The following is a 143,316-nucleotide window of genomic DNA, read 5'->3' as shown; positions in this document are numbered from 1 at the left end:
TCCCTAGACTGTACCTAGGAGGGACTGTTTCAGAATTAGACTTCTCAAATGGCTAGAAGTCTTCGGAAAGGCACTGTAAATTTCCTTTGCATTGGAATTCCATAGGGGAATTCCACAGTAAGTGAGAAATTGCTTGGCTTTTGCCTGCATCCACAATTCCTGCCGACTGGGTGGGTAAATTGGGAGTTTCCCATATGTTTTCTAAGCAACCAGAGAGGAGTTGGGGAGGAGGAAGAGGGAACTCTCACCTATGCAGACGATGTCCATAAAGCCATACATGCCATAGCAGATCTGGAAGAGCAGGTCCTGCCGCTGCCATTTGGCCGAGGGGCTCAGGGAGGACCAGATGAGCCACGAGATGCTGGCAATGAGGAAGAGAGAACCCAGGATGATGGCTGCAATCTGCACCTTTTCAATCACTGTCAGAGAAATCGCCTGCCACTGCAGAGAGAACAGGGTACAGAGGGGTTAATGCTGGTGGGGTGCTTTTGTCAGGAAGATGGAGAAGCACTGATGTGGGATTATCCTGCCAGTCAGAGGGTGCAGAAACTTGAGAGGCTAATGAACAACAGACGCAAGGTGGGCTGTTCCAGTATTAGCAGAATAATTCTGATACTAAAATATTGCACATTTTTGGTCCCCATGTCTTCTTCTGTGGCCTTCTTTCCAAACTCTGAAAAGGGATCAGATCAGGAGAAGCGAACAGGAAAAATGACCTAGAATAAGGATTCTCAATAGCCCTATTCACATGTTATATTCCATAACATGGGTTATGGAACATAACAGTGTACACAAGTACAGATCTGTACAAAGGTACAGTCATTCACATGTTATGTTGAACACAAGTACAGCAGTAAGCTTCCTATCTATAGCCCTATTATGTTGTACAAGTGTGCAGATGTCTGTATGATCGTATGTGTGTTTGTGTGAATGACTGTACCTGCATTCATTTTAGAAGTGAACCCAGGTACAGGCCCCCTGAAATGCAGGATCCAGATAGGAGGTGTATTGCTGTATCTGCATTCAACAGAATATGTGAATAACTATACCTGTATAGAGGACTGTACCTGTGTACACTGTACACTCATTGTACAAGTGTTGTACAGAACATGAGCAGAGAGCTGGTCTTGTGGTAGCAAGCATGACTTGTCCCCCTAGCTAAGCAGGGTCCGCCCTGGTTGCATTTGAATGGGAGACCACATGTGAACACTAAGATATTCCCCTCAGGGGATGGAGCCTCTCTGGGAAGAGCAGAAGGTTCCAAGTTCCCTTGCTGGCAGCTTCTCCAAGATAGGGCTGAGAGAGATTCCTGCCTGCAACCTTGGAGAAGCCGCTGCCAGTCTGTGAAGACAATACTGAGCTAGATAGACCAATGGTCTGACTCAGTATATGGCAGCTTCCTGTGTTCCTATAAATAGGGCTAATGTGTGAATAAGGCTTGTACCATGCATCTGAGGGGACTGTATCCGGGTTCACTTTTGAAATGAACGCATGCACAGTCATTCACACAAAAATATGTACATGTGTACAGACATAATCTGTACACTTGTATAACATAACGTCTGGATTATGGGCTAATATATCCTAAGAACCTTGAGGTTTCTCAGTAGCTTATCAAGGGCTCTTGAATGAGAAGACCAGCAGCAGCAGACCACCCTCCCCCCAAATCAGCTTGCCCAACACAACCATCCTCCCCTAAAATGTGCAGCCATCAGAGAACGTTGGGTTTGCTCTTGAGCTCACACCCTCGGTTCAAGAGGCCCCAAAGGCCTGGCTAGCAGCCCAGGTTATAGAGGCACATGCACTAGACCAGTGTTTCTCAACATGTTTTGAGTCACGGACCAGTACATTCTTCGTGCGCAGTTTCCCGGACCAGCAGTTAGTAAAGTGGTTGCCCCCCATGCTGCTGCCCTCACCCCCAGGCACCCCCCCCCAAAAAAAACCCATTTTTTGAGCCAGCAGGAGCTCTCTGGAACTCATTTCTGAAGAACTCGCCCAGGCTCAGTGGATCCCGGGCCCTGCCCCTGTGTGTGATGTCACGTGCAGAGGGGCAGGGCCTGGGATCCACCTAGCCTGGGCAAGTCCTTCGGAGCTCATTTCTAGGCCGGCAGCCCTCACTGCTGGATAATGTTCATTTCGCTTCCTCAAAATGAACATTATCCAGCAGCCTGCCTAAAAATGAGCTCTGGAGAGCTCACGGTGGCAGCAGCCCCCACAGGTCCAAAATTGGTTTTGTAAGGGTGGTTTTTATTAGTGATGCCTCACGGACCAGTACCCAATGCCTCGCGGACCGGCACCAGTCCACGAACTGGCGGTTGAGAAACCCTGCACTAGATCATGTCCCAGAATCTGCCACAATGTGCTGCGGTTCCAAGTTGAGGTGGAAAGGATTGTGTAAAGAGTGAAAGTTTGGAAGGGGGGGGCACCTCAGAGCTAGAGCAACGTTCCTTGAAGTGTGAGGTGGCACTTCCTTGCATATGTAGGTGCATGTTTGTGCAGGCGGATGCTAGGTAAGGCATGAACCTCCCTTCAATCTACCCCAGAATGTGCCTCAACTGGACTCAGGATGCACCAACTCCTCCCTTCACAATCTTTGCAATGAAAGTTGGAGTGTCTCACTGGGTCAGTCAGCTCTAAGGGCTGGAGCCGAGTGCTACAACCCTGTCTTTCTTGCAAGCTTTTTGTTACTTGAAAAGTCATGGGAAGGAGGGGTGGTGTGGGGAGGGGAGGGGAGAGAGCTGCTCTGTCTCCTTCCCTCTGAACAGCTTGTCCCTGGGGGTTAAGGACAAGAATTGATGTTGTTAAGCAAACCATCCATCTGTGCATGACTCAGGACCAATTCATTTTTGCCACGGCAATGTCTCCACAATCAGATGTTTAGCTATCACTTTGGTGTGGTGAACATTTCCCCCTCAGTCCCACCTCCCAGTGTGGGCTTGGAAAGTCACAACAGAATTCACCACATGGGAGCACACGGAGAGAATATTCACTGTGCAAAGAAGAGCTCTAGGCAGGATCTTCAGTGAGACTGGGGCAAAGGGGTGTTTATGTGGAGAGGACAGGAATGGTGGTGGTGGTGGGCAGGATAGAGCAAGCGCAAAATGGTTCCCAAATCCTCTGCAAGGGCACGAGGAACTGGGGTCACATTTTCAGGCTCGCACTTGCCCCATTGTTCCTGAAAATGAGAGGGGAGGAAAAGGTAGCATGCTAGCTTGACTTGCTGGTTAGCCAGTGTGCTTGTGTGTGAGTGTAAGTGTGCGTGCACCGCCTGTGCACACCTGGCCACCCCCTCCCTCACCATGGCCTTAGAACTAGTTTGCCAAACAGGGCTTTAGCCACTCCAGCACTTACCTGCAAGGGATTCTTTGTGCTAATGGCTAAGACCTGGTATTTGAAGTAGCACAGTTCACAGCTCCAAGAGCCCCTCTCGCTGATCCAGCGAATCAGGCAGGGCTGGTGTGTGCAGCGGACAGAACCGTCACAGCGACATGGGCTCAGCAGCTCTCCCTGCAAGGAAAAGAGTTGGAGCGTCACAGGCCTAATCCAAGCAGGTGTTCACTGATCGTCTACACCCCAACATCACACACACGCTTCCTGGAAGACGTCATTCCTTAGAAAAGCCACCTACCATCCTAGGATCCCCCAGAACCAATCAGAACAAGCCATCTCCCAAAGAGGATTCTGGGTAACACCGGCCATCTCTGGACTTACAGTCCATTAAATCTCCTTCATTTAAAAAGAGTGGTTTGTTAGTTCCACCTGCTTAATGTGTGGCCTGGAGAGCAAGAGGAGCAATTAGCATCAATATTTCAGACCCACTTGCAGGAAGTATTAATGATGTGTTGTGGATATATGCCTGGACAAGGAAATTGCTGTGGATTCCTGTCAGCTAGAAGACCAGGAGCACAGGGGTCACCACCGGGCTGCTTTTCACAATCCAGATATAGGACCACTCAGCCCCATTGTCCTGTTGCTCAGGTTCTCACAGCAACAAGAAAGGAAAGGGGCAGGGTGAGATAGCAGAGAGACATCAGTAACCACTGGCTGGATTAGTTCATTTGTCACACAAACAATGAGGAGGGCCAGGAGACAAGGGCTGGTTTTGGATGCAAGAGACCCAAGTTCAAATATTTGTCTATCCATGAATCTGGGCCGGGGGTGGGGACACCTCACAATTCTGCTTTTCCTACACAGGTATTTTTGTCATTGTTTCCAATAAGTTATTAAGATTTTTTTGTTACCTATAATAATTAATAATAATCTAAATGAAAGCAAAGAATTATAACATTTTTGAAAAAGAAATAAGAAAAACCACACACACATGAACACACCTCCAGAGACCCACCTATATCATCCCTTTGGGTGGTACAAAACTGCCAGGAAGAAAAAAAAGGCTTCTAAGGATTAAATTATGTCCTTGTTGTTCGAGAGGGGCCTCTGTGGAATTACTGAAAATCCAGCCTTCTGTTTTCAATCAAACAAGTATAAAGAAAGGGAACTAAGATAGAAGATAAAAAGGAAACAAGATATGGTGTGGGGCAGGGATGGGTGGGTATGTCTGTGTGTGTCCATTAGGTGAAGAATCAGAATAGCAGGTGTGAATGTATAAAGCTGCCTTTTACGGCATCAGATAATTGGCCCATCTAGCCTAGCATTACCTGTGTTGGCTGGTAAGAGTGCAAGAAAAGAAAAATGGTGTTCATTTTATTTTTGTTTTCATTTGTTTGATTCTTTATTGGTTAATTTGGTAGTTTTGATGTGATTTCAATTCATTTTTGCTGCCATTCATTTTTTTTCTTCAAGGTGGGGGGGATAAAAGATAAGGTGAAACTTACTTGTAACTAGTATTGCTCTGAACAGGAACTCCACTGCACAGCTGCTTGCTTGCAGCAACCATTTTAATTACCCATCTACCCTGTGATGCAGTGTCATCGTGGGGCAGTAGATTTTTCTTTAAAAGCCACTGTACTGGGGCGGGGGGGAGAGATGGCCGCTGCCAGTGGCCATTTTCCCATGGAGGTGGCCATTATGTTTATTCACACTGACACTGGATCATGGGGCACATAGATGATTTAAAAGGCCACTGCAAGGAGGCACTTGTGCTGTGAAGCTCCCTTATGCTGACAGCAGTGTCAGGGTCGGGGCCAGCACCGCCTCCCTTATACTCCTGTTCTTCCCTTCCAGAGGATGGATTTTACACAGCCGGTTTGGTAGCAAGGGAAGAAGACGCTCCTCTCTCATCGCCCTTGCTGCTGAATCTGCAGTTTAAGAGCCCTCCCTGCTGCGATGGGGAAAGGCTAGAAGGTGTGGGGACAGAAAAAGAGGGCAGTGGGGTAGCCAGGAGTGGCAAGCAGGTGAGACATGGTCTGCGGAGGGCGGGCAGGAGGCCCGCACTCACCACCCATTGCACAGGCACCATCTGAGGCCATCACCTCACCGAGGAGCCACCCCCAACATCAGGATAGGCATGCTTTTCATCTCGCATACCAGTGCTGGGAAACCACAGCTGGATGTGGCTTCCCATCACTGTCTATGGAGAATTTAATACACATTTCTGGGCTGAGTGAGTTCTAGGTCCTTAAAGGAATCTTTCCTTCCATATGTTTCTCCCCACGTCTTCAGATCATCAGGTGAGGCCTTGCTTTGCGTGTCCCTGCTGCTAAAAGTTCACTTTGAGATTCAGGGCAGTCTTTTGTTGTGATTGTTGTTATTAAAAGTGTGTTGGTTTTTCCTTCATACCATCAAGTTTCACTTACAGTTTATAATAATCATAGCATTAGAATTAACCACAGCCCTCTCACTACCACTACCACCCTCAGCCACACTCTCTCCGGTAGTTAACATTCTCTCTCTCTCTCTCTCTCCCCAACATAAAGCTCCTTGTCCTTATCTTCAAAGCCTCTTCCTACCTCCCAGCCCTCAAATTTCATTATATTTTATTTACCCGAATCAACGACGACTCTGAATTTAAGACAATACCCTTAAAAAGTAGAGATTAAATACAGGTTATACCTGCATTTACTTCAAAGGAACAGGACTCTGAATTGAAGACAACCTCCTGATTTCTAACAGCAATCAATGTATATTTACAAAAAAAACCAAAAAAAAAACTGGGGGTGGGAGGGACCTAGTCTTGGATTTAGGTAAATACAGTACTCCTGTCAGCAACCCCCAGCTTCCCACCCTCAACCATAGGAAGATCTCCTGCTCTCTCAGACAACTCCAGCCTCTCTCTCTTGCTGCCCGTAATGCTTGGAACGGCCTTTAGGAACAACTGGGTGATGCCTCCTCTCTTATCTCCTTCAAATTCCTTTTTGATTTTTCCACGTCCAATACCCTAACTGGTGGCCATCCCGGAACAGAGCTAAAATCCAACTTCCCAGGACTGAAGGGAACTCCCCGAGATTATAAAAATCACTAAAATGAGTCACCCAATCGTTCATAGATACTACACAGCTGGCATTAAGGGGATGAGTGCGCCACTGCACATTCACTAAGTGCCAAAACTTAGAGTCGTTGGCACCTTTAGCTGCCTCAAAGAGGTCCTTCCACAGGGATCTTAAGGCCAATGCTTTCTTTTCCTTTAGAAGGCCTTTATACTTTTTTAAACCCACATTCCCCATGAAGTCTTTGGCACAATGGCTTAGTCCCCACTGTAACTAAGCCCAATACATGTAACTTAAATATCCACATATTACTCCCCTTTTTACCCGTGCCTCCATTTCCTTCCCCTTCCTCTGTTGTCTCCCCTGAACCAATATCTAGACTGCAAGTCCCTCAAGGCAGTATCCTCTCCTCTCATTCTTTCTAAAGCATATGTACATGGTTGGCACTATATCATATCATTATCATCAACCCCAAATACCATTCTCTCTCTCTCTCTCTCTCTCTCACACACACACACACACACACACCCAAATGAATATCCGAATAATAGGGCTATTATTACCCAAAGAGCTCTTACTAATTCTATTGATGCTGAATGGAGCTTGTGTCTAGCAAATCAAACTGAATTGAATGAGAAGGTCAAACAACATTCTGGAATTTTCACAATTTACTCTGCTCATGAAGAAGAGTCAGGATTTGGCTTTCAGGGTTGTGGAAGTTTGGCTTTTTGACTAGCAGGAAGGAAGCCAAATTCCCAGGAAGGGGCCATATATGGTTTGGGAAAACATAGGGCAGAGGCAGGATCGGAAATGCAGACCTAGCCCAATTGCCTTTGCTCCGCCTGAGATGATCACCTCAGGGATGGATGACAGAATGGGAAGTGTGCAGAAGGAGGGCAACTGAGGGTCAGGAGTGTGTATGGAGAGTACAGGTGAAACTCGAAAAATTAGAATATCGTGCAAAAGTTCATTAATTTCAGTAATGCAAATTAAAAGGTGAAACTGATATATGAGATAGACGCATTACATGCAAAGCGAGATAAGTCAAGCCTTAATTTGTTATAATTGTGATGATCATGGTGTATAGCTCATGAGAACCCCAAATCTACAATCCCAGATAATTAGAATATTACATGAAACCAATAAAACAAGGATTGTAAATAGAACAATATCGGACCTCTGAAAAGTATAAGCATGCATATGTATTCAGTACTTGGTTTGGGCCCCTTTTGCAGCAATTACTGCCTCAATGCGGCGTGGCATGGATGCTATCAGCCTGTGGCACTGATGAGGTGTTATGGAAGACCAGGATGCTTCAATAGCGGCCTTCAGCTCTTCTGCATTGTTTGGTCTCATGTCTCTCATCCTTCTCTTGGCAATGCCCCATAGATTCTCTATGGGGTTCAGGTCAGGCGAGTTTGCTGGCCAATCAAGCACAGTAATCCCATGGTCATTGAACCAGGTTTTGGTATTTGGCAGTGTGGGCAGGTGCCAAGTCCTGCTGGAAAATGAAGTCAGCATCCCCATACAGCTCGTCTGCGGAAGGAAGCATGAAGTGCTCCAAAATCTCCTGATAGACGGCTGCATTGACCCTGGACTTAATGAAGCACAGTGGACCAACACCAGCAGATGACATGGCTCCCCAAATCAACACAGACTGTGGAAACTTCACACTGGACTTCAAGCATCTTGCATTGTGTGCCTCTCCATTCTTCCTCCAGACTCTGGGTCCTTGGTTTCCAAATGAGATGCAAAAGTTGCTCTCATCAGAAAAGAGGACTTTGGACCACTGAGCCACAGACCAGTTCTTTTTTTCTTGAGCCCAGGTAAGACGCTTCTGACGTTGTTTGTTGTTCAGGAGTGGCTTGACAAGAGGAATATGACATTTGAAGCCCATGTCCAGGATCCATCTGTGTGTGGTGGCTCTTGATTCACTAACTCCAGCCTCAGTCCACTCCTTGTGAAAGTCCCCAACACTTTTGAATGGCCTTTTCCTGACAATCCTCTCCAGGCTGTGGTCATCCCTGCTGCTTGTGCACCTTTTTCTTCCACACTTTCCCCTTCCACATAACTTTATATTAATGTGCTTTGATACAGCACTTTGGGAACATCCAACCTCTTTTGCAATTACCTTTTGAGGCTTTCCCTCCTTATGGAGGGTGTCAATGATGGTTTTCTGCACAACTGTCAAGTCAGCAGTCTTTCCCATGATTGTGATTCCTAATGAACCAGACTGAGAGACCATTTAAAGGCTCAGGAACCCTTTGCAGGTGTTATGGATTGATTAGCTGATTGGGGTGGGACACCTGGAGCCTACTGTTGAACCTTTTCACAATATTCTAATTTTCTGGGATTGTGGATTTGGGGTTCTCATGAGCTGTACGCCATGATCATCACAATTATAACAAATTAAGGCTTGACTTATCTCACTTTGCATGTAATGCGTCTATCTCATATATCAGTTTCACCTTTTAATTTGCATTACTGAAATTAATGAACTTTTGCACGATATTCTAATTTTTCGAGTTTCACCTGTAGGTTGAAGCAAGGCCTGCAACTCCCCTCCTATGAAACTTAACAGGCCTTTATCTAGTTTCATTATATGCTGCTGTCACCAATATCAGCAGGCAATTAGCCTGCTTGCTCAGATGTAGGAGGTGGGCCAAAAAGGAGGCAGGTTTACAGAAACATGGACCGGAACTTATTTCTACATCTTTAACATAAAGATCAAGAGCACATTCTTTCATGGAACGTCAAAGTGGACCCATGATCTACAAAACTCCCAGAACCGCATGGGCCCAAGCAGCTCACTTGGACTTCACAAGTCAGTTCAAAGGTACACAGTCACCAAAACCACTTCAATCTCTCAAGCTCAGTTCACAAGTTACACACCAGCACAGTTAGATCTGCCACCAAGTTTAGCCAGTCCTGGTACTATAGGAGAGGGAACTTGCCCAATGAGGTTTTACAGAAGGACTCTGCTCCATGCGCCGATGTCTGCAGAGGCTGTGCACATGGTACAGAGCCTTTTTTGTGGTTGCCCCCAGACTGTGGAACTCCCTCCCAGAGGGAACTGTATGGCTCCAGAGAGAACTGTATGCTCGCAGACATCTAAAGACTGTCACTTTTATGAGAGCCTTTGGGCACTGAGGCTTGAGATCTGTTCGCGGATTGTTAGAATAGATTGATTTTCATGGCTGATATTCTTTGTTTTTATTGGCTGGCATGATAAGGAAAATTACTTAAAGTAGTCCCATTGAAATTAGAAGGAAAGGTTAGGCAATGCCTAGCTTGCCCTTTTACTTTCAATGGGACTATTTTGTATAATTTTCCTCAGCATGTCAGTCATTATTATTGTGGTGTGTGCTTTTTTTTTAAAAAAAGTCTTTATATTTTAGTCTATTGTACACTACCTAAAGACAGATTATAAATTTAAAAATAAATGAAAGCAAATACATTCCTAGAATGATGACGACGCACCTTAAGGGCTGGAGCACCATGCCAACTCACAGGAGAAAACAACCTCCCGTCTTTAAACTAGGTCTCCACATCCATGAAGGGAGAGGAGGGGGAAAGGGAAGCCTGGCCTGGCCTCCCCCCTGAAGCTGGCTTGACAAGCTCCAAGCCTTTTTGCCCGCCACTCAAGTTGCCACTTCCCTCCTTGCACAGAGCCATGGTTACAGTGTTCAAGGCATGCTTGAAGAAGGCAGGAAGCAGCAGGATGGGGTGGCCGCTTGGAGGATGTAACTAGGGGAGGAAAAAAGGGCAGTGATGCTGCAGGAAGCAGCATACAAGGAGGGGGCTGGAAAGAGCAGTGGGCTGACAGGAGCAGCCTCTGAAGCCACAGGAGACACAAATGCATCTTCTGTTTATGAAGGAGGGGGGGGAACATCACAGGCTCTGTTCAGAGGAGCCTCTAACGTTGCTCTGCGGCACCCACCCCATCACATTCCAGCTGGGGCCAACCTGGGCACTGTGGGTGGGAAAACAGACCGGAGCAAGCAACATATTCCAGAGAAGTCTAAGAGGGAACAAATTCGTAGTGCTTATGAAGCTGCCACATGCTACCTCAGATCATTGGTCCATCTAGACCAGCTCTGTTTGTTTGTTTGTTTGTTTAAAGTATTTATATCCTACCCCTCCAGCACACCGCTGCTCAGAGCGGCTTACAACAAAAGAATTTTTAAAAGATAAAATCCACGATAAAAGGATAAAAGACAATAAGACACAGAATCATCATGAAACACAATAAAAGACAGAGCAGATAACAGCCCAAAGAGCAGCCAGGATTTAAACTAAATAACCCCAGAAACTTCATTAAAGTCAGCCTTTAGAAGCTGATTTTAAAAGAAAGGTTTTTAGGTTCTTTTAGAAACTAAGCAAGGAGGGACAAAGTTGTGTCTCCTCTGCTTGGAAGTGGGCGCTCTCCAGAGTCTTGCAGGCAGAGGTCTCCCCCTCATCACCTGCTACCAGATCCTTTAGCTGGAGTTGCCAGGGACTGAACCTGCGATCTTCAGCATGCAAACCAGGTGCTGATGTGCTCTGTAACTGAACTATGGCCCTCCATGTGGGCAAAGCAACTCTGCGTGGCTCAGAGACTAGAAGACAGAGGGCTTCCAGTGAATCCTCCACTTACTTGCAATAATTGCCTCATTTTGGGAAAGGGGGAGGATTGCAAAGACACACACAGCACAATGTTCCAAAACCTGCAAGTATCTTCCTGACTGTTGCGATGAGGGATGAGCAGACTAGCACAACCTCCTCAAAGCCTCCTGGTGCTGAGGATCAGTTGATCCCAAGGAGCCAATCCCATGGCACTGGCTGCTATCAAACTCCCAGATTTGTCCCCTGCCTCAGGCTTAGACTGAGGGGGCAAGTCTGTGCCTGGGTTGCTGTACCTCTTTGGACTATAGCTGGGGTACACATAATGTAATGCTTTGACACACACACACACACACACACACACACACACACACACACACTCTCTCTCTCTCTCTCTCTCCCCCCCCCCACATAAAAAACTAGCTTGTCAAAGAAAGAGCTAAGATAGAGTCAGAAGCCCTCTTCAGATGTTATTCATGTTACTGTGAGCACTTCTTGGGAGCACCAAAAGCGGGGAGGAAGTCCCGCCCTGGCATCACTCACCCTCCTCTCCTCACCCACAGTCACTCACCCCCTCCTGCCGACCACTCATGGTTACGGCTCCATTTGTCTGAAGGGAGAAGCACCCTAAATAGCTGGTGCTTCTGTGATGGCCGGTGATTCTATGAGCGGTAAGCTTAGACGATCCACGTTGCTGCTCACAGAAGTGCCGGACATCACAGGTATGTTGTGGTTATGGTGCTTTCCCCCTTCAGACAAACAAAGCTGTAGCCATGAGTGGCCGCCAAGAGGGGCTGAGTGACAGCACCAGGGCAGGACTTCCTCCCTGCTCTCAGGGCTACATACAGCACTCACTCATGGTTACATGGATAACATCAGAAGAGGGCTTATTTCTCCCTGACATCTAGCTTTCTATAGACAAGGAGGTGGTGGTTTTTGTTTGTTTGTTTTGCTTCCTCTTTCAGGGATTGAACCTGGGGCTTTCTGCATGCAAGCCGTATGATCTGCCACGGAGCGAGGGAAAACCCTTTCAGAGCTTCAATACAGGAATAATACACACTTTTATGGTGTGCCTTTTTGCAAAATGAGAAAATGATATGACCTACCAATATCAAATTGTGTTATATCCTTGAGGCTCAAAAACATCCAAGATAGATCTGTCCCTGAGCGTACCATTCAGATACAAAAGAAACTCAAGTCTGAAGAGAAGAGGCTGGATAATAATATTGTTTTGTGCTTCCCATTTCCCAGGCAGTGGGGCAGTTTTCAATGCAGCCTTCACAGCATAATTTTCCTTTGTGGGGAAGAGAGAGCGCGCATTGGTGACTTGGGGTGTTTTTGTCTTGTGCAGTATGAGCAAGTGTTATGGGTACACAGAAGCAGGAACGAAGCCAAGCCCAATTCTTCTCTTCCCAAAGCCTCTACCAGCCCAATTAGTATGGCAGCTATTTGCCCCTTTCTCCTTGCATCCCAACTATCGATTCAGACTGGACAAACTAGAACCAGCATAAGTGGATGTGGCTCACTTTCCTGAGGCTTGAAATAGGCATGAAATAGTCAATCAGCCATCAGTGTCCATCGCCACACCAAACCTATGGAAAATGCCATTTCTGGACATATGACAATATATTATTGCTAACTGGGCAAAGAGGCACCTTTTACCGTGGTGTTTCTCTTTATTTAACAGGGGGAGAGTAACTGGCCCTCTCCACCCCCAGCACAGTACTTCCAGTGACTGTTGCTGGTGTCTGTCTTATGTTTCTTTTTAGAATGTGAGCCCTTTGGGGACAGGGAGCCATCTTATTTATTTATTATTTCTCTGTGTAAACCACCCTGAGCCGTTTTTGGAAGGGCAGTATAGAAATTGAATTATTATTACTACCAGTACTACTACTACTAATAATAATAATAATAATATTAAACTCTTTGTAGTGGGAGAGCAATTTTCACAGAATTATTTCTTTTTAATTATTTCTAACCAGGCCATGAAAATTGGGGAAGGGCATTGCTTCCTCTTCCTAAACTTATGTGGGTCTTAGAGAGAGGGGCAGGAAACTCAACAATAGAGTGCAATATACCACTAGTAGGCCAGTGTGGTATACTTGCCCAGAATACAATTTGTTATGGGGCGGCTAACAAATAAATTGGCGCATCCAGCCAATTTAATGGAGCCTGATAAGTCTTGCAACACCACTGGCTGTGTGTTTAGAAGTCTCCCGTCCCATGTTGAAGCAGGGTATGTGTGTCTGATCTCACAAAGGGACCCGTGTGTGTGAGAGAGAGTGTGTGTGTTACTCCTAGCCCTCCCAAATCCAGGTCCAACATGGGACAGTAGCATATATGTGAAATCACCGCAAAGATGGACTACACAAACATCTTCATGACAGACTTGTATATTTCAGAAGGTTTGCATGCATGCAGCCAAAAAAAAGACCTTTCTCATGGCCATACAGAATAATAAGAGCCCTTGGTCTGTGAGAAGTGACCTCAGTCACATGGGGTTTGAGGATGGGCCCTAGCTCAGTGGCAGAGCATCTGCTTTACATACAGAAGGTCCCAGGTTCAAATCCAAGTGGCATTCCAGACAGCATTGGGCAGAACACCCATCTGAAACCTGGAGAGCTGTTCCTAGTCAATGTAGACAATACTCTGCCAGATAGAGTACTTCTCAGGAGTACGAAAAGACCAATGTGCCCTGAGAGGAAGGCAAGAAAGGAGGTACCCAGGCCTGGGAGCTCTTGTCCTCGGCTCCTGAAAAGACCCACAGCCTGAGACATTTTATTAATCTTGTGTAATTTGCTTCTTTTAATATTGTAAACTGCGTTGGGTGCCTTTGTCAAGGCAGAAAGGCAATACAAAAATGTAGCAAATAAATAATAAATAAATTATTACTAGAGTGTTCAGCTAGAACCAGGGAAACCAGAGTTCAAATTCCACTCAATCAAGAAGTTCATGAGGTGATTACCTTAGGCTCTTACCTAACTCATAAGGTTGTTGTAAGGATCAAATTGGGGGAAGAACCAAGTACCATCACTCATATAGAACCACTGTAGAACAGTGCCCCCTAATCCCACACCCCTCAGGTAATCCAGAAGGATACCACAGTCGATGGTATCAAAAGCCGCCGAGAGAACCAAAAGGATCAGCAGAGTCACACTCCCTCTGTTAATACCTAACTGGAGATCATCCATCAGGCCAACCACGACAGTCTCAATCCCACAGCCTGCCCAAAACGTCAGTTTGAAATGGGTCTACATATCAGTTTCTTCTAGGACTGTCCAGAGCCGAGAGGCCACCACCCTCTCAATCACTTTGCCCAACCATGGGAGATTAGAGATGGGCCTATAGCTGCCCAACTCCGAGGGGTCCAATGTAGGTTTTTTTCAAGTATGGTCTAATGATAGCCTGCTTAAGACATGGAGGCGTCTTACATTCCCTCAGAGAACCATTTACCAGTCCCTCTCTGATAATCTAATTGTTAGATCAAATAAGCCAAGTTGGGCAAGGGACAAGAGAGCAGGTGGCAGGACACACAGTCCGAAACAGCTTGCTCTCCGAAGGTTAGAACCACTGTATGCTCCCATACATCTGGCCTCCAGCTCCCTCTGCCCAGGGAGTGCCAATGGGAATTCACTCTCTTCAGGTACAGGCAGAAGCCCTAGACTCCCGCAGACCTCTTCAGAAGCTGGTGCACAAGCGACAATGTCTATCACTAGGGAGGTGTGCCAGGGACTCATCTGCCAGCTCAAGCCAGAAATATACCACTGTCTTGGCTGGATATTGTAATCGGCAATTTCACGGCTGGCTAATTCCCTTTGCTGCTGTCCTGCTTGCACGTGCCCCCCCCCCCAACTTCTCTGCAAAGTTAAAGGGTTGTCGATAGCACATGGGATGTGGGAAGCAGCACGGCACCAGTGGAAACATTCCAGGGATGCCCAGAATGGCTCTCTCCCTACTCAATGGTATCCACTTGCTGGCTCTGCTAAGCTCAGCTCCCCACCCTGACTTCCCAGCTGCCACCCCATGTAAGGAGAAAGGGGACTTGATCTGAGGCCTATCCAGACAATTGGTTCCTGTGCTCAACAATTACTCCAGCATCCCCATATCTGAAACCCTGGAGAAGGACAGGTGGGTCAAGAATATAACAATGCAAAGCATTATGTATAGATTAGCTCAGAGGTGCTTCAAAGGTCACTTTTGGATTCAGGTATGTGTGGCAAAGTTCCCATTTCTCAGATTCACTGATGATAAGAACTCACTGTGTGCATCAGGACAACTCATTAGTGAGATTCCACTCATCAGTAGTAGTCCAGGGCAGGGAACCTCCCTACATGATGGCCCCAATTCACACAGTTAGTTCTAAGATGCAGTCAGAGGTACGGAATTCATCTCAAGAACTGACTTCCTTGTCTTGAAATAACATCAGCGCTCAGCAAGCCTTACAACACCCTGTCAGGTAAACCAATATTACTATTCCCACATTGCAGATGGACGGTTGAGTCTGAAAGAGAGGGCCTCGCTAAATGACACCTGAGTTGCAATATGGACTCCTGCTTAGCCACAGTCAGAACCAGGTTGCAGGCAGTCATGCTACACTCAGGATCCAGGATGAGTGTTTTCCAATCCAGGGGTCCTGCTATTCATTGCTGGAACTGGAGTGGGAAACTTGAGCTGGAAGCAAGGCCTTGTGTTGTGACTCAAAGTGCAGCAAGCAGAAGACAGTGCTCCGTGGACCAGCCAAGGACAGAAGGTCAGCTCCTGATACTTAAATTAAGCCTGACCAATCCAGAGGCATCATACTCCCTGCCAATCACAGGAGCCGATATTACACATCCCTATTTCTCACCTGTGCCCGAGTACACATAATCCTAGGTAGCTCATTAGGCTCAACCCGGTTAAGAAGGGGCTATAGTTCAGTGGCAGAGAACAAACCTTGCACAGAGAAGTTTCCCAGGTTCAACTGACCTCAGAGAGCTGCTACCAGTCAATACTGAGTTCGATGAACTAATCTTCTGATTTAGAAAGAGGTAGCTTTCTATGTTCAGTTCAAGATCCGAAGCCACAATGCCACATCCGCTCATCACCTAGAGAGCTATCATACCGTTTCCATAAAGATCAGCCTATGCAATCCAGACTGCTATGTTGCCACAAGCAGAGAAGAGAAATATGTTCATCAAGCAAGTAGCTTAACATGAGTCACATGAGTGAGCCAAGGAGCGTGTGGCTAGGCAAAGAAGCAGAAAGAAAGTGGGAATTCGCATGGGAAATGAACCGAGAATGTGTTGTTATGTACACTGGGGACAATGGCACAGTTATGTTTGAGCGTTAGTGAGATGGAGTGGCTGTGCTGGAGGACAGGCGTGGCACATCAGGGGTTTGAGTTGTTGAAGCAGAAAGTCCTTGGTCCAGATCTCACCTGGTTATGTACAGCCAATCTGTGTTACAGGAAATAGGAGTTTGTGGTATGCCTGATTAGAGGAGGGATGCCCACAGGTCTGGCTATGGCACAGAGTCAGGATTGCCGCTTCCGAATTCCACTGGACTGCTGTTTACTTCCAGGTTTAGCAGGCTAGAAACAGGCACAGTGGTACAACGGAGCGTGGGTGGACCAATGTCCTGGGTCACCAGTCATAAGGGGCTGATGACAGCCCACCCCCTTTCTCTGTCTCTTGCAGCATCTGGGCGCCCCTTCTGCCGCTGCTGCCAGGCATGGGGTCTGTCGCTCTTCATGGGCCCCACTGGCTGGCTGGCTGATCACCCACTCGCCCATCACTGCCACTCTGCCTGCCTTGGCCAGCCACAACACAGTCTAATAACGGTGTGTTGCCAGCTCACACCAATGTGGTAATATAATTACCACAAGGATCCCTGTCCCCTGTTAACTAAGCAAAGCACCACTTTTAAAGTGGTGATACTCTTCTATTTACCGGGGGAGAGCATCTGGCCCTATCCAACCCTAGCACAGCATCCCTCCAGTGGCTGCTGCTGGTGTCTGTCTAATTAGACTGTTAGCCCTTTGGGGACAGGGAGCCATCTTATTACTTTATTGTTGTTTTCTCTGTGTGAACCGCTTCGGGAACTTTTGTTGAAAAGCGGTACATAAATATTCTTTCTTTCTTTGTTTGTATTAGACCACAAAATGGCTGACTGGCAAAGGGAAGCAGAAGGGCCAGCTGAGCAGAACGTGAGGCAGTGCGTGGGTGGCGGCAGCAAGGGCTGCCCCAAATCTCATGCCGGGTAGGAAGTGTGCATGTAGAAGTGCCTTGAAATTATTTATTCAGTACATTGCTATACTGCCCTATACAAAAATGTCCCTGGGCGGTTCACAATCTAAAAACAACCTTTAAAATATTAATGTGATTAAAACAATTCAAAATACAAACAAAATTCTAAACCCCGAAGCTGTAAAACTATAAACTAAAAGCCTGGCTAAAGAGGTGAATGAGCTTTGTGCCCTCTAAACTCCTACATAATCATGAGGTGCTGCATGGGATGGACCTGGGAGACTTGCTGGGGTGAAGATAAGGTCTTTGGAAGACTAAATCCTTTTAAAGAACATAATAAGAATATGAAACAAAGCCCTGCGAGATCAGGCCAAAGCCTATAATCCAACAGCCTGTTTCCGGCAGTGGTCAACCAGATGCCTCAAGGAAGCCCCAAAACAGGAGAGGAAGGCATGCCCCTCTGCCACTGTGGCTCCTCCTGCATGATCTGGTATTCAGAAGTGGCATGCCGCCTCTGAACCTGGAGGTGGCATGTAGCCATCATGAATAATATCACTGACAGACTTTTTGTCCATGAATGTGTGTCATCTCCTTTTAAAGATATTGACACTAATGGCCACCACTACCTCTTGCAGGCTGCCGCTATGAATTCCATAGATTAATTAGGCACTGTGTAAAGTAGCACTTCCTTTGGCCATCCTAAATCTCCTGCCAGTCCATTTCATTGTATAATCTCCGGTGCTAGTGCAGTAAGGGAGAGCAACTTTGTTGCCCAATTACTCCCCAATTACTCATGAGCCCTTACTCACTAGCTGCGAGAAAGGGCAAGAGAGCTTGTGAGGAGGAAACCTTAAAAAGCGGACCTCTCCACAGATGATCTGTTTCTTCCCTTTGGGCGGGCAGATCTCCCACCCAAACGATTACCAATGAGGGCCGGGGTGCGGCACACATGGCCCTGCATCCCACCCCGCTGGAGCTCCCACTGTGTGGTGCATTATGGGGATGGCCCTCCCTGAAGCCGACCAGGAACCCCGCAATCGGCCAGCCTCAGCAGCAAGCAGCCACGGCTGTCCAATGGTCACGAAAACGGGGTTAGGTGAGCACTCGCGCTCCTAACCTCATTTTGGAGGATGGCTCTGTAGGCGGGTTCGCTGCTGCAGCGGCGGCACCAGAATCAGGCCTGCAAAACTGGACTGGGCTTCCTTAGCCCGATTTTGCACGTATGTGTGTGTGAATAGCTTCCATGTGTGATCATGTCCCTGCTTAGTTGTCTTTTTTCTAAACAAAAAAAGCCCCAAACATTGTAGCCTTCCTTTATGAGGAAAGGCTTATTGCAGCCCTTCCTCATAATGCAGACGTTCCAGCCCCTTGATTATTTTCATTGTCTTCCTCTGCACATTTTGCAGCTCCACAATATCCTTTTTGAGATGTGGTGCCCAGAACTGTATACAGTATCTCAAGCATGGCCACACCATAGATCTGTATATGGGTATTATAATACTAGCATATTAGAATCCTTTCCCTAATGCTCTCTGCCTTTTTCACAGCTGCTGCATACTGGGTTGACATTTTCACTCTCAAGGAACTCTTAAAGGTTAGTAAGGCTGGACTTACTTTTGTAGAAGCCATGCCAAACCTCTTTCAGCAAGGCTTACTCTTCTACAGTGAGGGAAATAAGTATTTGATCCCCTGCTGATTTTGTCCGTTTGCCCTCTGACACAGAAATGACCAGGCTATAATTGGAATGGTAGGTTTATTGTAGCTGCAAGAGAATAACAACAAACAAACCCTCAAAAGCCCAGTGCCCAAAAGTCAGCGATGGATTTGCATTGTAGTGAGGGAAATAAGTATTCGATCCCCTATCAACCAGCAAGATTTCAGGCTCCCAGGTGTCTTTTCACTATATGCAGGTAATGAGCTGAGATGAGGAACACCCTCTATAAGGGAGTGCTCCTAATCCCAGCTTGTTACAGTACCTGTATAAAAGACACCTGTCCATAGAAGCAAGCAGTCACTCAGCTTCCAAACTCACCACCATGCCCAAGACCAAAGAGCTGTCGAAGGATGTCAGGGACAAGGTTGTAGACCTGCACAAGGCTGGACTGGGCTACAAGACTATTGCCAAGCAGCTTGTTGAGAAGGTGACTACAGTTGGCACGATAACTCGCAAATGGAAGAAACACAAAATAACTGTCAATCTCCCTCGGTCTGGGGCTCCATGCAAGATCTCACCTCGTGGATGATCATGAGAACGGTGACAAAGCAGCCCAGAACTACACGGGGGGAACTTGTCAATGATCTCAGGGCAGCTGGAACCATAGTCACCAAGAAAACAATTGGTAACACACTACGCCGTGAAGGACTGAAATCTTGCAGTGCCCGCAAGGTCCCCCTGCTCAAGGCAGCACATGTACAGGCCCGTCTGCAGTTTGCCAATGCACATCTGAATGATCCAGAGGAGAACTGGGCGAAAGTGTTGTGGTCAGATGAGACCAAAATCGAGCTCTTTGGCATCAACTCAACTCGCTGTGTGTGGAGGAGGAGGAATGCTGCCTATGAGCCCAAGAACACCATCCCCACTGTCAAACATGGAGGTGGACACATTATGCTTTGGGGGTGTTTTTCTGCTAAGGGGACAGGACACCTTCACCGCATCGAAGGGACGATGGACGGGACCATGTTCCGTCAGATCTTGGGTGAGCACCTCCTTCCCTCAGCCAGGGCATTGAGAATGGGTCGTGGATGGGTATTCCAGCATGACAATGACCCAAAACACACAGCCAAGGCAACAAAGGAGTGGCTCAAGAAGAAGCACATGAAGGTCCTGGAGTGGCCCAGCCAGTCTCCAGACCTTAATCCCATAGAAAATCTGTGGAGGGAGCTGAAGGTTCGGGTTGCCAAACATCAGCCTCGAAACCTTTCTGACTTAGAGAGGATCTGCAAAGAGGAGTGGGACAACATCCCTCCTGGGTTGTGTGCAAACCTGGTGGCCAACGACAAGAAACATCTGACCTCTGTGATTGCCAACAAGGGTTTTGCCACCAAGTACTAAGACATCTTTTGTGAAGGGATCAAATACTTATTTCCCTCACTACAATGCAAATCCATCGCTGAATTTGGGCACTGGGCTTTTTGAGGGTTTGTTTGTTGTTGTTCTGTCTCTCACAGCTACAATAAACCTACCATTCCAATTATAGCCTGGTCATTTCTGTATCAGAGGGCAAATGGACAAAATCAGCAGGGGATCAAATACTTATTTCCCTCAGTGTATATGCTTAATTTTTTTTGCTTGAATTATGCTTTCCACCAATTTATCTGGCACAGACATTAGGAATTTCCGGGATCCCTTTTTAAAAATCAGATGCTACAATGTTTACTTCCAGCACAGAAGCCAATTATTTATATTTTTGTAAGAAGATCAGCGATTTCACACTTGAGCTCTTTAGAAACTCTCTGTGGGTGTCATCTGGACATGGTGATTTGTTAATATTTAGTTCATCAATACACCCTGAAATGTCATCTCTTGTCACCTCTACTTGATTCAGTTCTTCAGACTCCCTCCCTGAGAAGGTAAGTTTTCAGAACCTATATCTTCTGTAGTGAAGACTGATGCAAAGTATTCATTCAGCTTCTCTGCAATCAGCATATCCTTCTTAAGTATCCCTTTCATTCCCTTGTCATCTAACTGTCCAATTGCCTCCCTGGTAGGGTTCCTGCTTCTGATCTATTTAAAGAAGTTTTTATCGTTCACCTTGATGTTTTTACCTATATGCTCTTTGAATTCTTTTTCACATCCCTTATTGTCAGCTCACACCGAGCATGTACTCCTTTCTGTTCTCCTCATTTGAGCAAGGCTTCTTGTTTCCACTGAGGGCAACCTTGTGATTCTCCACTCTCTTTCCACATATACTCCATTCTGGAGTTTCATCTTGTTTGATCATAACTGGCTGGAGCCCAGTACAGCTGCCCGTGTTCCTTTTTATCTCTGCTTCTTTCTGACCCTTTGCCTGAAAGTATTTGGATGTCTGAAGGCTGAACTACTGAAGGGGGCTTTGGATGAGGCTTCCAGCAATCTGAGGTTAAGATTCTGTGCCCACAAATCTCTCTGTGCTTCAGCACAGATGTCCTTAGTGCCCCTTCACCTACCTGTTTAATCCCCACTAGCCAAAAATCTCTCCCTCTTTTTCTTGCTATTTAGTGCTACCCAAAACATTTCATAATATAGGTCTGAAGGCAGGATTTCCCAGATATTTCCCAGAATTTGATGGAGGTGGGGATTTGCAGAGAAGATGTCCAGTGAGGCCACCCTCATCTTCCCAAGCTGCTCTCTATACAATCATGACATAACCTGGATGCTCAGGTGATGGCCAAGCCCAGGAGTGACTTTGCACAACTTTGGGTGGTGTGTTAGTTTTGCCCTGCAATGTCCTCCACCTGAGTAGTGACTTTGACCCTAAGGAGGCAGGACCATCACCACTCTCAGCTGTGGGCCCTGACATCAGGCCAGAGCGTAAAAGAACCCCAGAACTGGAGTCACTTGAAACAGCACTCTCAGATCCTGAACTCCCTGATACAGCATCCTCAGAACCTGAGCCCACTCCCCTATTGTTGCCAGACCCTCCCACACTGTTTGTTGTCAAATTTATATAGCACTCTATATAAAATCTCAGGGCAGTTTACAATCCAACCAAACAACCAAAACCTAAAAATCATATAAACAGATTAAAATGACCATAAATAAAACTTTAAAACCTCATAAACCAAAACAGATGTGTTTTCAAAAGTCGTTTAAAAACAACCAGAGATGGGGATATTCTGATTTCATTTGGAAGTGTGTTCCAGAGCCTCAGGGCAACACTAGAGAAGGCCCAGTTCTGGGTCGCCACCAAGCAGCTTGAGAGTACTTCTAGACCCAAACCTCTCGCTAATTTCTCAGGTTGAGGGAGTGGCCAGGAGTGCTTTTTATCGGCTTCGGCTGATACGCCAGCTACATCCAGCCAGGGGCGTATCTAGGGGTAGGGCAGACAGGGCACGTGCCCTGGGCGCCACTTGAAGGGGGGTGCCATTTTGTAAAATTAATTTTTTTTTAAAAAAAAAAGGCTGCCAAAAACAAAATGGCCACCGTGCATGCTCAAATGGCCTCTGTGAGGCCCTAGGTCTTGCCAGGCCCTGCAGAGGCCATTTGAGCATGCGCGGTGGCCATTTTGTTTCCAGTGGCCATTTTTTAAAAAAAGATTTTTAAAAATGGCCACTGCACATGCTCAAATGGTCCCTGCGAGGCCCTAGAGGCCAGTGGGGGGAGGAGGAACCTTTGCAAAAAAAAACCCAGCCTTTAGGAAGCCCCCCGAAGGGGCTACAGGTAAAAAAATAATAATATATAATATAAGTCACTGTACACATATTCAGATTGGCATTATGTACAGAGAATCAGGGCTTGTGAATACTGAGCTGATGCTTATGAGCTAGGATTGTATTCATTTGCTCTTACTTTGCTTCTTGTGATAAGTGAGTTAAATGTGATGTCTTGCTAATATGGCTATTAATGGTGAATTTGTCTTTGAATCAGTGTGAAATCCTTAATATTAAGGCCCACTGGGAGTTTCTTGCTCTCTTTCTCTCATTTTAACTGTCTTTCTGAAAGACTAGAATATATTCCAAGCAGTGACACAGTTTACTCTGCATATCCTTTAATTATTTACAGAGTATCTGAGAAAAGTCAAATTCTCCATTTATTTTTAAAACTTATGTAATGGTGATGCTACCGTACAATACATAGTAGAGAATTAGACTGGCACTTCTGTTTAGTTTTCCAAGTACACCTCCACATAGTATTTGGGTATTTCATGAGCCCCAGCATACTGAAATTTGTAGTTTTCCAGGATTTTCTGGTCTGGCTACGTCCACTGCTAAAATAGTTTTTGAAAGATTAAAAGATTAACGAGCCTGACTTGTATTTTTCAGCTGATATTATGGTAAAGTTATCTGAAAGATGGGTGTCAGATGCTTGGACAGGGGGCGCAATTTCAGTGATTGCCCTAGGCGCTATTTTCCGTAGATACGCCTCTGCATCCAGCTCTTAAGATAAATAACCTTAAAACAGTGGTGCATATGCTGGTAACATCCAGGCTTGACTACTGCAATGTGCTCTACATTGGGCTGCTTTTGTACATAGTTTGGAAACTGCGACTGGTGTAAAACGCGGCAGCCAGGTTGGTCTCCAGGGCCACAGGTGTTGGACTCTTTGACTGCTGCACACCAGCACTAGAACAGGTTAGGCAGGATCAGACAGAGAGAAAGCCTGAGCTCAAAAACATCTAAGAGCTCAGTCTGCCTCTGACTGCTGTTGGAGCAACTTGTTTCATATTGCTGTCTCTGATGCTGTAATTGGCCTTACCTTGCCAGTCTCATGGGCTCTTGTCTTTCGGACAGGACATGTCTGTTCTTAAAGACTGTCGATCTGACCATGGCTGGTAACACATGACCTGGCTACATCTTGGTTGGACTATCATAACATGCTTGATGTGGGGCTGCCTTTGAAAAGTGCTCAGAAACTGCAAAATGGTCCAGAATGCTGTGGCCAGAGTGCAGACGGGAGCAACTTATACAGAGCATGCGACTCCCTTGTTGAAACAACTGCACTGGCTCCTGATTAGTTTCTGAACCCAATTAAAAGTGCAGTTTTTGACCTTTAAAGCCCAAAGGCTTAGGGCCGAGTTACCTGTAGGCCTGTCTTCTCCCCTATGAACTTGCCTCTATATTAAGCTCTGTTGGAGAGGCCCTTCTCTGCATCCCACCAACACCAGAAGCACAGATGAGGAGGATGCGCAGGAGGAACTGCTCTGTGGCCATGGAATTCATCCCCACGGGAGGCTCATTTTGGCCCCTCTCCGCTGGTTTATACTTCTCCTCGCAAAACAATCCCAGTACAGACAAGAGACCACCACATATTCTACCAGACTGCACAACACAGCTGCATCGCTCTCAATTGCCCAGCAACTTAGAAGATCAAATCATATATCCAGATGTATCTAAAATGAAGAAAGAGAAGACCAAACCTGGTTCTTTGTTCAGCCCAGTGCAATAAAAACAAATATAACTGGTGGGGGCAGTGCCAAAACATCCCAAATTCTGCACCAAGAAAAGCTCGATGCGGTGATCTGTATAACTTACACAAAAGCCACATTTTCACGACCAGAACAATCATGGTTAAAGAGCTAATCACAATCAGCCAGCCCGCCCACCCCCACTCCTGTGGAGAATGTTGTGAGAACCTGGAATTTCCAGACAATTCTGGTTAATTACAGTGATTTAACCAAGATTGCCTGGAAATTCCAGGTTCTCACAACACACAGTCGCAGGAGTGGCTGGCTGATCATGCTTAACTCTTTATCCGCGATTGTTCTGGTTGTGAAGAATGTGGCCAAAGTAAACCATACTTGCACCTACTAGATGATTTCCCCCTATATCTCCTTCTTGTGCCCCACAATTTTTACACATGCCTACTTGGAAGAAAGCCCCACTGAATTCAATGGAGCTTACTCCCAAATATGTATGCATAGGACTGCAGCCTTAGTCATGTAGAGGAGCATGGCCTGCAAGACCCATCCAGACTGCTGGAAATCCTGCCCAGATCCTACTCTGGCTTCTGAAGTCTACCTTGGCATTGCCTGATCCCACTCTCAATGCTACTGTTCTTAATAATTATTTACAAAGAGCCTAATATTGTGCTAGGTGCTATACAAATTAAATGGGGGGGAAACAGGTCCCATACTATTTAACAGATCACAAATAATTCAGTTTCACTTGGCATCAACCCCACATTTCCCAGGCTATTTTTGCATATTCATGTGGGCTAGAAACTTGCTTTTTAAAAGAACTAAAACCTGAAATTTTCAGGATGTGGAATGTTGTGCTCAGTACCAAATCCTGCACTTGTATGGTGTGATCGCAGAATACAGAAAACCTGTACTTTTAAAACAAATTTTAGCAGATGACATGCTTTTAAGTAACTGCTTCATTTATCTTCTTAAAAACCTGCCTCAAAGGGTTATTATTTTCCAGTTACAGAGAGACTGTGAGGCTGTATGGAAATTTCAGTCTGTCCCCCACACCTCCAAATATCTGGGACAAATTTTCTATCCATCACACTGTCCTGATTTTTGTGTTGTTGCTGTTGTGTGGCTGCTGGGGGAAAAACGCTACAGTGTGTGATAGGTCTCACCACCACCACAATACATTCTGTAAATTCCACATACACCTGTCCCATACACATCACCACATCTCATCAACTAGAGCCTGATCCAGAAAGGACATCCTTGGAGGAGCAGGCCGAGTCACTAGGGCCCTAGAACCCCAACATGGCCCTTGTATTCTCAAGCAATGGAAGAGGACCTCACTAGAGAGGCCCTAGTACCTGAGGGAGCCATGAAGAGTTAGTACATTCTACTGCAGTGGTGGGCAAACTTGGCCCTCCAGCTGTTGAACTACAACTCCCATCATCCCCAGACACAATAAAGTGTGCTGGGGGTGATGGGAATTGTAGTTCAACAATAGCTGGAGGGCCAGGTTTGCCCACGCCTGTTCTAGTAGGTACCCTATGATATCCTAGAAAATGCCCCTCCGGAGAGCCTGCAGAGGGTAGAGGGATCTGATGCACCCTGACCTATCACACCCTCCAGCTCCAGCATAATCACCCTCAGGACTGAAGCCCATACCCGGAGATGCAAACATATGGTTGGCGGCATGACGGCCTTCCATCTTTGAGACCTACTTGGTAGGTGGAATCATAAGTTCAAGTACCCTGCTAACTGAACAAAAAGGCACCTTTGAAAGTGGTGACTCTCTTATATTTAGCGGGGGCGGGAAGCAACTGGCCCTGCCCTTCCCCAGCACAGTATCATTTCAGTGGTTGTTGCCAGTGTTCCCTCTAACAGAGATTCCCAGATGTTGTTGATTACGACTCCCATAATCCCCAAGCAAAAGCCATTGCAGCTGGGGATTCTGGGAGTTGTAGTCAACAACACCTAGGAATCCCTGTTAGAAGAAACACTGGTTGTTGCTTGTGTCTATTGTATGTTTCTTTTTAGATTACAAGCCCTTTTGGGACAGGGAATTGTTTTCTGTGTAAACTGCTTTGAGAACTTATTTTGTTGAAAAGCAGTGTATAATTTTTTATTTTTTTTAAAAAAAGTCACCTCCATATCAGAGCCCCACAGATGCTCCAGGAAGGAGTAGGGCAGCACAGCCAACTATAATACTTTTCACTTGCTGCCTGCATATTGCCGGTGCAATGCCTCTTTAGACCAACTCCTTGGTGCTAGACACCTGCTCTAGTTAGCTGGCTAATCAGCTCCTCTGCTTTCTCAGAAACCTTGCCCTGAACTCTTGCTTCTTGTCCTGCTGGACAGTTCCCCGCCATGTTGGTATATCAGACAGGAATCTGATCCTCACAGCATTGACAGGAACAGGAACTGGACTTAAAGACTGCTGGGGGGGCACAGACATGTATGATCCTACCTAAAAGTTATGCCGTCAAATTGGTGTCAACTCCTGGTGACCACAGAGCCCTGTGGTTTTATTTGGTAGAATACAGGAGGGATTGACAATTGCCATCTCCCGTGCAGTGTGAGATGATGCCTTTCAGCATCTTCCTATATCGCTGCTGCCCGACATAGGTATTTCCCATAGTCTGGGAAACACACTAGCGGGGATTTGAACCAGCAACCTCTTGCTCCCTAGGCAAGTTACCTACCCACTGTGCTGGTAGGCTTATGATCCTACTTAAGGCCATTTTAAAAGGGTTACAGAACTTATCATTGCAACAAAGATTCCGACTATACTGAGGCAGTTTTTGGAGACAGCCACCCCACGCAATAATGTTAGAAGTGGGTCAGGATGGTGCAGCAGGCAGAAGGTGAGCTCCAGATGCCAAATGTTTCCTTAGCTGCAGCCACACCACCACAGCAGCAGCAGCTTTTTAATCAGTCTGCTCTTTCGGACCACTCAAGTGCAAGGCCAGATACCAAGATCCTGAGTAGCGGTGCACACACAGCTTCAAAGACTGTCAGCCCCTTAGGCAAAGAACTGTCACTTCAATGTTCTATACAGCTCCTGGCAAGCTGCTGGCCCTAAATACAGCTTAAATGGTAGTAAAGCAAGCCCTCGCTCAGAGGGTATAGTTATGTCCGCCAAGCAACAGTACCTCAATGAAGATGGGTCAGCCATTTTGGTTTTCTAGAAAGCAAGTCAGCCAGGGAGTCTGGGGAGCAGTGTTGATACCAGCGTCAGCTCTGCAGCCCCACCTTCTTGCTTCTCAAGTGTGAAGGCAAGCTGATTTCATAGCTAAGGTGGCTGGGACCACAAGCCACTTAACACAAGAAGCGAATTTGGCTTTAAGCGGCTCTAAGTTTCACCTGACTAATTGGCTTAAAAGCCAAGTGCTCCAGCGATACCCGTTTATGGATCAAGTGGGTCTCAACTATTCATCTCCCAGACTTCTGAGCAGTGCTAGGAAATTAACACGTATTAACGTCATCGTTATTAACATGCCCTAAATTAACCACATTCAGATAACCCCATTTCTATGTAAGTGCTGCTTAATGATTGGGGCAAGGTTGCTTCTAACTATCACGAGGGGAGTAATACCAATAGGGAACCTTTCTGCTCAGGACTCATCTGATGATGGGTGATGGAACAACTCTCTTGGCCGAAAGAGCCCCAGAGCTACAACCCCCGCAGGCTGTTGTAGCTCTGTTCCACTGAAAGCAAGCAATTTAGTCCTCATCCCAGAAATGCAAGTCCTGGTTATAAAGCACATGGTATGTGCTCAAAAGCACCCACTTCTTTAGCATTAATTCCCATGTTCCGGGACTCAGTCCTGGCACTGAGAATAGGAACTGGGGCTAAGCCCTAGCACAGCTGAAGCCCAGATGGCGAGCCAGGCCTCCACAGGACAGTATCTCCCCCATTGCTTGAAGCCAACATGGCAAGTCAAGCCTACAATTAAAGTGACATTTCAGTGTGCGTCGTGCCTCTCCAGTGACTCATTCCTCCACTGGACTCTACTCTCTGCAGAGCCGTTGGTGACTGTGACCTGCACAAGCCAGTGAGCAGAGGAAAAACCCCTCACTGGGTCACACAGCTGCTCCACACACCACGCAGGCTTGGCCACCGGATCGAGGGACCTGCCTGCCTTCGAACCCTCAAGTCTAAAGAGCTGCTGAAGTATCTAATCAGCTAGGTCATCGTGCACTATACTACTACTAATAATAATAATTTAAGGAACTGGAAGCAAGAGGAACTACGTATGTGCTGGACTGCACCAAATTAAAATCTTTGGAGGTTTTGAAAAGGCAAGGAAAAGCATATCGTTATCTGGCTATCTATAAGAGACCCCTAGGCCTCCCTGGTTGATTAGTCACAGGGGTATCAAGTGTATTGGGTTCTTCCAGTTCTGATTTCTGTTTAGTGTGGAAGAATCTTAAGAATTCTGATACTCCCAACCAGCAAGTCAGTGAAGCCCGAGGATGTGGGTTTTTTTTTTTAAACAAATGCTTTAAATTCTATGGATAACACACACAGAACTGATTGTAGGCTGGTGGATCCCCTCTTACCTGGTTGTCACCCCCCTCCTTCCACATAAAGCTCATGGTGGAGTTTTTCTTGGTGGATTAGACAGGAGAGAGGAGGTGATGACAGAATGATTCGCCTGGCTGAGAAAGGCTCTCCAAGCCATCCCCATCAGCAAATAGGAGCTTTCTCCCAGGAGCCCTTGCATCATCTCAGGAGATCTTGGGGGAAGCTCCCAAGTGCGGATGGGATGGAGAGACAAGGTGACGGCAGAGGGGCTCTTTCAGCCAAGAGAGTTGCTCCATCACCACTGCACAAAGACCATGGATGCAGAGGTGACCCTCCAACTTGGCAGCTGCACGAGAATGCCAGCACTGACACTGGCCCCATATTGACACTCCCAACTCATACACCTCAAAGTGATTTTGCAGAGACTAGTCATCAGCTGTGAGCTGTCTGCTATATGAGTTCAGGCCACAGGTTTTTCTGCTAACCAACAGCAACAACATTTCAAACAGCCATTCCTTGGGATGTCACAGCCTGTGACAGTCCCAGTCAGCCATATGGGCCAGCCGTGAGAAGAGTGGTTGAAGAAGTCTGGATTGCAAGGACTAGTAGTGCAATAGTGCCTCAGTCCCTGCAACCAAGAATAGGAGAAAGAAGAGCCTGGCCTTGAGGGAGAGGAGAGCTGGTCTTGTGGTAGCAAGCATGACTCGTCCCCTTAGCTAAGCAGGGTCTGCCCTGGTTGCATATGAATGGGAGACTAGAAGTGTGAGCACTGTCAGATATTCCCCTCAGGGGATGGAGCCACTCTGGGAAGAGCAGAAGGTTCCACGTTCCCTCCTTGGCTTCTCCAAGAAAGGGCTGAGAGAGATTCCTGCCTGCAACCTTGGAGAAGCCGCTGCCAGTCTGTGTAGACAATACTGGGCTAGATAGACCAATGGTCTGCCTCAGTATATGGCAGCTTCCTATGTTCCTATGACAGAGCCAAAGGTCCATCTAATTCAGCATCCTGTAATCAACCAGAACCAGTCCAGGTGCCTCTAGAAGCAGAGTATGCTGCACACAGAAGCCAAGCATAACACTGACCACCAGTGTCAGCCTCTGGTGGGTTTTTTTGGTCAGTCCACAGTATCTGCCATGCAGTGGTATAGTGGCTCTGTACAAGCAAAGTTCCATTTAACAAAGAGGGCTAATAATCACAGCTAGACCTATCCTCCAGGAATGTGCCTAATCCTTTTGCAAAGTCCCCAAAGTTAGCAGTCCCCATCACTACACCTGGTGGCACCACATTTTCTATATGCTAAATTACCATCGAGAAATTACCATCAAGAAATACCTGTGAGTATTAAGTTGCTTTATGTTTAGCTGACTCTGCAAAAAGGCATTAGTAGAACGTTTCCTGCCCCCTCCCGCCCAACACCACTTGGCACACTGGTTGTCCAGAGACCCCAATAAGCTGATGCTGCCAGGGATGACAAAGACAGGCTTTCACAAATTTTCTTTGGAACTAGGAGCCAGGCTAAACATTTGAGAGCAAGACCATGTAGCAAAATTACTGGACTTTGTGATGGACATTGTGGAGGAGGAAGATAAAGACTTCTCCTTATCCCCTTTACAAGTAACATACTTAGAACAGAAACTGCCTGGAAGAAGTAAAGATTTCATTATATAACCACCTCTGAATCTCCATGTCTAGGCATCCTGGTTAAATTTCTGTAAGCCATTATTATAACAGTGTAAGGACGGAATGCTTTGGCAGAAGATGGCAAGAGATAAACATAGTAAATAAATAGATTTATATAGAGATTTCTGAATGTTCAAGAGCGCGTTACATGCCCTATCTCAACGCAAGCAACCCTGTAAGGCAGACCAGCATCACTTTCTTCCATATTGTAGGTGGAAGGCTGAAACTGAGAAGGCAAGGGCTTGCTTTATTATTTATTTATTTATTTATTTATTTGCACAGTCAGACTGGTGTTATTGACTGGTTTGTTTTAGCCAGACATCGAGTCCTTCCCAAGGAGCTGGGATGGCTGAATTTTATTGTCAATGTTGTTGCTGTTGTTATAGATATTGTCACAGAATATAGGCTGTTCCCAGTAAAGCTGCTTTTTGTAATTGGCTGGTCGTGATTTCTGTGGCCCCTATGGTGTTGAGGTGCTCTTCAAGGTCTTTGGAACTGCACCCAGGGTGCCAATTACCACTGGGATTATTTTGGTCTTTTTCTGCCACAGCCTTTCAATTTCAATTTGTAGATCTTTGTATTTGGTGATTTTTTTCTATTTCTTTTTCTTCTATTCTGCTATCCCCTGGTATTATGTCGATTATTTTAACTTGTTTTTCTTTCTTCTCAACTACAGTTATATCTGGTGTATTGTGTGGCAGATGTTTGTCTGTTTGTAGTCGGAAGTCCCATAATATTTTTACATCTTCATTTTCTTCCACTTTTTCAATTTTATGGTCCCACCAATTTTTGGCTACAGGTAGCTTGTATTTTTTGCAGATGTTCCAGTGTATCATCCCTGCTACCTTGTCATGCCTTTGTTTGTAGTCAGTCTGTGCGATCTTTTTACAACAGCTGATTAGGTGGTCCACGGTTTCATCTGCTCCTTTACAAAGGCGACACTTGCTGTTTGTTGTGGATTGTTCTACTTTTGCTCTTATTGCATTTGTTCTTAGTGCCTGTTCTTGTGCAGCCAGTATTAAATCCTCTGTTTCTTTCTTCAAGTTGCCATTCTTAAGCCATTGCCAGGTATTATTATTATTATTATTATTTCAATTTCTATGCCGCCCTTCCAAAAATAGCTCAGGGCGGTTTACACAAAGAAATAATAAATAAATAAGATGGCTCCCTGTCCCCAAAGGGCTCACATTCTAAAACGAAACATAAGATAGACACCAGCAACAGTCACTGGAAGTACTGTGCTGGGGGTGGATAGGGCCAGTTGCTCTCCCCCTGCTCAATAAAGAGAATCACCACGGTAAAAGGTGCCACTTTGCCCAGTTAGCAGGGGTTTAGATCTTAACATCAGGCTTCAGCAGAGGTCTACTCAGTGGTTGACTGCCATCAGGAGGGTGTTGTCCAAACAGGCAAGGTTAAGGCCCAGCACAAACAAATGGAGAGCCAGGGGACATGGCCAGGGCAGGACTGGTCTCCAAAGCGAGTTGGCCAAGGCAAAAAAGAGCCTGCTGTGACCACTCCTTCTAACACAAGGCTACTCACTTTTGGCCCTCCTGCAGACATCAGCCTACAATTCCCATAATCTCTGGCTATTGGCCACTGTGGCTGGGGATGTATGAGAGTTGTAGTCCAAAAACAGCTGGCCTAAGTTAAGCAGCCCTGTTCTAATACAATACTCAGCCTTAAGAACTAGCTCAGAATTCAGGGTGTTATAGGGCCTTCTGAGTCCTGATTGGTCTGTGGAGTGAGCTGACAGTACTCAGGCCAAACACCATTCTTGACTCATACTGCTCAGTCAGCTGGGCTTGCTGAGGCACTGCAGGGCTGTGGCCCTCCTGCAGATGTTGGCCTACAACTCCCATAATCCCTGGCAATTGGGCACTGTGGCTGAGGATTATGGGAGTTGTAGTCCAAAAACAGCTGGAGGGGCTAAATTGAGCAGGCCTGTACTAGAGTGCTGGTGGCGCAGGAGGGAAAATACAAAAGACTGGCTATTGAAAACCTTGTTTCACAAGTACCTCAGTGTCTTACATAACTAGTGAGCTCGCCATCATGCTTACAGCATTCACCTCTTCAGACAAACGCTATAATTGTGAGCGGCACAAGAGGGGGAGTGAGGCACACCAGGAGACAGGACTTCCATTCCCACTTTGGACGGTGTACGCAAGTACACCATCCTTTTAAAATAATGTCCGAGGAGGGCTGTTAAGTCTCTGCTTTCAGAGAATACTCTGAAGGGCGCAGGAGAAGCTATGCAAGTCTGGCCCTGAGCACTGCCTGGGAACCACTTTGAACTCTCTGGAGAAAGAGCAGAATACAAGGGTAACAAATAAATCAATTAGATGAGTGAAGTTCTTTGTTGTCATGATTCTTGGCAGGGCTTCACATTTCTAACAGACAAAAACCTTACTCTGATTTCCAACCTACGGCCACAATCCAGCATGGCATTCGGCACATTTATAGGCCAGGATTTGTGCTGGATTGGGGTTTACATTGATTGCTGTCTGTTTCGTACCCATTCTATCATGTACTTCCAGCTTTCTTTTACTCTAAAGAGCTCTCTTTTTACTCTGTTACCCCTTTTGATATATCTATAGAAAATGCTCTTCTGTTTCCTCTCAGCCACCTCTTTTTTTCCCCTTCTAAAAGGTGACATCCCTGTGGCTTTAACATACTCATTTAATCATTTCCCTTGAGAGAAATTGTTCGTTCTGATAATAATTCCGGTTGCTCTTCTCTGCACCTGTTCCAGCCAGGTCATCCTTCTGAGCGAGGGACTAAAGATATGACATCAGGGGTTGGACAGCAGCCTAGGAGACATGGGTTCAAATCTGTCGGTGCTGGACAAGCCAAGAGCCAGGAATGAGAACATGCACAATGGAAACAGCTGTTGACAAGCTCGGACCACAATCCATTTATAGTTCTTTCAGGATGGGAGGAGCCAGTGGCCTACCAGGGTGAACAGGTACAAGGATATCACAGTCTAGGGCAGGGATTCTCAACGTTGGGTCCCCAGATGTTATTGGACTTCAACTCCCATAATCCCCAACCAAACACCACTGGGGCTCGGGATTATGCGAGCTGAAGTCCAGTAACATCTGGGGACCCAACTTTGAGAATCCCTGGTCTAGGGAACCCTCCTCCCTGCAGTTAGGGACATTGCTGCAAAGATCTGAGGATCTTTGAATCTGAGGATTCCCAGTTCCAGCCCTGGTGACTGCTGGGAAGACTCCCCCAACAATTTTGGGCGAGGCTCTACCTTTCATGCTCTATCTGGGAAATGGGAACAAAAGGAAGATGAGAGTTGGCGTAGTGTAGTGGCCAAGAGACAGAACTGTGTATGGCAGGCCTGCTCAACTTAGGCCCCCCAGCTGTTTTTGGACTACAACTCCCATAATTCTCAGACACAGCAGCCAATAGCCAGGGATTATGGAAATTGTAGGCCAACATCTGCAGGAGGGCCAAAGTTGAGCAGGCCTGCTGTATGGGGACACCCCTGATTTGAATCGTGCCTCTGCCATAAACTCACTAGGTATGTAAAGGAAGCTAAGCCTCTCAGCTGCAATAGGGGAGCAATACTTACTTACCTTACAGGGTTGTTGTAAGGGTTACATGTGGAAATATTACTGAAGCTTTGAAGCTTGGATGAACTTGTATACATCATTTGGAATGTGTAGATGGTGTCTGTAGTATCTAACTTAATAAGCTTTTTATGAACATGTGCATGTTCTGTCCGATAGATGGGATCTCTTTATGTGTCTTTTGTCTTATATTTAATTAATTTTTAAAAAATGTGAAGTGCTTTGCACACTTTAAAAGTGTATTACAAATGATAAGCATTATTAAGAGATAATAGGAAATTCTCAAACTTGGGTCCCCAGATATTGTTGGACTCCTATCATCCCCACATTGACTGGTAGCAGTTCTCCAAGATCTCAAATAAGAATCTCTACCTGGAGAGGCCAGGGATTGAAACAGGGTCCTTCTGCATGCAAAGCAGGTAGTCTGCCACTGAGCTATGTTCCTTCCCATAGCTTTCCCCAAATGGAGAAAATCACAGACCAGTAACAGGTACTTTTGAGTATCCAGAATCCCTATGCACGTAGCCTATAGCTCTGGTAGGCCTCTATTGCTTTAAATTACTCACTGCTAGGAGGAGGACTCAACATTCTTACCAAATCAGTTCTGACCATTGCTAAGAACATAAGAACAGCCCTGCTGGATCAGGCCCAAGGCCCATCTAGTCCAGCATCCTGTTTCACACAGTGGCCCACCAGATGGAAGCCACAGGCAGGAGTTGAGGGCATGCCCTCTCTCCTGCTGTTACTCCCCTGCAACTGGTACTCAGAGGCATCCTGCCTTTGAGGCTGGAGGTGGCCTATAGCCCTCCGACTAGTAGCCGTTGATAGACCTCTCCTCCATGCTACAGATTCAGGTGATCTGGAAACGTTGCAAACAAGAGTCGCCATTGCGACAAGTACACAGGCCACAATTCCTGCATATATGCAGTAAAGGCAGGCAGGAACCAAACGTTTTTACCATTAGTACAACCAGGGCAGGGGATGAAGGGAGAAGGGGAAGCAAGCAGCTGGTATGAGTCTGGTCACAGATGTGCAGGGACTGAGCAATATCTATGGAAGTCTGCTGCGCAAGGGTGAGGTGACTATACCAAGCATTAAGCTATCCCTAAAACAACAGCATGCTTAAATAGCAAGTGCTGTGCAAACTAGCTCATCCAGTGTGCAGTATGGGCCAGCTGGCGAGAGTCCCAGCATCCTCAGGCTGCGTCTTTTGAGCAAGGAAGGCGTTTCTCCAGAAATATCAACTTCCAAACAACATTTAATATCTGTAGCAAGGATATTCCTGCCGCGTGCTGCCCAGGTTACACTCTCTTTCTGTCCCTCCCAGCAACACAACAGAGCCGGAGCCAATCCCAGCCAATCCTACAGCTGGGATCAGGTCTTTCAGCCTCTCATGTATCTGATGTGGAGGAGCGGCACTTAAGCACAGTGCCACTCCACATATTATCCAGAGGCAAACCCAGCTTTGCTAACAAGGGTACCTTCCACAAGGAACTGCTGCAGCCAATCCCAGCTCTCTGACAAACACATCTGGGTGATCTAACCCCTATTCAGACATTAAGGGTATTCACACATGCCGCCTAACCCAGGCTAGGGCCTACGGTTCGCTTCACCTCAGCTGGCAATCATCTGGGAGATCGCCACCAGGTTAAATGCCTCCCCGCCCAACCCCGGCCTGTGGCCATTTCCAGCAGTGAGCCGTGGGGAAGGAGGAGCAGCAGCGCTGAGCACAGAGGCTGCTCTAATGAGAGCGACTGCCACACTCATGGCCCAGGGGCACCCTGGGATAAGGGAGCGGGGCGTCCTCCTGCTCCTAGCGTTTCCCTTCACTGTGCTGCCGCTCGTGTGGCTGTGCAGTGCAATGGAGAGGAGGACGGCGGCTGCTTGTCTGCGAATTCCTGCCTTCCCCGCAGCCTGGCGAGGTTGTGTGCACGACCTCATGACGCTGAAGGTGCATCCAAGTGTCTGCACACATGTATGTGTTTTCGTGTGAATGACTGGACCTGTGGGCATTGTAAAAGTGAACCCTGGGTACAGGCTTCCGAAACCACAGGGCACAGAGGGGATAGGAAGTCTACTACTACACATGCATTGACTATAATGTGTGGATAAGAGTACATGTGTACAGATCTGAATGTGCACACAGGCTGGATGTGCATTGAACATAATGTGAACAGGGCTACACACACGTTTGCAAAACGGCTTGGAAACTATAATATACTGGTGCTCAACTACTGACTGGAACTAGGAAGAGGGAATGTATTTTTGCAACAGCTATGGTGACTGCTGGACCATGTTCAGGCACAATTCAAGGTGGTGCTTTTAAAGCCCTAAGTGGCTTGGGAGTCTGGTACATGAAGAACTGCTTTCTCCCACATGAACCTGCCCAAATATTACCATTATCCTCAGAGGCCCTTTTCTAGTCTTCTTGCTTTCAGAGATGAGGCAATTGAGGAGCTGGGACAGGGCCTTTTCAACGGTGGCACCCTGACTCTGGAATACAGTCTGGGTGCCTAATTTGATGTCCTTTTGGTGCTGGGTGAAGACTTTTTTTTATTTGTCCAGGCCTTTTAGAGTGTTTATCCAAGGTAAAACAATATGTTCTCCTAACAGCACGCTTAAGAGGTGCTCTTAAAAGCAGACATACTTTGTTAATTAAAAGCAACTGCAGGGCGGTGGTGATGTCACTCAGGACCAAAGCAAGGGAGGGGAGAACACTTTCCCCTGACCCCATTTTCCTGCCAAAAATCACTCCCACAAAACTGCTACTCATCTTCAAAGTTGCTATTTTCAGCACACACAAAATAGTTGTTTCAAAAGGTGAATAGTAGGTTGCGGGGGTGGCGGGGTTAACTGGGGAAATAGTATAAGGGGAAAGAGTTAAACTCCCCCTTTCCATAGTCTCAGTTTGGGTCCTCCTCCAGCTCTATTTTTTAAGGGGTTGCTTCTGCTTTTAAGGATGCCTCTTAAGCATGCAATTAGGAAAATGTGTCATGAGACCCTCAGAGCATTCATCTAGCCCTGTTAAGGGGGACTATGTTTTAGCTGCTCGGCTGTCCTTCATACTGTATTGCTTTTATTGTTGTGCGTTTGTTTTCATTAAAAGCGGGGGGGAGTAAGCCACGATGGGAGTTTTTAATTGACAAGTGGCATATAACTTAAGTTTCTTAATAAAATAAACACAACACCTGTTTGCGGCACTCCCATTTTATAGTTTTAGGGGTTTCACAGCATTCGATTGCATTTGCTTTTACTCCAAACGCCATGCTGCCCTGCATAAGCCACCCTATATTGAACTATAGGGTGGCTTATACATTGGCCACATACATGAATGAAGAAACGTTTGAAATAACCCAAAGAGCCAATGCCATGAAGTAAGCGGAGGTACCTTCGGTGCTGGAGAAGCTGCAACCCTATTCGTGGGAGTAAGGCTCACTGAACTCCATGGCACTTAATTCCAAGTGAACATGCTCAGGGTTGACCTGCAAGGCTGGAGTCCTCCCATCATGCCCAACTGAATAAGCAGTAGAACTTCAGAGTAAAGACACAAAGGTGGCTGGACAGGAGACAAATAGTTCTGGCCCCTATAGAACAATTTGCCAGGGAAGTTCTCCTGAGTTGAAAGGGAGCATGATTCTCCCTCATGTTAAGTGGGTGGGGAAGGAGGAAAGAGTGCCATTTGGTCCCTGTCTGCTTCGGGGACTGAGATGTCTAGCGCTGCTGACCCTGTATTATTACTTTCCATATTCCAGGTCTGAACCTTTGCATTAACAAGTCCCAGGAGCTAAGTGCTAGTCTACTCTGGCTCCCATTAAGCCACCGAGATGTCATCCAGGTCATGGCAGAGCAAGAGGACATAAACCCAGATGCACGTGATACGTTCATACTAATGGACAGCCATGTGGAAGTAAAATCACATGGGCACACATATGGATACACACAACAGTCTACAATGTGTGCACATACTCATACAAAAACTAATCAGCTCTGTCCATGCACATATCTACACTCTCCTCCGGTCTCCAAATTAGGTCTCTTTTCATATCAATAATACATGGGAATGGGGACGCACACTGGAAATGTGAAGCAGTTGTGTACACACACACACACATACAGACACACCAATGGACACACGTCTGCATCACCTTGAGGGAACACATGGACAACCAAACAGAAAACAACAGTCACCAATACAATTCATGTGAGCAGAGAAACAAGCACAGAAACAAGGGTGCCTCCATTTGAACACTAATACTGATGTGCGAACACTCAAATCTTTCCCACATATACACTAATACACACGAGTGAGCAGACAAAGAAAATATTTGCCTGGCTGCACAAAACACAGCCTCACAAACACTTTTTTTGGACAGAGGCATGTCCACAAGTGAGTGTATGTTTGCATAGGCTTGTACACTAGTACTCTGCATATGAAGAGTATGCACACAGGGTGGTTCACACATGTGCACACATATGCAAACATGCAGAGCCAAAGAAACAAAAAACCAACCAAGTACTGGCAGAATCATGACTGCTGGAGGTTACTACTTATCTATTGTGTTGTATTTTTGACTGGTCAATGACCGAAATAAAGATTTCACTCCATTCCATTCCAACCACACCCTACAAATGCACCAGCCCAGTCACCTGGGCTTCCGTTGTTTCCATTGATTCAATATGCTGATACATGCAAGCAGCTTTCTAATCAGCCCCATCCTCCACACAATAGACTCCCTTCCCTAGAGTGGACCCTGACATGGTACTGCTGTGCAAGGCGCTGGATCTGAAAATGGTTTTTCTGTATGCTCCAACACCTCAACTTCTCCCCGTTCCTTTATCATGGCTGCAAAATGTAAACAACCCTTCTACATAAGGGAGGCAGACATAACTGTCTGTCTCTCTCCAACACACACCATTAAGCCCTTCACCACTAGGCGCGCTCTCACTCTCTCTCTCACACACACACACACACACACTCCCGCCCTCCACTTAATACAGATTAGTAACCCCTTGACACACACTTCACCCTGTTGTACTCACAAATGAAACTGGAGAGATTTCCACTCACCCATCCGCAACACTTTCAAAGCCCGCTTCTGATAGACAGCAATTCTAATCTGCATTAGTATCATGAGTAATGGAACCAGGGTGATGGTCATTCCAGATTAACTAATTTGGAGTAAAAAGGTGCACAAATTTGTCTGGCTCCATAACCTTTTGCTCCTTTCTTTAAAGGGCCTGTCTCGCCATGGGTATATATTGCCACTGTCTGTGGATTTCTCAATGCCGTTTCAAAATATAGCACTTTCCCAACATGAATATTATCTCCATATAGAAAGATGACTGTGTGTGCAGATCTTTTTGTCTTTTTAAAAAGGATTTTCACCTCCAGCTCTGGCATGAAGAATTTCAAACTCAAACTCTCCGGACCACAAGCCAAACTTCTCCCAAGTGGAGCAGTAAAAGCTGATTCTGAATACATCACTTCCCTGTCCCAGACAATCTACACAGGGGGATTGCCAATATTAAATACTCAGCTGCTTGATCTCAAAGAACATGATTAATTACAGATTCCACCACACACACACAAAATTAATCTCCACTCCAGTGTGTGTCTGTGTTTAAATGAGTCCCCATGAGGGAACAATGAAGCAGCCCTGCGTAAGGATAGGGTCTTGCCTCTTACATCCTCAAACCCCAAGGATTTTAGAGGTAAACAGTGCCCATCTTCCTTGTATCCTCTGAAATGCTATTGGATGGGTCAGCTTCATATATTCTAGTCCCTCTAACTAGGACACACAGACCCTTAAGAAGACGCTCCCATTGTCTACACTACACTATCAAATATACGGGGGGGGGGGCGTGGAAGGCACACACTATTTGTCCCTTTGCAAATGGTTGTTTTGCTTGTGCGTTTCAAAGCTTCAGCCTAGGCGACTGGTGACCAGAGCTGACATTTCTGAAACCTCCTATTTATTGCAGGAAAACACCGCTTTGCTGCAAAAGGTGGCAACGGAGATCAATAGGTGGCATTTCTGAGAGCCAACCAGACTACTCCTGGAGGTGTGGTCTTTTCCCCATTGACATACAACTTGGAGGCCTTATGCCAGATTTCAGCTTTTAAACACCCTACTGCTTTTTGTCTGCCAGAGTCCCAAAATGCCCCCATATTCGACAGCTAATTGCAGTCTGTCTGTTTGAGAATAGCCTCCTCCCCTCGCCTATACACTTCACCCCGCACTATATTCAAAGCATAAGACTCCTTCTTTGTCTTTCAGCATAAAGGCCCATCACACCATCACACTCCTAATATAAAGACAGCTGTTGGGGAAGAAGGGAGGAGACATTCCTGGAGAAACCGTCTCAGGCATAAGCAAACACGGCACAATGTAAAGTCCATGCAAGAAGGAATTCAAGCTTTGATCCTACCTGCAGTGAAATGCAATATTTGCAAGCACAGATATATGGGCTCATGTGAACTCTCTTGGGGAGTATCCACCCCAAATGCCCATGCAACCAGTCTCTACAGGTGGCCACACTCTCCCACAGTCTAGCAAGTGGATATATCCATGTGGATATAAAAGCCGCCCGCCAATTCCCCAATCCCATGGCAAAATTATTCTTTAGAATATTTATAATATAGCAGCCAAAGAACACTACCCTAGTCTATAAAATACTTTCCTTTTTAAAAAAGGAATGCAAGAATGTGCACCTTGCAGACTGGGGAGGTGGCAGGAGGAATGGAAACTTCGGCAGGTATGCAGTTTCCCCACATTCATAGAATCGGGGTCCAAGACTACCATCACCAGCAGCTCCTACAAATATGTAGGGCAGTGAACCCTCTGGCTGGTATTAGTAGAGCACCATGGCTGTCTCCCTTACACCCACTACATAGCACACTCGAGGTACCTGGACAAATCTTGGTACACTTCACGCAGGCTACACCCCGTATATATCTCAAGTCACAAGGAAACCTGGAAGCAGAGTTTCAAGTAGATAGCATGGAGTTTCAAGTAGATAGCATGGATCACACCCTGGTCATGGTACCAGGAGGATGAGGTACCATCAGACACCAAAAGAAACCCCTCCTTCTCTTGTCAGAGATCTTCATGCCCTGGCAGGCAGATTACAAGCAGATGGTAATTACAAACCCATAGGATGATTACAAGCCCATAGGTTGGCACCTTCAGCCACGATGCTCCCCTCCTTATCTTCCATACCTGCAATCCTGCCCACCAGCGTATAAGCAGGCAGCCTGGCTAACTTTATCACTTCTTGGCCTGCCACACCCTGGCCGCATCAGGTGCCAAGAGCACCTGGCATTTTACTTCTGCTAGGTGGCTAGGTAGACAGCCCATGCCTTGGCACTATGGCTACCTGCTCATGAGGCTGTCAAATGACACCCAGCCATATGCCCGGCCTCCTCTTTGCTCATCTTCCCTGGCATTCAGATCACCTGGCATCCCAGCGCCAGGCCCATGCCTTGGCACTCAAGCTGCCATCATCATCATCATCATCCATCCATAGTGCCCGGTGCAGGAGGTTCTTGCTCCCACACGATGTCCAGCCACACCCCACCTCACCTTCTGGCCTCCACACCAGACCGCCACTACCAGGCTGCGGCCCCTGAACCTGGCTAGCAGGCACTTATGTTATGCCCACTGACCTGCTCGGGTCCCTGGAAGCAGATCCGGCACTGCGGGGTCCTCATGCCACTATCCAAGCTGCTGCTGAGCGACACCGAGTCCAAAGCTCCTCCGGCCCCGGCAGTTCCGGGCTGCTGCTGCTGCTGCTGCTGCCCCGGCTGGTGCCCGGGGGGCTGAGGTCGGGGGTCTTTCTCTTCCAGGGCCAGGCTCCGGGGCCGAGTCTCCGCGCCTCCCCCACCATAATACTCAGCCTCATCGTCCTGCCGGGCCGAGCAATCGGCGAAGGGGGGCCATCCACAGCCGCTGCCTCCCAGCGCCCCCCGGCTTCCCCCGGCTCCAGGCTCGGGCTCCGGGCGGCCCCGCCGCATCAACACCAGCAGCTTCAGCTCGTTGAAGAACATGCGGATCCGGTACTTGAACATCATTTACTTCCCCCGGCGGCGGCGGCAGCGCTTCCTTTTGGGGTGGGGGGCCCTGGAGGGGTGGGGGAGACAAGGGCGCTTAGCTGTGCCCCTGGCCCGCATCGGGGGACGGGGAAGAGGAGAAGACGACGAAGGGCTGCTGCAATGGGGAGGCCGGGGGGTCGCAGAGGGGAGGGCGGGGAGCAAAAGCTGGGACCCCCATCCCGGACACAAGCGGTGGCGGAGTCTTGACTACTGTAAGGAGGAAGGCTGCGTGTTTACAGGTGTGCGGGGGTACGGCAGGGAATAGGGGTGCCGGAAAGGAATGCGGGGGGGGGGTCACAGCCGGTGAGGATGGAGAGGGAGGCCTTTTGGCCGGGAAAGGCAAGGAAACCCTTCGGCGTGCTAGCTAGGGGTAAGGGCAAGGGGCCGTCGGTGGGGAGGCGTCAAGGCGGCCGTGGGAGAGAACGAACCGCTCACTCACCACCGCCACTACCACCGCCGCCACCCCGCTCGCTGGGTGGGTAGCTCTCCCCTAGGATGCGGCGCGTTCCGTGGGTCCCTCTCGGATCCCCAGCGGGCAGTCCGCGTCCGGATTTCCTTGGGCCATGGCTGAGTGAGAGGGGGGCGGGCGGCTCTCCTCCGGCGGCCAGCGACCGGCAGCGAGGCCAGTCAGGGAGGGAGCGGGGTGGAGAATCCAGCGGGCGCGCTGCAAAAAGCGAGCTGCAGCTCTTCGCCGCCCTCTTCCTCCGGGGCTTCTCCTTCTGCCCGCCACGAACACGGCCGGGAGGCGGCTCTTACTCTTCAGGACCTGCAGCGGCAGCGGCAGCAGCAGCAGCAGCAGCAGGGTCCCTCTCCGCCTCCTCCCCTCGGGGGGCTGGCTGGGCAGCTGCAATCGCAGGCGGCTCTTTTGTCTGCAGAGCTACGGGCATGTCCGCTCCCTCCTGCAGCCGCGGCCACGCCGCCCGGCCTGGAGAAGCCGCATCCCGGCGGGCTCGGGCTCCGGGCCGCTCTTCCGCAGGCTGGCAAGCAGGCGGCTCGCCGTTCCACCTTCTCCGCGCCGCGATCGGGGTGTGTGTCTGTGCTTAGGAGCGGCGGCGTCGTGTGTGTGTGTGTGTGTGTGTGTGAGGCAGGAGGAGGGTGCCGGGTCTGCCGATGTTGCGGCCCCTCTTTCGCCTCGGCTCTTTATGTAGCCGGCCCCGGCATGCAACAGGGCTTTGTCCCAGGGCGCCCCCCACCGCACGGGGTTGCCAGCGCCCCCTACGCACCCTCCTGCGGTCTCCTCCAGCCACCCCCGAGGTCCGGGGGCTGGGGCGCACGGCAGCCTAGCTGGCAGCGGCGGCGGCGACTCAGGGCTGGGGAGAGGGAATATGGCTTCTCCTTCCGGTACAGCATGTTAAATAAAACATTTCGGGAGGAGGAGAGAGAGCAAGCGGAGCTGCTAGCGAGCTGCCTGTGCGTCCGTACCGCGAGGGACTGGGGGACTCAGAGGCGGGCGGGCCGGCGGCGGGGGGCGAAAAGCGAGGGGCTGGTGCGTAACCGCTGCGCCACTCTCCTGTCGATCGACCTCAACCACGTGGAGGGGGGGAAGAGTCCCCGGGAAATGTGAAAAGTGCCATGACAGACATCCCCCTCCCCCCATCTAGACACGTATCTGAGAGATTCCTAGATAGAGAAGGGGGAGGGGACAGGAAGAAGCCATTTAAAAAAAAAATAGTCTTCTAAATCAGGTCATAATGCTAAAATCAAAATTTAACTCGAATTAATTTTTTTGGAAATTCAGGCACTTTACACACCCACACACCCCACAGACAGCATCGAACCTCTGCCCTGTTTAACAACAAACTTGAAATGACTATACTATACACATGCAGACACAAACCTAAGGACTTAAGCACAACAAACTTTATCTGGAGCAAGGCCTTGAAGGCTTATGATCACCATTTGCTATTCAATTTGTTTACAAGTGAAATAGGTGGACAACAACTGAATTTCATCATGAAAAGGTGAGCACTGGTATACAGATTTAGAGCTGAGATCAGAAAGAGGGCCCTGGGATACAGATTGCTCCTGCTGCTGCTGCTGCTGCTGCTGAGTATTTATTTAGCATCCGCAGAGTGCTAGCAAGGTGCTGTAGGAAACACAGGAGTCCCCCCCTCCCCCCTCGCTCAAGGGCCTCACAGTCCCCATTAGCTGGACAAGAGAGAGAGGGAAGGAGCGGGAAGAGGTTAAAAAGTGAACAGAAGAACTTGGAAAGTGACTGGAAGGGGCAGAGAAAGGGAGAGTCAGGAGACAAGGGAGGGACAGATAAATTGCAGATGAAGTGGGCTGGAACTGGCAGATACAACTCAGAAGGCGTTGGTCTTGTGGGAGGGAGGGGGACTTGAAGGAACAGGGCTTGGTGGGAAAAGGAGGGGAGGCTGTTCTAGCTAAGTCTAGTCACCAGCCTGGCAGAAGGCACAGAGGTGGGTGTGGGAGGAGACGAAGGAGTCCGATGGCAGATGAGCTGGTTCAGAAACATCATAGGGGAGGGATCCAGGGGTCGAGATATAATGGGAGGGGGAATTATTATTGTTATTAGTAGTTATTTTTACTTCTATAGTGCCCGCAAGGAACATAGTGCTTTACAGAGCAATGTGAGCAAAAGTTCACTGCCCCAAGGAGTTTGCCATCTAAATTTAGACTGGCAGAGACAGCGATATAGGAAGATGCTGAAAGGCATCATCTCACACTGTGCAGCAGTGCAGGAGATGGGAGTGGTAAGCCCCAACAAAAACCACATGGCCCTGTGGTCACCGGGAGTTGACACCAACTCAATGGCACGACTTTACCTTCGAGACAACAACGAAGGGGTTTTGAGGAGGGGTTAAGGTAGAAGGTAGCATCATGTACAACTCCAAGGAGGTAGTTCCAAGCCTAGGGGGCAGCAAGGGAACATGGGGAGAGTTGAAGGAGCAAAGGTCATGGCAGGGTATAATGAGGAAAAAGGGCCAAACAGAAGGGTGTGAAGAGCTTTAGAGGTAAAGGCAAGGAGTTTGTGCTGGATGTGGATTGAGAGCCTGTGGGAAATTGGAAAGCTTTAAAAATTAGGACTAGAAGTGGTTGAGGACCAGGTTGCACATGCCACTTGGCTCCATCTAGAATTTCTCTGTGTGGGTCCCCCCCCCCCCGCCTTTTATAAATTGCAGGTGCTGAGGCTGAACTCTAAAGCAGAAGAGCAGCACAGGGTGGAGAGGGTGAGGTTTGACATCCCCCCTCTGGCTTTTTCACTAAAAACAACAAACACAGCTAGGGAACCCAGCAAACATAACATTATGGAAAGTCTGTAAGAAGTAAATACACTAGGGTTGCCATGTCCCCTGGAATTTAAGGTAGCCCCCGGATTTTGGCTCCTCCACCCGGCTGCTAAATTCCTCCTGGATTTACACGGATTTCAAATCTGTTGTCTAGATTGCCCGGATTTTACTCTGGATCCGATCTCATGGGAGGGCAGAGAAGGAGGAGATTTATACAAATCTGTCAAATAAATAAAATGCAAATTATGCCACCCCGATTTGGGAAGCTTGAATATGGCAACCCTAAAACACATGGTTCTGCCAATTGCAGGAAAAGGCCTTCAGAGAAAAAAGTTTGGGGTGGGGTTGGGGGTGGGGGCAAGCTTGCTATAAATTCTGAATTTGCAGTTCTGATGAATTTGTATGACAGGGTACATTACAGAGATTGGCTGCTTAAATGCATTGACAAAGCAGGAGGGGAGGGGAGTTGTGACCCATTCCCCCCTCCCCCTTGGTCCCTTCACCCACCTTTCCTCCATGTTTTCCCAACTCCAAAAGAAGGAAGAGGATAAATGAAAGGCTCCCAGGAGGAACAGGTGGGAGCAGCCATGGCTACCTTGCTCCTTACTTTACGGGTGCATTTAAAGGCAAAGAAATATTCTGTGGATTACAGCCTGGTAAACTGAAAGATAATTTAATTTATCCAAAGGACAACGTAATTCTTTTCCAATATGATGCTCCATAATTGTGCTCCAATATACTCCAAGGTATTACATGTATTCTAGAGAACAACAAAGTTACCTTTTGGCCAGAGAGGAGCTTTTGTATTATGCTGTTTAAGAGCTTCTGGGGCTCAGACCTTTCCATTATAACTGGATTTCATTATTATCTTTTTGCAGTGCCAGTGATATTGTTCTCCTTTAGCGTATATATAAAATGTACACAGTTTCTCTTACTCCTGTGGTCTATTATTGTTGGGTTATCCTTTCTTCTATGGGTTCCTTATTTGGGGGGAAGGGGCCTTTTCCCCTCCCACTAGTGTCCCCTCCAAGGGAGTGATCAAGTACACACCTGCCCAGCTTCAGGAAACGTTCTGAGAGCCTTCTTCCTGCCCCCTGTCCTTCCTTGTGCCCGACTGTAATGTATTATAATTTGTTGCTTCAAATTTCATGGCTTCCCTACCGTTGTATCGGGTTGAACAGCCTGCAAATTGTGCTTCCCTGCATGGTGCTAATGCTATCTGGCACTTGGGTTACATCCAATTGCACCTTCTGTGCTGTGTGTTGCATTCTACCATGTGGTGGTGTGCTGCATTGTAACTGTGGAACATCGCATTGCCTGGTGTGGGGTATGGTATGGTGAGGCTCATTCACCTTGAAAGTTGCATCCTGAAGAAACGTGCAACAGACCTTGGAATGTGCACATTCTCATTTGTCCCACGTTGAAAGCTTGCCGGCTTTTGTTTGCTTTCCTCGCTAGGCATCTGAAATTTATATTCTGTCCTATAGCCGGAAGATCACGCCGGGCAGGATTTGCATGGAAATCCAATGGACTAATTTGCCGTAGAAAACACAGTTGGTTTCTTTGACGTGGGGGTTGTGTCTGGAATTTTTACATGGCTACAAACAAAAGAAATGACAAAGAAGGCCAAGGGAACACCCGTGGAGAAGTTTGCACTGATTAACTCAGTTTTGCTTTGTAGCGCATCCTGTGATGCTGTATGAAAGGCTCAATACAGTGTTTCAGTACACTGTGCTGCACAATGCTGTGTCCCAACATTATGGCATCAATCCTGTGCACGTTTATTTCATTGCATTACTCTTTTCTTCTGTGTTGCTCAAGGCAACGTAACATACATGGGGTTCTCAGATGGTCTCCCATCCAGGCACTGACCAGGGCCAGACCTGCTTAGCTTCAGCAAGTTTGTTGCATCATGTATCTTCAGACAATGCCATAAGCACCCTCGGAGCAAATCCCTTTGAACAGAGTGGGTCATACTTGCACGTAAATGTGCATAAGACTGGTCTGTAAGATGCTGTGGGAAGGCAATGACCACTTTTGTGTTGTATAGTTTATATTCCATAGTTTTTCACATTGTGCTATTTGAATATTGTGTTGTGGTGATCGAACAAATGTGTGTGGGGTGAACACATATGGGCCTCCTGGAGAATTTCTAACAAGACAGATTCTGTCTGTTTGTCTTTCTCAGTAAAGATAACTTTACTGTGAATGTCCACAGTTTGGTAAACAGCAGCGCTCACACACGGATCTTGACAATCCCAAGTAAATGTTGTGAATGCCCCCAGATTCAAAAAAATACACAGTCACCTCAATGTGTTGATAAGTATTAGTTGGTGTCTCTCCAACGAGTGGGGAAATATATATTTTCAGACATTTGCAGCATATTGTCTGGGGCTGTCAACATTTACTAGATTTGAGCCATTCACTAGCCTTATTTAGACATCAAGATATTTGTACACACACATGTACATGTTCTTGTGTGGATGATTATACCTGCATTCATTTAAAAAGTGAACTTGAGTATAGGACCCCTCAAATGCAGCTTAGAAATAGGAAGTGTACCTGAGTTGAATGTAACAAAACACTTTGGACAATACTTGTCTGACTAGCCCAGATACGTGTGATCAGGGCATGTGGATACCATGAGCATGCATGTCCTTTCCTCCTCCCTACCCTTTCTCTGGTTTTACAGTGGGGGAGGTTTGTCCAAACCTCTCCTCTACCCCTGCTACAAATACAAATACTACCTGCATTTGTAACATGTTTAAAAAAAAAAAAGCAGATGAACTGCCCTCCTCCAGAACTAGATAAAGGTGGTCCAGTATGTCAGAAGGGGGAAAGGATGCATGCACATGGTGCACACACATCCTAATTGTGTGTGCTCAGGCTAATCGGACAAGTAGTGTCCAAACGGGTCCAATGTGTGAACAGCAGTTCATATGAACAGTTCTGTACATGTGTACACACAAATACAGATTTGTTCAGTAGCCCCATTCACACATTATGTTCATTGCACTCTCACTAAAATTTCCTCTCACTACAATGCACATACAAACATCACTACAGAATGGTGTGCAAGACTAGTCTTTCTTCTTTTATGAATAAAATTCCTACTCCCAAAGCCAATTTTTCTCTCCCCAAAGCAAGCACTGCTATGGCTTCTATTTTGCTAAGACCTACCGACAAGGTCCAAATCCAATGGCCAAGTAAGTAATTGTGAAGAGAGAATTACTCACACGAGTGTCATCATGATGTGCTAAGTGCTTGCACAGGTAGGGGCTTACTTGGATTATCTTAAGTTTGTACTCTGAGAAGAGCAGAAGCGGATTCAGGGAGGTAGGCAAGCTTTTCTATATAAAACAACAAGAAGCCTTTTCCCTTCAAACAAACTTAACAAGAGGAGAGGAGATTTTGAGGGGCTGGTTTCTCTAAGGGAGAAGTGTGTGTGTGTGTTGCCAGGCTTAGCATTTGCCAGGGCTTGCTTTGGGGGCTCTGTGGCTTTTAGTTGTTTCTCTCTGCCTGGAGGGGAGAGAGAGTCAGCTAGGGCTGTAGTAAGTCACACCTGGTGAGAGGGGCCACATTCCTGGCTCAGTTTGAAGCCTACTCTCTATATAAGAGGTGAAGGCCCAAGAGCTTAGCAAACAGGGCATTGGAGTTTTGCATGGAGTTTAGCGGGGAAGTGTGTGTGGGAGCCTGAAACGATTCCCCTTGATCACAAGGAGCCCAGTGGAAAGAAAGGGTGAGTACTTCTCCCTCCTGCATATTCTTGAGAAAGGAAGTTTGGACAGTTAAATAGCTGACCAATACAGCTAAGACTTAACTTTCTAATAAGCAATTTCTAATAAACAATCTCTAAATACTATAAACAGCCAACGAAACCAGTTATGAAGATAGAAAGCCAGCAGAAGAAGGGGCACTTCCCAGTGTATTGCACAGAGTGTCATATGTATGACTATTTGCTCCATGGGCAGAAGTCATGGGTGCATGCTCAGTGCAAGGAGCTCCTGGCTCTCAGGGAACAAGTACCCTCAAGACCAACATGGTGGATCTGGAGAAGCCCAGAGAGACAGAGGGGCATGCAGATGAGACCTTCAGGAATGTGATAGAGGCATCCCACTCTAAGGCTGATAGCTCCTCTTCTGTCAGGGAGTATGAAGATCTCGGGGAACGAGGACATCAGTCTGAGGAAGAAGGAAATGCTCCTTTAGAAGGGACCTCTTCTGTGGATGATGAGCCCATATCTTCTTGCACAGCGGATGCTCCAGGGGGTTGTGGCCTCCTTGTAGTGGGTTGTTCAATCATTAGAGGTATGGGCCTGTGACCCACATGTAGACCACACAGTTACTTGCCTGCCTGGTGCGAAGGTTGCGGATATCATGTGGTGTCTAGATAGGCTGTTAGGCAGTGCTGGGGAGGAGCCAGCTGTTGTGCACATCGGCACCAACAATGTGGGGAAATGTAGTCGGGAGGTCCTAGAAACCAAATGTAGGCTGATAGGTAGCATATTGAAGTCCAGGACCCCCAAGGTAACATTCTCAGAAATGAGACAGACAGAGCTGGGGGGTCCTAATGTGTGGATGATATGTTGGTGCCAGGAGGAGGAGTTTAGAATTTTTAGGCACTGGGATACATTTTGGGGCAAGCAAAGCCTGCACAGAAGGGATGGGCTGCACTTGAACCAAGATGGAACCAGACTGCTGGCTCTTAAAATCAAGAAGATTGCAGAACAGCTTTTAAAATGACACCTGGGGAATAGCTGACAGGAGCTGGGCAGTTTCCGGTTCGGCAAAAGCCATCCTTTAAGATGCGAGGGTGTAAAAGATTAAGATAAAACAGAAGGGGACAGAGTGGAACCACATAAAGAGCAGACAGAAGGCTGTGCTAGCTGGTCAAAGATAACAAAGAGCCAAAAGAAAGATAGCATACACCAAGGAAGAGATTCAGCGTATAGTTGCTTATATGCCAATGCCAGAAGCCTCCGAACCAAGATGGATGAGCTGGAATGGTTGGTTGCTAACACACAAATAGATATAGTGGGCATAACAGAAACATGATGGAACAGTGAAAACCGGTTGGAAACTATTATCCCTGGATATTATAGAAAGGACAGGGAGGGGAACCTTGGAGCTGGAGTAGCACTATATCTTAAAGTAGGGATAGAATCTATCAAGCTAGAAAACCTAGGAGGACCAGAGTCCTCCACAGAAACCCTGTGGATGACAAGGTCTGAAAAGAAATGTGTTACTGGGGGCGTGCTATCGCCCTCTGGATCATAACGCTGACAGTGACTGGGAATTGCAGGAGGAAATCAGGGAGGCGTCAAGGAGAGGCAGGGCAGTAATAATGGGTGACTTCAATTACCCACAAATAGACTGGGTAAATTCACTGTCAGGTATACAAAGAGGTCAAATTTCTAGATACATTGAATGACTGTGCCCTAGAACAGTTGGTCATGGAACCAAAAAGAGAGAAGGCAACCTTGGACTTAATCCTGAGTGGCACCCAGGACCTGGTGCATGATGTTAGTGCCATCGATCCTTTAGAGAACAGTGAACATAGTGCGATCAAATTCAGCATGCATGCAGGGAAAGAATCACTAAAGAAGTCTAACACAGACACTTTTAATTTCAGAAGAGGAAACTTCTCTAAAATGAGTGAAAAGAAAACTGAAAGGGAAAATCAGGAGAATCGCTTCATTCCAGAATGCATGGAATTTACTTAAAACCATAATACTAGAAGCCCTGTTAGAATGTATACCAAAAAGGAGGAAAGGTAACAAGACCAGGAGGATGCCAGCATGGCTAACAGGTGAAGTCAAGGAAGCTATAAAGGGGAAGAACAATCTCTTCAGAAATTGGAACGCCTGTCCAAATGAGAGAACAGAAAGAAACACAAACTCTGGAGTGGGGGGGGCGCAAAGTGACAATAAGGGAGGCAAAAAGAGATGTTGAGGAACATTTAGTTAAAAGCATCAAGGGGAATAACAAAAACTTCTTTAAATGCATCAGAAGCAGGAAACCTTCCAGGAAGGCGGTTGGACTGTTAGACAATGAGGGAGTGAAAGGGATTATTAAGGAGGATAAGGAGGTTGCAGAGAAGCTAAATGAGTTCTTTGCATCTGTCTTAACGGCAGAGGATACTGAGCATATACCTGTTCCTGAACCAGGTTCCTCAGGGGCAGAGACTAAAGAACTGAGTCAGATAGAGGTGATGAGATACTGTTCTAAAAACTAGCAAATCGCCAGGGCCAGACGGCATCCATCCAAGAGTCCTTAAAGAACTCAGATGTGAAATTGCTGACCTCCTTGCAAAAATATATAACTTATTCCTACAATCAAGCTCTGTACTGGAAGACTGGTAGTAAATTTAACACCCATTTTCAAAAAGGGATCCAGGGGTGATCTGGGAAATTACAGGCTGGTTAGCTTAACACCTGTTCCAGGCAAATTGATGAAAAGCATCCTCAAAGATAAACTGTAAAGCACATAGAAGAACAGGCCCTGCTGGGAGAGAACCAGCATGGCTTCTGCAAAGGGAAATCTTGCCTCACAAACCTTTTGGAGTTCTTTGAGAGTTTCAGCAAGTGTGTGGATCAAGGTGATCCAGTTGACATAGTATTACTGGGACTTCCAAAAAGCTTTTGACAAAGTTCCTCATCAAAGACTCTTGAGAAAACTGAGCAGTCATGGGATAAGGGGACAAGTACATGTGTGGATTGCTAACTGGTTGAAGGACAGGAAACAGAGGGAAGGTATAAATGGAGAGTTTTCACAATGGAGTGAAGTAAGAATTGGGGTCCCCCAAGGATCTGTACGGGGACCAGTGCTTTTTAATTTATTCATAAATGATCTAGAAGTAGGGGTAAGCAGCTAGGTGGCCAAATTTGCAGATGAAATCCAAAATGGATTATGAGGAGCTCCAAAAGGATATCTCCAAACCAAGGGTCATCCCATGAAATTGATTGCCACAAAATTTAGGACCAACAAATGGAAGTACTTTTTCACACAACACATAATCAACTTGTGGAATTCTCTGCCACAAGATGTGGCGACAGCCAACCACCTGGATGGCTTTAAGAGGAGGAAAACATCATGGAGGAGAGGTCTATCAGTGCCTACTAGTCGGAGGTCTGAATACCAGTTGCAGGGAGTGACAGCAGGGGCGGAGCCACCATTGGGCAAACGGGTTCAAAGAACCCGGGCCGCACCCCATCAGGGGCCGCGTGTTGCGGCCCTGACACGCCCTCTGCATCTGACGTCAGACGCGGGGGTGCTAGTTTAGCTCCCAAGCGGGGGCCGCGCGGCCCCTTCGGGAGCTAATCTAAGGCTGGTGCTGTGTTCGCAGCGCCAGACAGGAGTGGCTCTTCCCTGCTAAGGCAGGGAAGAGCCGCTTCTGGCTGCACGCTACGAACGCAGCGCCAGCCTAACTAGCTCCTGAAGGGGCCATGCGGCCCCCGCTCGGGAGCTAAAAGGCTGGTGCTGCTTTCACAGCGCAGCCCAGGAGCAGCTCTTCCCTGGGAAAAGCTGCTCCTGGGCTGCGCTGCAAAAGCAGCGCCAGCCTTAATTTAACTGCCGAAGGGGCTGCGCGGCCCCTTCGGGAGTTAAACTGCCCTCCAGGTCCACGCTCCCGCATCTGATGTCAGACACAGGGGCGTGGCTATCCTAGCGTCTGATGTCAGACACAGGGGCGGGGTTAGCGGAGCTGCTGCGGCGGCCACACACAAGCCACCGGCGGTCCTGCTCCACCACTGAGTGACAGCAGCAGAGGGGGCATACCCTCGACTCCTGCCTGTAGGCTTCCATCGGCATCTGGTGGGCCACTGTGTGAAATGGACTAAATGGATGCTGGACTCGATGGGCCTCCTTGGACCTGATCCAGCAGGGATGTTCTTATGTTAACTTGAGCCACACAGGTTGCTCATTCATGAGGTCGGATGACCAGCCTGCACAGATGATCAGTGAATGACTAGCCCACACTGGTCTGAGGATACAATAGGAGAGAGTTTGGAGTCTGTTATGGGGGGGCAAAACTCTAACACTTCAGAGATGAAAAGGTGCTGTTGTTAATTGGGCAATCCCGCATGAGACCATTACATTTTTGAAAATGAATCCTGAAGCAGGCAATTTATATTCAAGAGCCCAAGTGCAGCCTATGAGGCTAGGAAGCTCTTCCCATGATCAAGCGGGAAGGGCTACTCTGTTTTGCGGGGAGGAAGCCTGAAAGTGCTTACCTCTCTGCGGACGAGCGGCGCCTTCTCCCTGGGCGAGCGAATCACCCACCCAGACGAGTGGCAGCTTTGCTCTGGCGCTCCTGTGCCCAGCCGCAACTTACTTGGGCACTCCAGGGGTTGGGTGAAGGGAAGCGCCGCTGTACAGCAGCCCGCCCCCTCCCCCAGTGATGCACCGCACGAGTGCGTGGCGGATTTCTGGGATCCCCCCTCCCCGTGTGTGACACATGACCAGGGAAATGGGGTGAACAGAGTGCTCACTTGTTTAAGTGGGGAGGCATTTAGCTGGGCTTGCCGCCGTGCTGCCGCCGGGAGCCACGCAGCTCCCGACGGGTCTCACATGCCGCGAAAACCGGGCTGGGCTTCCCTGTTTCTGCTGTGCGTGAGAATAGACTCTAGCGGTTGATTGGGAGCTGAGGTGCAGTGAGCAAAGAAGAGTGTACTTTAGGGTGCAGAATGTGCAGGCCCTTTGGGGAGTCGGGTACAGCATTAGAGATGACATTCTTACACCACTGTGTGCAGGACTTTAGGGGTGCAATACAAGAGGGAGAGGAAGCATAAGTGGCAGTTCTGTATTCGGGCACTGTTTATGGAGCACGCACACATGCCCGGTAATTGGTGTCCTAAGCAATCACGTTGGTCTGGATAGTGGGTGGGCCAGGAGAGGAGAGGAGAGCTGGTCTTGTGGTGGCAGGCATGACTTGTCCCCTTAGCTAAGCAGGATCTATCCTGGTTGCATATGAAAGGGAGACTAGAAGTGTGAGCACTGGAAAAGATTCCCCTTAGGAAGAGCATCTAGGTTCCAAGTTCCCTCCCTGGCAGCATCTCCAAGATAGGGCTGAGAGAGATTCCTGCCTGCAACCTTGGAGAAGCTGCTGCCAGTCTGTGAAGACAATACTGAGCTAGACGGACCAGTGGTCTGACTCATTATATGGCAGCTTCCTATGTTCCAGCCCTGTCTTGGTTCTTACACCATCAGTGTTCTGGATCCTCAGCAATCCAGCAGGCCAAGCCCTGTGGATTGAGGTGCCACCTGGGGCTGCAGGATGAGCATCAATATGTCACAGACCAATCAGGATCCGTCAGGTCCTATAAAGCTCTGACCTTCAGTGTTGCTCCTCAGTCTGAGCAACTGGTTGTTAGGAGAGGCTGCTGAACAGACACCTTGTGCCTCGCCTGGCTCTGCCTTTTCCTCTTCTACCTTTTCAGGAACCTGATCACCAAGCTGCCTTCAACCACATCCTCTGCCTCTGGCCTTCTGGACCGGGTCTGCCTCCACTGGAAGCAGATATCCAGTCAACCCTGGAGCCTGCAGCTGGTCTCTGAACTTGGCTGAGGCCTGGCAGGTGGCTTCTTCCGATCTGGAGTGTCAATAAGAGGACCTAATGCCTAATGAGTGTCCAACTGGCCTGTGGCATTTTGTTTTGGCTTTCTTTTAAAAGTTGCATTGCAGCCTTTCTGCCAACATCAGGATCCTATTTTTGGCACTGGGATTCACTCGTTCAACAAAAATACATAGGGTTTTTTGCATGGAGTGTATTCAATGTTTCCCTACACAATTCAAATTTACACAGAAATATTGCATAGAGAGTATTTGCAAGTTGTATCTGAATCTCAGCAATGCAGGAATAACCCGAGACAGCTGCAATTCCATTCTGGTATAATGTTTAATTATGAAAGGTTTTGGAGACTAGTCTAAAGGGTGAGTTTCTCAAGAGAGATACTACTAAGGCTCCGAATGCTTGTCTCTCTTGGAAAAAAGATCGGGAGCCCCCTGTACATACCATGCCTAAGAGATCTGTGTGTCCTTCTGGATGCACAGCCAGGGGGATGGGGCCAAATCTCAATGATGGAGCGTCTGCTTTGCATGCAAAAGGTCCCAGATCCAATCCCTGGCAGCATCTCCAAGGCAAGGTTGAGAGAGACTCCTGCCTGAAACCTTGGAGACGCTGCTGCTGGTCCGTGCAGACAATAGTGAGTTAAATGTACCAAGGGTCTGAGTCTGTATAAGGCAGCTCCTTATGTTCCCATTCAGAGTCCCCAATGCCTGGTCTTCCCCTACAGTGTTTGTTCCCAGGGAACAAGCTGGGATGTGGGCAGTAGAGCTAGATAAGGCAGCTGAAGCAATATCTAGGCAAACAAGCAGGGGAAAGGAAATTAGTCTAGGTGGAGTCGCTGGTCTTCCCTTTGAGCAGGAGATTGGTCTAGATGGCCTCTGGACCTCTTTTACAATTCTACAAAATCCAGTTTGGAAACCTCACATATACTGATTCTCTCTGTGAGTTGTGTATTAATGGAGTCAATCACTCACTGAGGTCAGATGTTCCAAACTCTCCCTCCCTGTGGATACTTCTTAACCTGTGATTCACATCCTTTCTCATGCACTTTGAATGGCTGCTTACTGGAGTGGTGGCGACTATTCTGCATTCTCTGTTCTGTTCCTGGCATTCAGGAACTAGAAAGAAATATTTTCAGACACCGTACAGCAAAGCTTGCATTTGTGTTGTAAAGGAAGGAAATGCAGCTACCAGATGCATTTAATTTGGAGAAAAGGAAGAAGGAAGGTGTCCGGGGGGGGGGCGGGGGCGCGGAGAAACACAAGCAGAAGCCTTAGTGCATACGTGCCACAATTTCTCTTTATAAATGTCATAGTGTCAACCTGATTGTTCTTTGCTAGAGTGAGCTGGGCCAGAGAATGCAGAGCCCTGTTCATGGTGCTGAAATCTTGCCACAAGGGCATTTCCCAGAAATGCTGTATAGAAGACACCAAGCCAGCGGGAGGCACACAGCTCTTTCCAAAAGTAAAAGCACTCCAGACGCAGGAAGGAGACTATCATCAACCAATGGAACAAGGAGGCTGAAATAGAGGTTTCTTTTGTGTTTTTCGTAAAAGCACTTAATGCAGATTATGCACCCCTAAACATCTTCAGGGTGGTTTTAGCACAGTGTGTGGGTGGATTTCCCTCCACTCTTTCAAAGAGCATTTAAAAAGCAGAGAAGACTATAATCCACTTTAATAACTGTGAGTCTCTCTCAACCCCTGGACTCAAAAATATGAGCAACAGAAACCCTGTAAGAAAGCCTTGAAAATAGGTCTACAGAAGTTACTGTTAGCTTTTAAGTAAAAGTGACCGGTTTGCTTATGCATACATACTAAAGTTAGTAATTTGTGACCTAAGAGCTCATGGAGAGGGGAATCCACACCAAAATGCTGGTACATTTCCCCGAATCACCTAGGTTTTATTTGTATTCAACACAGGTGATGAGACAAGAGGCAAATCTCCCCCCCACCCAACATTGTATTGAAAAACAAGATTATTTTTTTAGAAGTGGCAAATTCTGAGACCAAAGTCTATTTCCATGAGTGGTTACCTTGAGATAGCAACCTCTGAGCATACTTTGACCTTGTTTAGTTCATGGGTGAGCAAAAGACAGCCCACCAGTGGACCACTTATCAATTTCTGGTGGATCACCCAGCATCTACCAGTTTGGGGGGAGTCTTGCAAAACAGCTAGATTTGGTTTGAGCTATTCATAAGTTTCTTTTATTCTTAAGAAGTGCATACTTGTGATAGTTTAAAGACAGGTGAGCAAGGCCTTCAGGATTAAGAGAACCTGAGCTTTGTAAATTGAAAATGCACCAGACCATCCCTTGACTACCTGGTCAAGAGTTGGCTGAAAATGTCAGCAGGCCTTTCAGAGGTCAAAGGCCCTTTGCTCCTTCTCTTGTTCTGATCATATAGTCATAGATAGTTTGTGACAGTCACAGTTCCACATAGAAGCAAAGTGACCTGTGAAGGACCTAAGTTAGTAAGACAGACTAACAAAAATACCCTGGAGTTCCTCAGTACAGATGGAAGCAGAGAAAAATTGTGATACGCATCATGCCTGCTAAATCAGGAATGGCATGGGAAGACTCATGGCTGAACAGCTGCCCAATTGACATTTGGTTTTATTTTCAATTCGGTAGATACTCCTACCCTTAAATTGGCCCCCAAAGCCCAACAAACTGTGCACACGTGAATGCCATATACTGCATTTAAGAACTGCTTTTGCACAGATCTGTTAAGTTTTCAGTGTGGGCGATGGTTTGTTGTTGTCTTCTGAATCCAGCATGTGAGTGCTTTGCAAACTGTGAGTCGTTGAGGGGAAAAGAAGCATGGGGAAGAGAAAAGCACAAGAGGTACATTGGTGGGAGAGCAGAAAAAGAGAGGAGGAGGGAAGGATAAGACACCCAAAACTCTGTCTCCTGAGTGCTGGAACCATGAGGGCTTGGAACTTGCTGGCTCTACAGAACCTTAGCTCAACTTGCTTCCAGGGCATAGCCTAAGAGTCCGTGATACCACCACCTTAACGAAATGAAGTTGTTCTAACTCTGGCCAGTGCCTGGATAGGAAACTGCCTAGGAATCCCATCTAGGTCACCTTGAGTCCCAAGATAAAAGAAATATTGGAGATAAATGTGATAATTGTACCTTTCCCCCATACGAATGTCCTGCTTTTTTCAGCTGAAAACCTCAGGGCATCTGTGTGTCTGTCTGTCTTGTCTACCTACCTCCCGTATCTACTCTATCTATCTATCTCAATTTCTTCTTCTCCATCTTTCTCCTTTCCTCTCCTCCTCTCTCCCTCCATAGAACATGGTTGTACACTGTTGGTGCAGTCTGCCTTAAGTCACATTGCAACCAGCCACAGGGTGGCAACCAAAACTAATGCCATTGACAAAGGCTGAGCTAGTCAAAAAGTCCCCTGCCCCAAAGCCCAGACAAAGAGAACCCCAAAGGAAGGATGCATTTTCTCTCCACAAGCCCCAGGTTCCCAGACCAGTAGCTCAGGAAAGTTAATTGGAATTGCATGATGCAGCACAGACACCCTTATTCAGGTAGCCTGTCCAGTCCCATCCAAAATTGTCTCACTGACATTGTTGCCTAGAAAAAAGACATCCTGCTAGAAAACCTGGGAGCTTTAGCTAATGCTGTAAAGTCAGAGATGCTGCTAAAGGGAAGGTCTTGAATGGGACAGCTGGGGCCTTATTGCTTGTCTTTCAAGGAGAGCAGCTCCGATTAGATTTTTGCCAAGGCCTTCTTAGTGCTTGATATCCATCTAGCACATTCAGAGGACAATCAAAGTAATGGACAAGGAAAGAGTGTGGCCAGAGCTGTCACCCAAGCCAGTCCCCTGAGGTGGGAGAACAGCCTTGGATTTTTAACCCTTTCCATGAAAATTATATGCACATAACAATAATTAATCCCATCTGGGAATCTCTCCAAACCCTTGAAGTCTTTTAATACCTTGTTCTTAATCTCTCCCCATTCTATGGGGAGACTGAACAGTGCCTTTTAAGTTTAGCACAGGGTGAGGACCAAGGCACAGAACTAAGTGACTTGCTAAAGGCCACACAGGGCACTGGTGAGTGACCTGGGAATTGTGCCTAAATATAGCATGAGATAGTTTGTGCTCGTGATTATTTGTTACATATTAAGGTCATTCACACGACTGCTCAGGCTGGGGTTGGGGAGGGCTGGGGGGAAGGCAGGATCCTAGCTATCTTCCCGCACATGACCTCTTCCTCTCCCAAGCTTTGCCGAGCCCTGCGCCCACATAATTGCACTATGGCGAGCAGTACAGCGATCCAAAGGCAGGGGGAGGGGGCCCGGCTGCCAGGAATCCCACAATGCACCGCCCAAGAATTGGCAGATTTCCCCCCTGCCAGCCCCCCCGCTCCCTGGCTCTATGGAACCCCGACCTTCCACACAACTGGGTGGTGAGGTAGGAGGGCATGTGTGCCTTTCATCCTCACTTTTAGCCCAAGTTAAAAACCTGAGCCACCTGGCGGAGGAGCACCGGGATTGGGAGTGATCCCAGTGGATCTCATGACCAGCCTACCAGGGCTAGCACTGCCCTACCTGGGTAGGGCTGGTCAGGAGAATGACCTCATTGTGTTGTGCCAGGGGTATGGCATATGCTGTTCTGTGCATTATCTATTTGTTTGTGTTCTCTTGCCCAAAGCAGAGCCATATTTGTAATATTACCAGGTGTGCTGCAACCAAAGGGTGTCAGACTTGGTTATCTTTTGTTCTTTTCATATATTTATTTATTAAAACTTTCTTATATACCGCCTCCTCCAAAGAGTCTAGGCAGTGAACAACAACAATAGCACTTAGCAATAGCAATAGCACTTACACTTATATACCGCTCTATAGCTGGAAGCTCTCTAAGCGGTTTACAATGATTTTAGCATATTGCCCCCCAACATTCTGGGTACTCAATACCAATAACAATTACACAATACCAATAACAATTAATTAAAATCTCCTCCTCCTCCTCTATATTTAATTCTCTAAGGCATACCCATGGTTAATCTCATGCATGGCTGCAGATGTGTAATTATGGGGGGGCAGGCAGGGCACATGCCCTGGGCGCCACTTTGGTGGGTCACGTGGGGGGGCACCAAAAAGTGCCATGACGCCCCCGATCCCCCCCCCTGGATTGCACAGTGGCGGCGGGCGGTGGCTGATCGTGTGCCCCTGGGATGGCTTGTGGCGGCGTGGGAGTGAGCGTGGTGGTGGCGGGCAGCGGCGGATTGCATGGCGGCGGCGGGAGGCGGAGGGAGTGAGCGTGGTGGTGGCGGGCGGCAGCGGATCGCCGAGTGCAGAGCGACGCCGAGGCCTGCCGTCTGGCCCGGCGTCGCTTCCCAACTGCACAGGCGCGCCTGCGCAGTTCATAGAATGAACATAGAATGAACTGCGCAGGCACGCCTCGCAGTTGGGAAGTGACGCCGGGCCAGATGGCAGGCCTCGGCGTCGCTCTGCACTTGGCGATCCGCCGCCGCCCGCCACCGCCACGCTCACTCCCTCCGCCGCCACCCGCCGCCGCGCGATCTGCCGCCACCCGCCACCCTCACTCCGGCCAGGGCACAGGTATGTGGAGGGGGCGGGGGGCGCAATTTCAGAGGCAGAGCTTGCCCTGGGAGCCGTTTTCCTCAGTTACGCCTCTGCATGGTTGCTCTCGCGAGAGTTTGGAGAGCTGCCGGATAGGCTAGCCACGGGACAAGTGGGAGGGAAGAAAATGGTGGCAGTGGCAGGTGAAGAAAATGGCGGCTGGCCGGCCAGCCAGAAAGCAGGTGCGGGGCGGCTGGGCAGGGAAGAGAAGCAGTGGGCCCACCCGCCAGCCCGAAAGTGTGGAGGGGGCAGAGAAGCTGGGGGGTGCAGAAGCAGCAGGCCAGCTAGCTGGAAAGTGGGAGGGGGCGGTCGGCCGGGCAGGCAGCCGGGAGAAGAAGCAGGCCAGTCAGCCAGTCCGCCAGCCAGAAAGTGGTGGTGAGGGCAGAGAAGCAGGCGGGGGAGAGAAGAAGTGGGCTGGCCAGCTGGCCGGCCAGAAATCTATGGGGGGAGGGGGGAGAGAAAAAGATGGCATCAGGTGGGTGAGCCAGCCAGAGGCGCAGATGCTCTGCACCCGGCCCAGTTACTTATTATTAAAGGGCAAACGCCCTTTGCATCTTGCTGCCTCATTTGCACCCCACTAATTTATTTTCTTAGGCAACTGCCTCACTTTGCCTCATGGAAGGACCACCCCTGTCCTCACAGCAGCTTTTCCATTGCAAAGTATCCCCCTTCAAGCATGCATTGCGAAAGAGAAGAGGCCATCAAACTAACTATGCAACCACTGTCTGGTAGCATGCCACTCAAACTAAATTATCTGAAACCCCTTTTCCAGTCATGTCTCTTCCCCACATGATATCTTCTTGGGCACCTTCTGCTTAAAGATCCAAAATATTTCTGTCATGTCTGAAAAGAGAGGCCAAAATATTTTCTGACTTGTAGCAAAGAGTGTCTCCTGACCAGAAAAAAGCAGTCATCCATTTGATCAAGCAATCACAGACACAGACACAGACACAGACACAGACACACACACACACACGGAGAGGGGGAGAGGGGGAGGGGGAGAGAGGAAGCTGCCTTATACCAAGTCAGACCATTGGTCCATGTAGTTCAGTACTGTCTACACTGACCGGCAGCAGCTCTCCAAGGTTTCAGGCAGGGTTCTCTCCCAGCCCTACCTGGAGATGCCAGAGGTTGAACCTGGGGGACCTTCTGCATGCAAAGCAGATGCTCTGCCACTGAGCTATAGCCCCATCCCCTCGGGGGAATATCTTACAGCAGACAGTGCTCACATGCAAACCAAGGTGAAGCTTGCTTAGCAAAGTGGACCATTCATGCTTACTGGTTCTCCTCCACCCCATCTATGAGAAGAAAGAGAGTATATTCAGCAATATGCACAGGATACAATTATCTGATAGCTTCATAAAATAGCATGGAAACATACAGTGCCATGCAGTCCTTCCTATGCATGCTTCCTCAGATGTAAGTCTCACCGTATTCAGTAGGGTTTACTCCCCAGTAAGTGCGCATAGACTTGCAGCCTTAAAGGATATACAGAGAAGGCCCAGTATTCTGAGGTCCAAAGCACTTATAAATGTAATCAAAGACTTGAATCCACTCTAGGAGCAAAAAGAAGCTGCAGCCTTCAGTCGACTGCCTCAAGAATGGAAGCTGCAAAATCCCCTAAAAGTTCAGAAATGCTGTGACAATCCCAATGAGACTCCAGTCCAGTGACTCACTTTGGATAATTTCTGTTTTCATGGAGGAAGAAACTTTTTCCAGTCACTGACAGAGGCGTCTTTCTCTATGTCTGCTCTCCTCCAGCTCCTTCTGCATACAGATTGATCCAGACTAATACAGACTGAACGGAGCTAATAGACAGCCACTATGCTATGGGGAACTGGAACCCGCACCTGTGTGGCCAGCAGTATCTCCCCAGTTTCCTACTACATTTGCATACTATGCTACTGTCTGAAATGTCAGTGCCGTGCACAGGTCAGAGGCTGAGAGCAGATGATAAAAAGGCAGTTTTCCATTCCCCAAAACCCTTCCCCCCCCCCGCCGCCCCAGGGGATTTGTCTGTTGGAGAAGCCTCACACAGACCTTTCTGAGCTGGAGGCACCTGCAATGGGAGAGCAACTTCTGCAGGCCCCGGGGGGGGGGGGGCACGTCTGGCTTAGGAATTGCAGGGCATTGCTGCCCACAGAGTTTCAGCTTGGCTGGAGGGACCGAGAAGGGCAGCCCAGTGCACACTGGCAGGCAATGGCAGCAGCTGACGATATTTCCATCTCAGATTTTTCTGTTAAGCAATACCTCCTGGCTTACCTCAGCTGCCACTCTGGGCTTTCATTTCGCTCGTCCTTTCCCCTTCTCCGGTTGATTTGCAAGGAAATCCTAGGCCTGGCTTCGAGGGCTGAGAGCCGCACTTCTGCAACTTGCCCCTCACCAAAGGGAAACGAGTCTCGCTGATTCAAGTGATCAGAAATGGCATGCATATGGATCTCAGAGCGAGTTCATTTCCAAAGGGGATCTATTGCTAGAGGTGGTTTTCAAATTTACGACCATGGGGTTGCCATATTGTGGCTTTCCAAATCTGGGTACCTAATTTGCATATTATGTAAATTGGCTTGGAAATAATTTTTGAGCAGAAGAGCGACGGCAGGTTTGGCTCCATGACTCCATAACTCAGCTTCTACATGGGCTAGAGCTTAGCTTTAAGAAGGAAGGAAGGAAGCTGAAATCCGGGAGAATCTGGGTGGGCTAAGCGATCTGGGTGAGATGCTTAAAATCCGGGTGAAACCTGGAATTTCGGGGGGCATGGCAACTCTAACCATATCACATCATCTGTACAGATGACGCTTTACAAAGAATGAGAGGACCTGAGGTCCTTGCCCAAAGGGGCTCACAATCTAAATATTAACAATACAAAGGAGACAACAGAGGAAGGGGAGGGAGGTGAAAACATGGTACTTCATAAAGAGTAGGTTTATCAATGACTGTTAGCCACAGTATACCTCTGAATAGCCTCTGCTGGAAACAAACAGGGGAGGGCTGTACTTGTGGGCTACCCAGAGGTATCTGGCTGTTCTTTGCTGGAAATGGGATGCTGGACTAAAAGATTCCCAGTCTGATCTAGCAGGGCTCTTCTTATGTACCTTCTGGGAACTCTTCCCATCTCAGCCCGTCCCTATGGAACCCCTAAATGTCTACTATGGCATGCACCCCCTGCATGTTGCAAAGCATTTGACACATATTCTATGGTCACATTCAGTCCATATTGGGCACTGGTCAGGTCTCTTGGGCCTCATTGTCAAATGTATGCAAATTTGTGCAAACTAAGGGAATGCTCTGGAAGCTACCTAATGGCACAGTGGGGAAATGCCTGACTAACAAGCAGAAGGTTGCCAGTTCGAATCCCCGCTGGGACTATATTGGGCAGCAGCTATATAGGAAGATGCTGAAAGGCATAATCTCATACTGCATGGGAGGAGGCAATGGTAAACCCCTTCTGTATTCTACCAAAGAAAACCACAGGGCTCTGTGGGCACGAAGAGTCGAAATCGACTTTAAGGGAACTTAAGCAACTTTACTTTAAGAGAATGCTCTAGAATACACCCAGGACTTCAACAAACTGAGAATATGCAATCGAAAACATCCAGAACTCTCCTGCAGCTGCACACTGCATCATATTTCAGGGAAATTTGTCTGCCTCTGCCATGCATATCTCATTGAGGAATTCCCCACAGTCTTCCTGAGCACAGTTTGAAAACCACCCAGCCAAGAGAATTAATATTGAATTGTTAAGTGTATTGTTTTGGGGATTAAAAAAAAACCCAACCCATTTACCATTGGTGGGTCACTTTGTACTCCACACTGACGGTGCGCGCACACAATAGGCTTGTTTACACATTCATTTGAATCTAGGTTTAATGTGGGTTACCAAGTGATTGTGTGAACCCATGCCAAGGTGAGAACCAAACCACCTTGGCATGGGTTCACACATTCACTTTAATGTTAGTAACCCAGATTAAACCTAGATTCAAATGACTGTGTGAACAAGCCTATTAGTAGTTGCAGTACCAGGTGTGACAGCCTTTAAATAGTGCTCACAGTACATGGGTTTAGAGAAGGTTTATTTGCTACCTTGGAGAGGAGAGCTGGTCTTGTGGTAGCAAGCATGACTTGTCCCCATAGCTAAGCAGGGTCTGCCCTGGTTGCCTATGAATGGGAGACTAGAAGTGTGAGGACTGCAAGATATTCCCCTCAGAGGATGAAGCCGCTCTGGGAAGAGCAGAAGGTTTCAAGTTCCCTCCCTGGCTTCTCCAAGATAGGGCTGAGAGAGACTCCTCCTGCCTGCAACCTTGGAGAAGCTGCTGCCAGTCTGTGAAGACAATACTGAGCTAGATAGACCAATGGTCTGACTCAGTATATGGCAGCTTCCTATGTTCCTATGTTCCTACCTATAACAGCAAGAATGTTAGGCTTGGATCTGAGAACATGGATCCTAATCTTCCAAAATGATAATTTAGTAGGGTCATGCCCATGTGTCCTTGCACCACAAGCACAAGTAGGCAACCATATTGCAGCCAGAGGGACCTAACATTGTACTAGGTACAGGGCTGCTCAACTTCGGCCCTCCTGCAGATGTTGGCCTACCACTCCCATAATCCCTGGCTATGGGCTGCTGTGGCTGGGGATTATGAGAGTTGTAGTCCAAAAACAGCTAGGGGGCCTAAGTAGAGCAGGCCTGCACTAGGACAAGGGCCAAGAATGCCAAGGCTGCACCATGCAAAGTCATACACAGAGAGAGAGAGAGACAACTGGGCACAACAATATTAGAATCGGTTGCCAGAACCTGAGGGGTATACCCGTGGGTCAAATGGGCTGTAACCCAAAATTTGGCTTTAAAAAATCCAACCTGGCATCAGTATCTGACGACACCCAAATCTATTTCTCCATGTTGTTATCAGGAGAAGGCATAACCTCCCTAAATGCCTGCCTGGAGGCAGTAATGGGCTGGATGAGGGATAACAAACTGAGACTGAATCCAGATAAGACGGAGGTACTTATCCGGGAGGGGGCAGAACTCAGGAGACTATTTGGATCTGCCGGTTCTGGAATGGGTCACACTTCCCCAGAAGGAACAAGTACGCAGTCTGGGGGTGCTTCTGGAATCAAACCTCTCCCTGGCATCACAGGACTTGAGGCGGTGGCCAAAGGTGCTTTTAATCAGTTTCGGCTGATATGCCAGCTGCGTCCATTTCTTGTGATAAATGACCTCAGAACGGTAGTACATATGCTGTTAACCTCCAAGCTTGACTACTACAATGCGCTCTATGTGGGGCTGCCTTTGTAAGTAGTCCAGAAACTGCAGTTGGTACAGAATGTGGCAGCCAGGTTGGTCTCTGGGTCATCTCAGAGAGACCATATTATACCTATACTAAAAGAGCTACACTGGCTACTGATGTTTCCGGACAAAATGCAAGGTGCTGGTTATAACCTATAAAGCCCCAAACAGCTTAGGCCCAGGGTATTTAAGAGAACGAAGCGCTTCACACAATTGGTAGGAAGCGCTGTCAGGGTTCGTGCAGGGAGAGTGGACTTAGCCCGCTCTTCACACACACAGGCAGGGGGCCACCCACATGATTGCCAGCTCCGTCATGGAGCCGGCAGGGGCGGGGGGGGGTCGGGGGCCAGCTGGTCCCTGGAAGTTCCAGGATGCCCTGCGCAAGCGGGGGGGGGCATTCTGGAGTGACCCCCCCAGGGCCGAGAGGCTTGTTTTAGCCTCCCGGCGGGGTCTCCTCTTTTGTTGCCGTAGTGTGGAGCCACGCTCCGGCAGCACACAATCAACCAAAGGGGGTTAGTGGAGAGGTCGCTCCGCTAACCTTGTTTAAGGGGAGGGGTACTTTTGGTAGTTTGCTGCTGGGAGCCGTGTGGCTCCCATGGCAGCCGACGACCAGGAGAGATCAGGCCAGGCTCCCTTAGCTCGATTTCTCCTGGTCGTGAGAATAGCTTCGATGTTTTCTTCACCATGACCCCCACCACCCATTGAGACCATCGGGAGAGGTCCGTCTGCTGTTGCTACCAGGCCTTCTCTGTCGCTGCTCTGAGGCTTTGGAACGAGCTCCCTGCTGAAAAAAGAGCCCTTCCCATCTCTGATAACTTTTAAGAAGGCAGTTAAGGCTGATTTGTTCACCCAGACTCTTAATTAGATTTGCAGTTTTGAACAGCTTTTAACATTGTGTTAACTTTTAAATTTTAAATATTTTTAAATCTGTTTTAACGTTTTAATTTTGTTTCAGTTAGTACTGTTTTATTGTAAACTGCCCAGAGACATAAGTTTTGCGTGCTATATAAATGTGTTAGATAGATAGATAGATAGATAGATAGATAGATAGATAGATAGATAGATAGATAGATAGATAGAGGTACTGTGAGAATATATTGTGCTTTGTTACTAGTCCAGCTAGTCAGAAGCATGTTGGACTTCAATATGTGAACATACAAAGGATTCAAATGATGGGTCTATCCAGGCCGGTACTTGTCTACTCTGCCTGGCAGGGGCTCTTCAGGGTCTCAGCACAGGCCAGTCCCGACCCCAGAGTTCCTCTGACTGTTGCTGATGGGGAAGTGACTTGAGACATTCTGCATGCAAACCATGTGCTTTACCCCTGAGTTATGGACAATGGCCTCCAGGATTCAAAAGGGAGAGAACGGCAATATTTTTTTACTTTGTTTTTGAATGGCTTTTAAACAAATGTCAGCAGCAAATCTATTCAGACTTGATCCCATCACTCCATTATTCTCCAGACCATGGGGATTCACATCCGCCTCAAAAACTGTGTCCCCTTCCCACATCTGACAATAGCAGTCACAATAACCATGGCTTCAGGGAATCCTAGTTCTTCCACGGGGAACTGGAGAACTCGACTCTTGCCCTTCTTGCCTGGCAGCCCATTAATCAACAGGGATCAATTCAGATTAACGATACGAGCCTTTGACTAAGGTAAGGAACCCACTAAGTGCCTTTGGGTTGGCTGTCCACAAGGAAGATGTGGGGCTTGCTGGGGAAATAAATGCAGAGACAGTCGCTGTGAGTCTATGGGGTGGTACGAGAGCTTTCTGGTTTGGGCACTGGAAGCAGAGAACCGAGAGCAAGATGAGAAGGCTGCTCTGAGATCATTGGACTGTGAAGTCTACCTTGATTCTGCCTTGGGACTAGTGGTGCCTGTTGTGCTGATCCGTATTCATTTCTTTTTGCAGCCCATTCCTAGCTATGTTCACTTGGAAGTAAGTCCCATTTAATTAATACATACATACTGTACATACATACATACTGCCTGATATGTGTATCTCTTGGCAGTGATTTTAGTGAGACTGAGAGCTCACACAGATGACTATCCTGGAGTAGCTTGGACATTTGTATTATCCTGCCAAGTAATGAGGAGCATTTTATCCTAGACCTAAAATGAGTTGGAGATCAGCCATTTGAAAAATAAGCTTAAACCCATACTACATTTTCCTTTCTTTGGGTGGCTGCTATTCTTTTGTCACCCCTGGAGATGATCGGTTTTACTTGGAAGCAGGTTAAGATTCTCAGCCTTGATCAGATTCGGTGGTGGTAAGTTTCGCAGTTAAATTAGGCATTGTGTGAAGGAGTACCTCTGCCTTGTTTTTGCTGCCTTTTCAATTCAGTTGCACGGAGTTCCTCCTTGCCCTTGGGGTATGAATCAAGGAGAGCAGCCGCTCCCAAGACTCTGTTCTCTCGCCTGTCCATTCATCTGCTCGTTGAACATCTGCCAAAACTAAGTCAGAGAGACTTTAAATTTGCTATGATGGCACAAGGGCAATGATTACATTCCCTGGCCCTGTAGCTCTCCTGGAGCATGGTGTCCATCATGATGGGTGACAGGATCCTCTGGCTCTGTGGGTGGGCGCTCACCTTCCTAGACAAACGCCGTGACAGCTGCCTTCCATTCCAACAACACTTGAGATCAAACAGCCCCCAAACATCTTGGACAGAGTACTAACAAACAAATGGCAGGCACAGACAGGAGATGCAGCCACTTCTGGAAAAGAACATGTCTGAAGCTTTAATAGCTGCACAAAAACAGGCACACCAAAAATATGTTTGGCTTGAATCAAGAGGAAATACTAGGGATGATGACCCAATACATCATGTTTGCCACAGGAAGAAAGGATACTGGATCCTAAATTTATAAGGAGACAAGGGTGCAAAGCAATGGGGTTAAAGGAAATGTGGCAGAAACTAGTTGTTATAGCAGATACCCTGCATTCGTGTGCTGTTTTTAGTTAATCCATCCATTGATCCTGGCCAGCTTTTGAATTGTGCCCTTGCTACTTCTATTCCAGTCCTGGAGTAGAGGCGGGGCTAACAAAACAGTCGGCAGCAAGAGCACTAAAGAGCCAGACTGCACTTTCCTCTCTGCAAATAATATCTGATTTAAACTGTTAATATTCCTGATTCAACTCCACTGTCTTGTCCTTGCATACCACGGCTCTTTCCTCTGGATTCTACAATTAGCATCCCCCACCCCAGTAAACTAGTATTGCATGGTTTGAAGCTGGCCTGCCCCACCTGTGACCTGCCAAGCTAAAACACAACCCATCAGACATGCATGGTGGCACTGCAAGGGCTCGATAAACCTGTTTTTGCTGCCTGTTTGGCCAAAGATGTTGTCAAGCAGCTGTCAGGACACAATTAATGGCTGCTAGGCTGCCTCCAGTTCTGTGGATCGCAAGTTGTGTGGGCCGGTTTAAAATGCCTCTCCTGAGATTTAAGGCCAATTCACATAAGGCCAAATATCTGTTGCACTGTGAATAGTCAACTGGGGTATGAATGGTCTCAGATACTGGCTCTATTCACAAATTATGTTCAATGCACGTACAATCTGTGGACAGTGTACTCACATACAGATCTGTATGCATGTATTCACATGTTATGTTCAATACATGTGCAATAGTACACTTCCTATCTGAATCCTGCCTTTGAGGCAGCTAGGTTTATTATTTTTATTTTATTTAACATATTTTTATACCACCCAAAATTTACATCTCTGGGCAGTTAACAACACAGTTGCAAGTACCCAGTTCTAAAATGAACGAATGTATAGTCATCCCCACAAAAACATGTACATGTGTGCAGACGGCCTGTATGCCAGCCTGTACACCATAATGAGGTTGTTCACCGCCTGCTGTGGTCCCATGAGTCCTCTGTCCTGTCCTGGGTGCCAGTCACCACCGTGGGAGCAACTCTTCACCAAGCAGTGACAGCCTCCACTCAGCAAAAAGTCATCCGGAGATGATCCGTTGCAGCCCACCTCTTCCTAATCTGGCACGCACCTACCTTCCTCATGTCAGGTTAGTAATGAAAAGGGGAAGGAAGCAAAAGGGGGCATGATGAAAAAGCAACCATAGAAATGCTGAAAGGGCAATGGAGTTCTACTTGCTTAAAAAAAAAATCATTTCAACTTCTGCTTCCTTCCCCTTTTCATTACCAGCCTGTGGGAGGGCACAAACTGAGTCAAGGGAAGACAAGGTGGAGGTGGAAATGAAGGTGGGTGTTCATGCACATGCCTGCATGCATATCTAGTTAATAGGGATGTGCACGCACATGTTCATGCACTCCCAGGAGGCAGGGGGGTGTTATTTAAGGGGCAGGGAGGGTGACCTTACCTCCCCCGCCCCGCCGCTTTCCCCCCGCTGGTGCTCTCCCCAAAATCGCTGGTGCGGGGCTGCAGCATCGTTGCAGATCTGGTCAGTGTCGTACCGGAAATGGCCAACGTGAGCTTGCATGCTGTGCGTACGCGCATCGGCCAATTCTAGTACGACACTGACTAGGGCTGTAAGGAGGTATGCTGCAGCCCCACACCAGTGATTTTGGGGAGAGTGCCGGCAGGGGGGAAGCAGCAGGGCAGGGGAGGTAAGGGCACCCTCCCTGCCCCTTAAAGAAACCTCCCGCCTCTGAACTGGCTCAAATGCTGGACTTCCGAACCGGTTCAGCGCTCCACAAAAGGACCGGTTCATGCACATCCCTACTAGTTAAGTAATACTGGCAGTTCTTGCTGCCACCACAGGTTGTAAAATAGGTACATGATGCAGAGAGACAGCATGTAGTGCCCTCCTGCCACGTGTGTGGTAGGGTCTTGGGCCACCATTGGCTGCATTTCAATATCAAATAAAATGTCAGGTGGTCCAATTGTGGATTTTCCATATAACATGTAACTTGGACCTTACAGGCAGAAGTCTCAGGGTTTCAGGAGTGCATAACTCACAGAAATCAATCAATGAAGCTTTTCCTGTCATGCCAATGGGGATAGCTGCACCTCTCTGTTTTTACCTGTAATGCAGCTGCAAAGGCAGGGTTTGCTCTAGAGCAGGGGTTCTCAACCATGGGTCTCTAGAGGTTGTTGGACTACAACTCCCATCATCCCCAGCCCCAATGGCCCACAACCTCTAGAGACCCAAGGTTGAGAACCCCTGCTCTAGACGAAATGGCATCCCAGGTGAGGGCACCTTTAGTGCCTCTGCTCCTTTTTACTTCTGAATACCTTGTTTTTATTGCATTTGTAGTTCCCTCCACAACACGGATGTGCAATCTGCATCCATGATTTATCCCTATCATACAAGACAATACATTTGCACAGATGGATATGTAAATCTGTACTTATTCATACAATATATAAGCAAATACAAACAAATGTATTTCCTCTTAATCTTATAGAAGCTTTTTAATGTAAAGAATCACTGAAATGCCTGATGCTTCAGGCAGTTGTCTGGGTTGCCTGCCCCTAAATTTATCCCCAATTAAATGCACAGAAGCCTTTAGAAGGAAAAATTGTGGCAGTTATAAAATGGATCTAGCAGAAAGCTAGTCTAGTTGTTCTCAAGTGGGGACTGGCCTTTCAGATGTTTAGTCACCCAAATCTCTAGTGAAATAAACTATACAAATCTTTGCATGAGCAGCTAAACCTGGGTTATCTGCCTCTAATGCAGGGCTGTATGAACGTGTGAACCAGGGTAAATGCCCCAAGCATGGTAGTCCAAATCTGGGTAACCCTGCTTCTAACCCTCACTCTTAATCCAGATTAGTGAAGAGCAGGGGCCCCAGTACCTAGGCTTGTTGATCATGTGTCTGCTTTCCACAGTGCTTTCAGGTTCTGGCAGCCAACTGCCATGTTTGTGAGAGAGCAGCTCAAAGGGCTGCTGCTAGCTGTGAATATTATGCCGCTCTGCACAGCACACTCTATGGTCCCATGCTACCAATTGCTTGAATAGGGCTGGGCCCACCACCTTCCCCCTCGTGGCCAATCAGAGCACGGCTGCTGACATCATGAAGTTTCGCACCTCCTGGTCACGCAGTGCATTGTGCAAAGATCCTCCCGCTTCATGGCAGACTTCCGGGCTCCCAGTTTGCTGTTGCAGCTCTCAGTGCTTCGGGCTTGCAGATCCCAGCGGAGGCTCTGCTTCTCTGCTTGACTGTTCAGTATGGGGTAAGAACTCTTCCAAGCCCCAAACCACCCCCTTCTGATCACGTGAAAGCATCCTGTGGCTGGAGACTAAAGAAGGTTAAAGAGAGTGCTATAAAGCCATTGTTTCATGTAGCATGAACAATGGCTGACATGCTGCACAGGTTTATGAAGGCGGAGCGAGAGCTTCATCCTCGCAAGCAGCCAGTAATAGAACTGCGCACAAGGCTTCCCAAGCAGTGCTGGTCAGGTGGAGCGGGGGTGGGCGGGGAGAAAGATTTTTGCTTCTTTCCCCTCCCCTGAAAAGTTCTTTTTGCATCCAGAAATATGCCCATGAGGGCTGTGTGGCATGTCAGCCACTATCTTTTGCTGATGCACGATCACCTTTGATCGAATAGGTCTTATAGGCCATATCGTTCTTCAAAAACCTGCATAATCCCTTTGCCCAAATATCATGGGGCAAACCGGTCAGAACGAATAAATGTGCAGACCACAGTTCAAGCTTAGTTTTATAGAAGCCCAGTCATGTGCTCCTCAGCTCTTAGATAGGCTTTTGCCTGCCTCCTTCCTCAGCCCCATTTGCAAAAATCCTAACTACTTTCTCACACAGCTATTGTGAGGCCAACAAATCCATCACAGCTATGCATTTTGCACCTTAAGATCAGGCATCTGGTGTTGGTTTTTGCTTACATGAACCTGAGGGGAAAGGCCCTGGCCTAAGGAAATGCCTGTTTAATGCTTAACAAATAAAATAATTTACCTTGAACCAGGTGCTATGAAGTTTTGGGCTTTCTTTGCTGCTGCGGTCTAACTCAACTCCTTTGCAACTTCAGTCCCTTTCTCCACATGCATTGCCTGCTTGGTGTGGACTGTGGCTACAGCTTCAGGAGGCAACAGTAGGCCCAGATTAGCACTAGGGGGAAATCTTGCACTGTGAAATAGCCGACTGACCGCAGGCACAACAGGGGAGAGGAAAGAGGCAGGGTTGGATGGCTCATCGTGCTTGGGGGGAAACTATGCACAGTACTACAAAATACATCCCCATTCACAGCACATGATAGATGGGAATGATCACCTTTGTCTGTGCTATGTGTGGTAAGGGAGGATGCATTAGACAGTATGCATCCTGTCTCATTCATCTGTGTATATTACAGATGTGTATATGTATATTACAGATGTGTATATTACCTGTATGACGTGCATAGCAACATACCTTAACTTTGGAGCAAGTTAAAGTGTGCTGTTGAGTCGATGTTGACTCCTGGTGCTCACAGGGCCCTGTGGTTGTCTTTGGTAGAAAACAGGAGGGGTTTACCATTGCCATCTCCCATGCAGTATGAGATGATGCCTTTCAGCATCTTCCTATATTGCTGCTGCCTGATATAGGTGTTTCCCATTGTCTGGGAAACATACCAGCGGGTTACTATACCTTAATTTGAGCATAGAAACATCCAATAGCAACCTACCTGAATGGAAGGCAGACCTTTCAATCTGTTGTTATTTTTCTTGCAGTGCAGGTTTGTTCTTATAGTTCAGCAATTCTGTGTGCCCAGTTTGTGTGTGTGTGTGTGTGTGTGTTTTACTGCAGAGCAAACTGATTACTTGGACATCTTGTTTTAAAGCTTTTGCCCTGGTGCACTAAACAATCTAGCACCTCAGCCTTAAAACATCACATGGAAGCAGAGGCGTAACTGGGGAAAACGGCGCACAGGGCAAGCTCTGCCTCTGAAATTGCGCCCCCCCCCGCACAGAGTACATATAGTCTTCCCTAAAACGCTAGTTCATATAACAGTACTAATTCACACTGTGTTGTACTCTTGACTCGTGGCTCAGTGCCAGCTCTAAACCTAGCATTATGTTTTCACCTTTCTCCATACCACCCCATGTCTTCTTTGCAGTGATAAAGCACCTGCTTTGCATGAAGAAGGTACCAGCTTAAATCCCTGGCAGGGCATCTCCAAGTAGGGCTGTCAAAAACTGCCATCTAGAACCCTGAAGAGTCACTACCAGACAATGTAGACAGCGCTGAACTAGACAGACCAATGGTCTGACTCTGCAGAAGGCAGAAAGATATGTTCATAACTCCGCACCCAGTTCTCTAAACTCAATTTCAGTGAACAAATAAATAATGCTATTGCAATTCGGAATCTGCTGTCTGCATACACCATCAATCAAGTGACATCTCTCTCTGAAATCAAATGTATTCTGAAAGAATGCCATCAAATCTATGCATTTGAACAGGTTTTTAAAAAGCAACAGGCAAAATTATGTAGAAAGAGAAAATCTCTGCTTGGAGGCCTCTCTCCCCACAACCTCTCTCCCGCTTTATCTGGGACAGAAGCCTATTCCCAGAAGCCTGGCAGAGCTCAGATTATCTCCCACAGAAACACGCAGTGCTGAGTCAGGCCTGCTGGGTTTCAAGATCCTGGTTGAAAGAACTGGAGGGGACCTCAGGACAGATGAACAAATGGGTAAACCACCCCCACTAACAGGTGCTTTGGTGGGGAGCCCTGAACTGAGACCAGGCACCTGAGATGAACTGATCGTGTTGCAGGCTGGGGCCTCCTCCCAGCACTGGAAAATGTGTAGGAGCAGCGCTCATGAGAATCACATTTGCAAAGCATACAGTGCGGAACTAGAACCCCGTTCTGCCTGCAGGGGTTTAATTAATAATCCAGCTCCCAAGGTGTTTTCCAAGGGAATGTGTAGTTAGCGCAAGACAAAAATCAGACCTCTTAAAAGTGCCATCCTCATTGTCTCAGCAGTTTTGGCATTCCTTTTACAAATGCTGGCAATGCAGAATGTGGTCACTCGTGAAAGGTTATATTTATTATTATATATACAGCACAAATAATGGTTATAGAGTGATGTGCAAAAAGGGAAAGTATCTGCCCCAAAGAGATTGCAATCTACAATTTGCCAGTGGAAAAGACAAGAAAGAGGTGGAAAGGGAAAGACTAGCAAGAGAAAGAGACAGGGAGAGGAGAGAAAAGGGAGAAATAAGATTAGCAAGGGAAAACAGTGAGCAAGAGCAGTTACTTAGAGGCTTTAATTGCGAGTGAAGAGTAAATGGCTGCTATTCTAACATTGCTTGCAAGGAAGTAAAGGTGGAACTCCATGCTTTCAGCCCTGGATTTTCCTCATAAGGCAAATGTGGGTGCCATGAGCAGGGTGTACTTGTGCTTAACTCTTCTCCTGCCTACTGATTCTCCCTTAAAAATGTCCTCAGTGGCCATGTTAAAGTCATTTTCCTCAGGAGCTTCAAAATCAAAACTTGGCCTAGGACAGAGTACATTTGCAAGGCAGCATTTGCTACAAGAAGTGACAAGTTAAATACTCCTCCCTTCATCCTGCCAATATTTTATATTTATTATTATTATTATTTATTATTTATTATTATTATTATTTGAATGTATATACCACTTTGCTGCAGGTTGCATGCAGAGAGGTTGTTCTCATGTGCAGCCTAATCCAGGCTAGGGAAGCGCACGCTGGATTAGGCTGCACATGAGAACCGCCAGGATCAGGCCCAATTGCGGCGGGCAGCACCACCTTGCCCGGGTTTTAGCCGAGGTTAATAGAGCAAGTGCTCCCTTAACCCAGGCTCCCTGCTTGTGTGCAAGCTCAGGCTGCTTCCAATCCAGCTGCACACAGAGATGGGCACCTGGAGCGCCCGTCTCTTGGGGGAATCCCCCAATGCACTGTGCTCGGTGCATTGTGGGATACCTGGAGGCTGGGACACGTCCTCCCGTCTCTCTGAAAATGCATAGTGTGGGAGCATGGATGGCACTCCCAGCAACATTTTGCTCATGGTCTGGGGGGAAGATGAGTGTAGCGAAGCCTTCCTCCTGCCCCCCCCCAAGTCATGTGCACGACCTCAGAGCAGAGTGCAATGCTCTATACACCCCAAAATACAATTTCAAATAAGAAACAAACAGTTCTAAAAGAGAATGAATGGAGCCCACTTTCTGCTTTTAAAAAAAAAAAAAACATGGTGACTCCTACCTACACCCCACTCCCATTTGCTGTGAATTTGGTTTGTATCCAGTTTTGTCCGCACATGGGTTACAAAGGCATGTTGTTTATACTTTGAGTGGCTGTTATACAGATTTCTTCCCAGGTCTTGTGAATTTGGCTTGTATCAAGCAGTAAATGCAACCAAGTTGTTGAGGGGACATGTGCACGCGCGCGCGCGCACACACACACACACACACACACGGATTCAAGGTGATCAGCCTTCTTCCCTCTGGGATTGTGCATGGCGAGTGCCACAAACTGAGTTCAGGGAGTGCAATGGCAAGTCCTTGCCTGGGAGTTCCAGGGCACGATTGGGCACATGGCCCTCCAGCAAGTCAACTTCTACAAGCACCAGGTACTTGAAGCACCCAGGTTCCGGAAGCAAGGAGGCAGAATGCAGAGGCAGGGGTTTGGCTGGGAGTTCCACGAGTGACTTGGGCAGAATCTAACAGCAAGTCAGATTACAGGAAGGTTACATAGGAAGCTGCCTTATACTGAGTCAAACTCTTGGTCCATTTGGCTCAGTATTGTCAACAAACTGTGGCTGGGGTTGCTGGGAATTGTAGTTCGGCAACATCTGGCAGACCCCACATTAAGAACCACTGGTCTAAGCTGACTGGCAGCAGCTCTCCAAGGTTTCAGGCAGGAGTCTCTCCCAGTATTACCTGTAGATGCCAGCAACTGGAACTGGGACCTTCGACATGCAAAGCAGAAGCTCTGCCACTGAGCTAGGATCCTTCCCAGATCCTTCCTTGTGATCCTGAGAGCACAAGGAGCTCTTGGGGCTTGTTTCAGTCACAGGGGTTCAAACAAAAGAAAACAAAGGCAAGGAGAGTTTCTTAATATGGACTTCCTGGGTAACTAAAGACAAGGGTGTGTGTGTGTGTGTGTGTGTGTGTGTGTGTGTGTGTACTCATTGTGTGCACACACACACACACACACAGAGTATTGAGGGTGGTGGGAGTTGACTGAGTGAGTCAGCACCACCTGGTAAAGACACAAAGCAGACAGGCTCAGTGTGTGCCAATTCAATCAGTGGCCAAGAGTTGTTCTGATCGCATTAGGGTGAAGTCAGACTGATCCCTGGCTCCCTGCAGACAGGGCCCTCACTTGCTTATCAGGTAGTTTAGTCTCCCAAAAAAGCAAGAGAACTGGGTGAGATTCTCAGCTTTCCCAAGCTCAAAGATAAAGTTCCTGCCTATGACCCCCTCACTTGCCTGAAATAGAGGCCAAAATCCAAGAAGGGAGAATGCTTTGGCATTGGCAACATGAGTGCTAGATGTTTTCTGAAATATGAGTCAGCTGAGCAGGGGTGTACCATCAATTAGGCAAGGGGAGACAGTTGTCTCCCGGCCCACTGCCTCAAAGGGCCCCCCCTGAGGCAAGTCACCTGACCCATCCCAACTCCCCAGGCTCGGCTGGGGAGACCTGAGGAGCTGCGCCTGCACACCCTCTCTCTCCTGGTCTAGGCTCCTTCCCCATCGTGGCCCCATCCAGCCGGCCTTCTCTGGCGTCAGGGCTCACAGAGGCTCTCATTGGCTGGTGGGTGGATATGTCGCTCATCTACCTCCTTGCCCCAGCAGAAGGCAACGTTCCATGTGTAGCCAGCCAGTGTGTTTGCTGCGCCCGCCCCACCCAGTTTATCGAGGCCGCTGCTCCCGCCTTGCTGGTGGTTTAACGTCCGGCGTCCAGGGCTATTTAACCTATGGAACTCTGCAAAGCAAAGGGATAATGTAAAACGAGGGGGTAGCGTGCCCACTTCCAAAGCAATCCGGCCTATCTTCTCTTCCTTCTTGTCCCCACAAACACTCAGCTTCACCTCTGGGCACTGTTTGTTTTTCTGTACTTTTGTCATGGGAGGAGGAGGGGGTCTGGGGGTGGAGGTGCGCCAGTGTCTGCAGCCGCAGAGTTGCGCAAAAGGGAGGATGTTGTTGTGACCCTTCTAAGGGGGGGGGGATACATTAGGGTCCAGTTGCATCAGCCAGAGAGACTGGGTGGTGTAAAAAACCAAAAAAGGAAGGGGGAAAGTGGGGAGTCCTTGCAGGACTTCAGGGAAGCAGATTTGGGGTCTCTTCTCCTGCTATCAGTGGGTAATATGTTTGAGGGCTGGGGCAATTTGCCCTGTGCTCCGCTCGCGGTGCGGGTGGGGGAGCTGGAGAGTGGGTTGCTGCAATATCGGCGGCTATTACGGGCACTACCTAGTGTAATCGTTGACCTAGCAGCGCGGGGTGAAACTCGGAGCCTCGGCGAGCGGAGACCTGCAGTTCCCTTTATCCAGCACTCCCCAAATGGTGAACAACTCGAGAGCTCTGTAAGCCATGTTTATTTATTGTGGTTTATTGTGGCAAAAGTTTTTTGGGGGGAGGCACTTAGGAATGGAGTCCATTATCTTAGATCCTCCGAAAGGGAAGAGCGACTCTAGTGCAACCCGCTTCTTCTAACAGTGTTTGCAGCGATGTCGGTTCCACTGGCTTTTCAGCCGTTTGTTTCCAAAGTAAACATGCTTCAAAGGCTGAGAGAGCCCCAATTCAGATCGGCTTAAGTGGGCCAAGGCTTAACAGGGCCAAACAGGGCTACAGCTCCCTGTCACACACTCTTTGTTGGGGCAAGGCACAAGTTCCCTTCTGGCTTGGTTTCTGCAGTCGTGCAAGTGCAGGCATGTTCTACGATGCATGTGCACACCCACACTGAAGGGAGTCGCTGGGCTGCCACCTTTTCTGGAACAGAATTCGTATCCCCAAGGCAAACTCTGGCGGAAACTGTGTATTTAAACGGGGAGGGAATATATACTGTATATATCTTCTCTAGAAGAACCCTTTCAAGATAACTGGATGTGGGTTGCTCTTTTTTGATGACTTGGAGGGATGGCTCTTTCCATCTTTCTTTTTAAATTTTTTTCTCTCTCTTTCTCTCTCGCCTCAAGCCTGCCCCATCCCTTTTCTTTTTCTATTCCTCTTTCTCTCAAGCCAAACCTACCCATCCTCTTTCCATCTCTTTTTTAACTTTATCTCGCTCTTTCTTTCTCTCCCTCTCTCTCCCCTTAAGCCTGCACCATCCCCTTTTCCTTTTTCTATCCCTCTTTCTCTCTCTGGTCAAGCCTCTCCCATCCCCTTTCTCTCTCATTTTCCACACAGGTGGAATTTGTGTTGAAGGATCAGAACAGTGTGTGGTAAAGGATCAAGGTGTAACGTTCATCAAAATTTCAGAGAAAAACTCTTATTTTTCCCCCTTACAGGTGCTCCATGTTAAGTGGGGTGAATTGTATGAATAATAAACTATGAAACCATGGGGGCTTGTATTATTTTTCCTTACAAATGCACTATTTTCAAGTTTGTTTCTGAATTATCAAGAAGGCTATGAATCCATGGAGGAGCCTCTGCTGTTTTTCTTTTTAACAAGTGTATTTATGTATTTTATCAGAATGAAATTTAATTTTAAATTAAGCTGAGCCTGCCAACAAAAGTTAAATTGTAATTAAATTCATCAAAAATCTCTGGGCCCACTCCAACCTTGGTACACCTCTGCAGCTGAGCTAGAGTCTGAAGCAATACTTGCTTATAAAATGAGAAGTCCTGGATTAAGGTGAGGGTTCAAACCTGACTTTTAATTTCAACAACTTTTCATTGTTGCAATTTCCACTACAGGGAACTGGTATCACGCTACACTATGCACTAAGAAATCCTCTGTTCAATTGCCACCTCCTCTATGACCTCACTAGATGACTTTAGCCAAGCTACTCTCTCTCAGCTTGCTCCCGCCATCTACAATATGGGGATAACAATTCTCACCTACTTCACTGAGTTGTTGTAAGGATTGCAGAACATAATGTGAAGCAGGTTGAACACCTTAAAGCACTAAATAAATGCCAAGTGCTCTTGTTTCCAATATGTTTCCAATATGTTTATATGAAACATTTACACAACTGTCACACTTTATTTTGTAGAGAATAGCTGCCACAGAAGTTCCAAAATCCTATTATATTCAGGAGGATAGTTTTTTTGTATGATCAGTGTAATTAAAGTGCAGGTCTTGGCATTACAGTATATATTGTCTTCTTCTATCTTTAAAATATGTCAGCAATAAAGAGAGGATAATAATCTGTCAGAGAAGCATTTTACATCTGCTTCCCCACTTACTGCTATACACAGAACCCATGTTCTTGCAAGATAGCTCATGTCTTCTTCTCTGGCCTGATATGAAACTGAAGCAAAGCGCCAGTACAGCTGTTTCAGTCACAGCTCTTCACCTCTGATACTTCCTCAGAGAAGCCCTCTTAAGCAGACACTTCAAACATTCCAGAAAGGGTGAAAATATTCTCTTTCACAGACTGGTTTGGTGTGGTCCTCATTGGTATTGCAGTGCTTGGTATGATTTAATTATAGGGTTGCCAGTTTTGGGGTGGTGGTGTTTTCCCCCCAACTTGTGTCTTTAATAGCAACCTGACCTGCAAAATCTTAGCAAGTGAAACTTTTCCTAGCATTGAGATAAAGTGATGGGCACAACTTTTGTTTGCTTTATTTTTAAATATGCTATTAAAATGCCATTAAAATAGTTTATGATGATGTTTTTAATCACTTTTTTATTATGATGGTTTTTATATAACTTTTTGTTCAACATGCAAGACGAAACACACAAGCTGCTTCAGCAACTAATGTTTAACAGGAAATAATACTTTCAACTGAGCAAGGGCTGCAGGGCCAGCTTTATTGACTCCACCTATTTCCAAATGACACAGGCAAAGGGCTCTTCACAATCCCCAGTCTTCCTGTGTGAACAGCTGAGGTTTTCCCTGGCTCCTGCTACTCACCACCATTGCCCTGTGTTTTGGCTTGGTTATGGGACAGAACAGCAGAGGTGCCCATTGGGAGAAGGCAGAAGGCTCTGCCAAAGCCTTGCTATTCACACTTCTGGGGAAGAGATTACATTGCTTGTGTCTCAGCAATTTGGAGAATGGCTGAGATGCAGCATGGTGGTAGTGGGGAGGAATGTCTCTTGGGATCATCATCACAGGTAAGCCCCTGATGCTAACTGAGCAGGGGCACCTTTTAAAGTGGTGGTTTTCTAATATTTAGCAGGGGAAGAGCAGCTGTCCCTATTCAGTACCAGGGCAGAATTCTTGCAGTGGCTGTTGCTAAAGTTTCTCTGGCGACTTGTTTCTTTTTCGAAGAGGAGCTCTCTTTGGAGACATGGAACAATCTTCTTCCTAGTATTATTATTTCTTTGTAAGCTGCTTTGAGAATTTTTCTGTTGAAAAGCAATATATATTAATAATAATAATAATAATAATAATAATCTTTTGTGGAGGTTGAGCTGCAACCCTTTGGGGCAGGATTTGGCCTTGGCTACCACAGCTTGGCCTGAATGAGGTGAGGAAAGCTGTGGCTGAAACTCCCTCTTCTGTGCAACCACTAAAGGTATAGGAGCTCCACTGCCATTTGCAGCTCAGTGCTGTAATCTGCACATGCCCAGAGGTGCTCTCTCTCCATACATGCTAGGACTCAGCCCTACCACCGAAAAACGGGGTTTTGCAAAATCCAGGTCCAAGGCCAATCATTAAAGAGACAGTCGTTAAAGAGACGGCGACAGACTGTCTCTTTAACGAAGGAAGGCACTCGGTCCAACTACTCTCGCAGCGATGAGGCACCTGGCCAGGCACCTCCACAGTCCCCCACTCCCACTGCCCTTATGAAGCAGCAAAAGGTTGTCATACCTTTGCCTCAGTCCGAGGTCGATTGTTGGGTCAGGCCGGAGTTAAAAGGGGAATGGCAGAAATACTGGGAGAACAGCAACTACAGGGGAGCCAGGAGGCTTTTCTCTGGCCCAAAAACGTACTGAGTGGACTTCCAGCTCTTTTCTGGAGCTGGCAGAAAGAGGCAGCCGCTCGCTCTTCTAAGACTCTTGTCCGGGCACTGGCTGCGCCTTGCACCATTAGCTCTGCCTTGCAGGTAATGCAGATGACCGCCGCCTATGCGCGGTTTCGGCAGACAGCAGAGCGCAGCCTAGAAGAAGAGGCACTTTTCAAGGGTCTTCCAGAGCTGGGCGTTGGGATGGGATGCCTGCCATCTGTCCAGGAGGAAGAGCTGGGGCGCAGCCTGAGAGGGGCTCTCTGTGGAAGTTGCGACAAGCGACTGGGCTGCTCTGTGAAGGACTACCGCGCTGGGAACGGTCCGTAGCACTCGGGCGGCGGCCATGGGGCCCCTGCCGGCCCCGCGACGCCATTGATCCCCTACTTGAAAAAGAAGGGCTGCCTGCCGGTAACTATGGCGACTCACTTCCGCTCGGATGGCCATTCTGACTGCCCCGCCCCCTTGGTTTCCCCGGGACTTTCGGCCACGCCCCCATTCCCCCGAGCTCTGGGAAGCCGCGAGGAGAGAGCGGCCCCCTTTGCTGCTGCTGCTGCTGCTGCTGTGCTGGGGTGAGTTGGGCCCTGCCCGTTGAGAGCAGCGACGCGCTTGAGCCTGCCGGGCAAGAGCATCTGTTCCCGCTCACGGCTGCAGCAGTGGGAGGAGAGCTTGCTGTTCCGGGCTTTCAAGGGAAACTCTTGCACGGGGCGGGGGCAGCCTTGGGGGGTGCAGGAGCAGGAGGCTTTGGCGCGGGCGGCGTTGTTGCAAAGTGGGAGAGCGTCGTCTGGGCTGGTGGACGGGGCTAGGAGATGGGAGGCCCCTTTGTGTTCTGAGCGGGATGGGTGTGTGCTGCGGGACGGAATCGGCCAGGAGGCCATTGAGGAAGGGGGGGGGCTGGAGGCTTACCAGGAGGCATTGTGAGAGGGAGCTGGAGACCGTATTCTCGTGAGGGGACGTGCAGGCAGAGCACAAGTGAACCCCAAAGCAGAATGGGAGCATTCGCACCATTAAGCCTTAAAGTTGGCTGGTTGCGGGCGGGTGGTGGGGTAGTGTCTGGCCTACCCCTTTTATGATAGGGAGCCCTCAAACTATGGACTGGTTTCAATCTAGGCAGAATACTAGGCTCAGTAAATGTCCGATGGGTTAATTATGAACCAGCAAGCAGCACTTGCATTCCAAACGGCCACTGCGGCTGTGGGGTGTTGGGGAGACCGGGGCAGCTACTGTTGTACTGTGTTTGTTGCAGTGGGGTGGAGCAGGATTCTGTAATCCTCCCAGTGCTGCTAGGAGTCCTGAAGATGATCCCGGCTGAGTCTTTGGAATGTGTGTGAACTAGGAGAGGACTGATAGAATTCTAGGCGCCTGGTAGCAAAGCAGCATACAAAGAATTCCTATACCAGGTTGTGTCATTTGTCCTGTGGCACTATAGTCTCTGGTTCCCTTCCTTGCAGTTGGTAACGTGAATAAGAATACCCATTCCAACCATAAGAGTGTTAAAAGGGTGGAAGAAGTACTTGCTTCTCCCCCTCCACTCCACCTGGAGTGTGATTGCAACACAGCCCTTTTGAAGCCACATAAGTGGATAGACTCAACATGTGTTTGGGGGTGGGATTGTGGCAGTTGCCCTGGCCCTGCCCTACCCTCCTCTGTGCAGATCTTAAGTGTATACAAAGGGTAGGTGTATGTGTAATTGGAGATCCTGTTTTTTTGCAGGTTCTTTTAACTGCATGGACAGAGCTGATGCATGCATGGCTTCTATGTGTCTAGTATTGGTTTACTCAGTGAGCATTGTGTTGAATGAAAAGGGTGTTCATTGTTCCTGTGTGCATTCAAATCTGTATTAATGCAGAATGGGAGGGCTGATGTGTGCGCGCAGAGTGGGTATTTGGAATCAATTAGGGATCTGAATGAAAACCTATGGGGGATGGATTTGACTCCCAGGCCTCCAGTTGCTTTTGCCTATAGTAAGTAAAGTTGTGCCCCTGAGTTTGTGCCGACTCCTGGTGACCACAGAGCCCTGTGGTTGTCTTTAGTAGAATACAGGAGGAGTTTACCATGGCCATCTCCCGCGCAGTGTGAGATTATGCCTTTCAGCACCTTCCTATATTGCTGCTGCCTGATATAGGTGCATACCAGCGGGGATTCGAACCAGCAACCTCTTGCTCGCTAGGCAAGTCTATTCCCCACTGCGCCATTAGGTGGCTTATACTATACTTACAGTAGAGCAGAAGGGGGCATGTTGGCCTGTGTTGCTTCATCAGATGGAAATTTCTTCTTCTACATAACTGCTTTGTTCCTAGTTGCTGTAATCTGCACATACCCAGAGGCCTTTTTCACACATTCCAGGGCTCAGACTTGATAGTGAAATTAGGTTTTGAGAAATCTAGCTTCAAGACCACACTCCAGCTATTGAGACCTACAGTATCTTTAATAAGCAAGGAAGGAACTTTAAACTCCTCCCCACCCACGAAGGGAAATGGTCTCCCACTTTTCTCCTGTGTTTCCGGGGAAACAGAATTTGACTGAAGATAAGAGGAGGGATGTTGGGGTACTTGAGAAAACATAAAAGGGGGGCACTGTGGAAGAAGTGTGAGGCATAGAAGGGCAGATGGATGTACTGGAGGAGCAGCAGCAGTAGAAGTCGCCTCCTGTGAAGGGTAGGAGGCTGCCTTACTAACCCTTTCCTTTGATCTCTCAAAGCCTTTGTGGCCTCTTGGAGGGGGCTGCCAAGATGGCCACAGGAGTGCGGGACCAGTATGAGCCAGTGGCTGAGATTGGCATTGGCGCTTATGGCACCGTCTTCAAGGCTCGCGATCTACAGAGTGGAAAATTTGTGGCGCTCAAGAACGTGCGGGTGCAGAGCAATGAGAACGGGCTGCCGCTGTCGACCGTGCGGGAGGTGGCCCTGCTGAAACGGCTGGAGCACTTTGACCATCCCAACATTGTGAGGTGAGGGCATCATTGGAATTACAGGGATCTTGGAGCAGGATGGTGAACGGGTGTGCCATTGGCATGGGATTGTGGAGGGGTGTGCTGTTGGTCATGTCCACAGGGAAAGGGGCTGTGTAGTGTCCATGGGGCAGAGCGGGTCTGTGCAAAGGACACTCCAATTCTCACAAATGTGTATCGTTATCCCTAGATGCCACATGGAAGCAGTGTTCCCTGAGCGGCCAGCCCTGCACAGTACCTGCCATTTCTGACATTGCGGCACTTTTCTGTGGAGCTAAAGCTCCTAGGGATGTCGGGAAGGCATGAAGGGGATGCCAGGAAGGTGTATGGGAATATCTGGGAACCACAGTTCCCAGGTGTCCCCTTCACAGTTTCTCCACAAGTTCAGGTTCTCCATAGAAAAGCTCCTCCCCACCACACCAGAAGCGACAGGTACTGTATGGTGCTGGCTGCACCAGGAACATCCGCCTCCACTCAGCACCAGGGGGATTGGGTGGGGGAATGAACACACATTTGTCAGAACTGGGCATTCCAACACATAAGCCTAGTGCTGGCGTTCAAAGGTGCTGTGGACCTGTAACCAGACTCTGAAGTAGGAAACCCAGCTCTTCACTCCAAATTTGTAGGGATTGCTTGTGGCCAGAATTGGGGGAGGCAGGGAAGGGGGTTACATTCTGCATATTAATTAATTAATTAATTACATTTGTAGCCCGCTCTTCCTCCGAGGAACTCAGAACGGTGTACATGCTTATTTTTATCCTCACAACAACCCTGTAATAAATATGTAATAAATAAATGTAAAATGTAATAAATAAATACATAAAATATGCTCAGAGGTCGTTGTTACAGTGTGATGTCCTAGTGTTGAGATGTGGCATGGAAAATGGGGTTATAGGAGCAAAGACATGGCTCAAATTATGGCCTGGGAAAAGGAGATGATCTTGTTCCCTAGATGCTGGAAAGAACCTCTTGAAGGTTCCATGATGTTTTGTTGCCTAGGATAACCCAAGGGTCCAAGGGAGTGGTCCCTCTAACGTTTAAAATCTCTGTGCGGAATTAGTTTTGTTCTGGGTGGCAGTATCAAGCCAGTGTGTGCACATGTACCTTCATAGTGGGGCTTTCCTGATTCAGCCTGAGTGGGATCTAAAATTAACTGAGCCGACATCAAAAAACTTGTGAGCGTGTGCATGCCTTGGAGGCAACACTGGTCCAAGGACTCTACTTGGAAATGGCAGCAACAGGACGATGACCTTCTGTTCATTGGACTAAGGCAAAGGGCATTCTGTGATATGTAACACTGCCTGGGGTTTCTGGACCCAGATTCCTGAAATGACTGTGTTCCTGACTAGTCTTGAGTGGCTTTTGAGGAGGAGGTCTGGAAGAGAACCCCCTGAGGAGTTCAGTTCAGAGAGAACAGTCCCCCTCTAGTTTGGGGACATGCCCGTTGGGCCACCCATTCTGTTCCTTGGTAATTGATTCAGACTTTTCTTTCCTATTCAAAGGAATGTTCTCCATTGTTTAGGAACTGGAATTATGTCTATTAGCTGGCAGACTGGAATTTCTGCAGGAAGGAAGCAGGTTTCCAAATAATTCTATATATAAAATTCTGTTTATATTTGGTCTAACTCCAGTCCTACCACTGGCTTTTTAAGCCTGATGTTAAAGTTAAGTCTGATACACCCTTTAAAAAAGGGATATGCAAAACATTTCAACTCAAAATGGGCCATTTCGAGCTCAATTTGTTGTTTGAACATTGATAATGTAAAAGTTTGAAAGCTTAGTAGAAATTAGTGTGAACTTAATTTTTTTTGTTTTTTGTTTAAATACTGCCAGAAAAATATAAAATGTATGTAAAAAGTTTTACGCATGTGTGCATGCACACACACAGGCCTGTCATCTGACCAGTCCCCATAAATTATTTTCTTCAAGATAATAAAGGGCCTGTTTTGAGCTCGGAACAAAACAACCCTGTTTCGATTTGAAACATTTTGATGTTTTGAGGATCATTTTGGAGGCCTTTTCCACCACTTGCTGGTTGGTTTTCTGGCACTGGCTTGTGATCCTGTGGGGGTTTGGAGAAAGGGTAACAATTTGTTTAAAATGTGTTAAAAAATTGCTTGCTTGCCCATTTCTTTTGTGGGTTGGGTAGTAGGTAGCACCCATCATGGCCTACCACTCAACCCACTTTGGTGTCCCTAGGAGCTACCCATGGGGAACAATGGGGTATTTTGAGTTCCCCATCGTTCCCTATGGCCAAAACTCTTGAAATGTTTCAAGCCTTGTTCCTTCGAAACAACTTGGTTGGCCACTGTTCTAATGAAACGTTTAGGCTGTCTATGTTTCATTTTGAGCTTGAAAACAAAATGCAAAATCCGTTTCGTGCATATCCCTATTTCCCCTCCACCCCTGTGGGGTTTTGGTGGTTCTGGGCTTGAGTGCTGCTGGCTGTCTTGAGTAGAGGGTCTTGCTACAGAAAATTGCCTTGCCAGGAAAGTGATCGCTCTGGGTGGGATCGCCGCCTTTGCACCCACCTTTCAGGCTTGTGATAAAAGCGGGAGTTTGAAAGGGACCATTTCTAGCACTGGCTTCTTGTGTGTCCCCCCTCCCCGCACTAGCCTTGTAGTCTACTTATTAGATTTCTACCCTGTCCTTCTCTCAAAAGGTCATCAAGGCTGCTTACAGTAGATTCTAATGATACAATAATAAGTTTTTACAGTAATAAGTTAATGCAGCAGCCCTTAGTCTTGTGGCTCTTGGCAGAGGCTGGAGTGTGTTTTCTCTTAGATCTCTAGTCCCCAGGCAACTAATTGGGTAAGAGTGGGGTTTGTTAGGGGCAGTTCTCTCTGTTTTTCATCTGTGTGCGGAATGAGTTTTGTTCTGGGCAGCAGTATCAAGGCAGTGTGCACACACATGCATTCAGAGTGGGGCCTGAGCAGGACTAAAATTAACTGAGCGGACATTAAAAAAACACCTTGTGAGTGCGTGCATGTGCACACGCCTGAGAGGGAAGACTGTTAAGGGGAAAGGTAGGATTCAGGCTTGGATGGATACTATATGTGTAACTAGAGCTGCAATCCTAAACACATAGACATGCCCCAGTTGAGCATAGGATTTACTTCTGAGTAAACATGCATAGGATTGCACTGTAAATATAGAAGAGTAATTTGGCAAGCAACTTTGTCTGCATTTAGGGCAGGGCTTGACAAATCCCAGGCACCAGGGAGCCATGATAGCTCTTAGAAGTCCAACTGTGGCTCCTAGAGCAGGATATCCACAGGTAGTTATTTAATAAAATATTTATTTGTCCCAGGAAACCCTGTTTCAGTTCTATATTACTTGTGATGGGGATGGATAGATAGATAAACTTTATTACGATCATAGATCAGACTGATGATGGGGATAAAAAGAAGCCCACTTCCCCTTCCCCCATAATGTCCATCCCTAAGTCTGGTAATTTTGCCAAGTGTGCATTGTCTGACTTCTGAATTTTTGGGCTGGCTGAATTTTGGGCTTTCTGAATTCTTGGACTGGCTCCTAGATCCAAAGAAAAATCGTTGGGGCCTGATTTAGGGAAAACAACTAGCACCTGTATGAACTCTCCATGGCTTCTATGTAATCTATTGTTTCTTTATAGCCTTGACTGGCATTGCTTGACTTTTTTTATCCCTAAGACAGGGAGTAGGACCTGTCTGAGCCTCCCCACAAGTAATTTAGACAAAGCAAGGACCGTGAACTCAGTAAATGACCCTTGTTCTCATCCCAGACCTGGGAAGTGGAAACTTGGAGAGAAATGGGTCCGGAACATAGGAAGCTGCCATATACCAAGTCAGACCTTTGGTCCATCTAGCTCAGCATTGCCTACACAGACTGGCAGTGGCCACCAGAGCCCCTGGTGGCGCAGTGGTAAAACTGCCGCCCTGTAACCAGAAGGTTACAAGTTCGATCCTGACCAGGGGCTCAAGGTTGACTCAGCCTTCCATCCTTCCGAGGTCGGTAAAATGAGTACCCAGAATGTTGGGGGCAATATGCTAAATCATTGTAAACTGCTTAGAGAGCTCCGGCTATAGAGCGGTATATAAATGTAAGTGCTATTGCTATTCTCCAAGGTTGCAGGCAGGAATCTCTCTCAGCCCTATCTTGGAGATGCTGCCAGAGAGGGAACTTGGAACCTAGATACTCTTTCCAGAGCAGCTCCAGCCCCTAAGGGGAATATCTTACAGTGCTCAAATCTAGTTCCCCATTCAAATGCATATGGACCTAGAATTATGAGATGGGGAACCTAGATAAGCCACCCCGCAAGCCCTGAAAAATTGGCCTGATTGCCTCGGGGCTGGCCGTCACCACAAAAAGCAGTGGAGGCATAAGCATTGTGCAGCTTTCCTTTCGGGCCCAGTTGGAACTCTCTCAAATGGGTTTCTGGCGTGGGGGACGGGGAGACTCTCCCCCCCAACAAGTGTCCTCGCTTTCCTAGGGAGGGACAGTAGCCATGGTGGTTTGTACCTTGAGGGCCATGAGTCTAACCACAGAGTCTTGACAACTGCAATCCTAAACACATTTACTAGTTAATAGGCCCCATTGAAAACAGTGGGCCTTGTACTCTTTCCTCCTTGCGGTGCAGTCTTAGGAATGTTACTTGGAAGACCTTCAGTTAGGGCTGGTGCATCCTAACCCACCACTCCCCACTTCTCAATCCTAGTCACTTCCTTTGAAGCCCTTGTGAGCTTGTGGATATATCCTTATACCTAGGCATGTTCGGCCTGCAGGATACCCAGACTGTCAGCATGACTAAGAGACAGTAGATTAGGACTGGGCCTGCCCAGTCCTTTCATCTTGCTTATCTTTCAGGCTGTGACCTGATTTGGAGATGAAGGCTGCCTCACCCACAGTGCCTTGTTCCAGGGTGTCTGTCTGATTCTCTTTTCTCTTCTGTTCTCCGCTGCTTCTGGCCCTCCCGTACCAGGCCCAAACGAACTACTCAGCAACACAAGATAGTGGTGTGCATGGAACCGGTGCCTGCCAGTTTGAAGGCGGGGGTGGGGGGATAACTTTAAGGACTGGGGAGGGTGCACTCCCCCCACCCTATGTTTCCCCTGCCGACGCTCTCTTTTAAAACTGGACATACCCGGTGCGTGCGCACATCGCACTCACTCACATGCCCAGTGTGCACCAGGTATGTCCAGTTTTAAAACTTAGGTGCTGATTGGAAATCTCATGGCCAGAATGAGAAGAGTGTTCTGAGATAGAAAGGAGCAGTGCCCCTAGGATGGGAGAAGACCTTCTGAGGGGCAGAATGCTAAACCTATAATAGGAGGGTTTTGGGAATGGAATTGCGGGGGTGATGGCAGTACAGGGAGGCATGAAAAACCATATGGCTAGGATAGCAGGGACCTGTGAGTCTGGATTCAAGGGCCCATCAGGATCTTTGTTTGAATAGCAGGGATGGAGATATCATAAATTAGGGCCAATGATGTGCAGTGTTGGTGCCATAGAGTTTTGCAGCTGGCATCCGTTCAGCATTTCATCTAATTTAGGGGTTCCCAACCTTTGGCCCCCAGATATTACAGCTCCCATCATCCCCAACTACAATGGCAAAACAAGAAGTGAGGATCAAAGGCTGGGAACCACTGATCTAATTTATGGCATTACAATAAGTGACTGGATTGTGCCAGCCCTATTTGAGGATCCTGTTTGGAGCAGACTAAGTGTGAGCTCCCGGCTTCACAAATCCCCTTCTTCCCTCTGTCCATGTAGTTCTGGACCACTTACTGATCACTTTCCCCTTCCTCACTCTGTAGGCTAATGGATGTTTGCACGACGGCACGGACAGAATGTGAGACCAAAGTGACGCTGGTCTTTGAGCACGTGGATCAGGATCTGAAGGCGTACCTAGAAAAAACACCACCTCCTGGCTTACCAGTAGAAGTAATAAAGGTAACATCCTCAGTGGCATCTTGGATTGTTTTTTGAAAAGCTACCTGTTTTCTGGATGGGTATTTAAGAGAGTTGAAAACCTATATCCTGCCTCTTTAATCATATGAAAGCTCAAGGCAGCTCACAGCAAGAGTAAAATTCAAATTAAACATTATTCCAACAAAGTTAAAAGCCACACGTAAACACAAAGACTAGCCGATACAACCAAAAAGCATGACGGGTCAAAAGCCTGATGAATAGAGCCTGATGTTCACTGTTAAAGTTGGTTAGGCTGGGCACCAAATGGTTCTCCTAGAGCGTGGTATTCCACATCTTGGGTGGCCACCATTGAGAAGGCTATCTTGCATATTGCCATCAGTTGAACTTCAGAAGGTGGGTGGATGTGCAAGAGGCCCTTCTTTTTGCTTTCCTAATGATTGGGGAGAGCTGCATGGCAGGGAGATGGACCTTTGGGTATCTTGGTCCTAGGCTGTTTACCTTAAAATTGGCATTCTGAGTGGGGCTGCTGATGCTGCATGCTCTTCTTTTCTCTCCCCTGCCCAGGACATGATGCGTCAGTTCTTGAGTGGCTTGGATTTCTTGCATTCAAACTGCATTGTTCATCGTGACCTCAAACCAGAGAATATCCTGGTGACCAGCTCTGGTCAAGTCAAACTGGCTGACTTTGGCCTGGCTCGTATCTACAGCTGCCAGATGGCCCTGACGCCACTGGTGAGTATCTAGTGCTGAGACTTGGCAAAACCCAAGGACTATATATGGGTTCTACTCTTGCTAATATGGCCCCAGTTTGAACTTGAAGGGATTTTCCAAACTTCTGGACCTTTTCAGCTGATGGAGAGGAAGGGTGGTGGAGAGGAACATTTTTTTACACAAGGGAAAGGGAAATGCCCTAGCACATGATTTTGGCTCAATGTATTGTGGCTGGGGATGATGGGAGTTGTAGTTCAACCACAGCTGGAGCGCCAAGGTTGTCTACCCCGTCCTAGCATCTGTTGTGGAGGTGGGTATCCTGAATTGGTAGCCTGAGACTGCATGACCACCCTGATTCCAAGCCAGACTTGCTGTCAACCAGTTGAGTTGAGAATAGGGAGTGGAATGTGTTGATTTAATATCATTGCAGAGGAGAGAGGCATTTCCTGTAGGGCTGGTTTGGAACCTGGGACTGCTTCTTGAGATGAAAGTCCCCCAAGTCTGGGCTTGTGACTTCCTCCCACATCACCTCCCTTCCTGGAGCAGAGACCCTAATAAGCACTGGAGTGCGTGGAGTGAAGAGGAGGCTTTATAATGAGACTTCTCTTTCACTTGTGAACTCTGATACCTTTGTACCCCACCACAGGTAGTCACCCTCTGGTACCGTGCTCCAGAAGTGCTGCTCCAGTCAACCTATGCTACTCCTGTGGACATGTGGAGTGTGGGTTGCATCTTTGCTGAGATGTTTCGAAGGAAGTGAGTGCAATTGGGAAGTGGGGTGTGGTGGGCACTGGGGTGTGTGTGTGTGTGGAATAGGGAGAGTAGTTCTGGTTCTGGCTTGCTTATTTATTTTACTACATTTATGTTCTGCTCTTTTTCAAAGGAGCCCAGAGATGAGCGTCCCCCCCCCACGCACTGTATTCACCATGCTTATGTTTATCCTCACGACCCTGTGAGGTAGGTTAGGCTGAGAGAGAGAAGGCCCAGCGACACCCAGTGAGCTTCATGGCTGAACATGTTCTTGAACTTGGGTCTCCCTGGTCTTGGTCCTAGTCCAGCACTGACCACTACACCACACTGGCTTAGTTGGCCTTGTCACTAGCTGTTCCAGAGTGGTTGCTGAGGCTGTAGGAAGAATGCTTGCCTCACAAATTTCTGGATGGAGCCATAGCTCAGTGGTAGGTCATCTGCTTCATATGTAGAAGGTTCCAGGTTCAATCCCTGACATCTCCATGTAGGACTGGGAAAAGCCCCTCTTAGAGAGTACTGTCAGTCAATGTAGACATTACTAAGCTAGATGGCCCAGTGGTCTGACTCAGTAGAAGGCAGCTTTCTACATGTAGGCTGCAAACATGTCTGTGACAACTGACGGTGGGGATGCATTTTATGCAGTGACACAATGTTTTAAGTTCACAAGTGTGTGTGTGTGTGTGTGTGTATAAATAATTCTCCTGGGTGTGCCTTGGAATGTGCGTCCCAGCGCCCAGCTGATTGGCTGGACAGCGGACGGGCCTGATTGACTGGGGCACACCCAGGAGGATTGGTTGCCACAGCGGCAGCAGGCCAGGCCGCAGAGGCCGGAGGCAGTGGCGGGCCCAGCCCAGCTGTGGAGGCAAAGCCTAGGGGCGGGGGGGGGAGGGAGGGCAGAAGTGGCAGGGGGGAGAAGAGGTGGCTGGGCCTGGAAGTGGAGACTAGGGCAGAAGGTGAGGGAGAAGAGGTAACCACTGGCCCTAAAGAGCTCACAGATGCTCTGTGCGGGGTTGGCTAGTGTTATACTAAAACATGAATTGGAACTATCAAGTAGGGAAGTGGAGGAAAACGAGCAAGGGCTAAGGGAATTCTTGGCCTCAAACTTTCTGCTTCCTGGTCTCCAGCTCTGCCTGCCCATGCATTTTAAAACTACCTTAAAGGGAATGAGCTTCTGGATAAACTGGTCCTGAAGCATATTCTGTCTGCAGGATACCAAGGTTGCTGGCACAGCTGGGAGACAATAGATTAGGGCTGGGCCTACCAAACCCTCTGTCTTGCTTATCTATCAGGCTAAAGACTGATAGGCAGGGAGGAGCTGGTGACCTGCTCTGCAGAAGATGATGTGGCAACAGCTAATGCCTTCTCTGGGGTGGGGGTGGGGGGTGGGGTGCAGGGACAGGCATTGCAAATGACTGAGATCAGCCTGTTAGACATTTCTTCCTCTCCTCCCCCTGCACCAGGGCTGCTCAAATTCAGCACTCCTGCAGATGTTGGCCTAGAACTCTCATAATCCTCAGCCACAGTGGCCAATAGCCTGGGATTATGAGAGTTCTAGGCCAACATCTGCAGGAGGGCTGAACTCTTATAATCCCAGGTTATTGGCCACTGTGGCTGGGGATTATGGGAGTTGTAGTCCAAAAACAGCTGGTGGGGGGGGGCTAAGTTGAGCAGGCCTGCCCTACACCATTGCACAGACTTCTCTGGCAGTGCTTTGTTCGGGCTTTCTGGGGACCTGTGGTGGTTGTAGGAGAATGGAGATCACTTCAAGGAGCAAAGCCTGATTTAGCGTTCGTTCCACCCTTCAAGTGTTTCCAGGGCAGTTCACGAGATTTAAATAGTAAGACAATCTCAAAGTGAAAACAAAGTGATCTTTTTGGTACCTGCATCCCAAGCAGTGTAAGCCTTTGAAGGTGAGCACCAGCACTTTCAACTGCACAGAAATGGACCAGAAGCCAGTGGCACTGTTTTAAGTACTGGTGAGAGGTGGTCCCAACATCCAGTTTCAGTTATTGGCCTAGTGGCTGTATTTTTGAATGGCCTTCAAGGGCAGTTCTGTGTACAGCGCATGGCAGTTGTCTGATCTGCAGGCTTACTTACCAGCACATGGCTAATTGTGGCCAGCCTGCCCCTGACTGAGAAGGGTTGCCGCTGGTGCACCCCAAACTCTGCTGGTGAAGGGCACCCCATGCTTCTGACTCCCACGTTGACCTCTCGCAACCTTTCTGGGTCTATGAGGACTCCCTGTCTGCAAGCCAGATTCTTTACTAGGAGTGCAATCCCATCCAGAATAGGCTGAATGCCACCTTGCTGTACAGACAAGCCACCCATCAGCAGCACCTTTGTCTGATCAAGTCTGAGTTTCAGTTTACTTTCCTTTGTCCAGTGCATCAGTGATCCCAAACACTGATTGATTATTTCCACTACCTCACTTGGATCCCAGGTAAAGGAGAGAGGAGTGTTCATGTCATCAGCATCCTGAACTCCCAGCTGTATCTACTGGTTTGTGAAGGCCAGATCCACATATTTTCCTTGTTATAAACCTGTCTGAAAAAAGCTGCAATGGCTTTTGCTCGGGATTATGGGAGTTGTAGTCAACAACATCAGGGAATCCCTGTTACAGGGAACACTGAAAGGGGTACTTACTTATTTATTTGATCTCTATACTGCCCTTCCAAAAATTGTTTAGGGCAGTTTACACAGAGAAATAACAAACCAATAAGATGGCTCCCTGTCCCCAAAGGGCTCACAATCTAAAAAGAAACATAAGATAGACACCAGCAACAGTCACTGGAGGTACTGTGCTGGGGGTGGATAGGGCCACTTACTCCCCCCCTGCTAAATAAAGAGAATCACCACGTCAAAGGGTGCCTCTTTGCCAAGTTAGCAGGGGTTAATACTTAATACTTCCCGCATTAACAATATTCCTACAAGGAAAGCACCTCCATGTCAGAAATTTGTGTGTGTGGATGTTGTGTGCATTGTTGGAAACTGTAGCTGGTTACTGTTGTGTGGCATATCTGCACTGAACGGAAAGCTCACAAGCACAGTTTCTATCTAGGTGCCTTAATTTGTCAGTGGAAATACCTTCTGTGTTGGAATTATGCAAAGGGTGACGGAATCCTAAATTGTCCCTCATTAGCCTCTCATTACCCTTGTTTCCCTCTGTGTTAATATTGTTCAGTATTTGCTTACAGCTGTGGGTGTCTCTGTGTTCCTGAGCTGGCGGCCCCTGTTCAAGGGGTGAACTGGCAGTTAGTTTGCTTGGTCTCAGTCCATCTGCTGTCTGGCAAATGGAAGGCTTGTCAAGTTTCTGGGTGTAGCTGCAAGGCCGTGACATTCCCCCACAGTAACCACCCTTTGTGCTCCACAGGCCTCTCTTCTGTGGCAACTCCGAAGCTGACCAGCTGGGCAAGATCTTTGAGTGAGTCGCATCTTCTTGTTTGTTTCAGAAGGTCAGGGAACAGAAGTCCCTGTCTTTCAGCCATCTGGTTTGCTCAGAACAATCTTGAAGCTATTGCATGACTCCTCTTTTAGGAAAGCACTAACAAAAGATGGTGGTGTCGGGTGAGTCAGGGAGAAAGCAGATTCAGGTCTGGGTTGTGCAAGCTCATTTCATCTGACCTTTTTGCCAGAGCAAGGAACCGCTTGGCCAGAGGCTGCTGGCGGGACTGGGTGGTGGTTTCAATTAAGTGCTAAAAGGTGGCGGTAAACAAACATCTGAATGAAAGGAGCTCTGTCTTTATTTAAAGGCCAACATGGCTCATTGCCTGACACAGGAATGAATTTCCAGATCCCCACTCTTGATTTTGTTCTGGGATCCTGAATGAAAGTTTCCCCAGAACAGATTGCCTACTCCTGTTGGGTAGGTTGGTGGCCCCTTTGCAGGGGCAAGTGTTGTGCCTTTTGTAATAATGTGCAGCTGGAAAAATCTTCTGGAAAAGCTTCCCATGGATATCCATATTACTCCTATACTAAAAGAGCTACACTGGCCCCTAGTAAGTTTCCAGGCAAAATACAAGGTGCTGGTTATAACCTATAAAGCCCTAAACAGCTTAGGCCCTGGGTATTTAAGAGGATTTCTTCTTCACCATGAGCCCCACTGCCCATTGAGATCATCCGGAGAGGTTCCTCTGTAGTTGCCACTGGCTCATCTGGTGGCTACACAGAGTCAGGCCTTCATTTTTGCTGCCCAGAGACTCTGGAATGCACTCCCTGCTGAAATAAGAGCCTCCTCATCTCTTACAACTTTTAAAAAAGCCTCTAAAGACTTATTTTTTCATCCAAGCTTTTTAATTGTACTATGGTTTTAAATTGTTTTAAGTGGTTTCCATTTTCATCTGTTTTATTTTGTTGTAAACTGCCTGGACAGGGAAGATTGGGGTGGTCTACAGATTTGAAAAATACAAAAAAAAAATCTCCCTAATTCACATAAAACTTACATTAATCCTTTTCCTCAAAAAACTACTATGCACATTTTCCTGGTGCCCTAAATAGATTTTGATCTGATTTGGCATGCTGTTTGGCCCATTTATTTTGTGGGGAAAATAACCATCATATTAATTTCCTACACTGAATCTCAAAGGTTTTTCAAGTAGCCAAGCAATTACATATTTGGGGAGGGGGAATCGATGAAAATACCTAGTATGGTTTAAATGTTATACTGAAACAATTTCAAAGCTTTAGGTGGATCATTATTTTTATTGGATTACACAAAGCAGCAAAACATATGTACTCACACATACTTCTTAGGGATAATCACTTTAAAAACATTAATTACAACTTTGAAATTCCCAGTCTTGCTCAATACGGCATTAGCATCCATTCATTGTTACTAATGAATTAATTTATGAAACGGCAACCCACGTCCGGACTAGCCATGCACCACCAAAATATATCCCTGAGGATCATGCAACCTTCAGGGGACATATTTTGGTTATGCATAGCAAGCTTCAGGGGAAAGGGGAGACTGGCAAAAATTGCCCCTTTCCCCCACTCAAGTAACAGCCCAGCAATAGTCTGGAACTCTTACTGCTGCATGTGTGTAGTGCTAGTCCAGATGTTGGCCAATGAATTTTTAGAAATTGAAAATCTCTGCTTCCCCTCTGCCACACCCAGTCAAGCATCAGACATCTTGCAACTTTCGGTGTGTTGCTTCCTTAAGCCTTTCTCCAAAACTTGAGTTAGGAGCTTGAAAATAAAATGTTGAGGTGCTTCTTGTGACCAGTCGTACTGGATAGGGCAGTACTAGCCCAGATAGGGCTGGTCCTGAAAAATGCCAGGATCTCTCCCAATCCTGGCATTCTGCTGGGTAGGGTGAAAGTGAGGTAGGAGAATGTGCATGCCCTTCCTACCCCACTGCCCGGTTGTGTGGGTTCTCGGGCTGCTGGCTGCTGCTCCTGAGCTGCCAGAAGCCATCTGCACCATAGAGACCAGCGGAAGGAGCATCCCAGCAGCATTCAGGCTTCCCAGTCCAGTGTACTGCGCTGCTCATGTGATGCATTGTGGGTTGACTGGTGGCCCAGTTTCCTCCCCCTCCTGCTCGCCATGCTGCTCACCACCCCACACTGCTTCTCTGGGAGCATGGGTGGTGGAGCCCGGGGGAGCTGTTGATCGTGTGGGGGAAGACAGGTAGGCTTCCAGTTTTCAGTAAAATAAATAAAGTTGAGGTTCTTTGAGATTTGCCATGGAAATGGGTGAGGCAGTGGGATTGGCAAGCTGATAGAGGGTGGTGGAGGAGAGCATGAGCTGTGAATTGGTTGTTTCCAATTCAAATCCCAGGTGAGAAGTGACTTAAAGCAGGGATTCTCAACGTTGGGTCCCCAGATGTTATTGGACTTAAACTCCCATAATCCCAAACCAAAGGCCACTGGGGCTGGGGATTATGGGAGTTGAAGTCCACTAACATGTGGGGACCCAACGTTGAGAATCCCTGATTTAAAGGCCTGTTGCTTTGCCGTCCCCTCCATCTGACCAAGATCCTAAGAATTTTAACTTCATTTAGGACTGTCAAAACCCTGTATCAGAACAGTTACAAGATTAAATTGGCCCCTGTCAGTTGGCAGTCAGCATGCTATAGGTGCCTTCTTTCAGCCCTGCAGCCACCAGCAAAGGCCAAGTGCTGCCTTAGGAGTACCAAGCCGCTTTGGCTCATGTTTTCTCCTTGCCTTGCAGTCTGATTGGGCTCCCCTCTGAAGAGGACTGGCCACTGGATGTGTCTCTGCCACGTTGTGCCTTTGCTGCCCGCCCTCCACAGTCTGTTGAGACGTTTGTGCCAGAAATAGAGCCTCTGGGGGCTCAGCTGCTTTTGGTATGTTCTTCAAGAGATGGGAAAGGGATTGGAGGAGTGGGGTGGAATCATACCTTGTAAACATTGGCTGGCAGGATTGAGGACACACATGAACAACTCCAACCATGGTTCAGCCATCAACTTTTAGCAGCACGGCTTCATTTTAGTCTCTGCCTTCCTGGGTGGGCCATATGGAGGACTTCAGTAATCCTTGTGAAGCACTTAATATTTCTGTAGCCCTTTTGCTAAGTATAGGTCTTCTCAGCTTGCATGTTGAGGAAAAATTCAGGGCAGTGCTGATACTGGAACGGTTGTGTCTGAGAGGCATCAGACACTTAGTGGTGCGTGCAGATATAGGATGCACAGCTTGTTTGTGTTTCCTGTACTCATGCATGTCATGAATGTCCAAAGGCCCAATCTTCTATGGTGAAACTTTCTGAACTATAACAGCTGGACTGCATGCAGTGTTAGGCGCATACTTAGAGCTTCTCTCTTTGTGTTTGTACATTAAAATAGCAGCTGGCAGAATGAGTCTGAATAGGAATTGTTGTGTGAGAGGTTATTTATCTCTTTCCCACTTTAGTTACACCCCTATAACCAGGGCTCAGGAAATCCTACTAGTCTGGGATGAGTGAAAAATGATGCCTGACGAGTGAAAAACATTCTGAAAAGTAATGTACAATATAGTAGCTTGAGGAACCATCTGCTGAGTAAAATATTTTGTCTGGCTGGCGAACTGAGCCAACACTTCTTGACCAGTGTTCCCTCTAACAGGGATTCCCAGATGTTGTTGACTACAACTCCCAGAATCCACAACCAAAAGCCACTGCAGCTGGGGATGCTGGGAGTTGTAGTGAACAACATCTGGGAATCCCTGTTAGAGGGAACAGTGTTCTTGACACCTGCCTATAGCTGCCATTAGTTGTGTGAGGTTTCCACTGGACTCTGTGAAAGCTTCCTTCCCAAGGCTAATATATAATTCCAGTAAGGCCCACTTTAATCAGGAATACAGGGGTGTGGGGAAAATTCCGTATCTCCTCCCTGCGTGCTACTGCCCCAATCCTGATAGGCATGCCTCTCCAGCTGCTATTTTAATGTTTAAAAAAACCAGTCAGAAGTTTGATACAGTATTATACTGCCAGTCTAAATTAATAGCACTCAGCAGTTCACAACTAATAACCTGAGTTAATCATCCGTTTTAATGATGCTTCTAGCATGGTATGTGGTATGACCTAATGATATGGCTTGTAAGCAGGGGAATTGGATGCACCCCCATATGAATGAGAAGCTTACCATATGAGAAAACTAGAGGAGAGTCTGACATCTTCTTGCAGCCTGTTGCTTATACAGGGTGGGGTTTTTTTTGGCGGGGGGGCGGGGGTGGTACTAAAGATGAGCATAAGTTGGCAGCTGCCTCTGCTTCAAGGAGAGGGAGCTGTTTTGCTTTGCTTCTCCCTTGACTTTGCCACCCTCCGCTGACCTCTGTAGGTACTTCCCAGGCAACATCAGGAGACAGGCTGTCTCCATCTTTATTTTTATCCAAGTGCGGCAAAGTAGCAACAACATATTAAAATGACTCTGGAAACTTTTTTAAATTTTCAAATGTCTTCCCTTGAAATCCTGGGGAAGCCAAGGATTTCCTGGGAATTGTAGCCTTTTCTGGGTCTGCGATAATGGCTGGAGCATTAGGGAAAAAATGACAGTTCACAGGATTGCAACACAGGGAAAAACCTCTTCCAGGAGTCATTTTAAAATGACCCTGTGAAGATGCTGCTACTTTCACCACACTCCAATAAACATAGAGCAAGCTTGTCTCCTGCTCATGCCTGTTAAGTACTTACAGGGGAGGGTACCAAGGTGAGGGGGGAAGGGGCCAAATTGGGTCTATTCAGCCATGGTTGCTTCAGTTTGGACTGAATTCAGAATCAGACTTTCTGTGCAGTTGAGTCAAATCTCCATCAAATGCTTTGCAAAGCCTGAGGGAGGTACCTTCAAATGTGACACACAGCTTGTGGTCTGAGGTGTACAGTCCAGAAGCAGTTTGGCCATGGGATGAGCAGCTTGTCTAGAGTGCCCCTGTTTCTCATCTGTGTGGAAGTGGCCTAGGCACTTCTCAAGATGATTGTGGAGCTGTAGATGAAGTGGGGAGTTCTCTTGGTTAATAGCTTGTATAGTCTCTCTCTGGCTGAGTCACTGCCTCTTACACTCTTTTCACGTGGCGGTGAGGTAAAGTACATTTGTCTATAGAGGTAAAGAGTGGCGGTGACTCAGTGTTTGGTTACTGGGAGGGAATGAGTGACTGCCACTTTTCACATGCTCAAGCTGTTGGTGATGGTTGTAATTGCCATATGAATAATGTACTGTGTGAATGGGTCCTTAGTCATAGGATAACATAACATGGAGCAATGTGTTCAAACTAGGTCTACCAACAGATTTAAGACCCTCGCGTGATCTGTGGGCTGGGTACTGGTAAGTGTCACTAGAACTGGCTGAGATAGGAGCATGACCTGCCGATCAGCCTGTCTCAGTTCCACATTTGTGTGCCTTCAGACCATCTCCTGTTGGTCTTGTTGTGGGTGGTCGAGTTGGATCTGCTGGATGGGGGTGAGAGGGCGGAGAGAGTACCTTCTCAGTCTCCCTCCTTGACTTGCTTTTAAAAGAACTTTAAAAGCCTCCTTTTATATGACACTTTTAAATGTTGACTGCTACTGGGCAACCAGTATTAATCATTTTTAGTCCTGTTTTTTTCCTTATCTACTAGCTATTTTGTCTTGCTGTGTGTTAGTGTGGATATTTATTTTATGGTTTTATTGTAAGCCACCCTAAGCAACAATGTGCTGGAAGTGTGGGATGTAAGTACTTTAAATAACTAAAATAAAGATGTACGTAATGCATTTCTTTTTCCTCTAGGAAATGCTGACATTTAACCCGTACAAGCGCATCTCTGCCTTCAAAGCACTGCATCACCAGTACTTTCAAGACAATGGCGCAGGTGAAGGGTAGCATCCCAGCAGATCCCTCTGTGGCGGGGGGGAAAGACTATACAGAAGACTCTTCATGTGAGAGTGGTTAACTTGCATCCCACAAAGAAGCTGCAATCAATCCTGTCTCCAAGCCTCCTGGCTGTGCTAGGACGGGGTGGGGACTTAGCTGTTATCAACATGCATAAAGAAAAGAGGTGCGAGTTGCCGGAAATGCAAAACTGAAATAATTCCAATCCAGGAAGTGCTGAGGTTCTCTAGTGGTATCTGTGCCACTGTCATACATGTACACATTCTATGTTCCTGGGTTGATCCCCAGTGGAGTTCTTGAAGGTCAGTTTGTTTGTGGGGGGGCCAGTTTGAGGCATCTCATTCAGTCGTCTGGGGGTTCTTTGCCAAAGGTATCTCTGATAACGTGTTTTTTAACAGTTTACACAATAATGTTGCTGCCTTATCACATTCCTGTGGCTAAAAGTTTGACACTAAAGCCCTGCCTTAACTTGTTACAGCTCCATGAAAATGGGAGCAGAGGATATTTTTGTACCAATATTCACAATTCTTTGCTTTTGGGATTTTTTGTTTTTGTTTTTCATTTGCCAAGACACTGGTCAGGACGGACCTACGTCATTGGGTATCTGGGCACGGAAGAGCTGCTCAGATGGAGATCAACTGCTTCTGTTTTATGATTCTAGTCACTGATGTGGAACTTGCTTTAAAAAAAAAAAGATGACATTTCAATAAAGAATATGGGTGGGGGTCAAGTGAATACAACTTGGTCTTCCCCTTATCACTTGAAAATGCCTCCTGTTGTTGGTATGACGAATGATTCAGCTGAAAAATTCCACTGTGGCAAGGTTCAACTAATTAATCTGCAGGCTAGTAGCTTCAGGCCGTACCCACCTACCAACTTCCTGCTGTAGTGATAAAGGAAAACTTTCTCAGATAGGCTTGTGAACTTCTGCTTTTTGAATGGGGAACCTTAAATTTTGAGGAACACATTTAACTTAACCCCTAAATTGACCAGGATCCTTAGCACAGGATGCTGTATATTTCAGGGAGGTTATGAATTGGGAAGGGGCTGTAACTCTGTGGCAGAGCACCTCCTTCTCATGCAAAAGTTCAATTTTTAGCACCTCCATCTTAAAGGATCTCTGTGGTATGTCTGGGAAAGACTTTTTGCCTGAAATCCTAGAGAGCTTTTGGCTGTGCTGGTCTGGTTCAGTTTCAGCCAGATTCATATGTTCAAGTAAAAAGCTTAGCTTGCAATAAAAGCTCCAGAAGTGTAAAGTGTGCCGTCAAGTTGGTGTCGACTCCTGGCAACCACAGAGCCCTGCAGTTGTCTTTGGTAGAATACAAGAAGGGTTTACCATTGCCACCTCCATTGCCATGCAGTGTGAGATGATCTCTTTCAGCATCTTCCTATATCGCTGCTGCCAGATATAGGTGTTTCTCATAGTCCTGGAAACATACCAACGGGGATTTGAACCGGCAACCTCTGGCTTGCTAGTCAAGTCATTACCCTGCTACACCATTATGTGTACAAACCTGCTAACACCCATATGATCAAAATGCAGATTACCTGGAACATTGCAACACCTCTCGCCTTGGGTGGCCTATACAAGTGTGCAGAATTGAGCAATTCTGGGGTTGACAGTGCAGTGTAAGAGGGAGCCACTTGCATGGTCTGGATCAAGATTCACACTTAATCTCTCAATGCACTTTGGCCACGCCTGGGAAAAAAAGTCTCATTGAGTGGCTGATCAAGCAATTCATGCTAGTGCCTCCACAAATAACTGCTGTTGGACAGAGGTGGGTCCCCTCCAAACTAAGCCACCTTGGTTGGTTTCCCCCACCTTCCTGTTGATGCAGTTTTGGGCACTATAATTTGTTTTGTCAACTTTAGTTTTTATTGCCCCACAGTACAAATAGTTCATGTGTAAGGGTGGTTGGTGGAGGAGTATTTGGTTTTTATCTGTTCTGCTGCAGACTGGCAATTTGAGGGCTGCTTTACATTGTTTGCTTCCAAAGCTGAGATAAACCTGCACTTGAGAGTGGGTGCCTCTTGTTTGGATAATGGTTCAAGGATCTCTTCATTTCCATGTACATGGCTTGGGGAGTTGCTACAACTTGGTATTTTAGCTTAGCCTGATATTGGAGAATTGTCTCAAGTGATCTGGCAGCAAACATGAGATGAAAACTTCTTTGGAAGTAGTCCCTGTGTAGCATTCCTTGTCTATTCACGATGCTTGCATCTCTAAAGATTGACTTCTTCCTTAGTCCTGTTCATCATTCAGTGCCTTGCAGTCAAATCTGTTAACTGCCTCCAGATGATGCAATATGATACAGAAGTCCTGTCTGGCATGTGCAAATCATCACTTGACAGTGTAATTACTGTCAGCGTAGTGAGTTTTATATGGAGGTATTCTGGTTCCTGAATATGGCACACTAGGCCCAAACAGCAGGGGAGAGATCATTGCCTTCCAGTTCTGCTTGGAGGGGTAGCTGGCTGCTCTTGGAATCAAACTGATTGACTTTTGACTTGATCTGGCAAGGCAAATATCCATGGGAGAGCCTGATTTGTTCTGAAAAACTAGCTTGCAGCTAATCCCTTTCCAATCTGGATTTTTTTGCTTTCTGCTTTAGGCTAGTTCAAGAAGTCTAAATACAATGAGGGCGTTGCTGCCTCTTGCTAGAATAAATGTTGACACAGATAAGTATGTTGGAAGGGGGAAAGTATTTCCAAAAACCTACTAATTGTAATAAATTTAAGTGTATGCATGGTGTTTAGTGGATGAACATCAGCCTTGTAGCTGGTGAACCTATTAGGAAACATGAGAAGCATGGATTTGCAATAACTCATTTTCCCTCTATAGAACCTGTTACAATGTAAAAACATAATTTCAGAATTTATTTATTTAAAATATTTTAATTTGGCAAGATCTACTGTATAACTTTATGGCATTGGCATTCTGCACTGTAATGCACTTGCACACACCCTGTGTCCTCTGCATTCTTCCCACCACAAGTGAATACTAGAGGCTAGGATTTGACAGAAATGTATTTATTCAAATGGCCTGTAACAAAGTAACTTCAGTCTACAATGGCAGTGGTCAAGATGTACATGATGGTAGAAATGTGTAGGTCTTGATGAAGCCATCTGATGATCTGAATTTGATTCTGAACCAGAATCAAATCTTTCAACTTCCATGTAATTCTGAGCAGTTCCTCTACTGCCCAACCTCGGTAAGGATAGTCTCTAGCAAATGTGCAGCACGGGAAGTAGTAGCTAACGACTACTATTTCTGAGCTTTCTGTGGCTGAGCAAACATCTGTCTAGCCCTTCCCTTTAGGCGGACATGGATTGGTGGGGGGCACGACCCCTTTGTAATACTACCTGGCTGTGAGTCACAACCATTTTTTTAACCTGCTATCCTGTATAAAGTGCATGTTGGCTAGCTCCCATCAGCCCTGCTGGTAATGCAGCTCAGCAAATTGTTCTCTGCCAGAGTTCTCTGCACTCCCTTTGCACAGTTTGGTTGAAGCGGTTAGCTGAGAGGAATGGGGGACTGTAATGGGCTTGATTGAGCGATCTCCCCCCCCCCCCGCCACACACACAGCTTTGAAAAGGCAGTATATAGCACTATAGCTTATCTGCACCTTTAAAATACTGAATATCCCCCCACAGTGCCAGTCTCAAGTCATTAACTAGTTGATTGAGGAAGTCATATCTGCTGTAGCCCCCTTACGAGCTGAGCAGCAGAACAGCCCTGGCCCAACTGTTTCTGCAGAAGCTGCCAACTTAATTCCACCTGCCCCTGTGTATGGATTTGTCTACTGAAAGTACTGCTGTCCCCACGAAGCCAGCCTTAAGGGTACATTATCTCCCTCCCCACCAGCCCAAAATAAATAAATAGCATGCTGCCCATCGGGTGCAGTACCTAAAACATCCATCGTCTTCTCCTTAAGACTTTCACATTGCTACTTGGCCTTGTGATGCCTTTATTTCCACCCTCTTAACAAGTGACAGAAATCATGAAAAGAATATTGGTGCATGCCCTTTGATAATTAAGGGACTAGACTTTTGTCTTGAAAGCAGTCGAGAGAGCCTTCCCTTGTACAGGAAACACTTTCCAGCCCTTGCAGAATTGATTTATGGAAAAGAACACTCTTTGCTGCAGCCCCTCAAGCAGTTATGGAAAGGTGGCACTAGAACAGAAAACGGAGGAGAGGCAGCTGCCTTTACAAGTCTCTTACTTTTTGGCTGAGACCTTGCAGTACTTAACAGCTGTTCTCTCCGTGCCACTGTAGCCTCTCTGAAGGCAGCAAGTGACTTCTAACTCTTAGTCTTTGGAGATGCTGAGCTAGGATGGTGCTTGATCCTTTGCTCTGCCCACGTAACCAGCCACCTAACCCCTTTCTACTCTGCTGTCCAGTTATGGGGGTAAGAAGCCAAAGGTGCCTTCTTCGCTCTGGAAGGCAAACCTCTAAAGATTTCCACTAGCACACAACCTCCATGCTTTCCTTCTGGGAAGAAAACTAGGCAAACTCTATAATGGGAGAGACCATCAGAAGGGAAGGAACTAGGGCCAAATCGACAATGCCTCATGTTCTTAGGGGAAAGAACACTGGTTGCCGCTTCTCCAGTTTCTTCTGGAGCACTAGAGCAAAATGAGTTTATTCAAATGAGAATGGACTGAGCCTAGTTAATCTATTCTGCAAATTCCCTCATACATCCTTAGTCGCACCAAATGCACACAGGGATTGAATTTAAAAGGGCAGGGCATATCTGCACTACAAGCATATTGCAGTTGCATTTTTCCATCCAAGGAATCACAAGGTGCTATAAAGCGAACAGATATCCCTTGGTTCCCAGCAAGCTCTAAACATATTTCAAGCCCTGTTCCTTTTTCATGAGAGTTAAGCCACTTTAAAGTCAGCTTAAAACACAGAGTCTAGTTAAATCATGGGCGATCCTGTTCTCTGAACAGGCTTACACAGGCCCCTGCTTTCTCTGCAGAGAGAGGTGACCCATACGTATGATTGTAAGTCAGAAATTCACACAAACTTCAATTGGGGGATTAAAAAAAAAAACACCTTCTCAAATATGTGCCCACAGTTTAGCTCCAACAATTGTTTGGCTAAAACCTGGTCCTTCACTTAGACCTGTTGCATGTGGAAACGGCATCTACTGTGCTTGCAGATGTGCTGCCCCAGCAAGAACAAAATGAATGTTCTGTGAAAGGCAGTCTTATGGCAGAAGAAGGATGCCCTTCTCTGCTCACAGGGGGTAGAGCACTTTGCCCTGACAGGTTGACGACTAGAGAGGCAAAAAGATCTAGGGCAAGCCTTGTTTTTAAAAAACCACCATAAAAGCTTTAAAAACACCATAGTGATTGTAGCTATGAGCAGCACAGCAACTAGGCAAGTGGCTTGGCAAAGAGAGGACACTGGCTCACTCCAACTCAACCTGACTCCCTATTATTTAAGCGCTGGATCGCATTTGCCATCGGCCAAAGGCTTCATGCCAAGGATGCAGCCTTTGCTCTTTCATCCAATCAGCAGTTTGGCATGATGGCAAAGTCCCTCCTCCATCACAGGGCCTACAAGGGATGGCTTTGTTCAAGAGTGATGGAAATAGGCTTTCTTGGATAATGGATGGGCAGCTAGCTGGAGGAGCACATGAGGTGGGAAAGGAGGAGCAGCTTCTATAAAAAGGCACTGGGATTGGCTCTTGGGTCTTTCTGGTTTCTGTAGCGCATGGCAAGCCACACTCCAAGGATCTGAAAGAAAAGCAGAATTAAGCCTTCAATCATAGGACTTTCCAAAAGGCAACGCCCAAGTCATCATGCTTCATACACTTAATATAGGGAGTGAGGTTGTGCTTTACATCAGTATCATAGCTGAAGCGGAGTTCTTCAATGGGAGATGGTAGAATCGCTTAGTCAGGCTCTCAAGGAAAAGCAGAACAAATATGTCTTATAGTTGTTGGGGTTTTCTTCATAGTTCACGGGTGTGCAAGAGGCAGAAAGTCAACAAGGTACAGTTTCCCAGTATTATCTTGCATGTCAGCAAAGTCTGTACTTGTTAAAATTCTGCCTTGGCTGTAGGGGAACAGCCAGGAGCAGAAGTGGCAGCAACCTTACCTGTGATGGGCAAAGGGTGTCCTTTCTCAAGGTAGGGAGATCAGTGGGAAAGCTTCCCAGAGCATTCACTTGGACTTCCAAAAAGCTTTTGACAATGTTTCCCACCTAAGGCTCTTGAGTAAAGAGCAGTCATGGGATAAGGGGCAGGTTCATGTGTGGATTGGTAACTGGTTTAAGAACAGGAAACAGGGTAGGAATAAATGGAGGGTTTTCACAATGGAAGGAAGTAAAAATGGGGTCCCAAGGATCTGGACCAGTGCTCTTTAACATTCATAAATGATCGAGAAGTTGGGGTAAGCAGCGGCCAAATTTAAAGATGACACACTAAACTATTTGGGGTAGCGATATTCAAAACAGATTGTGAGGAGCTCTGAAAGGATCTCTCCAAACAGAGTGGGTGACAATGACAAATGCGGCTCAGTGTAAGCAAGTGTAAAGTGATACACATTGATGCAAAAAATCCAACTTCATATATACACCGATGGGATCTGAGCTGTCAGATCCTCTTTAATGTGGTGATGCTCTTTATTTAGCAGGGGGAGATGAACTGGCCCTAACCAGCCCCAGCACAGTACCTCCAGTGACTGTTGCTGGTGTCTATCTTATGCTTCTTTTTAGATTGTGAGCACTTCGGGGACAGGGATCCATCTTATTATTTCTTTATGTAAACCGCTTCGGAAACTTTTTTGTGAAACAGCAGTATATAAGTATTTGTCAGTGACTGACCAGGAGAGAGATCTTGGGGTTGTGGTGGACAGTTAGTTGAAAGTGTCAACTTTGCACAGCAGCTGTGCAAGAGGCAAATTCCATACTAGGGATCATTAGGAAGGGGATTGGAAATGAGAATGCTAATATTGTGATGCTCTTATAGAAGTCTATGGCGTGGCCACATTTGGAGTACTTCATACAGTTCTGGTCACCATGACTTGAGGACATTGTAGAACTGGAAAAGGTGCAGAAGAGGGCAACCAAGATGATCAGGGGCCTGGAATACCTTATGAAACAAGGCTACAGCATCTGGTCTGTTTTAGATGCAACTAAAGGGCACAAGATAGAGGTATATAAAGTTATGCATGGAGAAAGTGGACAGAGAAACATTTCTCCCTCTCTCACAACACTAGAACCAGGAGTCATTCCATGAAACTGAATGCTAGAAAACTTAGGACCAACAAAAGTACTTTTTCACACAGCACAATTAGTCTATGGAATTATCTGACATGTGATGTGGTGATGGACACTAGTTGGATGGCTTTAAAAGGGGCTTAGACAAGTTCATAGAGGACAGGTCTATCAATGGCTACTAGTCTGGTGGCTATAAGCCACCTCCAGACTCAGAGGCAAGATGCCTCTCAATACCATTTGCAGGGAAACAGCAGGGCATGTCTTCGCCTCCTGCCTGTGGGCTTCTCAGAGGCATAATGGTGAGCCACTGTGTAACAGGGTGCTAGGCAAGAGGCTTTTGGCCTGATCCAGAAGGGCTGTTATGTTAGAGCATCCAGCCTCTGATTCTAGGTGACCTTATCAGTTGAGTTCGAAACACTGATAATTCTTGATTGCATTCACATTTTAACACAGGGGAAATGCCCTTACTGACAAGGTGTAAGCATGGATGGTGGGGCAGGAGGAGAATAAGGGTACATTTACCAGGACCTGGATATGCAGGGGGTTCTAGCCTAGGTTGCATTCACATTAGCATGAGAGAGGGGGAAATCAGCTTAAATTGTAGACCCTGCCTGAGGAATTTTGTGATCAGTTATATACTAATATAGGGTGTTGACACTGAGATTCATTAGAGCAAATGAGCAGCAGTGCTAGAGCAGAACAAGCATGGCACTGGGCCCTTCTGCAGAACAGACGGTGCTGAGATTGTCTGCTTGTGAACTTCTGGAGCTTGTAAGTCAGAGATGCATGCTTTGCTCATGTGACATGCCGTCAAGAACTACAAGTCCCAAAGTTCCTTGTGCTCTGTCCCTATCCACAGATACGTAGAGAGGGACAGAGCACTGTGCAATTAAGGACATTGATCCTAGCCACAGGGGAAGTCACCAGTACTACTGTAGGATTTACAGGCCCACAAGTGAATCGGTTGATATCTACGCCTTACAGAAAGAAACACATAGGGATAGGGAATAGTGCCTGGAAGGCAACGCTCACTCCTTGTGCCCCGCCAAAATTTGGTATATAAATATAAAGCTACAACTGCAGGCTGGTGTGTATATTGAAGGAGAGCTCCTGTTACAAACTTTGTACTAAGCCCAAATAAATGCTTGGGTGCTGCTTATTGGTGGTCACTTTCCCAGCAGAAGTTTGGTATTCAGCTGGATTGAGTTACCACCGAAAGATTACCTGGAGTAGCTCTGAGCACTATGGGGGAAACCAACTTTTGAAGAGAGAACAAACATGATTCTGAGAGAATTTGTTTCTTTCTGAATTGACAAGGGGCCATACCACAATTCTGCAAGAAAGTGGGATGTGTGGCACTGGATGCAGAGCTCTCCTTCCTGAGAAATGTCATGAAGATTTTCAGGTTGCAAGCCTGCTGAGATTTCAAGAAGCAGAGAGGTAGTGGACTAAGATTGCTAGTGGTAGTTGTAAACTTCTAGTGCCCTCCATAGCTTGTTGCCTTCCGCCTGATGAGCAAAACCAGAAGGAGTTGTTCAAAGTAAGATTGTGTAGAAATTAAGATTGTCCTGATATAGAATTTGGATTGTCTGGGTGCAAGATTTAAGTGGGAGTGTATGCATGCAGCCTTAATTATACTCCAAGTGTCTCATCCTATGTACTCTCTTGCTAGGTTTAAGAGCATACAACACACTCTTCTTAGCACTAAATACCTCCTGAAATCAAGCCATTGAGATGGTCATGGGAAGAGGAGGAGAGTGAGTATGCGTTTGTGGAATTATATATCCTACAGCTGTGGAAGCGAAATAGCTAAATATGAGCAAACACTCTCAGTCCAGAGAGGCAATTCCTTTTCCCAGCAGAAATTCTAGTCATTCCCAACCTCTGTAAGACAGTGAGCAAATGGTCAAGCAGTCTTGGTACCATTTGGTTAGTCTGAGTTTCTCCTACTGGCTTCAAGTATTGCGAAAGGGTGCTTGTCCCACTTATGGAGCAGCCTAATGTTTCCTACGCACACTGGTTTTTTAACTTAGATTGTTTTGAGTGTGTTGTTGCTGGTTTAACAAAATAAGCTTAAAAGATTTTGAAATTTTGATTAGAAGTGGTGTATACATTTACATTACCTCTGTGAAACTGAAAAAGAGCCCAACTCCACCAAGGATTTTCAAGGCCTCGCTTGCATGCTCCTTCATCTTTTCACCACATTCAGGACACTCTGTGTCTGGTGTTTTGCACTCCTGCAGAGGGTGACAAATGCAGTGTGGTTTTCAGTTAGTTGGAGGGACAGAATCCTAGGCTGTCAAGCTATCTTCATTAGGAGTGGCCTAAAAATCGACTCAAAAGTTAGTTGCTCAAGACTGAGAATGACAACTGGCAGACTAGCACCGCTTGAATGAAGAAATCACAGAAGCAGCTGATCATTTGCCTGAACAGAATAGCTGTGTGAATCTATGTTAGGTGAAGACAGATATAATACAGAGGCAGAGCTCAGAGTGTTATGTCGTGCAAGCCTGGTTCTTCCCTGGCTTTGCAACTAAAATGACAAGACACTTGTATCAGCAAGTCAAATGTTGACTCAGCCATCAGTTTGCCCTTCTCCTATTGATTTTACATGGACTGTCTACACTTAATGTTTAAAAGCACCACATGAACAGCAATGTATCCACTGCTTTATTAAAAGGAAGCCTTTAAAATGAAACACTAATCTGGAAATGGGGCGGAGCAGGGGGGAGGTTTTCTTTGGTGACACCAAGGTCCAGCCAAGCAGGACTCTTACATATTTCCCCTGCTATCTAGGCAAAGTGGCAATTCTCTTTATTTAGCAGGAGGAGAGCAACTGGCTCTATCTTACCTCTGCACTGCACACACCTAGTGGCTGTTTCTGTATCCACCTTGTTTCTATTTAGACTGTGAGCCCCTTGGGGGACATAGAACCATCTTTTTCCTATGTAAACCCACTTTAGGAACTTTTGTTGGAAATAGATATGCAAATAATAGTAGTAAGACAGACTCCGCCCAGCCAACTTCTGTTTCAAACTTGGAGAGGGAAGATAGATTTGAACACAATTTATGATCTAAAGCAGGGCTGTTCAACTTCAGCCCTCCTGCAGATGTAGGCCTACAGTTCTCATAATCCCTGGCTATTGGCCACTGTGGTTGGGGATTATTTATTGAATTGATGTACTGCCTAGTATAGAAATCTCTAGGCGGTGTACAGAATAAACAATATAAAACATTTAAAATCCATAAAAAGATTAAGTCATAGGTAAAACACACATTAAAATTTAAAATTTGATTTCAGTTGAAGGCCTGGGAAAATAGGTATGTTTTCAAGGTCCTCCTAAAAACAGAGAAGAAGATGCTCTTATTTCAGCAGGGAGTGTGTTCCAAAGCCCTGGGGCAGCCACAGAGAAGGCCCAGTCCTGAGTCACCACCAAATGAGTTGGCAGCAACTGCAGCTGGGCTTCTCCAGATGATCTTAATAGGCGGCGGTTCATGACAGAAGGAACTCTCAAATACCTTGAACCTAAGCCGTTAAGGGCTTTATAGGTAACTAGTATCTTTCAGCCCGTTAAAATAACAGGCGCTAGTAGCCTTTTCCCCGCACCTTCCGCCCCAGTACCCAAGGCTGCCACCGCCTCACCGGCCGGGCCTGGGCCCCCACCACCGCTGGCCTCCCCTTTCCAGGTCGGTCCGGCGGCCGCCGACTGTGGCTTCCGCAGCCGGGCCTGCCGCTGCCTCTGTCCCCCCGCCCTAGTCTCCGGCCGGGCCCTTCGCCATCGGCCTCCGTGCCACCGCCGGTCTCCCCAGCTGGGCCTGGGCCCCCCCGCCACTGCCTGCCTCCCCTTTCCGGCTTCTTCCGCTGCCTCCTTCCCTTGGCCCAGCGGCGGTGGCGCCTCAGTCGGCTTCCCCCGCCGCCTCCTCCCCCCTGTCCATCGGCGGCGGCGGCGGCAGCTCTGCCCCCGCCTAGGCCAGCTTTTTCCGCTGCCTCCTCACCCCGTCTGGCGGCGACGGCGACGCCGTCTCTCCCCTTCCCGCCTCTGCCCTCCCCGCGGCTGGCCCAGACCCACCGCTGCCGCTCTGGCCTCCCCGCGGCTGGGCCGACCAACCGGCCAACATGGCCGCCTGGTGCCTGCGGTCGTGTCTCCCTTGGCTGTTCTGGGCATGCGCGGAGCGGAGCGCATGCCCAGAACAGCCAAGGGAGACACGGACGCAGACACCAGACACGGACGGACACGCCAGGGACTTTATTATATAGGAGGATATCCAATAACTTGTATTTCATTCGGAAACATGGACAGCCAGTGCAGTTCTTTTAGAATCTATGTTAATGGTCACTTCTGGTAAACCAAGAGACCAATCTGGCTGCCGCATTCTGTGCCAATTGCAGTTACCGAACTACGTACAAAGGCAGCCCCACGTAGAGTGCATTACAGTAGTCAAGAGTAGAGGTTACCAGCATATGTATCACTGTTGTAAGTTCATTTGTCTCCAGAAATGGACATATTTGGTGTATCAGCCGAAGCTGATAAAAAAGCACTCCTGGCCACAGCCTCAACCTGAGAAACCAGGAAGCGTTTGAGGTCCAGGAGCACTCCCAGACTACAAACTTGATCTTTTAGGGAGAGTGTAACCCCATCCAGGACAGGCAGATGTAAATCATATCTCGGATCCCAACCCACTATAGACAGTACCTCAGTCTTGTTTGGATTCAACTTCAGCCTGTTATCCCTCATCCAGTCCAGTATCACCTCCAGGCAAACACTTTTTTTGGAGGGGGGGGGGTCATACCACTTCCTGATGAAGTTGGTATGAAGAAATAGCTCTATTTCTCCTATTATGGGAACTGTTGTCCAAAAACAGCTAGGGGGCCTAAATTGAGCAGGCCTGATCTAAAGCCACCAGCTCAGACACTACTTCAACACCCTAGAACTGTCTGGCTTCGAACTTAATCGACACTGTACAGCCAGAGTCTACACAACCCAGCTCTAGACTACAATATTATTCTACAAACAAACCAACAGTAGTGCGTGACCTTACAAGGCACATGCAGAAGAGTTTTGCAAGCTGCTCTCCAGAACCTTGTAAAATGAGACTAAAGCAGCTTCTAATTATATGAAATATATTGAGGAGTTGCACATAGAACAAACTGGGGAAAATGGGAATAAATGGTACATGGCACAAAAGGGAATTCAAAAGAAAATACAAAAACATTTATTAACTAAACTAGTTTTACCTGAGTTTGTTTGTTTGTTGTTAAATTTATATACTGCCTTTCATTAAAACAATCCCAAGGCGGTTTACAGCAAAAATATAAACACAAGATGGTAAAAAAGACACAATTAAAAATATTAAGTGAGAAATATTAAACAAATCTGATTAAAAATTTAAAACAAAAGCATAAAAGCAATACAGAGTATAAACAGCAGCAGCAAAGAACCAAATAAATGCCTAGGCAATAAGCCAGGATTTTACACTCTTGCTAAAAGCTGTGATGGAGACAGAGGAGCGAATAGCCACCGGGAGAGCATTCCAGAGTCTGGGGGCAGCAACAGAGAAGGCCCTGTCCCGTGTGCATGACAACCGAGCCTCCCTCACTGTCGGCACCCGGAGCAGAGGCCCCTCAGATGACCTCGTCAAGCGGGCAGTAACCCTTGGGAGCAGGCCGTCCCTCAGGTATCCCGGGCCCAAACTGTTAAGGGCTTTAAAGGTCAAAACCAGCACCTTGAATTGGACCCAGAAACAAACTGGTAGCCAGTGCAGCTCTTTCAAAATGGGTGTGATGTGCTCCCACCAGGCAGCTCCAGATAAAACTCTAGCTGCCGCATTTTGCACTAGCTGCAGTTTCCGGATATTCTTCAAGGGCAGCCCCACGTAGAGTTTGTTACAGTAATCCAGCCTTGACGTGACTAAGGCATGGGTAAGAATAAGGCCAGAACTGCCTTATCAAGAAAGGGACGCAGCTGGCGCACTAGCCGAAGCCGTGCAAAGGCACCCCTGGCCTCCACCTGAGCTTCCAAAAGCCGTGCAAAGGCACTCCTGGCCTCCACCTGAGCTTCCAAAAGCAGAGCCGGGTCCAGTAATACCCCCAAGTTGCATACTTGCTCGTTCAAGGGGAGTGCAACCCCATCCAGAACCGGTAAAACCTCCTCACCCCGATTGGCTCTCCTACTGACCAACATTACCTCCGTCTTGTCCGGATTCAATTTCAGTGTATTAGCCCACATCCAACCCATCATGGCCTCCAGCCCCTGATTCAGGACATCTACCGCCTCCCTAGGATCAGATGACAAGGAGAGATAGAGCTTAGTGTCATCCGCATATTGCTGACAACTCAGTCCAAGTCCCCAGATGACCTCTCCCAGCGGTTTCATGTAGATGTTAAACAGCATTGGGGACAAGACCGAACCCTGTGGGACCCCACAGGCCAGTGGCCACAGAGCCAAGCAGTAGTCCCCCAGCACCACCTTCTGGACCCTCCCCCCAAGAAATGAGCGGAACCACTGCAACACAGTACCTCCGATTCCCATACTCGAGAGGCAGCCCAGAAGGATACCATGGTCGATGTTATCAAACGCTGCCGAGAGGTCCAGCAGAACCAACAGGGACCCTCCCCCTGTCTAGTTCTCGGCATAGGTCATCCACTAGAGCGACCAAAGCAGTCCCATATCCGGGGCGGAAGCCAGATTGAAAAGGGTCCAGATAATCCATATCATCCAAGACTCTCTGCAGCTGGGACGCTGCACCACACTATCACCTTGACCAAAAAGGGCAGGTTAGAGACTGGTGGTCTATAGTTGTCCGGGTTGGAGGAATCAAGGGAGGGCTTTTAAAATAATGGTCTTACCATCGCCTCCTTGAGGCACGATGGCATCTTGCCCTCCCTTAATGAGGCATTAATAATCACCTCCAACCATCTACCTGTCCCCTCCCTGGCAGCTTTTATTAGCCATGAAGGACAAGGGTCAAGAGCACAAGATGTCGCCCACACACTGCCCAGGATCTTGTCCACATCCTCAGGCCGCACCAACTAAAAAGAATCCAACACAAAAGGACCAGATGGTAACAGAGGCACGTCTGCCGGAACTGCCAAAACTCTGGAGTCCAAATCAGCACGGATGCGAGTGACTTTATCCGCAAAGTGACACACAATCTTATCACAGCAGGCTGTGGATGGTTCCTCCCCCATTACCTGGGGGGGGGGGATGTGCGCAGCAATGTCTTAGCTATATGAAACAGCTCCGCTGGTCTGCACTGAGCAGATGCAATGGAGGCGGAGAAAAAGCATTTCTTCACCGCCCCCACCACCACGGAGTAGTCCCTAAAATGGGCTCTAGCCCGTGTTCGGTCGGATTCATCACCACTCTTCCTCCAGCGTCGTTCCAGCCGTCGCCCAAGTTGTTTCATCACCCTAAGCTCCAAGGAAAACCAAGGAGCCGAACAGGCTCCACCAAGCCAGAGAGGGCGTTTAGGAGCAACCGTGTCAACAGCCTGGGTCGTCTCTCCATTCCAGAGATCAACCAGGGCCTCGACAGGGTCACCAGCTCTGGACACTGGAAACTCCCCGAGGGCCTTCTGGAATCCAAGTGGATCCATAAGCCTGCGGGGGTGGAGTTCAGCAAGTAGGCAGATCCTTGGCTGAGAGAGCATTAATCTGTGTCTCCCTTTCTGGACACCAGTAGAAGATTATGGCTGGTGGACAGGTAACTGGTGACAAAATGGCTACCAGCCCTGTGGTTGTCTTTGGTAGAATATAGGAGGGGTTTACCATTGCCATCTTCTGTACAGCATGAGATGATGCCTTTCAGCATATTCCAGTATAGGTGTTTCCCATAGTCTGGGGAACATACCAGCGGGGATTTGAACCGACAACCTCTGGCTTGCTAGTCAAGTCACTTCCCTGCTGCGCCATTAGGTGGCTTCTCTGCAGCAATGTACTCTCCAAATAAAATCCTCGAGATTTTTGGAGAGTAGCAGGAATCTTAAGGAGGAAAACTAAATGAAGAGAGGTTTGAAAGAAATAAAAAGAGAAGCATGACTAGCCAAGAACACGAAAGGGCTTCATACAAAGGGAAGTGAAGACAAGTAAGGGTGTGCACAAACTGAGGTCCAAGCACTGGTTCAGTGCCATGGGGAGCGGGAGCTTTAAGAAAGGAGAGAGCAGGTCATTACCTGCTCTCCACCACCTCATGCAGCTTCCTGCTGGGGCTGTACTCATCCCAAGTACCCGCACATGGCATCTGTGCATGCGCAGCTACACCATGCTGGCCATGCAAATGGCAACCATGCATGTGCAGATGCCATGTGTATGCTGACGCCGTGTGCGGGTACTTGGGATGAGTACTGCCCCAGCCGGAAGCTGAACAAGGACCTGCTCGGTGCCCTCAGTGTCCTTAAAGACAAGAGGTACCTGCAGACACAAGACTGAACAAGCATGAGAGAATGAAGCAAGGAAGATCTGGTACTGACAAATGAGAAAAATGGAAGCAGCAGCAAGATTATACAAAGCTGTAGGAGTAAGAAGAGACAGTTTAAAACTGAACTTGACAATAAATAGGGAGCCAGTGAAGAGGATGCAGAGAGGACGAAGAGTCATAGCAACAGCCAAGGTGGCTCACATGTGCCGCAGGGATTCTGGACAATGATAATAGGAATAAAGAGAAATGAGGGTGGCTAGTAGTCCAAGGACAAGATTAGGACATGGGCTAGAATTTTGGGGTGTGGAAGAGAAACAACAGAGCTAGGAAAGGCAGCATAAAACTGCCAAGGGATTTATAAGGACAACAGTGATTGTTAACTGTTCTGGGGTTCCTTGGAAACTAAATGAGGGGGTAAAATAGTAGTGCTTCCTTGAAAAGACAGCCAGAGTGAGGCACAATAGGCCTGGCCACCATCCGACACAACCTGTGAGAACATGCCCCAGAAACCCTTCCTAGGTGTTCTGAAAAGGGCTCCCTGAGGGCAGGAAGTTGGAAAGCCACTGCATTAGGAAAGCAACAGAATGAAAAAAAGGATGGATTCCAAGGCTTTGAATCATGACACGCAGAAGGAATTGTATTTTAAGAAAATGTTTGAGGGACCAGGTTTGGAAGGAAGACAACAATCCTGGCTTTACTCTTGTTACATCTTAACACAACTAGCCCTACAAAGTGAAATAGCATGGAGGAAGATACACAGCTGGATATCATCTGCAAAGATATGATAGTTTAAGAATGATTAAGTGCACCTAACAGAAGGCTGTAGAGAGAAGCAGACAGGCAGACCTCCAAGTATTACAACCAAAGAGGGAAAGAGACTACAATAAAGAAAAACCTTAAAAAGGAAAGTGTGGAAGGAGATCACAAAAGCACAAAACCGGCAACACCAGTTTGGTGAAGAATTCAGAGAGCAGACTAGATCAACTGTATCAAAATACACTTAGATAAACATTGGAATTAACAATGTTGTGGTCTGATCTTAACACTGAACTTAGTGAAGCTTACTTCTGAGTAAACCTGCTAAGGACTGGACAATTAGTCCTTCCTCCTCCATAAATTGTGTTCCCCTCGTCCAGACTCTTTCTTCCTTCACATACCACATTAGTTTAGTGGTCTCAGGTTGTTCAAATAATCCATTTTTAAGGGGAAAGGTTTTACTAATCTGTGTAAACTTCCTGTTCATGTGGTAAGTGAGAGTAAAAATCAAGGTATGGTTTAATCTAATTTTACACATACAATTTCTTCTGAAACATACCTGGTATACTCTATGTCTGGGTATCTTAATATACAAGAGTATGTCTTAAATTATGTAAATCATATTCTACCAGTGTGTCGTGGACCTGCAGCAAGATTAACGTTGGTGAAACACTGGAAGAATTCTAGGCCATCTACTAGATGAAGAGGGCAACCAAAATGATCAGGGGCCTGGAGCACCTTCCTTATGAGGCTAGCCTACAGCATCTGGGGCTCTTTACCATGGAAAAGAGGCAAGTAAGGGGAGACATGATCGAGGTGTATGAAGTTATGCATGGAGTGGAGAGGGTGGACAGAGATAAATTTTTCTCCCTCTCTCACAACACTAGAACCAGGGGTCACCCCATGAAACTGAAGGTTGGGACTTAGTTTAGATGGCTTTAAAAGGGGCTTAGATAGATTCATGGAGGACAGGTCTATCAATGGCTACTAGTCGGAGAGCTATAGACCACCTCCAGCCTCAGAGGCAAGATGCCTCTCAATGCCAGTTGCAGGGGAGAAGCAGCAGGAGAGAGGGCATGCCCTCAGCTCTTGCCTGTGGGCTCCCCAGGCCTGATCCAGCAGAGCTGTTCTTATGTTCTTAGATTAGTCATTCTGATTTGATGTTGGGAAATGTCTAGACCAGTGTTTCTTAACCCTGGGCCCTCAGATGTTGGACTACAATTCCCAGAATTCCCAGACATGGCTTTGTGGCTGGGGATTCTGGGAGTGTAGTCCAACAACATCTGGGGGCCCAAGGTTAAGAAACCCTGGTCTAAACTGATTAAAATTGACAGTCTACTGGAGACTATCTAGGGGTTTTTAAAGATAGATTTTGAGGAAACATTAAGCTGGAGATCTGTGTTAAGCTAGACAACTAAGTCAAATAATTATCATAGCCATAAGTATTAAGTTAACAAAACCTTTTACTACTACTACTGTTCTGTTTATCAGTATGAAGTTCTAATTAATGTGAAGCCAACAATCTATTTTATTTTATTTAAAAAAAAATTATTTTAAAAAACCGCCCTGAGCTATTTTAGAAGGGCGGTATAGAAATTGAATTATTAATAATAATAATTTTTCTTTAATTTATTTTAATTAATTAATTAAATTAATTTATAATTTCTTTAATTTATCATGAGAGAGAGTGTAATCCTATTCTTTGATATGTACTTATTTTCTATTCGTGTTTTTAAAAAGTTCTCCTGAAACATATGTATTGACTGTTTAGATCAAATTAATGGTAGAGCACCTGCTTTGCATGCAGAAGATCCCCAGGTTCAATCCCTGGCATCCCCAGGGAGGACTGAGAAATACCCCTTGCGGAAACCTTGGGGAGCCACTGCCAATAGTGTAGAGGACAATACTGACCTAGATGGACCACGGGTCTCTCAGTGTAAAATAGTTTCATATGGAAGCTTTAGAGGAAGTGCAAAAAAACAGGACAGGATAGTAAACTTACTCCAATTCTTGCTAACTTCTTCTAGGATAACCAACATGGTCAGAGCTTATATGCCTTGACTAGTTAATGTATCCATCAATACTCCTGTCCTTACCATGCTTAGCGGTACCACCCACCAACTTCCAGAAAGGGATCCTGAAAAGGCCTTGTTCTCGACTAAAATTACTAGCCGGAACCTCCCCAGGCTGGGCTCCATAATTCCCAGCAGGTAAAAGCTGTAGAGAAATTTGCTCCATTACCTGCAACCTGAAAGGAGCCAAGTGTTCCAAGAAAATATACTTACTGCATTGCACATGCTGCGGTCAATTTCAAATTCAGCACTGGTATTGAACAGTCCACAGCAGTTAAAGTTCTTTTCCAGTGCCTTCCTGGTACTGTTTTCCATTTTTTCCCAGGCAACACTCAAGAGACTTTCCTGAGAGAAAAAGGAGACCTCTGTGAACAAGACTGTTGAGGCAGAGATTTGATACATGACTTACAACCATGTCCAGTCACTCAAGGAAGCTGGATCCCCACCCCACAATCAAGGTGCCTCACAGTGGAAGGTAGGTAAATGGGCTGGGAGTTTTTATAGTGCAGCCGCCGCCCAATCATAGCGCACCAAAGAACAGTACATAGTGGGCTACAACAAAGGCATTCTAATAACCAAGGCAAAGGTCCATTCGGAACTGTAGCAAGATGACTCGGAAAGGCAGAGAGGACGACCAGCCTGCCCTTTTGCCCGGAATCCCTGATCAAGCAATGTAGGAAACTCACAGGAGCATACAACCGCTGGCTGAGGTCACGGAGGGCAGGTATGTAACTGACCTGTGTGCAAATATATCACTTTGCTTGGAGCAACAGAAGTCTCTCTCCATTGTTGAGCTTGAACAACTGAGAGAGTTCACCTTTTGCCTGCGGTCTCAACCACAGTATGCTAGTTCCTTCTACTCATTTCCTTCCTGACAGAAGGAAATCTCAACTTCCATATCATACCATGTGTGTTGTGGCCCCAACAGATGCAGGCAGCTGTTGCGGCAGGCACAAGCGCTGGCCCCCACCCGTATTCTTGCACTTGACAACCTGCTCTCCAATGCAATGCAAGCAGCAACAAAACTTCATTCTAGAGGGAACATGTAGAGGCTTGACACACACAAGCTATACACTCAACAATGCAGGAACCTGTTGATAGTGCCTTACCTGTTTGTCTTTTGTGAGGGCCAGACATGAACAGGAGACTCCAAACTGGACAATAAAGACTAGCCCTAGAATGATCATGTACTGAAGAGAAGATGCTATTAAGGAAATGCTTGGCAAGAGTATAGAGATGCTCAGATTCTCAAAACTGCTACTGGACAGCCAACAAGCTAAGCTGCAGATAGCTTTCCTCTAGTTATTAAATGAACTGCAATCAGCTGTTAAGTGTCTTTTGGACTGTTACCTGGTATTAAGTGACAAGAGAAGGAACATCCTCCCTCTCTTCGAAATCTGTTTGGTATGCCATCCAAAGGGGTTTTATTATTGTTTTTACTCCAGTTTTAAGCTTACTGTTAGGTCCTATGCTGCCTTCCTTTAAGTTACGAAGGTCCTGTATTCCTCCTCAAGTCATTTGTCAGCCTTGTTTTCATCCACACACATTTATATATTGCCCTTTGTCCGAGAACCTCTGGGTGGTATACAACAAATATGAAACCACAGACAAAACTATCAAAACTTTTTATTAAAATTTTTACTAAAAATCAACAAATAGCTATGGCCAACTGGGAAACAAAGGGGAGCTACTCATTAACCAAAGGCCTGAATAAAAAGAACAGCCTTAAATTTCCTCTGAAAGACTGGGAGTGAGAGATGTATTTATTAAATTTATTATAGTATTTCTATGCCAGTTTTCAGGCAAGGCCCCCAAAGTAGGTCACAGCAAATATAGTAACAAAATAAACCCACAAAACTACTCAACATAACGTTTGGTACCATTTGTCTTCCTAAAAGATTAGTTGCAGGAGCCCACAAAAGAGTCTACAGGCAGCTTATGCAGATGACTTGCTGAAGCTAAGCAGATCTGGACCTGATCAAAAGATTCTGATAGGAAACTACTGGGAGTTCCCCCAAGTATGGAATGTATATGTACACCAGACAATAAGCACACAGCCAGCTGTTTCCACACTTCCTGCCTCCTAGCAGTAATGACTAGAAGAACTGACATCAGTATTTCTTCATTTCAAGTCTTGCGAGCAAAGAAGAGATTTGTTAAAACCACTCCAATTAGGTCATATATGACCTTAGCAATTCTATTCAGAAATTCACAAGATCAGGAAACACCCTCAGCTAGGGGGCAGTCTATGGTACCATGCTCTATAAAGAGATGACATCACTAGGACCCCTGTCTTGGACTGACCACCACTTTGCTGCAATCTTTTAAAAGGCCTCTTTCAGATGATGTGGTCAGCTGCCAGCAGCCTCTAGACAATAATACAATCCAGAAACTGGAGAGGCTCTGAGATTTCCTTATACCTCAATTGTTTTTTTTAAAGCCTTTTTCTGGATATCACAGTTACCTCTTGAAGAACTGTAGGTGCAGCTCTGACAGGCTTGGACTTTGTTTTATTGGGGCCCCTTTCTGAATGGAATTTGAAGCAATACTTAGCAGCTAAGGCCCTTATTTTTAAACCCCACCCCCAGTGACATTGCACCTATCCTCTCTCATCAGATCCTGTAGAGTGCAGCATCTCTCTCCCCCATTGTTATAACAGTCAAAAGTTAAAGGAAATATATATTTCACCACCCACACATTAGGCATGTTAGAGCAGCCCCACAAAATCTGTCCTCCCACGGAGACCTAGTATCTGGATGGGCGAAAGGTGAAGTGGCACTCTTGAGGCTAGAATTTCACCTCCACAACTATACTAGACACCACCTCTTCCTCCTACACTGTTCTCAGGCTTCTTTGTGCATTGAAATCAAGTTAGGAGAATATAGTGGAGTGGAAAATCCCTTTTCCATGCATAGCATAGAAGCGACAGTGCTGACATGAAATCCTACAAGGTATGAAAGGTAGAAAAAAAGACATTTTCATTCCTGGCAACTGCAGGTAATGTTACTAATATTTGTACAGTGCCAATTATTCTACGTTAAAGTTGCCCAATCAACATAAGAAAAGCAACATAACCTTCTATGGTTCTGTAGAAGGCAGGAAATTCAGCTTAGCAGCTATCGTCTATTTACATCCCGGCACTGTATACCCCGGCAGAGGTTATGGAAATACAGCCTATAAGAGAGGAGGAAGATCTAGGCACCAGTACAGGAAAAGCCATCCCCGTACCAACTGTATAATGAAGATGACCTGTGCACTTTAAAGAAATATCTTGGGAGTTCAAGTCATCTTTTCACCACACACTAAAGTACATGGGCCTTTTTCGACACACAGTTAGTTACTTGTAGAATTCTGCACCTACAGTTAACATTACTGTACAGTCATCCCTCACCAACTGCAGGTTTTACAGTTGCGGTTTTAAGTGTCCGCAGCTGGGAAATTGTGGCAGGTCTCACCAACTGCGACCTGAGTATCTGCAGTTTGGCAAGATTTTTTGGCAATTTTGGGGGGGTTCACAATTTGGGGGGTTCAGGGTGATTTCTGGGGGTCCCCCTTCACTTCTCTTGCTAACTATGACTGATTCCAGGTGTTTTTGGTGGTTTTTTAGTCTTTCTTTATTTTTCAGTCTTTTCCCGATCGCAATTCCCCTAACCCCTGTTTCCAATACATTTTTTTTGCTCCCCAACCACGAGGTTTTCCTGCAACAGAACCCTCACAGTTGGCAAGGGATAACTGTATTATTGTTTTGTATTATATTTTGTTCTATAATGATGCATTTCCCTATTTTATTGCTATGGTGGTCTAGGTGCCCCTTAACACTCTAGAATTCTGGCCATCACTTCAATGAATGTTATTTTTCATTCAGTTTTGAATGCCATCAAAAGTAGTGCCAATTTTTGCTTCTGGTTGTAGCTAAGCCACTGAATAGGAACATAGGAAGCTGCCATACACTGAGTCAAACCATTGGTCCATCTAGCTCAGTATTGTCTACACAGACTGGCAGCAGCTTCTCCAAGCTTGCAGGAATCTCTCTCAGACCTATCTTGGAGATGCCAGGGAGGGAACTTGGAACCTTCTGCTCCTTCCAGAGCAGCTCCATCTCCTGAGGGGAATATCTTACAGTGCTCACACATCCTCTTATTCATATGCAACCAGGGTGGACCCTGCTTAGCTAATGTCTTGCATGTTACCATTGCTTCAGATCATTCCATGTCAGACATTAAAAAAGCAGAAGGCACTATTGCTTTCCCCCACAATTTCATCTCATGCAAAAAGAAATAGTCACACTAAGGCAAACAAAGTTCTACCATTCTTCTGCTCGAACACACATCTTTGACAAACGGGTACTATTTCAGTCACTCAGACCTTTACGTCTTCCAAACATTAGCAGAATTCAAACGCCAAGTCATGTATTACTACTACTACTAATTATCTCTCACCCTTGAAACAAGTTCAGGGTAGCATACCTTATATCTCAACAATAATGCTATGAGGTGGTTAGCTGAACGAGGGTGACAGGCCGAAGATCAGCACCAAGCTTCAAAGCTATGTGGGGATAGGAACCCAGATCTCCCCATTCCAATCTAGCACTCTGATCATTACACCATACTGAGGCTGTTCCCATGCGCAGCCTAACCCTGGCTAGCCCTGTCTGGGTTAGGCTGTGCATGAGGACCACTGGGATCGGGCCTGATCCTGGTGGGGCAGTATCACCTAGCCTGCCGTTTAAGCCCAGCTTCTAATCGGGGTTAAGGGAGTGAGCGCAGCCCAAGGAGACGCAGAGATGGGCGCCTAGAGCACCTGTCCCCTGCAGGAATCCTGAAGAAAGGGAAGGTCTTGCAGCCTTCCCTCCCACCCTTCCAAACGGCTGTGTGAATACTCTCATTGTCTCTCCATGTCTGTATTATGTGTGCTAGAGCAGTGGTTCCCAAACTGGGACCCTTGAGATGTTACTGAACTACAGCTCCCATCGTCCCCAGCCACAATAAATTGAAGCTGGGGCTGATGGGAGTTGTAGTTCAGCAACATCTGGAGGTTCCCAGTTTGGGACCCATTCTGCTAAAGGAGTAAGTGTGTAGTATTCACTGAAGACCATTTCATATTGCAAGAATGATTTGCCTGAAGCAGATATCCATATCACATTAATAATGTCTGAAAGAGATGACGGTAAAGAAGGAACCCTGGATCGGCATAAAACATCCCGAGAGCATGCTGGCAAGCTCTGCCACAGTGCTGACACTCTGAAAAATGTCACCCCCATACAAACACACTGTCCACACTCATGGTGTTTGCCTCTTCAGACAGACATAAGCGTGGACAGCACAGGAGGCAACATTTCTCAGCATGCAAGTGCTGCAGCGGGGCTTGCCAGTGGGCTCTCACTTTTTTTAACCATGTCTGAAGAGTGCTCTTGGATTTTTAGGCCATCCTGCATAAAAGTGGCCCTCAGTCCATGTTTAGTCCCCTTTCACCTGTCTCGTTTGCATGCTTCCAATCTATTGGTTGGGGGCTACGCGAGAGCTACTCATGGTAGAATTAGACACAGATGCAGAGCTGCCTCTGAAAACAGCATCCCTGCTCTAGAGTAACACAATGTCATCATGGTGTCAGTTCCCTCTTCTGCAGTGGACAAGGATGTGGGTGGAGAAGTGAGGATGTTTATATCCGTATCCTACCTTTTGCCCTTCATGGAACCCAAGGCAATGTCAGGCACTAGACATGTTAAGATGTCTAACATGTTAATGAGGAAGATGTTAATGAGGAAGAACTGGACACGGGGACGCCATTTCCTGGAGCTGCCCTCTGCCTTTCACAACATTTAGTTGAACTTTTGATTGATTTCAATAAATAATGAAGTGAACAAATTACACAAGTCCATATCTTTGGCATTCAGATCATTGAAACCTTAGGACTTCCTTATTAATCCTCACTCAGCCATGAAGTACACTGGATCACCATCTCTCAGCTTATTCTATATACTTCACAGGGTTGATGCGAGACAAGACTCCTGCTGTCATGGCTGCCCTATATTTGTTTGTTCTGCACACGGTGGCTTTAGATTTGCTGCAATACTGTTTGACTTGCTTATTTTGCTATTACATACCATTTAAGTTCTTCAGTCTGCACGTAGCTTTGAGCCACAGTGTGCGTGAAATGCAGGATTAAAGTGTTTCAAAATAAATAGTAAAGTAAGAATCCCCCAGAAAAAGGGCAGGATTCAAAGGCAACAAAAATAAGTGGCTGACATCTGGACCAACCTTCCACAGATATGCCTGATTTCTCATTGGCATGGAAGAGGGGCAATTTTCAACAATTACCGCCTTCCCTTACAGCCACTTGTGTCTCCCAAAACTGTCCCTCAGAGTTGGGGGACACTCAGAGAGATAGTTTTGAAGGCACAGGTGGCTATAGAGGGAAAAGGGTGGACTTATCAAAAGTAACCTCTCCCTCCTCACACAGCAGAAAAATCTGGCACGCTCATGGAAGGTTAGTCTGGCTATCAGCCAGCAATTACAACTTAGGCTGCAATACTCTGCACACTTACTTGTGAGTAATCAAACTTATTTCCTAGTATGTGTGTCTAGGATTGAACTCCATGTTAATCAAATGCTAACCTCCTTGACCTGGGATAGGACCTTGCACTAACTCCCCTTCTTTCCTGCTCAAAGATTAATTCACACAATGTACCACAGACAGAGCCAAAATCTGTACAGTAGATCTTCAGTTTGAAGTCAACCCTCTAACTTGCAGCCTTAAGAAAAGGGAACAAACTGATCTTCCTTGCAATGTCTGATATCCCAAAGTAAAGTGTCGGGCGGTGGGGGGAATCATACACACATCTTAGGCCAAGACTGCATAACTTTGGCCCTCCAACTGGTTTTGGATGACAGCTCCCATAATCCCCAACCACAATGGCCAGTCATCAGGGAATTATGGGAGTTGTAGGCCAACATCAGCAGGAAGATCAAACTTGGGCAGCCCTGTCTTAGACCAAGTATGTGTGCATCTCTCCGCCAACCCCTCCAAAATGATGAGCCAAGCACTAGAAGAAAGTTACAACTCTGCATTGATCTGCAGACTTCTTTGCTCCTACAATGGATGGTCTGCCACAGTTTAGTTGGCCATGTCATGTTTGCTTGCCAGTGCAAAGCCTGGAAAGATAAACAAGTACCGTAGAGGTTTTTGCATGGCAGATCTCAGAACAAATGCAACAATTCCTGCCTTGCCAACTGCACAGAAGGATACAAAGAAGAGCATGACTTGGTGATGGTTGATAGCACCGATGAGCCCCACGATGGCGATGAGAAGCAGGAAGAAACCCACAGCAATGACCCCTCCGATGATGTGGATGCTGGAGACAATGCCGAAGCCTTTACCCCAGGCGGCCACGCCAATCAGCAGCAGCCCGACCAGCTGGAAAGCAAGAAGGAGTTGGGGGAGGGGAGGAAGAATGGAAGAGTCAGAAGCATATGGGCAAAGAAGAAACACAAACCTAGCATTTCCCTCCTGTGTGGTTTAGTACATTAATACACACACACCCAGTCCTGTAAGTCATGAAGAAGTTGCCGCCTTCATTTTCAGTGACAGGGGCACACACAAATTGCTAAGATCTAAAATCTAGCATGCTTCAGATTTGAAAAAGTGTAATTCCTCCTCTCAAATTGACAGGTTTGAAAGTCTACTTAAAATCAAAGCCATTCAGCTCTGTAATTGGTGGATTAGGCTTCCCTTGGGGCTTGATTTTAATTTTGAGTGATCTAATGCTTTCCCAGCAATGTACAAGGGGCATTGGGTAACAACAGTAAAACAGCTGTCTACACCATGGTGGTGGTGGTGGTTTTTTAAAGTATTTTAATGCATTCCTAAACAAAGAAAAGCAAACTCCACTGCCAGCTTACTTTTATGAATTCTGCAAGATTTTCCTCCAGCTAAGAATATCTATTCTACTCTCTCAGCAGCAACAAAACTCATAGCCAGTTTACTGCAAGACTTTGAAAAAATGGCTTGCCAATGCAAGATCAGACCTCTCGTTGTTGCACCTGTCTTACTAATCCCTTCTTGCTTTAACCCCCAAGTACTCTCCTTACGCTAAACAGTCATTAACATTTCCTATTTCCATTGTGAAATCCAAGTTCACATTTACAACACAGAGTTGCACTTAGTTAAGATGTAAACACTAATTTTAGATGATCCAAGGCTATCACTGCTCAAAGACACCAAACCCTATTTTCAGTGGTGGCATTTCCATCTTAATGTTAGGAATAGTTCCTTACAGGTTTGACGTTAGTGAGCCCCTGAAGCACACCAATGTCATTGCGTATGCAGCCAGAAGAACAAACATTTAGATGACGGAGGCAAGATCCTAAAAGCCTGCCCTTTTATTACTATCCTGCCTGAAAGTCTGAAAATCCACAGTACACATACACACACCTCCCCTGTAGAGTTAGACAGCTGAACACGAAACCTTGCCCACAGATCTTCTTTAGCTTTTAAGATGGTTCCTAGCCCTCATGGCTGCACTAAAGAATCTTAACATGTGACCGTTTCTAGTCATACTGACTGTTTCATGACCACATTAACACACTACACAATTAAATTATTAAAAGCTGTCCTCAGGGGGTTATAAAGTTAAACAAGGGCACAAAAACTGCAGCAAGCCATTTTGAGCAAAGTCATCGCCCTGAATGAAGCAGTCGGCGATGCTCCACTCATAGGCAACATGGAGTGGAGCGCAGGAACCTCCTTCTAGCACAGGGCAGTAGCTCTCCTGTTCAGTCATTCTGTTCCAAGCCCCACCCTCTCCTGTAGCTTGTTTCTTTGCTTGGTTCTAAACTAGTCCTGATCAACTTCTGCCCTCCTACAGATGTTTGCCTATAACTTCCCAAATCCCTAGCTATTGGCTACTGTGGCTGGGGATTATGGGAGCTGTAATCCAAACACACCTGGGGGGGCCAAAGTTGAGCAGGCCTGTATCTAAACAGATCTCGCAAAAGAGTTGATGAACCTATCGGACATTTTCAAGTGATCTGTTAGGCAATGACAGACAGATGATGTCTGCTGGGTGAACATGAGATTAGATAGGTTAACTGGTGCAGAATCTAGTCTACGTCATACCCTTGCATCCCTTAGTAAGTGTTATTCAGGGCATCTGAAGTTCTATTCTTTCTCCCACCCAAGATTTCAACACTGTTCCATACATCTCACACAGTGGCACATGCCCAGTCCTAATATCCTCCCTCATACTTGCTATCCTATCCCAGATATCTTGTGTTTCTTAGGGCAGTGAGAAGAGTGTTTAAGTCAGATCAATGCCCATCAAATGCTGAGATACCCACATTCAACACATCATTTATGCAATACTACTTAATAAAACATGCCTGTTTGCACATGAAGCACTGCATTGCTATTAAAGCAATGATGTAAAGCCTTTTACATCATTAGCTCAAGTTGCTGCTTGAACTTAAGATACATCAGGAGGACTGGGAAATTGGAAAAAGCAACACTTATGTCCAGTGCATACAGGGAATAGGAGGTATAGGAGGGATCAGAATAGCAAGAAGTGTTTCCTGCGGACTACCTAAGAAGATCAAGAGTTTCCTGCAGATTAGCAGGGACCTACTCAAGCTGCAGAGCCCTATTTTGTTGCTGTGACATACTGACCAATTCTGACAAGCCTCTATGCCATAAGCAACAGACTGGACAAGTAGTCAATTCAATATGGAGGAATAATTATTTTAGCTTCCAAGCAGTCAGGGAAAGACTCTGAAGTAATGCTTTAACACTCACTTCCAGCCACGGAAGGCTTGAAAAGTGGGTGCCCATTTAGTGGAAATAAAAGTGCTAAATTCAAGGAAGCTAGATCAGTGTGAATGAAATGATATACTGCCGAACTGGCACGAGGGGGAGGTTGCAATGGTGCCTATCTAGAGCAGACAACAAAAACTGAGGAAATAGAAGGCTTTCCCAGTAAAGCACCATAGAGAGGAAACTGTGGCCAATTTTAAGGAAGGATTTTAAAAAAACAAAACACAGTACTGCTAACAGCATACCACACAATCACAACGGGAAATGAGTCAATAAGAAACAAAGAACTCGACAATAAGACCAGCCGCAGCATCTAGGCATCTTTTAAAGTGGAGCAACATATATTTCTGTTGTCTGCTCTAGACAAGCACCACTGCAAGCTCCGCTTCATGTCCTAGATAGGGCAATATATCGGTTCAGTCACATCACACGGACCTAGTATCCTTGAATTTGACTCCTTTCTTTCCACCGAGAAGGGCACCCCCTGTCCGAGCCCTCTCTAGGAGCTTCAACAACCACCTCTAACCTCCTCCTCACATCGCAGAGGATGATGGAGCCACATGGACAGAGGCCCCCCCCCGTCCCCGCTTCCAGCCGTGCCAAATTAACCCTCCATCACAGCTACACCCCCAGTGAACCGCCCTGTGCCTCCTCCCATCATGCGCCACCTCACCTAGTCTCTTGATAGGCAAGCTGAGGTCATCCTCGCCCTCGCTTCTTTCTAGGAGGAGGAGGAGGAGGAGGAGGCCCAGCCGCCTCACTAGCCGCAGCCCAACACTAGCCCACCACTCCTATGACGGGAGCCCCAGCACATGGCCCTGGGTGCCCTCCCCCCCACCGCAAGGGCCAACAGCTGCCCCACCCTGGGCAAGGCCCCCCGCCACTCTCCCCGGGGATCTCCTCCCAGGCCGCTCCGCCTTCTCTCTGCCCACCCGCTCCCAGGTCTTCTTCCCCCCTCCCTCCATACTCTTAATCCTACACACCCTCCTCCATCTCCCACGAAATCCCGTGTGGAGAGGAGAGGGAGGGAGCCGGCTGTCACACTCACCACGTATACGACGTTGAGGGCGCACAACGCATTGCGTGAGCAGGCGAAGCCCCCGCAAACCATCTTCCCCGGCTGGAACACCAAAGTCCCGCTTCTCCCCAAAGAGCAACACCACCCCCTACCCCAAAGGGGCAGCAGCCGCTGGTCCTGCCCCTTTAAATCCCAGCCTGCCGCCGCGCCTGCGCGCTGCTACTGCTTCGCTCCACCTGCTCGGCGCGTTCTCTTGCTGGCACACCTACTCGCTCCTCCCCCGAGCGCATGCGCCCGCGGCATAGCGTCACCTGCTGGGGATTAATTCTATCTTATCCGGGTACCGAACCTAGAAGGCGGGAAAAGAGTCCCCTCCCCCAGACCTATGAGAACTAGAGGATATGACAAACGAGCAGACGTAGGAAGCCAAAGAGGTATTGGGAAATAATATACTTCCGCACGACCTTCATTTCCGTTTCCTGTGTGGCGCCCTCATCTGCGGAGCAATCATTGGTGGAAGGAAATTAATCTAAACACAATTCTCTTAACCCCTTACTTCCCTTATTCTTTTCTTTCCCTTCCCCCTTTTTTCTTCTCTTATTTGCTACCTTTGTTGAAAGGAGAATTGTTATCACACTGAAAACTTTAATAAAATAAAATAAAACTGGTATTCTGAATTGCGGTAGTTTGAAATAATCGTGCCTTCAAAATCCCCAAAGTTATTTGCTTACTAGATGAACCTATTCCCTCAATGGGGGTAGAATTTGTGATTCTGAGCAAAGAGACACCTTTTAAAGTGGTGATTCTCTTAGATTTAGCAGGGGAAGAGCAACTGGCCCCATCCAACCCCAGCACAGCATCTCCCGTGGCTGTTGTTGGTGTTTCCCTTATGTTTCTTTTTCGATGGTGGTGAGCCGTTTAGGGATGGGGTCATCTTATTTGTGTATTTTTCTATGTAAACTGCTTTGAGAATTTTGTTGAAGAGCGGTATATAAATATTCGTAGTAGTAGTAGTTTACTCAGAAGTGAGTCCCACCACTGATTCAAATGGGACTGACTATTTATTTTTAAAAAGTAGTTCGTTGGGGAAAGTGGGCAGAAAGAAAATAGACAGAGTAGTTCCAGTGGACAGTTAAAACTCTGCTGTTTATAATCTTAATTAGAATATTATAATTATTTATCTTAAGAATGATGGGTAACTGTTTGGTCCATTAGAAAAAAAATTAAAAAAACAAAATTTAAAATATTTAAAAGTAACAAAATACATGACAAAAACAATAGAATAAATTTATTAAAACAAGTTTTTAAAACTATTAAAATTAATTCTAATTAAAAGCTTGAGAAAACAGAAGGGTCTTGAGGATCTTCCTGAAAACAGAGAAGGAGATGCTCTTATTTTAGCAGGAAGCTTATTCCATAGCCCTGGGGCAGCCACCAAGAAAGCCCGGTCCTGGGTTGCCACTAAACGAGCTTAGCATTAATAATGAGAATTAATGCTAAGAATATGACCATTAAACAGTGTATATGGGATGCTGAACTGCAAAGGGATTTGAGCTTGGTCTCCTTGCACAATACATTTGAGAGCTCTACCCATAGATTCACTCCTGCTAGATATCTGTCTTTAACCTTAAAGTTTTGAACCACTGGAAAGCAATCTCGCTGGCACGTTAAAACATGCTTCCCTCAGCTCAGATTTCAGAACATTCTATATAACGAACGCATTCAGAGGTGCACCTAGGTAATTTTGGAGCCTGGACCTAAAGGTCTTTGGAGGTCCCCCACTGCAAGTTAAGCATCATTTTTTAACATGTAGGTTCTTGAGAGCACAAATCACAATATTCAGGACAGACTAAAGAGGATTTGGGGGGCCCCAGGGGTTGTGGAGGCCCTGGACCTTGGCCCCGAAGTCCAGGGGTAAGAGCGCCTCTGAATGCATTTGTCCCTGTGGAAACAGTGGTACATGTTGCTCTTACTATTGCAGTATACTGTCTGTGTTTAATACGCCCATTATAAAACAGATTAGTTCTATTTTACTTTACTAATATCAGACTGGAATTCCTCAATTACTATTAAAGTTGCAAAATTTGTGGCAGCTACTATTAGTATCCAGGATGAGATGATTAAACTGATTATTCTTTGAATTCCTTGAATTACTGTTTTTGCCTCTTTGTGTTTTATCTATATATCTATGTATTTTTTTTGCTAGTCTATTGACCGTAACAATACAGTTTAGTTCATCATTGTCATTTTTCTAGGTAAACTGCTTTGGGATCTTTTCAGATGGATAATAACACACTAGCTGAACCTGCACAGAGCATCTGTGCAGTAGTACACTGAGACTGTGGCATCCCTCCTCTCTCCTCCCACAACTCACTCTCCCCACCCCATAACTTGCTCTCTCTGTCTCCCCCCACAACTCTGTCCCCCCAAGCCCTCATGCTCGCATGCTCTGCCCCCTACAGCGCTCGCGCGCTCTGCCCCCACAGCCCTTGCGCTCTGCCCCCCACAGCCCTCGCGCTCGCGTGCTCTGCCCCCACAGCCCTTGCGCTCTGCCCCCACAGCCCTCGTGCTCACTCCCCCCCCCAATTCGGCCCTCATCCTTTGCCTGCTGGTGCCCGCTTTCCTTTAGCCTGTCAGCTGCCACTCTCCTCCCCACAACTCAGTCCTCCTCCTCAGCCCGCCGGCGCCCACTCTCCCTTCGGCCCACTGGCACCCGCTCCCCCTCAGCCCACCGGCTGGCCCAGCAGCAGCCGCTTCTCCTCGACCTGCCGGCCGACCTGGCAGCAGCCACCTCCTCAACCCGTGCCCTCTTCTCGGGCCACCGGCCGGCCTGGCAACAGCCGCATCCTTAACCCGGGCCCACCGCTGCTGTCTCCCTCCTGAGGCTGGTGGGGCTTCTCCACCCACTCCCCGCCAGGCTGCTTCTCCCCCCGCCGCGCCTCCTCCTAAGCCCACCAGTAGCCTCCTCCAGGTGGTGGGGCTTTGCCCACCACCCTGCTCCCTGCCTGCCAGCCAGGCAGTCATTTTTGGGCGGCCCACACGTGGCCTCCTAAGCCCATTGTCTGTGCGCTGAGCAGCAGCTCCGCCCCCGCCTTTTCATTGGTCGTGGCTGCATCAGGGGCAGGGCTTGCCAAACATCCCCACGCATCCCCACTTCCCCACACAGTTCTCTCCTCAATCGGCCATAAGAGAATTAAATATATAGATAACAATGATTTCAGTCCAGTGGTCCCTCTAATTTTCTCCCCATCTCTGAGTGGAATAAGTTTTGTTCTGGGAGGCAGTATCAAGGCAGTGTGTGTGCTTCTGCATTCAGAATGGAGCCTTCCTGATTCAATCTGAGCGGGATCTAAAATGAACTGAGCGGACATCCAAAAACTTGTGAGCGTGCGCACACATGCACACCTTAGAGGAAATAGTGTTGCAGTCAGTGGACATTCTTTGTTTTGGTTGGGGTGGCATTTGCAAACTTAAATGAGGCATGCCACTGGTTAAAACCTATGCATATGCAATGTTCTGTAGCGAGGCAGTCTTTTTAGAATAACCATGATGGTGCCCATTGTCTGGGAATCTGCCCAGAACAGTGCCCGGTTTCCTCTTGTCCCTCTCCTGCTTTCATAAATGTCCCATCCATAAGAACCAGCACTGCTGTTGCTGCTGACTCTGCAGTGGGTTTCCCATACCAAGACCCCCTGCATCCAGGGGGCAGGCAGAGTCTCCTCTTAGCAGAAGAGAGAGATGGGATGGGATTAAATGTGGGATGGGGTGAAGTGGGGTGGGGTAAGAAGCAGAATAGTTTTTCCTCCTTCAGTTCTATGGGAAACTGATACCTTTTCATTTTTACCTTTGCAGGTTATTGAAAGACTAGGAATTGCTAAAAGTAAGAATTACTTGCTATTGTAAAAGTAAAAACTACCCTTCAGTCACTTAGAGGACTTGCTCATCCCATTTTCTGTGTGTCATTGTTCTGGTAATACTGCAAAATCCTTGCATTGTTGTATCTGATGCAGAGAGCTGGCAGAATAACTATCCCCAGCAAAAGGTTGACTGGAAGGACACATGCAGAGGCATAGTGGGCAACCACATCTGTGGATTGATGTTTTCAGATCAGAGTCTTTGGCGATGTATTTAACTTATTTACAAAGGAACACAGGAAGCTGCCTTATATCAAGTCAGACCATTGGCTCATCTAGCTCAGTATTATTTACATAGACTGGCAGCAGCTTCTCCAAGATTACAGGCAGGAGTCTCTCTCAGCCCTTATCCTGGAGATGCCAGGGAAGGTACTTGGAATCTTCTATGGCTCCATCTAGGGATGTGCACGAACCTGTTCAGAGACCCTTTTACGGGCCTCCAAACAGGCTTGAACACAGGGCCGGTTTGAAGTTCAACACCGGCAGGGGTGCCGCTTTAAGGGCGGGGGAGGGTGCAGTTACCCCTCCTGCCGCTTTCCCCCCGCTGGCACCCGTTGCCAGTAAAAACCTTCGGGGCGGCAGCATACCTCCCTGCCGCCCCTTCCTCCTCCTCCTTGGTCGGAAGTGGCCAGAAGTACCGGGTGCTTGTGCACATGTCGCATGCATGTGCGTGCACATCAGACAGGCACACGCACACGCACCTGGTACTTCTGGCCACTTCCGGCCGAGGAGGGAGAATGGGTGGCAGGGAGATATGCTGCTGCCCCAAAGGTTTTTACCAGCAACGAGCTTGGGTGGGGGGAAAGGGGCAAGTACACCCTCCCCCACCCTTAAAGCGGCACCCCCACCAGTGTCAAACCACCCTGCCGCGGTTCCATGCACATCCCTAGCCCCATTCCCAATAAGGGGAATATCTTATAGCACTCACATGTAGTCTCTCATTCAAATGCAAACCAGGATGGACCCTGCTTAGCAAAGGGGACAGATCCTGCTTTCTACCTGTCAGACTCCCAGGGGACGGGGTGGGTTCCTAGCCCTTCTTGGACTCCAGAATAACTGGGTCAGCACCAAAAAAAGATCAGCCTCAGGAACAGCCAGGGGAGAAGGTTAGTTTTTCACCTGAGTCATCCTCCCCCTGGCTTGCTGTATTCAGCCAATTCTCTCTCCTGGAGAACTCCTGGCTCCCATACTCAGAAGAAGCTCCTCCTCAGCTGCCATGTCTTTACATACCCCAGTGCAGAACTCACAGGGCTTAAAGCAAGGCTGCTCAACTTCGGCCCTCCTACAGATGTTGGCCTACAACTCCCATAATCCCTGGCTATTGGCCACTGTGACTGGGAATTATGGGAGCTGTAGTCCAAAAACAGCTGGGGGGGCCTAAGTTGAGCAGGCCTGGCTTAAAGCCTACTTCCAGCCCTGCCTCCTGCCTGACCTTGCTTCCCGTTTCCTGCCACACCCAACCTAGCTGTCTCCCTCAAGCTGTTTTTTCCTGCACCTCTCCCTGCCTTGTTCTCTCAACCCCACTGGGATCTGACCAGCCTGGACCCTTCTCATCCCTACTGCCCCCTGAAGGGGACAAAATCCCCACAGGAGGGATGCCATGCCCCTCTCCAGACTCCACGGGGCCACCCAAGCAACCAGGTAACATGGCACCCCGACACTACCCCAAAGCCAGTTGCCTCAGGGCACACTAGCATGTCTCACCACACAAATTGGGAATTACTATGCTATTCTTGGGTCTTGAATCAATCCAATTTCCACAATATGGTGATGACCGTATTCTCTATCTTTTATAGGACTACTGTAAAGATTAGCAGAGGCTAGCCACCTAATGGGCGCAGCAGAGAAATGCTTGACTAACAGGCAGAAGGTTGCCGGTTTGAATCCCTGCTGGTACTATTTCGGGAAGCAGCAATATAGGAAGATGTTGAAAGGCATCATCTCATACTGCGCAGGAAGAGGCCATGGTCAACCCCTCCTGTATTCTACCAAAAGACAACCACAGGGCTCTGTGGGCGCCAGGAGTCGGAATCGACTTGATGACACACTTTACCCTAGCGATATAGGAAGATGCTAAAAGGCATCATCTCATACTGCATGGGAGGAGGCAATGGTAAATCCCTCCTGTATTCTACCAGTGAAAATCACAGGGCTCTGTGGGCACCACGAGTCCACACTAACTAGATGGTACATTTTACCTTTAACGTGAAGATTATTGAGAATATATGTGAGGTGCTTTGAACTCTTGAACCATACTATATAAATGCTATGTATCTATAAAAGCCAGTTACTGCCATTCAGCACTCAACAAATAGAACCCAAGACAGGCGGGTGAAGGGGCAGGGCTATGCAAACAACAGGAAACCACCCCAGTGATAACCCCAACTGCACCCCTTTACTTTGTTCCAAATACATTAATGACTGCTATTCATTCTTGTGGAGAAAAGCAAATTGCTGCTCTTGGGAAGACTATTATGATGAGAGCAAGATCTTCACTCAGCCCCAGAATGGCTCTCGCTGACAGGAAATGGGATCCCATGAGGGTTGAGACACGGCTGTATCTCCGCCCAACTACCCACACACCTCTGACACAATGACAGCCGTTTTGCAACTGATTTATTATTCCCATGCTGTGCCATCTTGAAAATGTCCTCCCACTGCCTGCCCTCACCAAGCAACTGCTACAATAGATGTGCTCCTTAGAGAGGAAACTGAAACCCACAGAGGCACCTTATCTTCCACTTCAGCAATTTGTTTTCCTCAACAACTACAAGTCTCCCTTCTGCAGCGCCCAAGTAAAGGAATATTTTTGTACGAATACTTCTGAACTGAAGACTAGAGGACAACAAAACAAAGGTAGCAAAGCACAGGTATCTGTGAGTTCCCCTGGATTTGCCAGGCTGTTCTACTCATACTGGATTATTCCAGACTTTCTTGACAGCTTGCTAGTTTCTGAAAGCCAGTTCTCAGCTTTCCAGGAGGGAAGCTATGGGAGAAAAACATAGGGCCAGTTCGCAGGATCCACTGCAAGTCAGAAAAAGCCAGTAAAATGCGGTCCACCACTTGTTCTCTGGACCCTTGCCCAACTTGGCTGCTTTGATCTAGCAGGGAGATTATTCGAGGAGGCCTGGTGACTATCATAAATACATTGCTGAGGGAGGGTAAGGTGCCTCCATGCTTGAAGGAGGCAATAATTAGACCGTTTCTTAAGAAGCCTTCCCTAGATCCCTTGGCAATGGATAATTATAGGCCAATCTCTAATCTCCCTTGGTTGGGCAAGGTGATCGAGAGGGTGGTGGCCGACCAGCTCCAGGCAGTTTTGGAGGAAACTGATTATCATTTCAAACTGGCTTTATTGGGCTATGGGGTTGCGACAGCCTTGGTTGGCCTGATGGATGACCTATACTGGGGAATCGACAGAGGGAGTGTGACTCTGTTGGTTCTCTTGGATCTCTCAGTGGTGTTCGATACCATCGACCATGGCATCCTTCTGGGTCGCCTGGTGGAGTTGGGGATAGGAGGCACTGCTCTGCAGTGGTTCCACTCCTATCTCTCGGGCAGATCCCAGATGGTGGAGCTTGGTGACAGTTGCTCTTCTCAACGAGAGCTGTTATATGGAGTCCCTCAGGGCTCCATTCTGTCACCAATGCTTTTCAATATTTACATGAAACCGCTGGATGAGGTCATCAGGAGATTTGGTGCTGGGTGTTATCAGTATGCTGACAACCAAATCTATTTATCTGTTTCATCTGCTTCATCAGGAAATGGCGTTCATTCCCTAAATACCTGCCTACAGGCAGTAATGGGCTGGATGAGGGATAGCAAATTGAAGCTGAATCCAAGCAAGATGGAGGTGCTCATTGTAGGGGCTCAGAATCTGAGGGATGAGTTAGATCTCCCTGTGCTGGATGGGGTTACACTCCCCCGGAAGGAGCAGGTACGCAGCTTGGGGGTACTCCTGGATCCAGGCCTCACTCTGGTATCTCAGGTGGAGGCTGTGGCAAGGAGTGCTTTTTATCAGCTTAGGCTGATTTGACAGCTGCGTCCATTCCTAGGGGAGGATGACCTCAGAACAGTGGTGCACCAGCTGATAACCTCCAGGCTTGACAACTGTAGTGCGCTCTACGTGGAGCTGCCTTTGTACATAGTTTGGAAACTTCAGTTAGTTCAAAATGCAGCAGCAAGGCTGGTCTCCGGGGCAACCCGGAGATACCATATTACGCCTGTTTTGAAACAGCTGCACTGGCTGACGATATGTTTCCGGGCAAAATACAAAGAGCTGGTTATTACCTTTATAGCCCTGAACGGCTTAGGTCCAGGTTACCTTAGAGAGCGCCTTCTTCGGTCTGATCCCCACCGCACGCTAAGATCATCTGAGGAGGTCCGGCTCCAGTTGCCACCAGCTCATCTGGTGGCGACCCAGAGGTGGGCCTTCTCTGTAGCTGCTCTTGGACTGTGGAATGCATTCCCTGCAGACATCCGTAATTTGAATTCTTTATTGGAATTTAAGAGAGCCCTAATGACCTACCTGTTTGGCCTGGCCTTCCAGTGCTCTTAAATTGTTTTAAAGGGTCTTTGATGTTTGTGAACCGCCCTGAGCTATTTTGTAAGGGCGGTCTAAAAATCAAACAAACAAACAAATAAAATGTCAGGATGCAAGAGCACATGCTCCCAGCAGGTGAGATGTCTGCCCAAGTCCAGTTCCTGCACTGCATTACTGAGATTCTCCTTACTTCAGCCCAACTTCTGTAACCAAGAATGGAAGTTGGGCAAATATAATCAGGAGAATCTCGGCAACATGGTGCATGAACTAGACTTGGGCAAGTTCAGAGGATACACCCGCTGGGAATGTGCTCTTTTGTATTTTGACTGTCATGTTACTGGCTTACTGGCTTGCAGTAGGTCATGTGAACCTGCCCGTGGGAAAACCATCCCCCAGTTTCTACAGATTTGCATTTGTGTCTGTATGTGTATATGGCAGTCTGGATCACTGAGGTTCTTTGGTGTACATAAACCCCTTTCTGTCTGGGCTGTAATCTGATGTCCAGAGATGAAGCAAGGACAGGTCTTATCCATGTCTTGCAAAAGAGTCAGCAACAACCATGACACACTCCAACGGGCTGGTTTATCAGGAATAGGCTCTTTGTTTTCTGGTACCTGTACCTGGTAAACCACTGGCCCTATTTTGCCAGAACTCAGTGTGCTTTCAGGATTGGCTTGCTGGTAGAGGAGCAACTGCAGGAGAGAGGGCATGCACCTACTTCTTGCCTGTGGGCTCCCCAGAGGCATCTGGTGGGCCACTGTGTGAAACAGGATGCTGGACTAGATGGGCCTTGGGCCTGATCCAGCAGGGCTGCTCTTATGTTCTTATGTAGGCTTTCTGTTTCTGCCAAAGTTTTTCCTGGAACTCCCAGCCAAGCATCTGCCTCTGCATTCCCCTTTGTTCCATTAACTCTGCTTGTGGCACATGCTATGCACACAAGTCAAATGCGAAACTCTTGATGGCAGCTAGGAACCACGCCGTGTGGACCGCATGGAAGAAATGCCACCCTGCCAACTTCAGGCACACTTCCTCCCAGAGAAGGTCTTATTGCAGAAGCCAGATCTCCTTTTTGAGATCTACCCTTCCCTTTCATCATCCTCAAAAGACTAGGAGAAGTATAAACTACTCTTGTTCTCCCTTCTCCCTTTCACTCACTTTCTCCATTCCACGCTCACTTTCCCCTCAGTGGTCTGGCTCTAGTTATTCCTCATTCCCCCTCCTCTCTCTTTCTCTCTCTGAACAGCTTTCAAACCTGCCCTTGCAGCCAACATTCAGGATCCAGTCATTGTGGTGTTTGCTTTTAATAAGGTATATTTATTGACTGTTTGCTCCTCGCAGGTACTTTATTGTGACACTTCACTATCTGGACCTGATCTGAAGTGATGTGTGCTGGTGGTATTAACTACTGGACTGATAGCTGCCTGTTGTCCCAGCTGGTTAGAATTGGCTGCAGAGGGGGAGGATTCCCCTAGCACCCAGCTCCAAGGAGTAATTCCCCCAGAATCAGTTTGGTGTCCCAGTCCAGCCTATTCCCAGATATGCAACTTGGTGCACATGTGTATGAGAGGCACCGGTCCAAATAAATGTGGTCACAGATTTGGTGGAGAAAGATGGCTGGTCACATGTACTGGCCAAAGGCATTCATACAAAGGCCATTGACAGGTCAGGGGCTTTCCCCTCCTTTGCCTTCTGCTGTTTTTTGAGCCCGGTTTTTGAAGTTCAGTTACATTGAAACTGCTTGAAGATCACTTGAACTGTTGTTGTGGGAGGAACTGTGCTAGTTTGTGGGGATGCTGTGCCTGCTATGTGCTTGCGGAAGGACTGTAGTTTAGTAGCAAAGCATATGTATCTCATGCAGAAGTGCCAGGTTCAGTTCATGGCGTCTCTAGGTAGAGCTGGGGAAAGATTCCTGCCTGAAATCCTGGAGAACTGCTCTCAGTCAGTGTACACAATCCTGAGCTAGATGGAGTAGTTGTCTGACGAAGTATAAGGCAGCTTCCTAGGGAACCTATGTAATTGTTTAGCCTGGAAATCTATGACCTGTGCTAGAAAGTGCTAGGGAAGAGACTATGTTGTGCTGGGAACAGTGTTAATCACTAATAGCAAGTTGCTTGATTTCCAACGTGGCAACAGTGGCAGTTATAGTCATTAAGGAACAGGGCTTGGGAGTATGCAAATTGGGGGAAGTTGTATAGCATTTAAATTACAGAAGTATAAGCCTCTGCGCTTGCTCTACAACTAGAGTTGCCAGCTAACCAGGATTAAAAAAAAAAACAAAAACAAAAACAGCCTGCTTGTTATTTTTCTTTAACCTCTGAGCTAATAACTAAAAATGTTTGTGTAAAAGCAGAAATTTTGCCTTGTTATCAGCATTTTTGCTGCTGCTGTTAGCGAAGCTAAATATTTCTGGGGGGGGAAACAGCAGTATAATTTTCAGCTAGGGTGTGCCTGTTTAAACTGTATCCAGCACACAGGGTGCCAGGTTATTGAACACAGTCTCACTACACATTTAATAACTTGCTGCAAATGAGACTGCAGAGACAGCAGGGGTATAGTGGAGGGGGGAAGCATACTGGGGCGGAGTGCTGGTATGTCTTGGCTTCTCTGGCTGTTGAGGTGGTGGGCATGACTATGGGGGCTGTCATGGAGAACGCCTGCACTTCCGAATTTGCAAAAACATCACTACTGCAGAGTGCATGTTCCCTCACAGCTGCCGCCACCACCACCACCATAGGCCATTGAGCTGAGGAGGCCAAGCAGGTGGTAGTAGAACGACTGTTTCTATTGTTCTGAAACAAATATTGTTTCTATTGTTCTTGCATCCCCTTCCCTGGGTGACCCCACCCTCTGACCCGCTCCAGGATCCACTCATGGCCCTACTCAGGTCCCAGACTTTTACAGACCTAAAAATAGCAACCCAAATGACAGCAGCTGATATGGCACCACAGTTTTAATATTAGTGTTATTGTTTATTAAAAATTTATACCGCCTAACCCAGATGGCTCTAGACAGGTCACATGAATATTGAGCATTCAGTGTGCAAACTGTTACATTGTCTCACTCATACAACAATAACCAAGTTCTGTACGTCTCGTTTTACAGATGAGCAACTGAGGCCACGAATCAGTACATTTTTCAAGGCCACCTGCGTAGTCTGCAGCTGAACTGGGAACCGTGCAATCTACCACAAGAGATATTTAAGGCTTGTGTTGCTATATACAGGCCAAAATACAAGCAGATTTACATCAGAGAGCAACTCTCAGTTTCTCTGAAGCTGTTCTTGAGGTGCCACCTGTTTGTGGTCAGGAAAGTGCACTCTGCATGTGTTCGGAGGCACTCTTTTCTTTGCTGAGACTGGCCCTGTACTGCCATGGATTCAAGCCTGTTGCCATGGATTCAAGTCAGTCCATATATCCCAGGACTGGCCTTTAGTCCTGCATGTGCATGCGAACTTGTAGTAGCAAGCAACCCTAACTGAATAGGCACGATTCATGTCTGGAGCTGGACGTGTATAAAAGAACGCAGAATCCTGCTTTCTTCTTCTTCCATGTTACCGGAGGAGGTGGGGTAGGGGGAAGGGGTGGGCTTTGACAGATGCAGCAGGAGGAAAAGAATTAAATTCAACTTTTCTTCCCAGTTCCCACTCCCTCCAGCGCCTCGCGTGCTAATTAGCCCCACCCCGCACACAACTAATGACAGAAGATACAATCACAGGCTTTTTATTCTTTCTATAGATAGAGTCACACGTCGTATGATTCGCGCTCTTTTTAATTTCATGCTAACGTTCAGGGGCTCCTGTAGGGGGAATGAACTTAGCAACACAGAGAGAGAGAGTTGCACGTTTGCAGTTTTCCGTGTTTATGTATGCTGTCACTTCCTTCCTTTAAAAAAACTGAACCGCCAAAGAGCTAAACCTTCCCCTTAACTCCTTTCGGTAGAGGCGGTTCGCCTGACAACAGCAAGCAAGCAGCTTGCGTGCGGTTCTTGGTGGCTGCGCAGAACCAGCCGGGAAACGGCCTTCTCCAGGCTGGAAGGCGATTGGCTGTTGCCTCCTGTTGCTGGACAGCCTGCCGCTCTGCCTCCGGTTGTCCTGACACCTA

At 47.2% G+C, this 143,316-nt stretch overlaps 3 protein-coding genes and 1 long non-coding RNA gene across 9 annotated transcripts in view; 1 reads left to right on the top strand and 3 right to left on the bottom strand.

The window, feature by feature from the left end:
- The window catches only part of MARCHF9 (membrane associated ring-CH-type finger 9), a 53,562-nt gene extending 9,917 nt beyond the window's left edge, over window positions 1-43,645 (bottom strand). Inside the window, exons 1-4 of one of the 3 annotated variants that reach the window (XM_053302773.1) lie at window positions 42,577-43,644; window positions 41,712-42,165; window positions 3,352-3,507; window positions 249-441 (exon numbers count right to left, since the gene is read on the bottom strand). In XM_053302773.1, the coding sequence (XP_053158748.1) occupies window positions 249-441; window positions 3,352-3,507; window positions 41,712-42,116 (754 nt within the window). In that variant the 5' untranslated portion in view covers window positions 42,117-42,165; window positions 42,577-43,644. Of the gene's footprint in view, window positions 1-248; window positions 442-3,351; window positions 3,508-41,711 lie in introns of all 3 variants that reach the window. The other 2 variants (XM_053302774.1, XR_008317682.1) reach the window with 2 other exon arrangements.
- Window positions 43,646-80,559: 36,914 nt separating this feature from the next.
- Window positions 80,560-82,330, bottom strand: LOC128347327 (uncharacterized). The gene is made up of 2 exons (XR_008317514.1): window positions 81,708-82,330; window positions 80,560-81,241 (listed from the first exon to the last, which is right to left on the bottom strand). It is a non-coding gene; the product is annotated as an uncharacterized LOC128347327 (long non-coding RNA).
- On the top strand, window positions 82,270-102,225 carry CDK4 (cyclin dependent kinase 4). Of its 2 annotated transcripts, none has more exons than XM_053301794.1 (8): window positions 82,270-82,412; window positions 84,541-84,789; window positions 90,585-90,720; window positions 91,264-91,431; window positions 92,057-92,166; window positions 95,531-95,581; window positions 98,332-98,467; window positions 101,357-102,225. In XM_053301794.1, the coding sequence occupies exons 2-8, from the start codon at window positions 84,572-84,574 to the stop codon at window positions 101,447-101,449; spliced, it is 912 nt and encodes a 303-aa protein (XP_053157769.1). In that variant the 5' UTR covers window positions 82,270-82,412; window positions 84,541-84,571; the 3' UTR covers window positions 101,450-102,225. The 2 variants fall into 2 exon arrangements, with proteins under 2 accessions (XP_053157769.1, XP_053157770.1); XM_053301795.1 differs by lacking the exon at window positions 82,270-82,412 and adding an exon at window positions 82,517-82,682.
- A 2,247-nt stretch (window positions 102,226-104,472) lies between these two features.
- Window positions 104,473-131,161, bottom strand: TSPAN31 (tetraspanin 31). Of its 3 annotated transcripts, none has more exons than XM_053299798.1 (6): window positions 130,790-131,161; window positions 127,183-127,350; window positions 121,047-121,127; window positions 120,151-120,282; window positions 110,816-110,929; window positions 104,473-107,207 (listed from the first exon to the last, which is right to left on the bottom strand). In XM_053299798.1, the coding sequence occupies exons 1-6, from the start codon at window positions 130,850-130,852 to the stop codon at window positions 107,133-107,135; spliced, it is 633 nt and encodes a 210-aa protein (XP_053155773.1). In that variant the 5' UTR covers window positions 130,853-131,161; the 3' UTR covers window positions 104,473-107,132. The 3 variants fall into 3 exon arrangements, with proteins under 3 accessions (XP_053155773.1, XP_053155775.1, XP_053155774.1); XM_053299800.1 differs by lacking the exon at window positions 130,790-131,161 and adding an exon at window positions 130,725-130,766; XM_053299799.1 differs by lacking the exon at window positions 130,790-131,161 and adding an exon at window positions 130,415-130,570.
- Window positions 131,162-143,316: the final 12,155 nt, after the last annotated feature.

Source organism: Hemicordylus capensis, chromosome 2 (assembly GCF_027244095.1).
Source record: "Hemicordylus capensis ecotype Gifberg chromosome 2, rHemCap1.1.pri, whole genome shotgun sequence".
NCBI lineage: Eukaryota > Metazoa > Chordata > Lepidosauria > Squamata > Cordylidae > Hemicordylus > Hemicordylus capensis.
The sequence above is the reverse complement of the archived record's forward strand: the minus strand, read 5'-3'. Positions and strand labels throughout refer to the sequence as shown.

Coding starts and splice junctions, on each gene's coding strand:
- CDK4 (XM_053301794.1), top strand. CDS start 84,572: ATGGCCACAGGAGTGCGGGACCAGTATGAGCCAGTGGCTGAGATTGGC. Junction 84,790..90,584: donor GACCATCCCAACATTGTGAG/GTGAGGGCATCA, acceptor CTCACTCTGTAG/GCTAATGGATGTTTGCACGA. Junction 98,468..101,356: donor TGGGGGCTCAGCTGCTTTTG/GTATGTTCTTCA, acceptor TTTTTCCTCTAG/GAAATGCTGACATTTAACCC.
- TSPAN31 (XM_053299798.1), bottom strand. CDS start 130,852: ATGGTTTGCGGGGGCTTCGCCTGCTCACGCAATGCGTTGTGCGCCCTC. Junction 121,128..127,182: donor ACCAAGTCATGCTCTTCTTT/GTATCCTTCTGT, acceptor TCTTCTCTTCAG/TACATGATCATTCTAGGGCT. Junction 120,283..121,046: donor CCCTCACAAAAGACAAACAG/GTAAGGCACTAT, acceptor TTTTTCTCTCAG/GAAAGTCTCTTGAGTGTTGC.